General features: G+C 32.6%; 1 protein-coding gene across 4 annotated transcripts; it reads right to left on the reverse strand.

Moving 5' to 3' along the window:
- Nucleotides 1-31,328: 31,328 nt before the first annotated feature.
- On the reverse strand, nucleotides 31,329-104,540 carry LOC145246170 (uncharacterized). Of its 4 annotated transcripts, XM_080108040.1 has the most exons (12): nucleotides 104,219-104,540; nucleotides 102,842-102,862; nucleotides 95,769-95,876; nucleotides 91,982-92,011; nucleotides 85,598-85,618; nucleotides 79,894-80,001; nucleotides 79,182-79,202; nucleotides 72,432-72,452; nucleotides 56,131-56,247; nucleotides 52,185-52,205; nucleotides 49,140-49,203; nucleotides 31,329-33,534 (listed from the first exon to the last, which is right to left on the reverse strand). In XM_080108040.1, the coding sequence occupies exons 1-11, from the start codon at nucleotides 104,515-104,517 to the stop codon at nucleotides 49,164-49,166; spliced, it is 807 nt and encodes a 268-aa protein (XP_079964166.1). In that variant the 5' UTR covers nucleotides 104,518-104,540; the 3' UTR covers nucleotides 31,329-33,534; nucleotides 49,140-49,163. The 4 variants fall into 4 exon arrangements, with proteins under 4 accessions (XP_079964166.1, XP_079964168.1, XP_079964167.1 ...); XM_080108042.1 differs by lacking the exons at nucleotides 31,329-33,534; nucleotides 85,598-85,618 and adding an exon at nucleotides 33,788-33,960; XM_080108041.1 differs by lacking the exons at nucleotides 31,329-33,534; nucleotides 72,432-72,452 and adding an exon at nucleotides 33,788-33,960.
- Nucleotides 104,541-144,179: the final 39,639 nt, after the last annotated feature.

Below are 144,179 nucleotides of genomic sequence, written 5' to 3' on the forward strand. Positions count from 1 at the left end.
AGAGTTCCAGATGCGTGCAGTTTTAAGAAAGTTCTGTTCATGGAATTATTTGTTTACGTTTAGGCACACATAAAGAGTGGGGGAAATTATTGATATTGATTTCAGTTAGACGAGTGTTTTTCGTGAACCTCAGTCCAGGGACAGGCGATTGATTGGATTGGAGCTCAGACGTGCACTTGCCATGAAAATAACGATAAAGCAGAGACAGGCTCGTAACGACACTTCTGTGAGAAAGAGGTAGCAGCGAGGAGGAAAGGGCAACTTCCACTAGGCTACGAAGTCTATTCTAAACTCTGTCAATGCAGGATAAACTGCTTCTGGTAACTTCTGCCCAGATGTGCCAACAAAACTCCATCTTTGGACGTACTTGGCTTTTATATAGATAGAAAATTGCACCAGCAGTGAGATATTTACTGGAGCGATAGAGCGATCCTAATATTTTTCCAGCAGCCATGGCAACGGAATTGATGTACGTGTTCCATCTCGGATCAGGAGTAAATAGTCAAGCCAAGAATCTTGTCAAAACATGGGGCATCCCCAAGACGAGAGCCATTTATTCAATTGATTCCAGATGGCGATCAGAGCGTTGATGATGGAAAGATAAAAACTTCGTTCTAGATGATAAATGATCGAGACGAGAGGAGAGAGAATCAGAGAGAACTTGGTCGTTTACGGCTATTTGGATTTTACATTGTAGTATCGTCAGAATAAATGTCTGCGAATGATCTGAGGATGTTTTTTTAAATTTTTTTAATTATATTTTCACCTCAAACAAGGCGCATTGCTACTTTGGTGTAGGGGCTACTATCAGAGGCAGCAACTACTGGGGTTGGATTGGGATTTGGGCAGCAAGATATCGGTTCATGTTGCACTTGAACTTCTGCATGTCAGTACAGTTAGGGAAGCAGGTACCTGGAATGGAATTCCAAAGTCTAGCGGTTCTGGGGAAGAAACTACTGGAGTAGAAAGATATTTTACATCTAGGGATCTCTACAGTGTGGGGGTGGGATTTAGCTGCCCGTCGGGTTTGTCGAGGGTGTTCACGTCGTGGGGGCACAAGTGTCTGCAGTTCGTCAGAGCATTCACCATTAAAATACTTGTAGAACAGGCAGAGGGATGCAACCTTTCGTCGAGGGGACATAGGCTGAAGCTTAGATGCCAGTTCAGGGCCTATCAGATTGGCGACTCTTTTTTTAACGTTGTCTAGGAGCGAGAGTGTTGGACCCCAGATGGACCTCTGAAGGACTCCGGCATTGATACTGCTATCTTTTCATTTTCTTAAATCAACCCGTACTATTCTCGACCTATCACAGAGAAATGATTAAATAATTTTAAAGACATTTCCAGATATACCTTAGCAGGGGATTTTGTAAAGTAGGCCTTTATGCACTACCCTATCAAAGGCCTTTAGTATGTCAAAGGGAATTGCCCTAGAAAGGTAGCTACCGTCGAATAATTTTGGTACAATATATTCTTTTCTATTAAACCTGTTGTGCAAGTGTTTCTTTACGACCCTTTCCTAGGCTTGTAATATGGATCTACAGATGACGTGATGTGTTTCTTAATCTATTAAGGAGTAATTTTCCGACAACAATGCTGTTTCCAATCCCTTTTCCTATGTATTCGGCTAGAATAAAAAATAGGAGACATTACATCTAAAATGACCGCCGTATTTTCCCTTAGAAAGATAATTGATGCATTTATTTCAAAATTTATTTTATAAATTTTACGTAATCTGTTTTTTTGAAAAAAATATTCTTCAGACTGCCGTGCGGATTTCTGCAAAAATGGTGGCAAATGCTATATTGTTAAAAAAGGCAAATCCGTTAAGAAACGATGCAGGTGTCCCCCTAAATTCACTGGAAGACGTTGCAGATGTAAGTATTTTGATTTCTTATTTTCATGATGAAATATTTTGGACAAATGAAATATCAATATTTAAATTTATTTAAAAAACTAGCATTTCAGCCCGTCTTTACGTGGATCCTAAGTACTCTTCATAACTTCATGTGTATATATATATATATATATATATATATATATATATATATATATATATATATTAAAAAGTTTGACTCAGATCCAGGTAACCTACTTTAACCGCTTTTAATATATATATATATATATATATATATATATATATATATATATATATATATATATATATATATATAAAAGTTTGACTCAGATCCAGGAAACCTACATCAAAAATTTCAATTGTTTAACCAAAAATTGGCGGAAAACCGATTAAAAACTTGCTCTATGTTTAAATAAACTTTATGTAAAATTTCAAATGTTTAATCAATAATTGGCTGAGTAATTTTGTAGAAACTAGATACAATAAAAAGATTATGTCATTTGCATATGACATTCAGAAAAATCGATTTCATTAAATAGCGGTATCTTAATTAATGTTTCTAGCGAGAGCATTATTTTCAGTGTTTCATTTAAAATTGTTTTTAATACATTTTAAACAACAATTATATTGATAACATATTTATTTTTGGGGGAATTATTATTTCAACATCGAATTTAAAAAATTTTTTTAGAGTTATTTGCCCCTTAGAATCTTCCGATCATTTCATTTGTTTGTTGTTATTATTTTTTAAACAGCTATACAGAAATCGCAAATTTTACGATGTGACCCATCGTTGTTTAATACCTAAAAAAATAGGATCTACTGCCCCCCTCTGAATTCCACAGTTTACATTTTTCTTTCTTTTTTGTTCACGTTAATCTCATCGATTACAAACTTTAATTTCTAATAAAAAAGGTAAATTTTTACGACGTGACTCAGCGTCTTTTAACCCCTAAAAAAATTAGGACCTACTTTTTTTGGGCCCTAATACGTTTAAACAATCTTTATAAATAATATGAAAGAAGTAATTTCGAAAAAAAGAAAATTAACATTTTAAAGTGGGGGGTCACTTTTCTATATAAATTTAACGTAAAAATGAACACCCATTTTTGGCCACAAAGCATTCAACGAGATACATCATCTCTAGCATTTTTTTTTTCCAAATTTAGCGATCGAGATGGATGGGGCAAAACATGACAAATACAGTTTTTTTGTTTGGTGGGCGTTGGAATTACATTTGAAACATAAAATAATTATAAATTTAATTAATTTTTATGACACCATTCTGTACTTTCACCTTACACTTTTATAAACAAAATGAACCCCAATGACAAATTCATTTTTGTTATTTTGGAGGGAGATTACATTAGAAGCATAAAATGATGAAAATTTAATTTAATTGTTTGGAAATTAATTGTTGATAGATCTTCATTTTTTAGGAGTTCTATCTACTTTGTTATTTTTATTTATTTATTTATTTTTGCGATCACGCGGGCATTCGCTGTTATCTTTAGTGAAACAAAAGTTCTAATGATTTATTTTTAATTATTTATTTTTAGGGTGGGTATTTATAGTACTCAATATCCGGGAAATAGTTTCTTCTATCTGTATCCATTCTGCCGAAATATCTGGTGGAGAGGGTATCAGGTGCTTCTTCTTTTAAGGAACGATTAAATTTACATGTTTTTATCCGTTCTTTTATTTATGGAATTGTTGGGAGGGTATCCATGTTACCCATGATGAAAATGATTAGTGTAGCAGGTGTGTTCCAAACAGAACTGTATGTAAACCCAGGCAACGCTAGGTACTCATGCTAGTATATATATATATATATATATATATATATATATATATATATATATATATATATATATATACGAGGGATGTGCGATAAGTAATGCCCCACACCCACTTCCCATAGCAGTAGAGCAACGAAATTGGCACAGTTATTAGTCTTTCGCTACATAGGAACCACCCAGAGTTATACATTTCTCCCATCGTTCGATGCAGCTCTGGAGACTGTTTTTGTAGAAAACCCCAGCTTGGTCCTACAACGACGACGTGACTTCAGAAATCAAGTCTGCATCATCTGGGAAACGTTTTCCTTTCAAAAACAACCATGGCTGGGAAGAAAAAAACAGTCTATCCTGCCTTGACAGAGTACAAAATAGACTTCGTGGCTTAGTGGGGGATGCCCTTTTCTCTACCCTGCAACCTCTCTCCCACAGAAGAGACGTTGCGAGCCTATCCTTGTTTTATCGTTATTTCCATGGCAGGTGCTCGTCTGAACTCCAATCTCTGGCCCCTGCTCGCCAATCTTTCACGAAAAACACCCGTCTAGCTGAATCCACTGTGAAAAATTTCCCCCACTCTTTATCTGTGCCTAAATCAAAACGTGGATTCCATGAACAAAACTTCTATCTTAGAACTGCACGCCAGTGGAACTCTGTTTCGTCTGCCTGCTTCCCAACTGACTACAACTTGGATGTCTTCAAATCCAACGTTAACAAATTCCTAATGAACCGCCCCCTTAAGTAAACACTTCATCATATCTCCACACTAACGTACTGTACTTGCAATAACCCTTATCCCTGAGTGGCTTCCGGGCCTTTATAAGTGGTGGCCACCGTATAAAAAAAGTCCGAGGTTAAAGGTCAGGAGAATAGGGAGGATGGGGGAGGATTTCATAACCACACGCCCGTGTTCTGATCTGGCGGCATGCGAGTTGTGGGCCGGAGAGTTGTTCTGTAGAAGGGTACCTTTGCTGATCTTCGCCCGCCTCTTGATTTTGATAGCTTCCCTTAATTTCCTTAATAATGAAACATAATAGGTCCCTGAAATTGTGGTAATTGCGGGGAAATCTGTCATCACTACTTCGTCCTGATCCCAGAAGATAGTGAGCATTACCTTGCCAGCGGAGGGCTTCACCCTTGTCTTCTTTGGAGGTGGTGAGTCCAAGTGCTTCCACTGCATTGACTGGGCTTTAGTCTCTGGATCATAGTGATGGACCCAGGTTTCATCCTGTGTAATCAGTCTTTTGAAAAAGCTTTGACTCACCTTGTTGGAACACCTCCAAATTCATCCTCGAGCACTCGACGCGTTCTCGCTTCTGAAATCGTGTGAGCAACCTGGGAATCTATCTGGCATACACCTTATGCATACGCAAATGGTCATGAATGATAGTTTCCACAGACCCTGTACTAATCTTGACATCTTGGGTTATTTGGCGAATAGTAATGCGCCGATCTTCCAAAATGGCAGCTTCAACTTGACGGACAGATGCTTCATCAATAGCAGAAGCGGGGGGGCGACCAGGTCTGTGAGCTGTTTCCACAAACTTCCGGCCATGTTTGAATTCACAATGTCAGCGTTTTACTAGGTCATAAAATGGGGCATTATCACCATAAGTTTCTTTCATTTTATCAGAAGTCTCCTGTGGTGTGCGTCCTTTCAAGTACAAAAACCGTATAACTGCTCGACATTCAACACGCTCCATTTCACACCTGACTCAGTTCAAACACCTATAAAACAGAAACCACACTTAGGTCAGAGCCGTAATTTGCCACATAACCCCTAGAGATATAAATCATTACACTCCCAAAATTTCAGCTAGATCAAACAATGAGAGTGGGCCAGGGACATTACTTATTGCACGTCCCTCATATATATATATATATATATATATATATATATATATATATATATATAACTACTTCATTTGCTCACATAAATTTAATATACGAAAGTATAGATTTCTGAGTAAACTTTAAGTATTTACTTCAAAAGTGCTCAATACGTAGGAAGAGCTAGTTCGTAATTTATAAAATATATATGGCGATTAAGCAACACTGAATATTCTGCGTTTCATCCACTATAGGATTCGTCAGGCTTATGCGCGAATTTTGTGGTTGCTTCTTGTTTTTATATATGTTGAGGATTTCTAGTTAGCCAATCAGCTTTCTAGTATCCACCGCACACCCTCCTATCAGCCAATGGGCATGCATTTTATCGAACAAAGGATCTGTTTTAGAACTAGGTTAGTGGTGTAAGGTAGATATTTTCCTTCCTTTTTTATATATATATAAATATACCTATGTGTACACACATACATGCACATATATATATATACATATATGTGTGATCGTTTATGTATATTCATGTTTATTTAATTTATTTATTTGTTTGTTTTCTATTGTTATTGTTAGTTTTAAAGCTATTTTGTATCGCTATCCTAGAGTAAGTTTTATTTTGTGAACACAGTTGTTTGCTATTTCTCGTCTACAGTTTAATAGATTTTGAGGTTCTTTAAAGTACAGGATAGCAAATTTTTCATGGAGACATAATTTACATGGGTCGTCTAAATGTCTGCACGTGGTAGCTTGTCTCATTATTTTCCATTCGACTACCGGCGAATGTCCGCTTTCTTTGAGTTCCCAGTATTTATTCGCTAGTGTTGTTTTTATACGGTGTTTTTTATTTTTGAATGTACTTTTGTGGTCATAGTATCGGGGTTTGAAATCTAAGGAAGTCATGCCTATGTAATATTTCTTGTTATAACCACAAAATTCGCGCATAAGCCTGACGAATCGTATAGTGGATGAAACGCAGAATATTCAGTGTAGCTTAATCGCCATATATATTGTATAAATTACTATATATATATATATATATATATATATATATATATATATATATATATATATATATATATATATATATATATATACATACCGATGCCCTATCTTAATATTGAGCATTACCATCTGGTTAGAATTTTCCCATAATTATATTTATGTGTATACAGGCATTTCTAAATTTCTTTATGCGGTTCAGTTATGTTCTTATATATATATATATATATATATATATATATATATATATTAGCGCCCAAAGAATACAAAGTCCGCACTTGTTATTAAAAAAAAACACAAGCAAACTGAATGTAACTGATATGTTTACAGGTAAAATGATAGAAGAATAAAAGACGAATTAAATAGAGGAATACAAGACGAGTATAGGTTGTGGGTTACATTCAATTTAGCTTAAATTGGCGGTTTTAGCGGTTTTCTATATATACATACATTTATATATATATATATATACATCTATATATCTATCTATATCTATATACATCTATATATACATATATATATACGTATATATACATATATATACATATATATATTTATACATGATGATTGCAACGTCTTGTCAGACGAGTGCCACTCCCTCAGACATTTAAAATCCATGAGCCCAAATGCCCGAGGGAGTATCTATACAAAGATAATGTTATAGAGTCTTAACTTTGTACGACAGCTAAGTCTCTCGGTTCAAAATGTTGAGATCCAGCAACAAGCAAGAGCAAGATAGCCAGCAACAAATTAAACTGAAGACCAGCTTAATGCGGGTACTGGTCTCCCGCTTTCTGGTTTTTTAAATCAGAGATTTGCTTCTCCTAGAAAGATTGCCTTCACCACGGCTTACGGGAGCCCTCTCCACCCCAATACACACATACACACACACACACACACAAATATACACGGTGCTAGTTGGCCTTTGACCCAGAAAAAGAGTTCATTCGCCCTTTGGAAGGTCTTGTTTTTAATCATTCAGGGAGACTAGCCGCCCTCCTCACCAAACAAGTCTGGTGGGGGAACCAGTTTAGTCGCCGGTGACCCGACCATGAGGCAGGTAGTACTGGGTTACATGGTACCAGTAGCATATGACATGACCTGACATTTATACATACATACATACATACATACATACATATATATATATATATATATATATATCTATATATATATGTTGGTCTGTAAAAATAATTTAATTGTTCAATTTTTTTTATGGAAACTGAATTAAAATAAGGCCAGCTACAAAATAATGAACAATGCAATTTAGAAATATTTTGAAAAATAGGTTATTACGAATTCTTTGTCTGCAGAAATGGTTTGGAAACATTTGCCAAAATGTATGTTTAAGCCAAGTGAGTTCCCCACGTGAGTGGGTCACGTTTTGAAGCCATACATGACGTCATAACAAAAATGAATTCTCAATATAGGAGCTAGAGTCGAAGATCAGGAGCAGTCGGGAAGTCAGGCAGTTGAAGTCTGGGAGTCAAGTCCGGATCGAACGGTCAGCAGATTCGGTCGGACAGAGCTGAGATAATCAGAGGGGCGTCCCTTGAGAAGCGAAGGGATAGGCCATTTAACATGTAGAAACGACTTTGCATTACTTGACATCATCATCATTTATGCATGTATGTATGTATGCATGTATGTGTATATGTGTGCATGTATGTATTTGTGCATGTATGTATGTATGCATGTATGTATGTATGCATGTATGTGTGCATGTATGTATGTATGTATGTACTAGCAGGCTGCCTGGCGTTGCTTGATATGACAGAATGAAAAAGAAAAGAAACAGAAAAGAGCATGAATAAAAAAGGACAGTCAGTGCATATACATGTATCGTTTTACTAATATATTGTATTGTAGTTATACATCGATATGCATAATATTCTAATCGCATCACGTGTTCCTTCTTTCGGATGTCATCATGATTATTTGCAAGCTACTATGTTTAATATTTTTCGCTGATGTAATGTGTACTAACAGGAGAGCTTTTGTTTATCAAAAATGGGACTACTTTTATGTCAAGAAAAATTAGTGCCTTATAGAAAACAGAGGTGTATCGCCCTATATATATATATATATATATATATATATATATATATATATATATATATATATATAATATTCTGCATTTCATCCGCGCTAAGATTTATCAGGCTTATGCGAGAATTTTGTGCTTGTCTCGCGTTTTTATATACGCACCTCACCACACCGAAAATAGATACGGAGAGTGTTCATTTCGAAATATCGCAAAAAACATCCCCATACCTAGCAAGCATAACTATATTATTAAATTAATTAAAAAAAAACAGATGAACAATGCGATGGCGAGACAATTTCTTCCTTAAAAAAAGAAAACGTAAACAAAAAAGAATCCTATGGTTTTAAAACTCTAAAAAAGTGCGAAATCAGTAGACCTTTTAATAAACTTTGAAAATTACCTTTAAACGTAATTAAAAACTTAGAATTCCACAATCAACCTAACAATTTCCAACGTTAGAAACATAAACAACTCTAATAAAATATTTGTAACAGCAGATAAAACTAGAAACTTTTATAAATTAGGTAAACAAGAATATAACAACCTTATCACAGAAAACATTACAAAAAACTACAAAAACTGGATACAAACGTATGCGACTTCATAGATATAATAAATACTGATCTGATAATGAAGATCATCACGTTTTTGTAAAACTGTGTCGTGTCGTCATTCCAAAAATAGAAGGTAATGTGAAATCATTTTTAATGAACTTTGTATAAACCCCATCTTAATAATATGTCCTTCTCCATCATAAGTAACGATTGCCCCCTCCTGTGCTAAAAGAACTGATCAGCTTCCCTCCTCGCTAATATATGTTAAAAAAAGAAACACTCCCGAACTGTAAAATTTTTTAAATGTCTTCTATCTGCCTCTCCCTCATCATCAGCTATTTGTATATATGTACCCGTCATCTTAAAAAAGGCTCCCTCTCTATGCAACATATCATGTTGGGTGACCAAAAAAAAAAAACAGCAAAACCTAAATGGAGGCCATCTAGAACATATGCTGTAGAACGGAGAAAAAAAGGCCAAAGACTCTAGTGGTTTGATGTGATGTTTGGAATATAATCAACTAGTTATGATCAAAGTTTCATTTCATACGAACAAAACACTAAGAAACGGGGCCCTAATTAGAGTTGGGGCCCGTTTTATTTGGGTCACCCTATATATATATATATATATATATACATATATATATATATATATATATATATATGGGTTTATTTAAGTTGTCTCCCTTGTAACTTCATCGTAATTATATTATCATATATTAAAACAATGCTTTCTTTAATTAAAACTCCTGTAAAAAATGCTATAATCAAATGTTATATTTCTAATGCTATTAACAAAAATAATAACTGATGATCTTCGGCTTGTATTAATTTAAAGAAAGCATACTGTTAAGTTTATCTCTCTAAACTACACTTTTTAAAATGACAGAAAAATTAATCTCTTTACTAGCGTAATAAAACACATTTTTAACCCAGCAAATGTATTTTACGAGGACTATTTTATTTATATTAGCGTTATAACTCGTATTATTTGTATTCTTCTTGTTATGGTGGGCAACATCGAGTGATATAAGAACTTATTATTATTATTATTATTATTATTATTATTATCTTGATTATTTTCGAAATCTAGATAGTGAATCTAGATAGTGAATGCGAATTTTTTTAATTACATTTTCACCCCAAACAAGGAACATTGCCACTTTGGTGTAGGAGGCTACTATCAGGGGTAAAATCTACTGGGGTAATATGTGGGGATTTGGGCAGCAAGATGTCTGTTCACGTTACACTTGAACTTCTTCACGTCCGTACAGCTGGGGAAGCAGGGACCTGAAATGGAATTCCAACGTCTAGCGGTTCTGGGGAAGAAACCACTGGAGTAAAAATATCTTTTACATCTAGGGATCTCTACTGTGTGGGGGTGAGATTTAGCTGCCTGTCGGGTTTGTCAAGGGTGTTTGTCGTGGGGGCACAAGTGCTTGCAGTTCGTCAGAGCATTCGCCATGTAAATACTGTTAGAACAGGCAGAGGGATGCAACATTTCGTCGATGGAACAGAGGCTGAAGCTTAGATGCCAGTTCAGGGCCTATCAGATTGGCGACTCTCTTTTGAACTTTGTCTAGGAGCGAGAGACTAGTATATGACAAATATGACATCAATACTCCATACATGGGCGAATGGTGGCCTTAAAGAGGTACAGGATACTTTCGGGTGTTAGTAATTTTCTAGCACGGTAGAGAGAGCCTACCTTCTTTGCAACGGCCCTGGCAATACTTTCAATGTAATTGTTCCAACTCATGTTTCCTGTGAACGTTCGGCCAAGCAGTTTGAAAGATGTACTCTCAGATAAAAAGCCGTTGGCCATTGCTATTAGTGGTAGAGAAGGTTTCTTGTAATTATTGAAGGAAACACGTTTAGTCTTGGCGGCATTGAACGTGACCATCCATTTTTGTCCCCATTCCACTACAGATCGGAGTTCTTCTAGTGTTTCTGCCATTTCTTTAGATATGTTTATTTTTTTTTCCTGCCGTGCCATGAAATAAAGGAAGAATTTAGTGACTATAAAAATGTTGCGACAGAAAAAAGAATATTAAGTGTGGAATTTTAACATAATTCGGTCAGGTTAATTATTTTAGTTGATAAATAAAAACAAACGATTACGTGAGAGACACCAGTCGATGGCTATGTAGTGACATTTGTATTAATGACTTAATTTAGAAATGATGATATTTTTTATATACACGTAGAGTTAGGAGTCAGAATTAGTATAATATAATATTCAAATTTATTAATCTATTCCAGTTGCTCATATAGCCTTCGTTGTGAGCAAGTTAGTACATTTCCTCATGTCGTAGTTAAGCGAGTTTTAGAGATATGATTTCGTAGTAAGTATTTTATTTGTAAAGAACAAGTAAAAACCGAGAAACTCAAATATACAACTATGGAAGTAGAACGTAACTTTCGCTATCCATGCACAAAATCTTATTAATTGTTTAAAAGCTGGAAATCTACGTATCTTGTTTCATTCTTTTTGTCTGTTTGTAGTACGTAAAAAGAACTAAATTTGGATCTGCCTGCAAAGAAGTTCATATCAGATGTCGGCAATGATTTTGATTTCGTCTTGACAATAGTCTTTCTTCGCGGATGCAGGATAACAAAAAAGCCAAACCTGTCATAATTTCGGAATGAGAATAAAAATAAGAAGAAAGTCAATGTTGTCACAAGAAGTAAAAGGAAATATAATTGAAATTTTACTTGAACTTAATAAAGACTATTTCACATTGAATGTTTGTTCCTGGTCATTATTTATAACACATACACACACATACACACAGACACACAGACAGACACCCACGTATTTGCATTTGGTTGTTCGGATTCCGTCGAGGATACGCATGTGACATTAGTGGCATGTGCCCCCCCCGACGCAATTGTATATTTAAAGTCTCCCCCACTCTTTTCTTGAGTTTTAAACGTTATACATTTCCCGGTCAATTAACTACCATATTATCGTTTAACATTCAATTAATTTTAATTTTGAGTCACAGTGACCCTTTTAATTTGTAACTGGGGATTGTATCCCTTGAGATTTTCACTGTTCAATGCACTGTATTGGTCTTGTATTTTTCGTGCTATGGGGAAGGAATTTTATGCATATACCTTTGTAACCCTTGTGTGTGTGTGTTTTTTTTGTATAATATTTGAACGACTGTTATTTTTTATTTGTTTGGAGTTAGTCCATATTTGTAAAAAAACAAACGCTACGCGATGTTGATAACTCGTTCTTCCAGATTCCTTGTAAGGAAACGAACGTTTTATTTAGGAAAGATAATCGTTGTTTTAGATTTATTGCGGTTGCAGAGGGAATTACCAAAGCCTTACGTTATGACAATGCAGGCCGATGTTGACGAATGGTAGGTGATATGACTGAGTTTTTGGGTAATCGTTTCCTGCGTGAGGGCGTGACCAGGTCGCTTGTAGAAGCAGATGTTGTTAATGCTGTAGTGTTTTCGTCCCAGGTTCGATTAATTCTCTTGAGGTTGGAAGATGGTGTTGAGTGTGATTCGCTTGTGCAACCCTGTGATATTTGAATCTTGCTTGGCGAGTTACCAACTCCTAAGCCCAAATGTCCAGACTCTGAAGATTGTTTGCTAAGTGGTAGCAAGCTTGGCTTGGGGAATACTGCAACAGTCTGATGATGCCACTTCAGAGGATCTGCATAGTTAGGCGCTGAAATTAGATTTTTCTGGTTGGCAGTTTGCCGGTGTATTTTAAAGAAAGTTCCCAGTTATCATGAATAATACCAATTGTGCCCAGAGCTTTCTAAGGTGAACTTTGTGAAATTCTTGGAAGGATTTCCATGGAATGTTAAGAGTGGTTTACTCTCTAACAATGTGAGTTCGAAAACTCACTTATGTAGTTATTTACGGCAACTTTGTTAGAATACTGAGAGACTATGTCATGACGGTGAAACATTACTGAGGTCATGTAGTTCTGATAATAGTCGGCGGGTTAGGGTTAGGGTTAGGGTTAGGGTTAGGGTAGGACAGGAGTAAATCCTGTGTGAAAGTGCAAGTTTTGTGCACTCCTTTAAATGAAAAGTTTAGCACTGGGGAAGGAACCCTCCATCAAGGCTATAGGACAGAAAGCGCTATATCCACCTGTCAACTTGTAGAAACCAAGATATGAATGGTTTTCGAAGAGTTACGTGAACTCAAGTTTGACGGGAGCGTCCAGATTCACGTTGAGTGTAAATTGATAAATAATCCAATGATGGATCTTGTCGAATTTGCTGACTACATGGTGTGTAGTTCAACTTCTCCGAGCTCCTAGGAGAGTGTAAGTTATGATGTGCAGATATCACTTGCAGAACCTTCGTTGTATGAAGTTGCACCTTTAAGTAGAACGATTCCTGCTTTGGAATCACATGTAAATGCATTTTAAAGATCTGCCTCGACGTAGCTTCCTGCAGTATTGCAAGAGCTATCGAAGTCAAGATTGATTTGTCCTGGGATGTTTCTGAGGCGCTCAGTATTATATTATACTTGGTTAGAAGGGAGTTTTCTGATGCCGAGATGTTATTTTCAATGCTGGAGACAAGACGATTGGACCTATCCTTAATAGGGGTTTTCCATATTTTTTTTTTACACAGTGATCACCACTTATCAAGGCCCGGAAGCTACTCAGGGATAAGGGTTATTGCAAGTACATTACGTTACTGAGGAGATTTGCTGAAGTGTTTACTTAAGGGGGTGGTTCATTAGGAATTTGTTAACATTGGACTTGAAGACATCCAAGTTGTGGTCCGAAGGGAAGCAGGCAGACGGCACAGAGTTCCACAGGCGTGCAGTTCTAAGAAAGAAGCTTTGTTCATGGAATCCGCGTTTTGATTTAGGCACAGATATAGAGTGGGGGAAATTTTTCACAGTGGATTCAGCTAGACGGGTGTTTTTCGTGAAAGATTGGCGAGGGGGGACCAGAGATTGGGGTTCAGATGAGCATCTGCCATGGAAATAACGATAAAACAAGGATAGGCTCGCAACGTCTCTTCTGTGGGAGAGAGGTTGGAGAAAAGGGCATCCTCCACTAAGCCACGAAGTCTATTTTGTACTCTGTCAAGGCAGGATAGGCTGTTTTTAGCAGCTCCTGCCCATATATATATATATATATATATATATATATATATATATATATATATATATATATATATATTACATCTCCAGATACCTTGGTGCTTCTGACACCTACACAAAACTTGATTTGTTTGGCTTCATGTATATAGTTATACAAACGTTTGAAACTGTGATTGCCTTGTATAATTTGTGTAGGATTTGGTTTAACTTTTATTTAGGTTATCCAAGTTGGAGAACTTATTTAAACATAGGTTTGATTAGATTCGTCCCTCTTGTTGCACCGGTGTTGATATCACTGGATTCTTGTGGTTACGGGGAATCTGAGGAATTTTGGGGTTCTTCAGAGATTTTTTAAGAATGAGGAGGTTGGCTGGTAGATTATGTGAACTTCTCAAGTCTTTATCCCCGTTTTATATGTAAATAGTCAATATTCTACGTTCAAACTTCTGTTGTGACCTTGTTTCTTGTAATTATTGAAGGAAACTAGTATAGTCTTGGCGGCATTGAACGTGACCATCCATTTTTGTCCCCATTCCACTACTGATTGGAGGTCATCCTCTAGTGTTTCTGCCATTTCTTTACATATGCGTTCATTTGTTTTCCTGTCGCGCCTGTTATAGAGTGTGGTGTCATCAGCATATATACCAATCTCAGAGGCAATCTTGTCGGGGAGGTCATTTATGAATATCAGGAACAGTAGAGGTCCAAGGATAGACCCCTGGGGCACTTCCACATTTATATCACATTGTTTAGATGTACGACCGTCGAGGACAACCTGGATTTTTCTCTCATCTAAGAAGGATTTAATTATGTTAAGTATTCTACCAGTGATACAATATGATCTAATCTTCATGAGGAGACCCTCATGACATACCCTGTCAAAAGCCTAAGATATATCTAGAGCTACCGCTCTGCCCTCCCCCGCTTTGTCCAGTGAATGGTATATACGTTCAGAGATTAAAGTTAGCATGTCTGCTGTGGAACGGGCTTGTCTAAATCCATATTTTTGGTCAGTCAGAAGTTTAGCATCTGTAAGGTGATGGACTAGAGCATGATTAATTAAGGTCTCAAATATTTTTGCAAAAAGTGGGAGGAGGCTAATGGGGCGATAATTTGATGGGTCAGTCCTTTCGCCAGAATTCTTGAATAATGGTACAACAGAAGCAGTTTTCCAACAGCCCTGAAAGCAAGATTCATTAAGGCATTTGTTGTAGAGTTTGGAGAGAACTGGAGCTACTTCGGCTGGGCACTTTTTTAATAGCACAGCTGGGATGAGATCGGGTCCACATGCTTTTGAAGTGTCAAAATTTTTTATGATAGCATGCAGGGGTGATTTTCAGATCCTCTAGCGTTGCGTCTGTCCGCATAGGAAATTCAGGTAGGGGGTGATTGGAAGAGTCTAGTGTGGAGTTTGAGGCAAACCGACTGGCAAGCATGTTAGCCTTTTCGGTTGCTGAGCAAACAACCTCGTGATTGTTGGTTAGTGGGGAATTGTTGATTGCCCATTATTTACTACACTGTTGTAGATTTTCCAGAGGTCACGAGTTCCTAGTTTTTGTGCTTCGATTCGTTTTTTAGTGGTTTCCGTAAATTCTCTCTTAGCTATCGGTATTTCTTTCTTAACGGTACTTCTAGCTTCTATGTACTTCTGTCTGTTTGAACTGGACTTATGTGGGTTAAATCTGCGGTATGCATGCTGCTTTTGAGCAATGGCAGTTGCGCAAGTCGAAGTAAACCCCTGGGGAGAGTTGGGCTATAGAATTTCCGCATGGAAACATGCGCTTCGATTGCAGTTTTGAACCATTCAGTAGTCTCGTTTGCATATTGTTCAGCAGGAAGAGAAAAATATTTCCCCATGGGGCATCTCTGATAAGATCTCTTATTTTTGGCGATTTCAACCATCATCACTGGATGATCAGCGTTCCCAAGTGGGCTGTCGGCATTCGTTATACAATCATCAGGAACTTTGGTCAAAAACAGATCTAAAAGAGATGCATGTTGTTCTTCCTGTATATATATATATATATATATATATATATATATATATATATGTATATATATTATGTATATATGTATGTATATATACATATATATATATATATATATATATATATATATATATATATAAGTTTCGAGGTTCAATTTTAAATTCTGAAGAAAACAACATATAGAGACATATATTTAAGAATTTATTGCTTGAAGGGGTTATTTTAATTTTCTTAATCCATGGATTTTTCACAATGGTTCATATCATCAGAGGAAATGAAATGCAGTTCGCAAAATGTTCAGCTGCGAATGGACGCTATTTTGCTTTTCAGTACAATGATTGAAAATAGTTTTTTGAGTGGTTGTGGATAATTATATGGAGAAAATTGTACGAAAAGAGAAGTTGATACAACCTGGGTAGTCCGTTATCGGAAGGAGTCAAATGTCATTCGGGGTTATAAACCCGGATGGGCAGAAAATATGCCAATGGGAGAAAGTGATATTTCGAAAAGTCTACCAGGCAGCCTTAGTCGTTGTTGCGGTGATTGTGTGTTATTTGCTGCGGTCCAAATGCTTTCTCGGTGTTGACAAATTATATCCGAAATTGGGTGGATATACCATTCCATCGTAATTATCCCCATCAGTAATAGAATTTGAGCATTGAATTAAGTGTGCAATGGAGCTCGGAATCAATAGTGTAGATATCAAGATACCAAAGATGGCAAAATAATCCTGGTGATGATATTCGGAAGAGTACGCTGGAACGGCTTACTTGAGGTATGAGTTTATTGGAAAGATAGTTCGTTATCTTGTTTATATTGGATAAAGGAAGTTTTTTTTTAGATGAGGGAAAGAGGGAGTGGGGTGAAGTAGAGAGGATAAAAAGAGAGGGGGAGGGTCAAAGTTGGGCGAGCATACAGGTTCCTAATGGAATATTTTCGGCGGGGGAAGGGGGAATTGCGTTTTAGTATTCTTTAAAAGATACATACACATGTACACACACACACACATATATATATGTATGTATATATGTATACGTATATATATTAGTGTTGGGACGATTAATCGGAAGTAGAATTGAGACTTTTGGGGTTTTCGAAATCGGTGCAACAAACGGTTTATTATTTGATTAACTTACTAATATTCTCACCTATTATTATATTATCAAAATAAACCTGTAACGTATAATTCATCAATTCACCCTCCTAGTTTCCCTTCTCTCTTTCCTTATTTCAACTACAACGTCGGACAATTAAAAAAGTAATAAATAATAAATAAAAAAACAAAAAGTATTTTTCAATCTCTCCCCGCCCGGCTAATTTATATATATATATATATATATATATATATATATATATATATATATATATATATATATATATATATATATATATATATATTTACGCATTTGTGTAAGTATATATACTCAGGCATGTGCTCTTCCCCATTGATGTGTGTGCCTATGTTGTACACGTGTATGCGTGTGTATATATTTGTGTGTGTGTATTATTTACTTATCATAAACATTACCTTAATAATTTTATTAATTCATTATTTGATTAACTTACTGATAATCTTACCTATTTTTATATTATCAAAATAAACCTGTAACGTATAATTCAATTATTTATCCTCCTATTTTCCTTCTCTCTTTCTTTCTTTCATATACAACGTCCGACAATTCCAACATTAATTAATAACAAATAAAAAACAATCAATATTTTTCAATCTCTCCCCGCCCGGATACATCTTTCACTATTACTTTAAACCCCATTTGCAACCTGTTTTTCCTCCTCCCACCAAACCACGCCGACTAACACTAACTCTGCAACCTGTTTCCATTAAATTAACTGCTAACTGCTGCTTAAACTCATGCCGTTATAAGTAAGAATAGCATCTATTAATTTTAAACCGTTATAAACTAGAAGAGCGTATATAAACATTAACACATAATTAATATTTAATAATACTCCCCCTCTTATTATATACACTCATACTACTTTAAATTCCAACGTCCTTTCCCTTCTCCTCCTCTCTTCTTATCTAACTCCCCTTCATCTGCTATGATTTTTCCATTCTTATTTGGTATTATAACTCAGTCCATCTATGAATTCTGACGAAGCTAGTCGGATATTTCCTCTTCTTTTGAGGATTTCCCCCTCGCTGAAACAATATGTAAACGCATTCTGGACTCGCAATAATAAATGTCCCATATACTGCTCTGACTACACATTGAGCACTCTAGTCCGGTTTTTTACCACTTATATATATATATATATATATATATATATATATATATATATATATATATATATATATATATATATTCAGATAGGAGAAAAAACCCATTATGTCCAGCAATTGTTTAAAAACGTTTCTTTGAATTTTTTTTTGAATATCTGCGAATTAAATGTCATGCTATAAAAAGTCAAAACAGTTGAATGGCTTATCCAATAATTTAATAATAAATAACATTTCAGGAACCTGACACATTACAAAAAGTAAACGAAACAAATTTTAAAGTTTCTAACATTTTTTACCTAATCAAAGATTAAAGTACACGTCATCACAATACCATAATGATATCAACGGATCAATTGCTTAACCACACCTCCTTTTTATCTGCCATGATGAAGGATTTTCTATTGGCGTTCTTGCTTTTCCCAGTATTGGTTTCAGCATCCCATGCACTTTGTAAGTAATGAAAAAAATTGTCTGTTTTTTTACATTAAATATTTTTTCATTGTATTTTATTAATTTTTTCTTGCCATAAAATTTACGATTAATTGCTGCATTACGTTTATAATTTTCTACAAACATGTAGCTTGCCTATACCTGGCTAGAAAACTCATCATATTTGTCAGTATCTTATATCTCAATTAACTCACCATTCGCAGTGTATAGAGAACGGTTGCTATATCTTGGCTAGTTCATGAATCGGGGTGCAAAAAACATGTCAAACCGTCGCAATCTCTTTCCAACAGAATAGACAATGCGAGCCTATCTCTGATATATAATTATTTTCATGTTGGGTGCTCGTCTGAGCTCTAATCTATGCTCCGCTTTGCTAAACTTTCACGAAAACACTCGTTTAGCAGAAACTACGACCAATAATTCCTGCTACGCTTTTTTATGTGCCTAAACCTACATCTTAATTCCATGAACAAAGTTTGTTCCATTTCCCTGCTTTCTAGCTGATTACAATGTGGTCGTTTTTAAATCTAACGATTGCTACGGTATTTGCGCATTGACTGCCGTACACCCATAAACCCTTATCCTTGAGTGGCTTTTAGACGTTGATAAGTGGTGACCTCTTTGTAAACAAACTAAATCAGATTTCTGGTGTATCTGTGTTTATCTTACTGCTCATGATTACCTTATTGCGCAACGTTTTGTCATTGGTTGATGAGTATTTATTTTAGTTGCATTTAATTCTATAATTGTAAATCCTGTTAGAAACTATATTCAAACTGGTATCGTGCAAACATTCGTCAAATATACTTATTCTAAGTACTTAATACCTGTTTTATACAATGGCATGTATTAAGTTTTCTCTAAAGATATTTAGTTATTTTTTATGTTCTTACGGTGACTTGATTTACGAATAAAGAGAACGAGTGCTTGGCTTTCTTTTCTGGGATTGACCTTTTCTCCTGATCTAAAATGGAACACGTAGATCAAGTCTGTTGGCAAGGTTGCTGGAAAAATGGTGGGATCCTTCTACGGTTCGAGTAGATATTTTACTGCTGATGCAATTCTTTATCTATATTAAAAGCTAAGTACGCCCAAGGATGGAATATTGTTGCCATATCTGGGCAGGAGCTGCTAAAAATAGCCTATCCTGCCTTGACAGAGTACAAAATAGACTTCGTGGCTTAGTGGGGATGCCTTTTCTCTTCCTTGCAACCTCTCTCCCACAGAAGAGACGTTGCGAGCCTGTCTTTGTTCTATCGTTATTTTCATGGCAAGTGCTCGTCTGAGCTCCAATCTCTGGCACACCCTCCCAAATATTTCACGAAAAACACCCATCTAGCTAAAAATAATTTTCCCCACTCTTTATATGTGTCTAAATCAAAAGGTAGATTCCATGAACAAAGCTTCTTTCTTAGAAGGGCACGTCTGTGGAACTCTCCTCCGTTTGTCTGTTTCCCACCTGAGTACAACTTGGATGTCTTCAAGTCCAACATAAACAAATTCCTGAAAACCCGCCCCCTTAAGTAAAACACTTTATCAAATCTCCGTTCATTACGACTACTACGATATTATCCCATTGATTACTGTACACGGAATACCCCTTATCCCCAAGTGTCTTCCGAGCCTTGATAAGTGGTGGCTACCATGTAAAAAAAAATTATATTAATTGGTGATACCAACGATTAATTATTATTTCACAACTTATATTGTACATCTTAAAACACGTTTTCTTTAAATTAATTTCACCTAAAATTCAATATGTACTATATAGTTATGGTATCCGATTAAGATGTTAAGCTTATCGTATGGTTATATTAAATAGATTTAACCTTTTTTATTCTTCCTTTAATGAGGATTAATCAATTCATGGAGTCATCCACTATCTATAAATTACTAGCGAGGGATACCCGGCGTTGCCCGGGTGTTTGTAGGTGTGTGTGAAAAAAACACGAAATGTGAAAAAAAAGCAGGTGCCCGTGAAAAAAAAAAACGAAGGCTTGACGACGCGAAGTTGGAAAATAGTAAAGTGTGACAAAAAAACAGGAGCGCGTTTTTGATTGACGTGACGGCGATAGCTATTCAGCAGTTAGCATTTTGTGAGGTCAATAGATCGGTTTGTTTGTTTTAAAAAAAAACGCTCCTTCGTCTCGAAATGAAACTTCCGTCTGATATGACGAAGTCGACATTGACCAAACGTTACTTAGCTCTCTAGAGAACACTGGCTCTGGGCCTGTGATTAGAGTCGAGTTTCGCTTTTTTTAATACCGAAAACCGAATGTAACGCGTGCCGATGTGGGAAATATGGAATAATTAACGTTTGAAAGTCAATAAAATTAAATAGACAGGCGAGCTCCGTGGTTAACTGTGAGATAATACAATTTATAGATGGCTGATATAAAAAGTTTTAAAAAGTTGTGAAGCGAGCGAGCGCTTCTCTGAAAGAAGCTTTTCGTGGACATCGAGGAAAAGCGTACATACATACATACATTTTCGCTTTTATATATATAGATGGTTATCAGGGTTCTTTATGATAATTACTAATGTTATTAGTTCTATTATGTTTCTTGAATATTATGTATTTGTTCTTTATACAGTTTTACTGTCTTATATCTTTAGATTACTTTGTATTTAACATAATGTATTTACGTTTAGAATTTAAATATGGAGTTTTCATAATTTTTTAAATATTTTGCTTAGTTGTTATGAATTTGGTTTATAATCCGATCCTGGTTAGCTGCTACTCTATCAATATTTAATTTAAATTATCATATTTAATCTGGTTTAAGCTGGGACAACAAGTATCTGTTCTTATGCCAGCATCCTTAAATTACGTCCTGACGCTTATTTAGTAAATCATCCATATAAATATAGTTTTCATAACTAAAAAAACTTTATTTATGATATATATATTTTTTAAATCAATTACGATAGTTATATACACACCGAATACGTTTCAAATAATGGATTCGATGTCATCGCTTTGTCGTTGTGCATGAGGCAGCTGCGCATGTAATTTTGAGACAAGTGCTGCGTATTTACTAACCACAACTCTTCATAATCGGCACTGCTTGAGTCCAGTAGCAAGGAGAAATCCATTAAGACTGGAAATAATTCCGAGATAACGGAGAGCACATACATCACTTGTGTTATGTAATGGATGGCTGGAACCATCATACATAACTGAAAAGAAAAAAAAACTTCTTTAATTAAAGATTTAAAAGAGTGGGCACCAGTTGAAAAGAGAAAGGGCTTACGTCATAAACAGAGAAATCGGACGACGATCTTTTTTGTTTACAAAACAAAGAAACGTGACATTCCTCGTAAGCTCTGGAAGTACAGATATTGGCATGAGTGGTAAATTCACGTGTCGGTCAGCTGAAGATAAAATCGGATGATCATCTGAGGTCAGGAACCGGCAAAGAAATTGTCAAAACGTGACTAAAGAACGCATGTTCTATTATCGATCAGCTGATTGACAGAACGCGTGGATAGGAAAAACAAAGCGACAAAATGCCAATAAAAACGGTGAATCTAACGAGAAGAAGCAGAGAGCTAGCAGAGAGAGGAGAAACAAGGGACATCACGTGTTGCTGAAGACCGGATCGTTGAAACGTCATTTCCCTCCTCAGAACACTGTGAGAACACTGTTACCATCGCGGTGAACTTCAAAATCACCAAAAGAAAAAAAAAAGACGAACTGTTTTAAATTGTAAATATATTGTAAAATATAATTTTATACAAAAACAAACGCAATTGTGACATACGTTTTTTAATGCTTATTTTTAAGTTACAGCTGATCGTTCTAAGTTGTCAACCGCTTTGTTTTCAGGTTCAACGTTGTTATGACATTTTTGACAATTGACGAGAGGCAAGATAAGGAAAAAGTGCCAGTCTAAGCTTAGATAACTCACTAGTCTTAACTCGTTGTCATAACAACCGCTTAGTAAACAAGTAAACCCACGGACGACCGACGTAATTAAAACTGCTATGTACCACAGCCAGAGAGTCCTACGCACTACTACGATTTCCCAACCTGGGAGCCACTCCACAATGCAACATAGTATTAATTGGTGCCTTGATGACCAGTTCACTCCGCAAGAGCGATAAGTAAGAACTTTTTTTTAACAAAAACAAAACTAAACAAAAAGAACTCTTACACAAAAAGAACTTGGTTACCACATACACAACAACAAAGAAGAAAAAAAAACACAACCTGAATTAATCGACGAAGAGAAACGCGAACGCAGAAGCAAGAAAGAGAAGAAGAAAGAACACTGGACCTGAGGAAAAGCAAAGGTTAGTTGATTTTTTCAATATTTTTCTAAACCTCGGCTCTTAAAAAGTTTTGTTAAAAAAAAAGTTATATATATTTCTTTTCTTTCTTCTTTCTTTCTTGTATAATTTTGAAAATAATTGTAAAAGATGGAACAGCAGTTTTTCACAAATTTCGCTCAGATCCTAGGGGCTGAACTACACAATGTAGGGAAGGCCATTTCGAACTCTCTGAGGGGGGAGGCGTTGTTAGCAAAAATAAAAACATTAGACACTCGACGATCGCAGGAATACAGAAGATGGCTAAATGATATAGATAAATACACTAGAATAGTTAGCCAAACAGAGGAAGAAAAATGCCAATTAGCGTTAATTACGACGGCTGGCCCAATAGGATAGTTTGTTTCAAGACTACTAGCCAATAATGAGAGTTTGGCATGGGTAGACTTGAAACGAGCTCTAGATAATTATTTTGGAGTCCAGGCAGATCCTACCAAGTTTGTTAGTGAGTTAGCAAATATTAAGCAGGGTAGAAGCGAAACTCTGCAGGACTACATGCAGAGGTTATTGCACTTGGCTGAAGGTTCGTATGGTAGCCTAGATACGAACAATGAACTAATAAAAAGCCAAGTGATAGGTTTCTTCATCGAGGGGCTATATGACAGGGAAGTCAAAATCGCTGTCATGAGGGAAGAACCATCGGACCTCAAGGTAGCCTATGAAAAGGCCCTAATCGAGGAACGGTGGCAAACCCGCATAAGAGGCAATGACCGAGAAGAAGAACCTATGGAAATAAATTATAGTAGGCGCCAGAGGAATATGGAAACGATAAGAAAAAAAGATTCCCAGAGCTAGATATGGGGCAGGGGAATTATAGAGGATTTAATAGGGGACCCGGCTTCAAGGCAAGAGAAACAGAGGGCCCTTGGCCGGGGATTAAGTGTTACAATTGCGGCAGAAAAGGCCATATAGCCAGGAACTGCACCTTCCCTAAGTGGGAAACGAGCAGACCCCACTCGCAAGACGCCGAGCGAGAGGAAGAGGGGTGAACAGTCAAAGATCATAGGACATATGGGCGCCGCTAATTGCATCCCTATTAAGATAGAGAAAAATAAGTTTAGGGCTTTAGTAGATACTGGCGCCGAAATTTCTGTAATAAAAAGTACGGTATTAGAAAGTCTCAGAGAGAAGCCTGAGATAAAGAAAATAGAGATGAATTTAAGGACTGCAAACGGGTCACCTCTCATAGTGCAAGGAGTGGCGCGTTTACAAATTAAAGTAGGAAGCCAGTACATTCGACATGATTTTGTAGTGATAAAAAACCTTAATAGGAACGTCATATTGGGCCGAGACTGGCTCAAGCAAAATAGTGTTAGAATGTACTTTGATTTAGGAGCAATCCGATTAGGCAGCGAGTACATAGCGCTGCAAGAGGAGGCTCATATTTCGAGTATAGTTAGATTAAGGCACGATGTCACCGTGAAACCGCAGCATTTACATGCGTGCACAGCTCGTGCCGAAATGAGAAACGGTCAGAGTTTGGATTACGAAGTAGTGCAGATAGATAAGGGCTTCCTAAGTGATCTAAGTGGTGTATCCATAGCGAACACGGTAGTTAAAATTAAAGGTAGGAAAAGCTTTCCCTTGCTAATTATGAATAACACGAACCAGACAGTAAAATTAAAGAAAGGTTACAAGATAGGTAGATGTAGAAGAACAGAAGTAGTAATGGCAATATCAAAGCCAAATAAACAAACGAAGTCGGGAAACAAAAGTAACCTCAACGGCATAAATAAAGTCCTGCGACGAAATACTGATTTATTCGTCACAGAGGATAGATATTTAGGCCGGACTGACACAGTAAAGATGAGGATCGATACAGGAAAAAACGATCCCATAAAGAAAAACTCGTATAGAACACCTCTCAAACAACGAGAACAAGTTAATGTAGCACTAGAGGAAATGCTACAGGCAGGGGTTATAGAAAGGTCAAACAGTCCGTGGAGTTTCCCGATAGTTTTGGTAAAAAAGAAAGACGGAACGAAGAGGTTCTGTGTAGATTTTAAGGCCCTGAATAAGATAACAAAGAAGTATGCCCGACCGCTACCAGTAATTGATGATATACTGGCCTCGCTAGGGTCAGCAAAATACTTCTCAAAATTGGATTTGAAATCAGGGTATTGGCAGGTAAAGTTGAACGAAAAGGATAAAGAGAAAACTGCGTTCACCTGTCATAGAGGACTGTTCCAATTTAATGTAATGCAATTCGGACTTGCTAACGCTCCGGGAGTGTTTCAGGAGCTAATGTCCGTAGTGTTACAGGGACAGGAAGAATTCGCCGTGCCTTATTTGGATGATATTTTGATATTCTCCAAAACAAAGGAGGACCATGTTAGGCATATAGAAAAAGTGCTAGGTAGTTTACGTAGGCATAATTTAAGGTTAAAGGCGGCGAAGTGTGAGTTTTTCGGCAAGGAAGTGCAATATCTGGGATTCCGAGTAAGTGAGAAAGGTATCCAGCCGGAGGGGGACAAGGTTAAAGCAATTCAGGCAATTGCGACCTCAACCACTGTGAAGCAGGTTAGATCCTTTATAGGCATGACATCCTATTACAGGCGATTTATCAAGGATTTTTCTGTAATCGCCGAACCGTTAATTCGGTTAACTAGGAAGCATGCACGTTTCTGTTGGGACGATGCATGTCAGTCTGCTTTTAATCGATTGAAATCGAAGCTTGCAGAGATGGTGATGCTGGCATACGCGGACACTAACAAAGGATACAGGTTATACACGGATGCCTCCGATTATGCGATCGGAGCACCCTTGTCTCAAATGGTCTACGACCCGGAGGAGGGTCGGGAGATAGAGAACCCCATTTATCTCATAAGTTGTCTGATACCCAGACTAGATGGTCAACAATAGAGAAAGAAGCATATGCGATTCACTATGCCTTAAGCAAGTTGAATCACTACTTGCACAGTGCTACGTTCACCATCTACACGGATCACAGACCATTGGAGTACTTGCTGAAATCTCCGATACAGAATAAAAAAATACAGACGTGGGCATTAAGTATGGCTGGCTATGATTACACCATACAGTACCTAAAAGGAAAAGATAACGTCTGTGCGGATCTCTTATCCCGTGCGGTAAATGCGATTCGGGATGAAGACGATCCTCCAGTAGAAATAGGTGATAGGAATTACACGGTGAGTGCGATAAACTCGAATCGTTTTGAACCAAGAGAGTTTGTATCGCATAAGGATGACGAAGACTCACCAGTAGTAAGCGAGCGTCCTACACTATCAGGTTTGGATATGTGTAAAGAACAAGACGCCGCTAGTCAGATCGTCGAATTAAAGAAACGGTTGAGGAGCGGTAAAACGTCCAAGATGGAAGAAAAAAAGTACATCATAATGGACGATATCGTATATTATTTATCGCAACCCGACGACGATCCTGTAATTAGATTATATATTCCGTTACATTTAAGGATGAAGGTATTGAATCAATACCATGATGAGAATGGTCATATGGGCGTGGAGAAAACGTTCCACTCCATTAAACAGAAGTATTTCTTGTCTGGTTTGTTCAAGAAGGTAAACGAACACATAGGGAAGTGCGTCCCATGCCAGACCAGAAATTTGAGGAAGCAACAACCTCAAATGCAGGAGACCGACATGCCTTCTTTTCCTTTTGCTAAGATTGCATTGGATATTTCCGGACCCTATCCGAGGACTTTGTCAGGCAATCAATACATAGTCACGTTCATCGACATGTATAGTGGTTGGCCTGAGGCTTTCGCTGTGCCTAATAAAAAGGCAGAGGCAGTGGTGCATCTCTTAATTGAGGAAATATTTCCCAGATTTGGTACACCATTGCAGTTACTTACGGATAACGGACCGGAGAACGTCAATGGGATCATGAAAAGGGCTTTAGAAGAGCTTAATGTTGATCACGTGACCACCTCATTTTACCACCCGCAAAGTAACGGGAAAATAGAAAGATTCCATAGGACGATGCATGATGTACTAGCAAAGAAAATAGGGGTAAATGACCGTTCATGGGACATGTACTTGAACCAGATGCTGGCTGCTGTAAGGTTTCATGTCAGCGAAACAACAAAGTACTCCCCCTATTATTTGCTCTATAATAGAGACGTTGTCTTGCCATTAGACAACATATTAAGGCCTCGTAGAATTTACTACGGAGAAGAGGATCATGAGATCGCGCAGCAGGACATGCATCGGACCTTTACATTAGTCAGGAACAATGTAAAGAGAGCTAGGAAGAAAATGATAGATAGGGCCAACGAGAAAACGAAAGCAGTCGATTTTCAAGTTGGCGACTTAGTTTATTATAAAAATAATAGAAAAAAGGGAAAGCTAGACGTAAGATGGTCTCCATATTACGTAATAATAGAGAAGACGGGGCCAGTCTCGTATAGAATTAGAAACCAACTGACGGGGGCAGTAACAAAAGCCCATGGGGAACATCTTCGGAAAGCAGAACTGGAGGAATGGGATATCCCCAACAAGCAAGAAGGCTGTAGAAAAACTACCCTGTCAGCACCGGTAGAGTATAGTAGTTCAGATCAAGAATCCTCTAGTGGGGAGGAAGAAAATTATCCCCAACAGAGCAATCGCCATCAACGAGAATCCCCAAGTCAGGAAAACAGGGTCCCGTTGATGGAACGGAAAATAATCACACGTAGCATGACGGCTGAAAGGGCTAAAGAAGTTGCTGAAATATCGATGGAAGATATATATAACTTAGTGCCCAGGTCGTGCGGAGTTGATTATGATAGTAGGGATCAGCCAACCGTAGCTAGGGCTAGCACGGGGGTTGGGAACTCAGGTTATAATCGAACTGCGGGTCGGGAGCGCGAAACAGGATGTTTGGATTGGTTAAGAAAATTACTCTGTTGATTTTAGAAAATCCTTATCATAGGGAGTTCGGAGTTGCCACCAATATTTAGGATCCTGGCGTTCTGGTCGAAATTTTTGTACTATATGCTGCCTACATTTTAAACAAGTCATTAATATGTAAGACTCGTATTTAGTTAATTAGTCATATTAATTAAAGAGCCGAGGTAGTGGAGAATATTGGACAAATCGACCACTTCGGTAAAATTGGTAAATTTGCAGCGTATATTTTGCTATTAAGTGCGGCCGATGCACTTATACCGAAGAAGATCTTATGCTTTTCGTGTTGCTGTTTATTTTTATTTTTTGTTCTAAGTAAAAAGGAAAAAAAAACAGAAAAAAGGATGAAAAAAAAATTGTGACATTAAAAACATTATTGGAAATATCGATGGACCGATAGACGATTGAAAAAAAATGGTTAATGGAGGGGTGTTATGTAATGGATGGCTGGAACCATCATAAATAACTGAAACGAAAAAAAACTTCTTTAATAAATGATTTAAAAGAGTGGGCATCGAATAATCGATTGTCCACCAGTTGAAAAGAGAAAGGGCTTACGTCATAAACAGAGAAATCGGACGACGATTTTTTGTTTACAAAACAAAGAAACGTGACATTCCTCGTAAGCTCTGGAAGTACAGATATTAGCATGAGTGGTAAATTCACGTGTCGGCCAGCTAACGATAAAATCGGATGATCATCTGAGGTCAGGAACCGGCAAAGAAATTGTCAAAACGTGACTAAAGAACGCATGTTCTATTATCGATCAGCTGATTGACAGAACGCGTGGATAGGAAAAACAAAGCGACAAAATGCCAATAAAAACGGTGAATCTAACGAGAAGAAGCAGAGAGCTAGCAGAGAGAGGAGAAACAAGAGACAGCACGTGTTGCTGAAGACCGGATCGTTGAAACGTCATTTCCCTCCTCAGAACACTGTGAGAACACTGTTACCATCGCGGTGAACTTCAAAATTACCAAAAGAAAAAAAAAGACGAACTGTTTTAAATTGTAAATATATTGTAAAATATAATTTTATACAAAAACAAACGCAATTGTGACTTACGTCTTTTAATGCATATTTTTAAGTTACAGCTGATCGTTCTAAGTTGTCAACCGCTTTGTTTTCAGGTTCAACGTTGTTATGACATTTTTGACAATTGACGAGAGGCAAGATATGCAAAAAGTGCCAGTCTAAGGTGAGATAACTCACTAGTCTTAACTCGTTGTCATGACAACCGCTTAGTAAACAAGTGAACCCACGGACGACCGACGTAATTAAAACTGCTATGTACCACAGCCAGGGAGTCCTACGCACTACTACGATTTCCCAACCTTGGGGCCACTCCACAATATAACACTTGGTCGAGATAGAAACCAAAATTTTTAATGTTCCTTTATACATGTTTTCATATTTTTGTCTTTAAAGTTTTCTTGAAAACGTGTTTTTCTTGTAAACCAAATATAAAATGTAATTTTCATATTAGTGGAACCTGTGAAAATTCCGCAACAGCATTTTGCATATGTAATATATTGCTGATGGACATTTCGTTTACGAATACTGAATAAGGACCCTGTGATATACTGGCGGGGCCTGTGGTAATTTCACATGGGACTCATTCATCAATATTCTATATAAATAAAACAGTAAACTTATATGTGTGTGTAAATATCTAACAGGTAAACGATTAAACTACTAGTCACAAAGCACTGAAATTCTCAGGAAATAATATGCATGCACCAAGGATGGTTTATGGCGAATAATATCTTTGCTTACATGCATGTATATCGCATCCAGATATCGGCAAATTTGCATATATATATATATACATATATATGTATGTATATATATATATATATATATATATATATATATATATATATATATTAAATTGTAATTCAATGAATTTCAAAAAACTCTCATTGAAATGAAATGACTTGGTTGAGTTTCATATCAAAGAATTTTTATTATTCTAAGCAAGACAAAGAATGTTTTAGAAAGTTTATCTCCTTAACCTATAGGGTTTCGATGTCTACCATCTCATCAGAGGAGTGAAAATATTAGCAAATAGTTATAAGCATAGTTGCTAGCAAATAGGGTGCATACCTTTATAACTATTTGCTAATATTTGTTATAAATGTATGCACCCTATTTGCTAGCAAATAGGGTGCATACCTTTATAACTATTTGCTAATATTTTCACTCCTCTGATGGGATGGTAGACATCGAAACCCTATAGGTTAAGGAGATAAACTTTCTAAAACATTCTTTGTCTTGCTTAGAATAATAAAAATTCTTTGATATGAAACTCAACCAAGTCATTTCATTTCAATGAGAGTTTTTTGAAATTCATTGAATTACAATTTAATTTATTTGCTCTATCTTGAATATCGAGCAATTCTTGTTTAGATGGGATAACTTATAGCATATTACTGCCAGTAATATTTTGTAAACCTACAATTTCACGTTTACATAACCACTGATTGTTAAATAAAAACTATTCCGAAGTGTATATATATATATATATATATATATATATATATATATATATATATATATATATATATATATATATATATATATACCAGTGAATTAATTCAGAAATAATATATAAAACTAACAGATGTGAGAAAACGATATTGTTTTTGCACCAACCTAATATATGTTGATTTGGTATCCCAATATGCAACAGAAATATCATGGTTTTTTGTATACCCTTCCGTCTTTACTGATATGATGATACAGGTTGGCATGATTAAGATGTCGCTTTAGAAAACACAACTTGATTCCTTTTCCGTTTGATAACATTTTTTTCTCTTTTTTTTTGCCTCTGACCATCTAATAGTTCACCAGTTATGTACAAATCCCTAAAGCGACACGAGCGTTCTATTATACCTTAAAGTTACAGAATCCCAAACGAACGAGATCGGATATGCGTCGCTGTACAACTCATGCTCTCTAGCGACCGAACTTATGACAACAGGACAATTGTCAGCGCTTACAAAATTAATTAACCTGAATTGATGTTTCAATAAAATTTTAGTGCTAATGCACTTACTGATCCGCGCAGTTTTGTTTAATCGTATATCAAAGTTTAGTTAAAGTTTTATGATAGTCTTTTTTATTCAATTGTAAGGTTAAAGTACAGAATAAGGATACCCCCCCATGTAAAGAATGACTTTTTAAATAATAACGTTATTATTTCAGCACGGATCAATAAGTGCACGAGTACCCAAATTTTAAAATAAAACTATAGTTCAAAAAAAAAAAAAATTTTTAACTTTTATTTAGGGCGACACCTTTATCATCCTATACTGTATAACGAAGTTCTATTTCAGAGTTGTGATCCGAAAGCATTACTAAATGAAAACACTGACACGGTAAAAAAGGAAAACAGAATATACAAATAGCATAAGTCGTTACACATAGCGCCAAGATGTGCCCAGGCAACCAAGAGATTGGTTACTTATACAGCTCGAAATTGTTCATTTCTTGTTCATGGGTGAGTCCCCACAGCAGAACATTTTATTCCTCATGTTTATTTGATATATTTCATTGTTCCTATTAACCGTGTGGAGATATGTGTACCTTGATAGGTGGCTTGGTTAAATATATATTCTTATTAACTTCATCTAATATTTAATATGTATCAGGTTGAGAGATAAGTACTTGTAGTTTTTAAGTTTAAAATTCAGATGAATACTAGCATAGGTGCCAGGCGTTGTGTGGTGAGCAAAAAAAAGTGCTATTAGGAAGGCAGGCACGAACCTGTACCACCAAGGAGGAAAATAACGTGACGTATTTGCTCTTACGACCACCGGTAAGCCGGAAGTGACGTAGATTTAAATTAAGGCTAGACAATCGAAAAGAGAGGATGACTTTCGAAAATATCGGCGAAAAAAGCAACCCCTTCCTGTTGAAAAGTACCCAGTTGATGGTGAAGAAATTAATGTTTTTAGCAAATTTTTCGGTATTTGTCGTCTGAAGGGTCGAGATTCAAAACGATACTGATCTTGTGAAAATCCGTCGCCTCTGTTGAAAGTTTTAAGCATACATGGAAACATACATACATACATTTATATATTGGAAGCTCATATTTTTTTTACCCAAACCAATTAAAAAGTTTGCCCTATCTCTGAATACCGTTTATATAAAATTTCAAATGTTTAGACAAGAAATTGTCTAAGTAATTTGGTAGAGGCTGCAGAGGTCATTTTTTTATTTGACCCTTAAAATTTATTGTTTTAGGCTCAAATCAAGGTAAGTTAGGTCCATATCCAAGGAACATATATCTAAAATTTCAATTGTTTATACCCAAAATTGACGTAGGAGTTTGGTAGAGTTCTCAAAGGTCAAACCGTTGAATTTTGACCCCTTGGCAGCCAAATCTCTGGCCGAAAACTGATTGCAACGGTTTGCCCAAATCTCAGTACCCTGCATATCAAATTTCGAGTCTGTAAACTGAAAATTGAAAGAGTTATTGCGTAGGGAAGTGTACACAGACAGACACACACACACACACACTTTCACTTTTATAGATATATAGGTATCTTGGCTAAAACAATAAAAAACATTGATCGAAATAAGCCGGGTCAGAATCCACACACTTTTGCCAACGCAAAACAAATATATTTATCATAATAACGTCAAAATCTTTCGTTCTGGTGGCGATGAAGTCACTGAAGGCTTTTTTAATATCGCTTAGGTTTTTTAAGCTTTTCTCATGCAGAAGAGTATCGAGTCGGGGTGTGAAGGCTCTGGAGAGTATGGAGGATGAGGCAGAGTTTCTTAGCCTAACCCGGTCAACTTCTGCAAAGCCAGTTAAGCAACGTGCGGTCAGGCATTATCGCAGAGAAGAATGGTGCCTTTTCTGTTGACTAATTCTGGGTGTTGTCGAAGTTTCTCGTGTATTTTATCCATTTTTTACAGTACTTCTCCACCGACACGGTTTCGCTTGCATTCAAAAGACTGTAATGGATAGGCCGGTCGCAGACCATTAAATATTAAGTATGACTTTCTTTTAGTGCAACTCTGACTTCAGAGAAGTGTCAGGAAGTTTCCTCGGTTTCTCACTACTGAGCTGAGTGTCGTCAGTTGCCGTAAAGAACCCGCTATTATCGTAAGCCCGCAGCGGGTCGTTCTTAATGCGTAAAAGAAGAGAATATGACCCTTGAAAATGTCGATTATTTTGGTTGTCGCTCAATTCATTTTCGTCTTTCCAATCTCTAAAGTGGGTGGAAATCGTCGTATACCTTATGTCTAATTTAAAAGAAAATTCCTGAACAGTTGTGCGTGGATTGTCTTCAACTAGGACTTTTAATTAATTGCTGTCAACATCAGATGGCCGACCACTACGCTTATCATCGTCAATATTCTCGACGCCGCCACGAAATTTCTTTAACCACCATTGTACTGTGTTCAGTAGTGGTTCCTGATCTCGCTAGCTGTTTCAGCAGCTGTTCGTCCTAGTTTGATCTGAAATAAGAAAATTGTGCGAATTTGCTTTTTTCCATCTTGTGTTTAACATTCTGAAAAGAAAACACAATTGATTTAAAACGATTAAAATTTAAACCGTTAGATAGAAAAGAAACGCTTCTTAAAACTGATATATAAAGTAAAGATATAATAAGGAACACTTTTTTTTAAAATACACTATTTGAGATCAAAATTATAATTTCCCCATGAACTTTCTTGCCAAGATAATAAATCAGGAATAACGATCTGCGAGAAAATTAAATATGCAATAATCTTTATTTAAATAATATTCATAATTTATTCCGTTCATACATTTTATATCTCTAAAAAGACATTATAATTAAAACGAAATCAATAAAATGTTGTAGAACTTCGATTTTCCGGCTTTTTTAAATTGAGTTTTACGTTATTTTTTTTTTCACAACCCTACAAAGACAGTAAAAAATATGAACAAATTTTTATTTATGTGAAATAAAGTTTTGAAAAAATATGACAAAAACATAAACCGTCATTACACAGGGTTAGGGTTAGGGTTAGGGCTAGGGTTAGGGTTAGGGCTAGGGTTAGGGTTAGGTCTAGGGTTAGGGTTAGGTTAGGGTTAGGGCTAGGATTAGGGTTAGGGTTAGGGTTAGGGCTAGGGTTAGGGTTAGCAGAAAGTATAACTTTAATGATAATATCATAAAAAAGATTTTAAAGTAGATTTTGATGAGAACTTTTAAAAAGGTTTTTAATCAAAATTAGCTTTTCAATAAAACAACAATGAATTGCAATAAGGATTTACCGATGAAGGGAGACAACTCTTAACTTGACTATGTTTTCTCAATCTCGTATTTTAACTATTTTTTGACGGTTAGCTGAAATATTCAAGAGTAGTTAATTCTACTTTCTTTTTTAATATTAAGACTTTTTTTTCTAAAGAGTGCTTATGACATCTTGACCTTTTCATTATTTAGTTTACTCAGTCATACAATACGATTAAGTATGCTTTAATTTATTATTTATTAGTTATTATTACAAAACCAATTATCTATTGCTTATTAGATTGTACTTCTATATAGTACTTATTTCAAATGATGAAAAACATCTATTTGGGACCATCAGCTAGAACTGAATCTATACATGTAACAGCCAACCAGCGTTCCCTATCGTTTGAGCTATCAACAGATAGATAAAAACATTTATAATTAAACAACTTCCAGCTATTAAATTGTGTGTAAAAACTAGTAAAAAATATGCCGGCAAATTGAAACTATCAACTTGTCCACATATGTATGTACACATTTTTAATCCAGGAAAACAAATTACTCGTTATAAACCTTTATTTGTATAGTTGTTACGAGCTTCACATTTGATCTATACCTTAAAAATAGTGTTCACGATCCCTAGGTCTGAAATCATTACCCTGTAAATTTGATCATGATCGGTTCAGATTTAAAGAGGAGGGGGAGCGAGAAAAGAGTACAAAGTCGTAGCAGTGTTTATGAAGTCAACCCCGGTTTCTTTGGACTGGTGGATAGTCACTGATTCCTGCTGCCACACCCAGGGTCGGCCAGAAGCTATCTGATTGCATCAGCGAATCAACCCACTTTTTACCACATCCAGTTTTCTTTGGTGTTGACTTTCAAAGATGTGAGTATGTATTATGTGGTCCTCATTTAATAGTACACTAAAATCGATAATCGTGACCGCAAAATGTGTTTTCTTCACCCTAGGCATGTCCCTGTTATCCATGGCAATCCAGCGATGCATTTCGATGGTGGCACGGTTGTAATCACTTATATCGGTAGAGAGCATAGATTGTACAGCGGTGTATCTCCGATCTCGCTCGTAAACATTGTGTAACTTTCAGACATGAGAGAAGGCGCCTATCGCTCTTGGGATTTGTACAAAAAAGACATCTAGTGGATGGTCTGCAACAAAACAGGAAAACCAGTTTTCATCGAAGGGAAATTGAATCATGCCGTCTTTTTCTAAGGCTACAATTTTATCGTGCCACCCTGTAGAAATATATATATATATATATATATATATATATATATATATATATATATATATATATATATATATATATATATATATATGATGAGAAATATGGAAATAGTATTCCAGAGGAAGTCTCGAAATAAAGACGAACCGTTGATGAACACATAATACGGTTTGTTCCTGTTTATTTCTCTCTCTCTCTCTCTCTCTCTCTCTCTGTCTATATATATATACACTTGTGCCCGATATTATTCATACCCCTCGGATCTTTGAGATTTCTATAAGAATATTGCTCAAACCAGAAGGTAGACAATATTAAAGGGATTTCAAACAATAAATCAAGCATAAGCATTTAATTTAAACTCAACAAATAAATAAATTATGCAAGTTTGAAACATTATACAAAGAAAAACAATAATGGCACTAGTTCAAAATTATTCATACCTCTCTTACTAATAGTCAATAGCATGCCCTTTATTCTTAATAACTGCCTGTAACCGTTTTGGATATTTATCAACAAGGTTTTTACAAGCATCAACACTGATTTTTGACCATTCTTCAATGCAGTAGTTCTCCAAATCCCTAAAATTTCTAGGTTTCCGCTTTTTAACCTCAGTTTTCAATATGTGCCAGAGGTTTTCGATAGGGTTCAGGTCGGGACTCTGGCTAGGCCATTTCAAAACATTAATTTGATTATCCTCAAACCATTTCTTGACTATTTTGGCAGTATGTTTTGGATCATTATCCTGTTGAAGGACCCAGTTTGGTCCTAAATGGAGCTTCTCCGCATCCTGTCTAATGTTTTTCTTGAGTATCTCCAAATATTGCTCCTTCTTCATGGTTCCATCTATCTTGACCAAACTACCTGGACCACTAGCCGAAAAGGAGCCCCAAAACATTAGGCTACCACCACCATGTTTCACCGTGGGTATGGTGTTCTTTGGGTTGTAAGCTTCTCCTTTCTTCCTTCAAACGTAAGAAGCATCCATATGGCCAAACAATTCAATTTTTGTTTCGTCAGTCCACAAAATACTTGAGAAAACGGACTCTGGAGAATTCACATGGGTCCTAGCAAACTTTAGACGTGCTGCAAGGTGTTTTCCGGTGTGCAATGGAGTCATTCTTGGTCTTCTTCCTTTCAGACCATTTTCATGCAGAGTCCTTTGCAATGTTTGCCTTGATATTTTTATGCCAGAAGACTCCAGATTTTCTAAAATGTCCTTATTAGTGGTGGTTGGATTTGCATTAACACTTCTTACAATATTCCTGGTGGCTCTAGCAGACAGTTTCCTTTTTCTTCCTCTACCAATCAAGTTGTTTGTTGTGTGGTGGCTCTGGAATTTTTGGATGATGCTCTGTACTGTTGCTGTAGGGACCTCAAATTTCTTGAAAATTGACTTGTAACTTAAACCATCCTTATGTGAATTCACAATTCTATTTATTTTAGTCCTAAGATCATTACTAAGCTCTTTTTTCTTCCCCATTCTAATAATTTTTATTCTTTTATTGGTTCTCAGTTGATATCATTTTAATTTCTGAAAAATGCAAAAAACGAAATGAAATTAATCAAAGGTTGTATAAAAGCATTCAAAATAAGAATCAAACAGAAAACAAACAGTCAGAAACTCGATTAATACTGAAAAAATAAGGGGGTATGATTATTTTTGAACATTGCAGATTTTATAAATAGCTGTATATTTCTTTTATTACAAGTATCCCGAGATTTTAAAATGACGAAAATGATCAGAAGAGGTTTATTAAGAATATGTATCAATATGGACGTAAACAATAAATTCTTACAAAAGTTACACCTAATAAACTCAATTTTCAAGGGGGGTATGAATAATATCGGGCACAACTGTATATATATATATATATATATATATATATATATATATATATAACTACTAGATTTACTCACCGTTCATGCAATAATATGGACTGCAAACTAGTAATAATATTAAATAGTAATAATAATATTAGTAATATTAGTGATAACTACTAAATTAATAGAAATAATCGTAATAAAATAATTATCATAATATTTCGAATATCAAGTATCAATTACATTATTTCGAATTTACTTGAAAGAAGTGCATATAACCATGATTCAATGTATATATATATATACATACGTACGTATTTATACGCATATTTATGTATATGTACATGTATATATATATATGTATATATATATATGTATGCATATATATCTATGCATATATATGTATATATATATATGTATCTATGTATGTATATAAATAAATATATATATATAACTACTTCATTTACTCACACAAATTTAATATACGAAAGTATAGATTTATGCGTAAACTTTAAGTATTTACTTCAAAAGTGCTCAATACGTAGGTAGAGCTAGTTAGTAATTTATAAAATATATATGACGATTAAGCTACACATAATATTCCGCGTTTTATCCACTCTAGGACTCTTCCGGCTTATCTGAAGAGCCCTGAAGAGGCCTAGAGTGGATGAAACGCGGAATATTCAGTGTAACTTAATCGCTATATATATATATATATATATATATATATATATATATATATATATATATATATATAGTCTAGAATAAAAAAAAAAAATGTAAAAATAAAAATGAAGAAGGCAGCTCAAATTCCCGGAAAAAAACTAACTTTAACCTATCGCAGACTTAGCACCTACATAATCCGACTTCTAAAACGTTTATAATTACAAAAGAGAATTCATTTTTATAAGGTGACGGGGGAAAACAAACTTAACTAAAATTGTTAAATAGATATAGACTCAGCACTTGCATAAGACGATGTCTCTAAAGTTTTAAATTATAAAAGAGAATTTAACTATATAAGGATGAAAAGAGAAAACCTTAACTAAAATTTAGTAAATAGAAAACATGGTCGATTCATCTATTTTTTGTTTTTTTTATGTTACTCGCTCTATATATCCGTTTATGTTGTTGAAAAAATATAAACTAAGCAAATCCAAAAGATGCAACCTTTGTATACCCGAAGCATACCATATACTAATATCAGAAGAAAAATTATTAAACATACGCCAAGATGTAAATCACTGATGTCTGCACATAAATCGATACTTAATTTCACGCATTAGACCAAATTAAACAAACAACAACATGAACAGAGCAAGTAACAAAAAAGGAAAACATACATCAATCGACAATGTAAGAATAATGTTAAGATTAATAAAACTACGAAATGGAATGTAAGAATATAATTAAAAAACTGGAAAAATATAATTAAAAATAAATCAAATAGAAAAGAAAGAAACAATTAAATAAATAAAGGAAACAAGAAAACGTATAATATAGGTAAAGAAAAAGATGTAATGAAAGTAACTCTAGTAATAAAAATATATTTCATGAGAGTGACCTCTCCTTGAAACATATATTAAAATAGAAAATTATAAATAAGATTTTAAAAAAGAAAAAACTAATTACGCACACACACACACACACACACACACACACACACACACACACACACACACACATATATATATATATATATATATATATATATCTTTTTATATCCATTATAAAATCTGTTTCAGTTTGGGTAAGTCTATCTTCTGGAATTCTGTTATATTTTGTTTTCTAATTAGAATAATTACTTATCGTTTATGTTACTTTACATCGCTGTTCTAATGTACGATTGATTAGTTTTTATTGGTGGAACGCCAAAATTTCTAATTCAAAATTTATTGAATTAACAAGGGAGATAACTACATATTTTGAAGTTTAAATAGAAATGAAAGAAAAAACAAAACATTTTATTGATCAAAGGGAGATAACTAATTATTTTAGGGATTAATTGTTTATTTATTATAACGCTTTATATATCAAAAATATTAATGCAAAAATTTTGAGAGAGTTGAGCTAATGCTTTTCGGGCACTCTCTAATAAAATAAATATTTTAACACAAGCTACTGAATAAACGAACAAACGACTTCGTAAAACTTGCAAGGAAAAGGTTTATTGAAGCAAGGGCATGATGCCATTTAGATATAGCTAGGGTAGAACTCGTCTGCCTTTGCCCGGTAGTTAATCCCAAGTGGGAATTGTAGATACCGGTGTAGGCAGAGAGAGAGAGAGAGAGAGAGAGAGAGAGAGAGAGAGAGAGAGAGAGAGAGAGAGAGAGAGTGTGTGTGTGTGTGTGAGGAAACAGGTCCACTCTCTTTGACGTCTCGCTGGAAAAAGGGCTAGAGTTTTTCTCGCTCGGGACGGAAGCAGTTATAGTTCCTTAAGGAGTAAAGAAGAACCCTGCGTTATGCCTCTGATTGGTCAGTATGTGCCATATCGCACAGTCAGGGGAGACACTGACGCACAAGAAAAAGTTCTATTTGTTTCTGCTACAAATCTTAGTGATACTATAATAAAAAGATAATGATAGTTATAATAATGAAAATAAATAAATAATAATAAGAGTTAATAATAAGAATTATAATAATGACAGTCATAGAAATAATACTAATAAAAACATAATAACAACGCACCCTTTTAATGGCATCATTTTAGAACGTAAAACAACGCACTCTTTTACACACGAATCGCATCATTATTTTTATTATTAATATATAATATTGTACTATAAAGTAGTCAAAGTCGTTTTCTATAAATCTATGTTGCGTGTCATTAGTTACCGCCAAAGATAACAACACAGCCAGAAATCGACTCCAAGCAGACATCACACTAGAACGACCCCAAGAAGTGGTGAGCTAAACTGGACATCACCCACGCGGAAGAGGTCCACACCAAAATGTGTATCTTATCATTTTTGAATACCAGTGGAGCTGCTACCGTTCGCAAGAAAATCACGTAACTTGCCCCAGCTAACGATCGCGTTATCATTGATGCCTAAAGTTTGAATATCATTTTGTTCACACCGGTTGAGTTAGAAACGTCTCCATGACAATAAAATAAACCCCTACTCCCAAACGGATATCACACACACACACACACACACACACACACACACACACACACACACACACACACGCGCGCGCGCGCGCACGCACACACACACACACGCGCACGCACACACACACACACACACATATATATATATAAGAGCACATAGTTAAAAAAACATGTTAAAACACTTTGAACAAGAGTTAAAACATATTTAATTTGAAAAGGAAACACTAAATAAGTTGATAGTCCTTAAACCATCTTAATCTTAACACGTTCCTTCTAATCAGAGGGTAGAATTTAGCAAAATACGGGATTGGATTTTGCTTGCAAAAGTTTTTGATGAAACTACAAGTAAGTCAAAGATCTTACTTGATAACAAAAAGTGTAGCAGAGGGAAAAGGGTGAAGAAAAAAGTGATTTCATGTGAATGGATAGTCTGGTGAAAGGTAAAGTATCCAATGACGGTAAAATCCAAAAAGGCAGAATCCAAGAAAGTTAGTTAAATTTCCATTCGAACAAGTAAAATCCAAGGGAATCGCGTAATTGGAAGATGGTCCAAAATAATCCAAGAGGCCGAAATCCGTGGAATAATTTACAAATAGGTACAAGAGAAAAGGGGAGAGAATTCCAATAATATAATTAAAAGGAAAATAAGATATGCGTTAGACTCAGCTGCCAAGGCAAGGCGTAATTAAGAGAAATGGGTGAAGAAGAAGAGAAAAATTGAACGATGATAGAATTAAATAGAAAATAGAAAAAACAATGTCAAAATGACCCAGACAAGATGCCGTTAAAAGGCGCTAAAAATATAGGGTAAAAAAGAGGTCAACTAGTCAGCAGGAGTTATTAAAAGACACCACAAGAAAAAAAAAGGAATTTTTAAAAATATATAACAATATATATTTTTGTTTTATTTTATTTGATTTCACACATATATATATATATATATATATATATATATATATATATATATATATATATATATATATATATATAAAGTTAAAATATACATATATGGGAATTAAGCTACACAGAATATTTCAGGTTTTGTTCACGCTCGGATTCGTCAGGTTTATGCGAAGAGTTGTGGTTGTCTCACGTTTTTATATACGCACAGTCTATCGGGTTTTTAGTTAGCCAATCAGCTTTCTAGTTTCCACCTCAGCCTTCCTAATAATCAAATTGGCAGACACTTACAGGCAAAGCCCCAGTTGACCTTGGGTTCACCCCTTCCTTTGTGTGTGCCTTTTTAGCGGGAAGCGTAGATATCTGGTGACTTGACCTATTGAATACCTAGAAGTAGTCAAATGTGTGTGTGTTTATAATAATAATAATAATAATAATAATAATAATAATAATAATAATAATAATAATTATTATTATTATTATTATTATGTTAGTTTATATATATTCATATATGATAATTTATGTATGTGTTAATTTAGTTTATTTATTTATATTGTTTTTGTTAATTTGAAAAAATATTTTGTATCACTATCCTAGAATAATGTTTATCCTGTGAACACAGTTGTTCGCTATTTCTCTCCTACAGTTTAAGAGATGTTGGGGTTCTTTAAATTATAGGATTGCAAATTTTTCATGAAGGCATGATCTACATTGACCATCTAGGTCTTTACAGATGTTTGCTTGTCTTACTATTTTCCATTTGACTACTGGCGAACGTCCACTTTCTTTGAGTTCTCAGTATTTGTTTGCTAGACTTGTTTTCATTCGGTGATTTTTTATATTTTTGAACGTACTTTTGTGGTCGTTTGGAAATCTAAGGGGGTCATTCCTACGTAATATATCTTGTAATTCGAGTTTTCTTTCGCAAATATTCTCAATCGATTTGTCTAGTCTACTCATGTTATACAAATGAATTGCTTACCTGTGAGTTTTATCAGTTTCTAAATTCAAAATGATAATAATATCAGGATTAATCCATTTGACTACTTATCATCCCCTACTATGATTAATATTTTATATATTTACATTCTTATTTATTTAAAACTAAAAATATATAAAGGTTAAAATATTTATAAATATATACATTTTTTAGTTTTTAAATTGTTGTTTATGTAATACATTTTATACATTACTAATATAGTTTTGCATTTCCTTTATAAATATACTATGGTAGATTTTAAACGATTCAAAAGCATCAGGATAAGGAACAGATGCTTTATTTAACTGTTTACATATTTTAGTTTTACCCGACCTCTTCTTATCATCCAGATTAGTAAGCAAGCAACTGGGCATCTAAAAAAAAGTATTAATTTTAAGGTAACTCAAGCTATTCTAAAAACTTTAATATAACGGGTCCATAAAACAGAAAAAAGGGGAAAGTGATATACATACATATATATTTTATAACTTACTAACTAGCTCTTCCTATGTATTGAGCACTTTTGAAGTAAATACTTAAAGTTTACGCATAAATCTATACTTTCGTATATTAATTTTATGTGAGTAAATTAAGTAGTTATATATATATGCATATACATATATATACATATACATATATATACATACATATATATATGCATATATACATATATATATATATATATATATATATATATATATATATATATATATATAGTGATACCTTCGTTGTCGAACGTTTCGGTGATCGAATACCTCGGTATTCTAGCCAAAAATTGAGGATTTTCTTGTATCCTTAGTCGAACGAAATTTTACATTTCGAACTACCGGCTTTGCTTCCTCAATGGAACGTTGTATTTCATACTGGTCCTGATACATTTGAAGCTTAGTGTGACGAACGAACCGAAATTCGACGACGTCACCACGCGAGTCTAAACTTTTTTTACAGGAGTAATATTGAAAACAGCTTCATCGCAACACTTGCTGCAGTCTAGACGGTGTCTGAGTTAGTTTAAGCCCATCACCATGGCGCCAGAATCACAATATTCGGTTGGTCTATCCCTTTTTTGCGTAGGACGATAAAGGTCCTGTAGGTGTATATAAAAAAAGAAAAAACACAGCCAGTAGGAAGGAAGTCGGCGTATCTCGGGACGACAGTATATAATTGCGCGGAAAAAACTTTGCTTCTAAAGACTTTACATTAAGCTAAAGCGAATATTTGAAGAAACAAATAGAAATGGACATTCTTTTTCCATTAAATATATAAAATCCTTAATGATTACATACAAAAACTTTAAACTCTGCAGCTAATTAATTCTATTTCAGTTTATTTAAAAGGGAAATATCGTTTGGTTTTAATAAAAACAGGACAGGAGATTCCGTCTAATAATCTATTTTTCAAAATAATAATCTTAATACTCGTGTACTTAACAAGCGGAAATGCACAGATTTTATGGCTTGGATTATCAAAGAGGAGATAATCCATATTAATAACATACTCCCTCACCAAATTTCTCACCGATAGAGAAGAAAGTCCCTTAAATGTCTAGATCCCTCCGAGTGGCCGGAGTGGCGGCCTCGGCAGTCATGATTCGTGGTCGAAGTCTTCAAACAGGGAATTTCTTCAGTGGTAGCCGTGTCTGCCGGCTCTCCCGAAATGTTTTTTTTTCTCAGAGGAGCAGGTCGTTCCACGTCAGAGTAATCTCTGGATGAACATATTTTTTTTTCGGTGCTAGTCCTTCATCTGTCAGGGATTCAGGTAACGGAAATAATGCCATTAGACGACATGTCAGAAGCAATTTCAATGTCATGAGCTTCCGGAGAAGCTTCAATGTCTGGGGAAGTTGGTCTGTCCTTAGGGGATGTCCACGGCCCTGGTACGTCTCCGGCAGGTGCTAGGTTCGAGGGACAGATGAGACACTATACCATCTGCATGTACTACTGCGTACTGGTGGTTCAACTCTATGAGCTCTACCTCTATCAACCAAGTAATCGTTCTTAGTGTAACGTGAATGTTTTCTCGGAAACACAGGTCTGGGGCGACAGAGCCGATGGAAGCGAAGCTCCTGCCGAACTCCGTCGCTGAAGAAGTAAAAACCTTTCGTGTGAGATGGCATTCATAGCGATACACAATAGGGATCGAATGGCGTTTTATGCGACAGGAAAGAGATGTTCTTAATTGTCAATCTAACATCTGTTATTTGATACAGCCAATTGAACTGGTTTTCAAATAATACCGTTATATTCTTTCTTGTTTGTCGCTAACTTTACGGTTGTAGGGAGTTGTCCGGCTTATAGCTACTCTTCGTGCCTGTAGAAATTGTCGAAGTTGCTTGGTATGAAAGAAGTCCCTTGGTCCGAATGTATATAAGCAGGGACTCCAAAGACGACGAATGGTGAGCAGAGGCATTGTATAATAGCAGTAGCCAATATGTCTAAGCAAGGGAAGGTAAAATCAAACCGGGGATATATATCGGCACCTTGTTTTTATTTGTAGCGGTCCTTTAAAATCAAAATTGAGTTATTTAAAAAGTTCAGTTGCTTTTATTTAAACGCCATTTTTTGGTTTATTATGAAAACAGAGGCTTTAATTCAGCACACGTTCAGCAGGAATTTGTAATTATTCTTACCATGTTCACTAAGAAAGGAAGGTTCCTACACCTCACATCATACATCATTTGAGTAATGCCTGGGTGACAGAGATTGTTATTAAGGGATCGGAGTTCGTCCCCGCTTGACGTCGTACAGCATACTCTTGACAGTGTATCAATTGTTAAGTTCTTCTTGCCAGGTCGGTCGCTGATGTCAAAAGAGAAACAAGGTAGCTCAAATCTCCACCTCGCTATTTCTCATTCTTTATTTTGCTTGTGGTTTTAAGTTGAACATAAAAGCAGCTGATTTTTAGACAGTAATATGTTTAAAGTGGCGTCTGATTAGGTAGTGCTGCCATTTTCTTGATGCCTCGACTATAGTATAGGCTTCTTTTTACATTGCGAGGTGTCGTGGTTCTTCCTAAGAGAGGCTGTGTGAAAAAAAAGGCTACAGAACGATCAGCTTGTCTCAAAGAAGAAGTAATAGCACAGTCTGACGCATCCGTTTTAACAACCAAAGAAATATTTTGGTCTTTTGTTGTAATTGTTGATTTCGCAATATCTTTAACAGTCACAGGAAACGTTTCAACTTGTGTTAATGAATGTATTTTCTGAGAAAGATGCAATCCATTGGGGGTAGTGAGCAAAAATGTCAAAAGCACGTCGACGGGAAAGTTGATTGAGTGACTGGCATCTGGAGCAAAGGTTCAATCGATCTGCGACCGGTGCCATAAAACCATTGCTTATTTTTTATTTATTTTTTATTACATTATCACCCCATACAAGGCACATTGCCACTTTGGTGTAGGGGGCTACTAACAGGGGGAACAACTACTGGGGCACTATGTAGGGATTTTGGCAGCAAGATGTCGGTTATCGTTGCACTTGAACTTCTGCACGTCAGTACAATTGGGGAAGCAGAGACCTGGAATGGAATTCCAGAGTCTAGGGGTTCTGGGGGAAAAAACTAATGGAGTAGAAAGATCTTTTACATCTAGGGATCTCTACAGTGTAGGGTTGGGATTTTGCAGCCTGTCGGGTCTGTCGAGGATGTTCACGTCGTGGGGGCACAAGTGCTTGCAGTTCGTAAGCATTCGCCATTAAAATACTTGTAGAACAGGCAGAGGGATGCAACGTTTCGTCGATGGGATAGAGGATGAAGCTTAGATGCCAGTTCAGGGCCTACCAGACTGGCGACTCTCTTTTGAACCTTGTCTAGGAGCGAGAGACTAGTAGCCGATGCACTAGCCCAAATATGACAGTAATACTCCATACATGGGCGAATGGTTGCCTTATAGAGGTACAGGATACTTTCGGATGTTAGTAGTTTTCTAGCACGGTAGAGAGAGCCCACCTTCCTTGCAGCGGCCCTGGCAATGCCCTCGATGTAATTGTTATGGTATACCTAAATACATGTATTTGTACAGTATAAACGAGCATTTAACGGAAGGTTGTATTTGTCGATGGCGGACATGAAACGTCTGAGATTTTCGTCGTGTTCCTTTTTTTATGGCCACACATTGTGACGTTGTCAACGTACGCAAATGATATGGTAGACTATGGTAGACTAGAGAATGCTGCAAAATTGATATCGTCTACCATTCGCCTGGAAAACTGTGTATTGCTTGTCTTTAGGTCTAAGAGCGATCTTATGGCACGCGCCTTTCAATCCAGAGTAATTAACATACTATATTATGCTATTTCGCCAATCATTTCATCCATCCGTGATAGTGGGAAGGCGTCCAAATGAGTACACCACTTTTTTTGGTTTAGCAGTAATCTATAATAATTCTTGTTTATGGTTTCAAGAGTGATTATAACTACCTGAGCCATATAGGATGATTTCCTAGGCGTGATTATACCCTTCTCGTGTAGTCTTTTTATATCAGAATCAATGATAGTTCATATTATTATAAGAAAAACGTCTTCGTTTAACTGCTATGGGTTTGCATTTTTCAGTTGGCTTTTCGACTAGCGACGTGTACTCCATTTTTACTGTCGCCAATTTACACATTTTTAATGCAGGCATTGAACCGACAAATGCGAGTATTGCCGCAAAAAACCGTGTCCCCATATTATTTGGTAATAAAGTGTTTTCATTACGGATAATTACGTGGTTTTATAGTGGACGTCATTAAATAATAAGCCCACCAGACAATAACGACTTACTTGTGCAGACAATGATGCGTATGCCATTGTTACCCTACTGGGGAGGGAAAATACAATTTATTGGTTTTTACTAAGTTTTCTTTGATAACATTTTCTGAGCTCCTGCCATCGAGAAGAGCATTTGTGGATTTCTCGTTAATTTTCACTTTTACAATAACTTTTGAAAAGGGAAGGCGGATAAAGTTGAAGATGTATTTTGACGAGTGGCTTTCTATAGGGTTTTAAGAAAGGTTTATGCTTGTCGGCAATTCGCATTTACCTGTCTAGAAATTATCTCATTTTTGTGCTTTGTGTAAGCAGCGTTCAGTACATCGATTGCTTTATCATAGGTAACGCAATTTGAGATAATTACGGTGACTGTCTGAGACAGGTTGTTCGTTAGGAGCGCACGCTTATTGATGGGACATCCCGGTGTTTCTGAATGAACAACATCGATGAAATTTGTAAATGTCTTCCGCGAATGTTTCCAGCACTTGTCGACTGAATCGCTTTCTTGATCCCTGGTAAATCGCTCCGGTCGCATACAATTTTCCATTCTTAATTAAAAAAATAACGATCTGCTTCATTTTTCAAACATTTATGCGAACACAGGTCGCTTAATTTACCTGCAAATCTTTAATCTCCACTACACCGGACTTCCTTCAACACGGTTTGCCATCTTTTTATCTGAACTCTGAATGAACTTTTCACATGAACCGTTTTATATATTGATATCGTATGTTTTTTACATTTTGTGGCCACACATCATAAAACAGAGTCATATTCTGCTAGCAATTATTTTTTTCTGATGAGAAAAATAGCATTCTTTGAGACTCGGAGGATTACGGAGCACAACACTTTGGAGTATTCTGCCGAATAATAAAAATGTTTTGTACATTTCTACTTTACAACCCCGTTACTATATATATATATATATATATATATATATATATATATATATATATATATATATATATACCAGGTCCTATCAGAAATTGAGTTGTCTTATACAAAATGTAAACATTTCTGTTATGTTGTACGTTGAGATGCAATGTATTCTGACAGTCAAATATCTGTATAAGCTGATGCAGTACCACGTTCAACCATAACAAGGCGTGACAGTTCATTGTAATGCTTACCTACGTATTCTGCAAGCTGCATAATGTCGTTTACACCATTGAAAATCTGTGACAAATACCTCTATGTTTTCCAATGCAAGTTCTTTTTTATTTTAGCGCAGTGATCAGATTCTATTAGATCGGCAATTTTGGCGGATTTCATCCAACAACATTGCATTTGTCTGTTGGTAGTATTCTAATAATTTAGTTTCAAATTCTTGATCATAGCAGAATCAAACCATATTTATTATTATTTCCGAGACCTGTTGTAATTAAGTCCTACGAAGTCTTCTGTGATTATAAAAGCAGAGGTTTGCTTTATGTCTACGTAGGCGAAAGTGCTTTGGCACGCATGAGTAATTAAATTTTATAGGTGTCTGCATTATTTGAATTCATCTTAAATTTAAAAAAATATATATAAATAGGTTTAATGAAAGAAAAATCAAACATTATTCATGTTTGATATAAAATGAAATTTAAATGTTAGGGAGATCTCAATTATTCCAGTTATTATAGACTCAACCGAACTCATAAAAACAATTTTAAAAACTACATGACATATATACCGGGTGAAATAATTGCAGGAGAGATACAACTAAGTATAATTAAAGATACGCTAAGTATATCAAACGAAGATCTCTGTTGTAATATATTATATAGCGAATTAATATTTAGCATTCGGTAGGTAATACCTACTTTTAGCTAGGAAATATATCAAAATTAAAAAAATATATTAGAGTTGAAACATTGAAAAGTAATAAAATTGCTTTCTTCGCTTAAGATTACGGTGGAATCTACAACGGGGAATACGCCTGTGTATCACGTTAATGTTAATGTTATATGTTGTTTTTTAAATGTATTTCACGAATAAAATATACTTTATTATCATTTATATAATTGAAGATTTTTGTAAAAAACACATGATATAAAAATACGAGTACATAATTTACCTGTTGGTGTAGTTGGGATTGCTGCTATGCTCGTAATAATTTTTGGTTCAATTGGTATTTTTGGCTGATTAAAAAATAAACATGAAACAGAGTCTTTGTTTAACTTACTATGTAAATATAAAAAAAACACACAATTGATGCAAAAGTAATACAAAATCAATTCATGCAAAAAAGTAAGGCAAAATAATTCACGCAAAAATAATGCAACATTCTTCATACAAAAGTAAGGCAAAATTAATTCATATTAAAGTAATGCAATATAAATTCACGCAAAAGCAAAGTAAAATTAATTCATACAAAGTAAGGCTAGTATGATATTTCGAAACGGGTTTTATATTCATTTTCTTATTTAATCATATCTTGTTTTAATTTAAGAAGTCAGACATTCAAAGAAATCAATCTACTGTATGAGCCAAGCTACATATATAATTGTGAAACAAGTGCTCAAAATTAACAACCTCATTGCTCCTGAATCCTTACTGCTTTATTCCAATTAATTTCTAGTTTATATTATTATATGCATGGGTTTGCATTTTTCAGTCAGGTTTTCGAAAAGTGATGCGTACTGCATTTTTCAATCGCCAATTCACACATTTTCAATGCAGGCGTTAGATCGAAAAATTTGAGTGTTGCTGCAAAAAATCGTGTCCCAGTATTATTTAGTAATAAACGTTTTTCATTACGGTTAATTACGTGGTTTTATAGTAGACGTTATTAAATAGCAAGTCCACCAGACAATAACCACTTACTTGTGCAGACAATGACGCGTATGCCATTGTTACCGTCCTGGTGGAGGGAAAATATAATTTGTTGGTTTCTCCCAAGTTTTCTTTGATAACATTTTCTGAGCTCCTGGCATCGAGCAGAGCATTTGGAGATATCTCGTTAATTTTCACTTTTTCAATAACTTTTGAAACTGAGTCAGGGAAGGCGGATAAAGTTGAAGATGTATTTTGACGATTGGCTTTGTATAGGGTTTTAAGAAAGTTGCATAACTTTGAAAAATGACAAAATTTTCCACATCGCTGGCAACGAGTATATCTGGCAGAGCATGAAATATGTAGGTTAAGATAAGCCGATAAAATAGCAGGCTCCCTTTTTAAAGCGACAGTGATCGATTGTTTTTTAAACTTATTAGGACTATCGTCGTGAGTAACAGGTGGGTTTAGTGCTATTGCACTTTATATATATAAATATAGCACTTTAGGAGGTTACAGGATTGCTCGTGAACTAAGTGTAAGGGTCTTATTCTCAAATAGACTTTGTCTTATCCGAACGTTACATAAGCCATTAATGAAGGCGTCTAAAATGTGTTGCTCTTGGGCGTCTAATTCCGTGTTTGGAAAGAAGTTACAATATTTGCCCAGTTTCCGAATGCTCTTAAGGAAATGGTCAAACATTTCGCCTGATTCTTGTCGGCGAGTCGAAATAAGGTGTCTAGAAAATATCTCATTTTTTGGCTTTGTGTATGTAGCGTTCAGTACATCGATTGCTTTATTATAAGTAACGCAATCTGAGATAATTACGTTGACTGTCTGAGACAGATTGTTCGTTAGGGGCACATGCTTATTGATGGGGCATCTCGGTGTTTCTGAATGAACAACGATGAAATTTGTAAATGTCTTCCGCGAATGTTTCCAGCACTTGTCGACTGAATCGCTACCTCTGGATCTGTGGTAAATCGCTCAGGTCGCATAAATTGTTCCATTCTTAATTAAAAAAAATAACGATCTGCTTTTCATTTTTCAAATAATGATGCGAACACAGGTCGCTTAATTTACTTGCAAATCTTTAGTCTCAATAACACCGGACTTCTTTCAACACGGTTTGTCACATTTTCATCTGAACTCTGAATAAATTTTCCACATGAACTGTTTTACATATTTATGTAGTATGTTTTTTACGTTTTGTGATTGCAAATCATAACACTAAGTTTAAACCTATGCAGCTACCAGCAAATACATAAACATATTTCGCCAACAATTTTTCCTCTGCTGAAAAGAAATAGCAATCTTTGAATCTCCGATGATTACGGAGCATCATAGTTTGGAGTATGCTGCCGATTAATGAAAACTTTTTGTATAATCCTACTTTAAAACTCTGTTAAGTCCTACAATCATGTAGTTTTTACATACTATGTAATCATTTCTGTTATATTATCAGCTGAGATGCAATGCATTCTATCAGTATATCAGTATTTTAATAAGCTTATACAGTAACACGTTCAGCCATGACAAGGCCATATATACGTAACAGTTTGTTGTAGTAATTAACTACTCTCTATATTCTGCAGGTTGTATAAGGTCGTCTCCATCATTGAACATCTGTGACAAATACCGTTTCGTTTTCAAAGTCAAGTTCTTATTTATTTTAGCGGGTGATATGATTCTATTAGATCTGCTAATTTTGGCGAAACTCATTCAATAACACTGTGGCATTACATTTATCTGCTGGTAGTATTCTAATAATTTAGTTCCAAATTCTTGATCATATCAGAATTCCAAACTATATTTATTATTATTTCCGAGGAATGTTGTCAAGTATCCGAACGAAGTCTTCTTTATTTATAACAGCCGGGGTTTGATTTATGTCTACGTAGTCGCAAATGCTTTGGTACGCATGAGTAATTTTTATAGGTCTCTGCATTATTGGAAATCATCTTGAATAAAAGAAATATAAATAGATTTAATCATGATATAAAATGAAACTGTAAGGTTTGGAAGATATCAATCATTCCAGTAATTATAGACTCAACCGAGCTCATAAATATTTAGCATTCGGTAGGCAATCCATACTTTTATCTAGAAATTTATCAAAATTAAAAATATATTAAAGTTGAAACATTTAAAAGTAATAAAATTTGTTTGTTCGAATAAGTTTAAAATGAAATCTACAACAGGGAATACGCCTGTTTATCACGTTCAAGTTAAGGTTTTATGTTGTTTTTTAAACGTATTTCAGGAATAAAATATACGTTATTATAATTCATATCATTGAAGTTTTTTTGTCAAATATATATTGTATAAAAATGAGTACATTATTTACCTGCTGGTGTAGTAGATTTGACTGCAAAGTCCGTCATAATTTTAAGTTCAATTGGTATTTTTGGACGAATAAAAAAATAGAAATGAAAATATGTCTATGTAAAACTGACTATGTAAATATTAAAAAAAAATACCACAGTTCATGCAATAGTAATGCAAAATAAATTCATGCAAAAGTAATACAAAATTAATTCATACAAAAGTAAGGCAAAATCAATTCATGCAAAGGTAAGGCTAAAAATAATTCATGCAAAATAATACATAATTCATACAAAAGTAAGGCAAAATTAATTCATACAAAATTAAGGCAAAATCAATTCATACAAAAATAAGGCAAGTATCATAGTTAGAAATGGGGTTTATATTCAGTTTTCTTATTTAATCGTATATTGCCTTAATTTAAGAGGTCAGATATACAAAACAATCAATCTAACCTTTGAGCTTAGCTATGTATATAAAGGTGAAAAAAGTGCAGTACAATCAACAACCACATTGCTCCTGAATCCGTATTTCTTAATTCCAATTAATTTCTATTAATATACATATATCTATAAATATTAGCCATGCTTTGATCGAGCTCTATGTACTGTTTATTACTTGCTTTATATGAGAATACATATTATGTAAAATTTTAAATGTTTAGACCAAAAATATCTTAGAAATGTGCGCAAGAACACAAAGAGAAAAAGGATAAAAAAATATGCATCACGGGATCGGGTAGGAAAAGTTGAAAGAAACAGATGTAAATACGACGGCGAGTAATAACTTTATACGGCCGACATAAGGTCGGAAAAGAAATGTGTACACCGGTCGAGATGGACGATTGCAAAAGACTTCTAAATGGTGTCGAAACAATTATAACGGTAATAATAAAAAAAACAAACTTTGTTATGAAAGAAAAAATGTCGATCTGATCTTTTCTTTATTTATTTTCTTGTATTTAACGGCAAACTTACAAATTCATCGAACTACTCTTCTCAGCTTGAGTGTTTTCTTACTTTGTTTTGGACTACGTAACATTTTAGTTTGCTCAGCTGCATCTTGTATGACTTGTAAGGCTCCGGGGGCGTTGTGGATAGAGAAGTTAGTAAAATAGCAGTTAATAGTTACACTCTCTTCGGCGGTGAAAGTTCAATTCACAGGGCGGGAAACGTTCAAAGTACGTTTGTGAATTACGGAGGATTCGGATGAAATTAATAAGCAATATTTTGAAATTTATAGTAACTTTCTACAGAATTTTACATTAATTTTAATATGCAACTTTGCAAGTAGAAATAATGTCTAATGAAGCTCAATCCCGACGAATTAAAATACGGATTTTTCACCTGACCATGTTAACAAAAGTAGGACAAAAATAGGTGTAATATATATATATATATATATATATATATATATATATATATATATATATATATATATATATATATATATTCTTCTGCTTAGATAAAGGCAAAATAGATTTACTGATTGATATAATATTTAAGTGATTGATTTTCTGCCACGAAACACAGATATTGTTTGGATTTTTAACCTGGCCATGTTAACGAAAGTAGGATAAAAATTCGTGTAATATATATATATATATATATATATATATATATATATATATATATATATATAGATATATATATATATATATATATATATTAAATTGTAATTCAATGAATTTCAAAAAACTCTCATTGAAATGAATTTCATATCAAAGAATTTTATTATTCTAAGCAAGACACAGAATGCTTTAGAAAATTAATCTCCTTAACCTATAGGGTTTCGATGTCTACCATCTCATCAGAGGAGAGAAAATATTAGCAAATATTTATAAAGGTATGCACCCTATTTGCTAAAGTCAGTGAGACATGGAAAGTCAAAGTCAAAATAATAAATTCATCAGAAGTCCTGTAGCAGGAGGATCTGCAGAAAAAAGGATACGAAAGTTTTTTTTAGATCCAGCTTGCTTGGTAAAATCCATGTTATGCGTTCTTTACATCCGTTTGGTAATAAGCTCCAAGTGAGATATTGGGTAATCCGCACGGTCAAATTATCATTTTAGATCGCGGCAAACATCGCAAACACTATAATAGGCACTAACAAAAATCAATACAATGCTAAATAGTAATAGAAATGAAGCAGATACAATAGATTTAGGGAGTAAATGCAATTGTAGCGGTCAGAATGAATGCCCATCGGAGGTAATTGCTTGATTTCTGAAGTTGTATACAAATGTGACGTTAAGATGGATAACAGTAAAATAGTATATTAGGGTGGTACAGATTGTACGTTCAAGGGCAGATACAGAAACCACCTAGCATCATTTAAAACCAGATCGGGGAATACACCTAATGATGATTGAAACAATAATGTAAATGAGATATGGAATAATTATTAAAACAAAAAGAATATAACTGCATTAGGGAATTGGATCAGAGAACTACGTAGAAATAATATTGAATTCGAAACCAAATGGTCAATAGTGGACAAGGTAGAAGATACCAACCTAGTAAATCCAAAAGATGCAACCTATGCTTATTTGAAGCTTATCAAATAGTGAATTCTAAATTTATTGTTATCTGTGTTAATTAATGGACGTTCTTGTGTGTGGCGAGGTTGCTTATCTAGCAGAGTACTCGTCTCGCAGGCAAGAGGCTCGGGTTTCGAATCATGAGTTCACATATGTTTAACTGGTGAGCAAAAATGAGGGCAAAACTCGACTCTTTAACTTCTGGCTTTTTAGCTGCCATGGCTCTTGCAAGCTGTGACATTGTTTGGCTGTCGAAAAATTATGTATATATATATATATATATATATATATATATATATATATATATATATATGAGTATTAATTCATATATGTGCGTAGATATATATGTGTGTATGTTTATGCATGCATATATATGTGTGAACTTTCATGTAGGACAAAAATTGGATTAAAAAGTAACCTACGTGTACACGGACGCACAATACCTAACTGAATAGAGTACACCTTCTGTCAAGAAGTAGCAATTGCTATATATATATATATATATATATATATATATGTGTGTGTGTGTGTGTATGTGTGTGTATATGTACATATATGTGTACGTAAATATGTACGCATATTCGCGTATATAGATGTGCGTAGCCCAATTCTCCCTCGATCCCTTACGATGTAAGCATTTGTATTTATATATGTGCGAGTGTTTTATGGAATGTTTTGCGCATAGGTTTATAGACCTACATGCGTGTATGAGTATGCATGAATATATATTTACGTATGCATAATGGAAATAGTATTTCGACGTTATAGAGAAATAAAAAGAACAAACCAAGTTATGTGTTCACCAACGTTTCATCTTTATTTATATAGGTTAATCATTTTTTAAAAAGTACTCAGTTTGCATATACAAATTGTAATTGATTATAAAAATATTTCTAATGAATAGTTTTTTTCATCGTCAAAAGATCTTTTTTATATAAATTTTGTAAAATTAGAAAAAGTCCAAGCTCAATAAATGTTTTTATTAGGTTACAGAGCATATAATATAATAATTCGCTAAGCCCTTAATATCAGCTTTCAGAATGGTTCATTTATTACCTTCCAAAACGTATCCATTACAATATTTTTCCTTATTACGACTAACAAATCTACAAAATTATATTATTGCTGCATATTAAGTCACGTATTCTTCAGATAGTTACCTAAAATAAAACCTTATACAAACACCATTTTGGGAAACTTACATAGTTTCTGTAATCGACAAACTTTGCTGTTTTTTTTGCAGTTACAAAGAATAGTAAGTTGTTTAATATTGTGTTTTTTATAAATGTTCTTAAGGTAATCATCTGATGAGTGCGTGTTAAAATGTTAATATAATATTATATTCTAGTTTTTATCAAAATCCATTACTTAATTAAAATTCTACAACTTGTTTGATTCTTACACTATAAGTATTCATATTCATACTTACAATATTGACACAAGTTGCCGTAATATGCATATAAACATACACATCGTACTATATAGACGTCTTGTACTCGATACAGGATACACGCCCCGCCGTTTTTGCAATGACCAGGAGAACAACCTACAAGAATGAATATAACTGTTACATGATAAGGGCTGTCCCTTGTTCATGTAAGTATAAAAATAGAGAGATTAGTTAAAATGGAAATAAGAGAAAGCAGAAATCGAACCCTGGACATAAGTTTTAAAGAACAATAGGTTTAAATGGAATGTCCAGTAAATTGTTAATTCGGATGAAATAAATAATAAATAAACTATTCAATTGTTAAAAGAATGTGGATAATAAAATATGGTTAAATAAATTAGATATGTAGGTTAAATTCCTTTGTGGAAACAACACAAGAAAAATAGGTTATTGGGAAATCAATGTCGAAAACGTGCAAAGTCGCGCATGTTGAAACACGTGAATTTTGCTCACGTGGCCGGGATGCATGGATTTCTCAATATAGTAGGTGGGAGTTAGTTGGTCGTGGAGACAGTCAGAGACAGTCAGAGAGACAGTCAGAGAGACAGTCAGGAGAGACAGTCAGGGGAGACAGAGACAGGCGGACGTCTGAAGCGAGACGACACTTCAGAAACTAAGATGTGAAACTTTGAGTTCTTAATGAGGAAATCCCGACCGGTCGTATTAAATAAATTCACCATGTGTTTTGGATAAAGCTCATCTTTGTGTTGTGATTTCTATAAAAAAGGTAAATTGTATCGTTATTATATGTCTGTGTTATAAAATGTCATTACAACAACATCTCTCTCTCTAAGATACAACATCATATGTAATAAGACAAGAACTCTCACTAAGACTCATATCATTACTAATAAGAACTCACGTAACATACGCGCACAAGTGGTATCGTCTAATAATAATAATAATAATAATAATAATAATAATAATAATAATAATAATAATATAACATAACCAATTGAAATGTCTTTTTGCAGATGTCATCTAGAAATAAAATGGTACATCTTCACTTAAAAAATATTTAAAAAAAAGCAAGAAAAAAAAAGGAAGAAATCAAGAAATCGTTGAAAACGGGACTCGTTTGAGCCAAAAAGAAAAACAGGACAACGGAAACCCGTTTACACATGTATTGCATATAAAAAACGGAAATGTTACAAATAAAAAGTGGGGGTAATTCATCGAGCTAGCAAGGGTCCCTCAGAAATTTGATCCCTCCTGGGATCGCCATGAGCAAAGTTTATATGGACGATTGATTAGTCTATTTGGAGGGCGATTCCCCCACAACATTAATATAAAATTATTTCATATGAGAAAAATCTCTAAATTTTAGAAATATTATTTCCATAAAAAGTATTATATTTAAGAAATGTACTTATAAAAATATTATTACTAAAAAACAATGATATCTAAGAAAAGTTTTAAATTTTAAAAATATTATCATAAAATAATTTTTTATTATTATAAAAATATTTTATTATAAAATGTTCTAAATTAAAAATTATTATTACCATAAACGTATTATATATTGCAAACAGTTCTAAATTAAAAAAAAATATTACCAAGAAAAGACATTTTATTTACGAAAAATTTCTATAGTTTACAAAATAATAGTACCATAAAAATATTACGTATAATTAAAAAGATCGAAATTTTAAAGAAAGTAAATTAAACATATTGCTATAAAAAACATTGTACATAAGCAGGACCCGATAACCGGCGTTGCCCAATGGTAGCAAGGACTCTGCTTAAAAATTAAAGTATGGCTGTAGAAATTATTGTTGTTGCCCAAACCCCAACCTTCTCACGTAAAGGACGACTTTCAAAAAAGACATCCCTACCCCCTATGTTTAAAACGGCTTTCTGAATAGACACCATATTTTGTAAGTGATGGTGCGGTTGTCACAGAATTTGCCCGAAATGTTATCATTGTAAGGATTTCCACGCACAAATACTAGAAACGAAAAACAAAATTTAGTAGTTGTAGGGTGCTTGTCTCGTGCGTATTAATCTGGAAGGAAGGGTATATATCAGGGTATCGTTTAGGGTCGGTGTTTTGGTTTGCAATACTGGAGTTTACGTGGTAGAATACTCTCGAACCCTCTATCACTTAAAAGAAACTAAATTCCTGTAGACATCTGTACGTTACTAGGTAAACAATTAAACGACATTTCAGGAAGTCTCGGTTTTAAATAAGCAGAAAAAGAAATAATAGAAACAGAAAGTTTTCTTTTAATACAAAATAATTATGTTTTTAAAGAATACTAACAAAATTTTGTTAATTTTAAAATCAATATATATATATATATATATATATATATATATATATATATATATAACTTTATAATCTTAAACAATGGAAACCTTTTTAAATTTTAAAAGTTAGACAACAGAAACAGATAGAGAATAATTTAATAATTTTTAAAGAAATATTTTTGCTGACATTTTTTCAATATATATATACCTAAAAAGAAATAATATTGGTAAATTAGGCAAAAACAATTCATTTTGTGACCTATTTTCGTGTAAAAATAAAAACAAAATAATATTAGCTATATGTGTTTAAAGTACGCACAAATATTTTTTAATGAAAATACGAGTGTGAGAAATTAGGAAAACACAATGCTTTTTATTTGTGACATATTTTCGTTAAAAAATAACAAAACATATAATAATAGTTATTACTCGTGCTAGCCATAAGAAAAATTATTAATAACTCACTTTAAGTATAAATATCAGTATGTACCGTGAGAGCTTATATAAATAGACGCGGTTGGCTGGCATGAACGTGTAACGTTAAGACAAAAAGGAGTATAAAAACGGAAACGCTTTACTCGACTGGCCTGCAACCTTCGAAATAACGCCTTAAAATATTTTCCATTTAGCTCTAGACATATACTTTAACAATATAATCACTAAAGGGGACTCGTTCGGTCGAGACCGGTAACTTGCTTACATCACTACATTTATATTTACCCTCTATCGCTCCCACAACAGCGGAGTTACTATATTTAAGAGTTTATCTGAGAAAATTGGCCACACCCTGTCTGCTCATCCTTCGGCTAACATTCACATCTGCGGTGATTTCAATGTCTATAATGTGAAATGACTGACCCACTCAAATAATACAGATGATTAGGAGAGTTTCTGTCATTCTGTCATAATTTTGCCATTGTCTATGACCTCACTCAGATTGTTCACGAACCACCTGTGTGTCCGATACTACCGGTCAGTATGCAAGCTTCTAGTCCTTTTTCTCACAACTTCTTCTGAGCTATGTTCCGTTCTATCTCCCCTGGGGTCCTTCGACCACTCCAGTGTATCAGTTAAGATAAAAATGAAATGTAATCATTCTTCAGACGTACCCCTCCACCGTACTATATATCGATACTGTATGGTTGACTGGGATAGATTCCGTACATGCATATCTGATCTACCTCTGCATTCCATGTTTAAAAAGGATGTGTCCTCTATAAAGTCAGAATTGACCGAATGGTTAATTGCATGCATAGATGGATTCATACTATCCAAAAATTCCAACAAAAACCTAACAGCCCGCCATGGTTCTCCCCAGAATATGCTGCTGCCATCGCGCACAGAAATCACTTTTCCATAGCTACCAACATAATAGATGTACTGAGACTAAAGCCGCTTTCAGGACTGCCAGCAACCACTGTAAAAGAGTAATAAAAATGCAAGAGAGCTATATGCTCAGTCCGTCAGCAGCGGCTTGGTTCCCACCAGTTTTCGCAAATAGCAAACAGGATCCTGAACAGAAGCGTGCGTTCTATCCCAACCATCATCAATGGATCTGAGGTGATTTTGTCAGCATCCGATAAGGCCAAACTATTTGCCAGGAACTTGCAGATAATTTTACCCTATGCGACGAAGGCCGTCAACTCCTTGTATTTCCTCTTACAACAGACAACACCCTATGCAACATACAAATATCTGTGCGTGATGTCGCCAAGCTAATCAAGAACCTTGATTCCAGTAAAGTAACTGCCCCTGATGGCATTCCAATTATAGTGTTGAAAGCTTCAGCCAGAACTTGCCCCCATAATTACAAAACTGTTTAAGCGTTGCCTTAAAGAGAAGTATTTTCCAACACCCTGGAAAACCTCACAAGTATGCCCTGTATTTAAGAATTCAAGTGATAAGTCATCTCCCTCTTAGTACAGACCAATAAGTTTCCTGTGTGTCATGAGTAAGCTGAAAGAATCCATATTAAATAGAGAAGTAGTCAACCACCTCAGATCTACAGCAGATGTGCTAACGGTTATATCTCATAGGATTAGTGAATCTCTCGACAAAGGCTTCATAGTATTAGTGAATCTCTCGACAAAGGCTTCCTTTCCAGACATATCAAAGGTCTTCGATAAGGTATGGCATAACGGTCTACTACACAAGATTTCCAGCTACGGTATAACTGGAAATATTTTCTTAACCATTAAGTCATTTCTCTCTGATAGGCTTATAAGTGTAGGTTGATTGGCAGAAATCAGAGCCCCACAATATTAATGCTGGAGTCCCTCAGGGGTCCATACTGGGCTCATCTCTCTTCCTGGTCTACATCAATTATCTCCCTAAACACATACTTAAATCTATGCTGGTGACACTACCATCTATGGCAACATCAAAGGCCGTAAATGAGAAAGTTCTATTTGATTCTCTCTCCTCTAGTATTGAGCGCGTGGTACAGAGCAGGAAGAGGTGGCTGGGTACTTTTAATGAATCTAAAACCAATCTCGTATCTTTACACCATTAATGCTCTGATCCCTATCTGGTATCAATTGAAATAGATTACTCTCGTCCAGAAGAAGCTCCCTGTTTTGATAAGCGTCTGGGCTTGACCTTTATTCCTGATCTGAAATGGAACACGTACATCAAGTATGTTGCCAAGATCGCTGGGAAAAAGAGATTAATCTATATTTTTAAAAGATTATTATCATCAGAAAGTATTACATATATGTAATTTATCTAAATTAAACTACATATTATTACGATAAAAAGTTAAATATAAAAATATCTACATTGAAAAATTTTATTACTGCAAAGAGTATTAAAATACAATGTTATACATTAAAAAATATTATTATTATAAAAATGTAATGCGAAAAAGTTAAATAAATTACCATATATAATTACCAAAATGTATTCTAATCAAAAGTTCTTAAATTCAAGAATATTATTACCACATCACGTGTTATATATAAACAAAGCGTAATTAAAAAAATACAAAACCATAGAAATTATAGTAATTTTCTGTATTTTTGAGATGAGTTGTTTTCATTGATTGAGATTGTCGGACTGACTTCCTCATCTTGGTTGTTATTGCCACAACGTTTCGGCCGTTTTGCCCTCCGGCTTTCGTCAGGTGAACGGTTTGTTAGGAGTCTCGAACCCAACCCTTTATTATTATTACGGGGGCACCGTGTTCGGACTCCAGCTAGGTTTTGGGACATAGTTGCTGATTCTCTGTTTTTCAATGTTATTTTTTTCACTGCCTTCGTTCAGGATTGAACTCAGCACCTTTGGGTAACTGTAAACTTTGATACAACGTCTAGGACCACTCGGCCATATGTCCTAGTGACATATGGCCGAGTGGTCCTAGACGTTGTATCAAAGTTTACAGTTACCCAAAGCTATGTCCCAAAGCCTAGCTGGAGTCCGAACACGGTACCCCCGTAATAATAATAAAGGGTTGGGTTCGAGACTCCTAACAAACCGTTCACCTGACGAAGGCCGGAGGGCAAAACGGCCGAAACGTTGTGACAATAACAACCAAGATGAGGAAGTCAGTCCGACAATCTCAATCAACATAGAAATTATGTATTAGAGAAATGATTACAAATTTATAAACCGTGTTATACTGAAGAAAAAATTCGAAATATAGAAAATATTATTACCTCATAAATTATTATATAAAAAAACACATTCTAAATTTTGAAAATATAATTTACTACAATTAGTATTTTTTATAAAATGTTCTTAATTAAACATAGATAAATATCATAAAATTATGATATATAATAAAATTTAAAATGCAAGAATTTTTTATTCCATCAACACGTTTATATATAAAATAATGATAAAGAAAAAAATTATTAAGATAAAAAGTATTATATACCAGGAAAAGATCCAAATATTATTACAATAAAAATCTTACATATAAGGAATAAATTTAGTTATAAAATATTATTTAAATATACCGTATTATGTTAAAGAAACTTTTCTACATTTTCTTTAACGGTATTACCACAAAAATTAATGTATATAAGCAGACAAATTACAATATTAAAATATAGTTACCATAAAAACATTATATATTAGAATATATAACAAATTCTGAAAATTTTATTTCAATAAAAAATATTATATTTACTTAAAGTTCTACATTTAAAATAATAGTAATAGCGCCAAAACGTATTAGTTCTAAATATGAAAATATTTTATCAAAAATATATTAAGAAATAATCCACAATGGAAAAATATATTATTATAAACAGCATTGATATTTTTTTAAGTTCAAATGTAAAAAAGTTATTTCTATAAAAAATATAACCTATGGGAAAAATATATAAGATATAACAAACAGTATAAATAAAATAATATTATTACAACAAACATTATAATGTAAAAAATATATGTATTGTATTTAAGATAAAGTTCTGAATTATCAAATATAATTACCATAAAAATTATTACATATGAGAACAAGTTTTAATTTAGAAATAGTATCATTATCTTAACTACACACACACGCACACACATACATACACACACACATATATATATATGTATATCTATATAGAACAGTTCCAATCATAAAAAAGTATTATATATTGCTCCAATTATCTCATAAAAAGCCATGACCATAAAAGTAATATATACGTAAAAACAGTTCTAAATAAAAAGAATTATTGATTTAAGAAAATGTTTATTTTTACAATACAAGATATTATATAGAAGAATCAGTTCTAAAATATTATAAATATAAAAAACTGATATGTTTAGAAAAAAGTAAAAAAAATTCTAAACACATAAATAGCATAAAATGTATTATATAGAAGTAAAACTCATAATTGAATATTGTAGCTCTAACAAGAATTTTATGAGAAAACACCTAAAGTTTTAATATATTGTTACAATTAATGCGAATATATATTTTAAAAGTCCTTAATTTTAAATAATTATTAGCTTAAAAACAGTATATTAAACAAAAATGTCAAATTAGAAAAACTATTATTACCATAAACGTATTACATTTTAAAAAGTCCTTTATTTAAAAAATATTATAAGCATAAAGTGTATTATGTATAAAATAGTAATAAATTTAAAAATATCATTACGATAACAATTATTGTATGGAATAAAAATTCTAAAGTAAAAAAACTAGTAATAACTTAAAAATTAATAAAATAAAATTAAGAAAAGTATTTTATATGAGAAAAAGTTATACATTTTAAACACATTATTGCAATAGAAGTAGTATATGTAGGAAACATTTCTATATTCAAAATAAATACGATAAAATAATATGCATAAAATAAAAATAGTATTACCATAAAATGTTCTATACACGAGAAAAAGTTTTAAATAAAAAAATCTAGTATTATCATACTGCCTATAGTTGTTTATATTCCCCCCTCGCTATTACAACTTTTACACCCCACGGTTTCTTACTGCACCACTTCCATACATCCAGACAATACCGGGCACCCCAGCTTGTTTCCATAAAAGTTTGTATATACTGGCAGGATTCGTTAACCAGCGTTGCCCGGTGGAAGCATAACCTTCGTGCTCTTAGAGAAAATTACAGTTGTTTTGTTTTTGTTGTCCAATCCCTAACTTCTCCATGTTTGGAATTACTTTCTGATTAAACCCCCTAAACCTCTGCATATATAGAACAGCCTTCAGAATAGAAATCTTATTTTGGTAGTGGGGTTGACTGTCCAGAATTTTGCTATAAATTTATACCTTGATAATCGTTGTCAGGATCCCATACGCAAAAATACTGTAACAAAGACATTGGTGGGTGGCAGTGCAGGTCGGATAGTGTTAGCTTTGTTCAGGACTACTTTATCCTCAAAATATCAAAGAGATTTTCTGAATAATCATAGTAAATAACTTATAAAACTCGTGATTTTAAAAAGAAACGGCGAAGGTGCCTCTAAAGTAAACATTTATCTTAAAAAAGTTGGTCTATAATTAACTAGCATCCCCTTTGTAAAGAAAAATACGGTTTTTGTTGTTGTTAGCCAACTGCCAACATACTCATGTTAAGAACGGTTTTCGGAACAGACACCCTAGCCTGACCAATAATATACTGACCCAATTTTAGGTAAAATCTTGAACCCTAATTTTAGTTATGAAGAAAAATGTTATGCATCCAATACTTTTGCGTGAAAAATAGTCATACAAATTATATTGCTTAATATTCAGAAAAGCTACTTATTTGCGGACAATTAAAATATGTTATTATTTTTTAAAACCAAATAGGTCACAAATAACATAGGTAAACGATAATGATATTTTTTATAAATAATTTCGCAACTGTAGTTTCTATGAAATAATTTTGTGCTTAGGCAGGTCGACTACCCCCACGGTAGTTTTTTTTGTAAAAAAGTAATAAAAATTATATTGCTAATAATCGAACAGCTTCTTATTTGTTGTCAGCATACTGATTCCCGTTTAAAATTATAAAAAGTTTGGTACTTATGTATTTTTGCTACTTCGAAAGCTATTCTTAACATGGGGTGGAATGCTTCCATGTAAAAATATAAAATACAAAAAAGTTTCATGAAACGTGATGGTAACTTGAAAAGAACGTATGTAAAATAACCCCTCTAAAAAAAGAATCACCGAAGTTCTATTTATAATGTATGAAATATATTATCTCTATATATAAAAGCGAAAACGTGTGTATGCTTGTATGTATGTGTGTTTGTATGTCTCGCAAAAACTTTCGACACGGGTCACAGATTTTTCAGGTGATTGGTATCATTTTAAAGTTCCAACCTTCACCCGACAAATATCGAAGAATTGGCCAAAAACATTATTATCTTCACCCTAAAATCATCAGTTTTCTACAGGGAGGGGTCAGCAAAAAAATAATTCTTAGATTAGGGTTAAGGTTTCGACGGAAGCAGATTTCATTTTTTTCCATCATATTTTCCCTTTTGGCAATGCTTTCAACCATTTGTTTGATTAAAGCTTCGATAATATGCGTAAACGCGTATTTTCTTAAGCGGTCTTATGATTTTGACCAGGACTGTATAAGAATATGTTCCAATTAAAAAATATTAATACCATAAAAGAGATAAAGAGAGATATAGAGATTGCTAATTAACATAGGTTACTGTAAATCTATTTTATCTAAGCAATAAATAATAAATACGATAATGCACGCGTACCATAGAAATCTATAGTGTTTACCGATTTTTAAACGGTCAGCTTGCTAAAGTTAACGATCGAAAGGTAAGCCCATCTCCAAAGGTATGTGCAATGTATCTGTTTTTATATCAGCTTCGGAGGTAGAGTAATCTATTAGTTTTAAGGGAAGATGAATAGAACTGACTGAATGCAGTATAAAATACATATTAGGATATAGAGAATTATTAATAAAGTTTAGGATTATAAGATTTGAGATAATGTATAGCATGCAACACGAACACAGGCAGTCGTCTTGTAATATATATAAGAAAATTAAAACATTATTTACGTAAAAAAGTATTATATATAAGAAAATTTTCGAAAATAAAAAATAATATTACTATAAAATGTATTATATATAATAAAAAGATCTGAATTATGACTTAATTTTATCATAAAATACATTATACATGAATACATTTCTAAATTAAAAACAATAATATTACCATAAAAAGTATTGCATATTAGAAAAACGTCTAAATTGATAAAATTAAATTCTGTTTAGTATATTATATATAAGAAAAAATCTAAATACAAAATAATATTATAACCATAAATAGTATTATATATTAAAAAAATTCTCAATTAAAAAATAGTATTACAATAAAAATAGTATTTGGTGTATTTATTATGAAAAACGTTTCTTAATAAATATAATTACCATAAATTTATTGTATTTAAGAAAATGTTCTTAATTAAAATATTTTACCATTAACATATTGTATACGTTAAAATTATAAATTAAAAAGATATTATTACCATAAAATATTATATATGAGAAAAAGTTCAAAATTAAAAAAAATATTACCATAAAAGATATTATTACCATAAAAAGTATTGTATATAAGAAAAAGTACAAAATTAAAAAAATATTATCGCTGTAAAAGATATTATATATAAGAAAATGTTCTAAAATAAAATGTTTTATTTACGATAAAAAGTATTATATATAATAAAAAAAGACTAAAATGAAAAATATTATTACCATTAAAATATTATATATACGAAACATTCCTATATTTAAAATACTATTAACTTAAAAATTATTATATTTAGGAAAAGGTTATCAATTGAAAACAATATTATCATAAAAAGAAATATGTAGGAAAAAAGTTATAAATTGAATTTATTTTAATTAAAAGTATTATAGATAAGAAAATGTACTAATTTATTAAACATATTCTTACCATAAAAAAGTGTTATGTACCGTGGTATTAGAATAATTCCGCCAAGTCCGGGGTAATTGGGTCAATTAGCTAAAAGAGCAGGTTTGGCAACTACACCAAGTACGGCCAAGGATGGAATACTGTTGCCATATCTGGGCAGGAGCTGCCAAAAACAGTCTATCATGCCTTGACAGAGTACAAAATAGACTTCGTGGTTTAGTGGGGGATGCCCTTTTCTCTACCCTGCAACCCCTCTCCCACAGAAGAGACGTTGCGAGCCTATCCTTGTTTTATCGTTATTTTCATGGCAGGTGCTCGTCTGAACTCCAATCCCTGGTCCCCCCTCGCCAAACTTTCACGAAAATCACCCGTCTAGCTGAATCCACTGTGAAAAATTTCCCCCACTCTATATCTGTGCCTAAATCAAAACGCGGATTTCATGAGCAAAGCTTCTTTCTTAGAACTGCACGCCTGTGGAACTCTGTTCCGTCTGCCTGCTTCCCTCCGGACTACAACTTGGATGTCTTCAAGTCTAATGTTAACAAATTCCTAATGAACCGCCCCCCTAATTAAACACTTCATAAAATCTCCTCACTAACGTGATGTACTTGCAATAACCCTTATCCCTGAGTGGCTTCCGGGCCTTGATAAGTGGTGATCACTGTGTAAAAAAAAAAAAAAAAATACACATATAAACCACACTCTTTTAGTTGGCGCAATTACCCCCAGATTTTAAGCGAATTTGAGTTGTTTCTTCTTCTCGTTTTCAAATATTAAGAATAGTTTTCTATAACCTTGCAAATTTTAAAATTATTTACATTTAATTCTCTTCAGATTTTTGTCAAGAAAGCTGTACAAGACTATACCTTGTCGTTTTGTCATAAAATTAAATGTTGCTTTTTAATAATTAAACTACATGATTTTCAGTATATAAATAAGCTTACTTCAAATTTTACAAGCTGTAGAAATTTTGTGGAAAGGGTCGAGCAATCCGCGATCTTATCTCTGCAGAGTCAACTTTGTTAAATACCAGTGGTAAGTGGAGATTAAAGACGGCTAGAAACATCCCCGAAATAAATCGCCTAAAATTCCCAAATGGCCAACCATCTGGTACGAGCCAGTGTCAACTTTCTTTAACTTCGGTGATTTTACAAGAACGTTCTATCAATATTATTATGCAGTATTTAAAAGTTTGCGATGTATAATAGATTTATTCGCTTCAGAATTTTGTCAAGATAACTGTACAATATTATACCTTGTCGTTTTGACACAAAATTAAATGTTGTTTTTTTTTTAATTAAACTACTTGATCTATGTACAGGATATTCGATGTATAAATAAGCTTCCTTCAAATTTGACAGGCTATAAAATTTTTATGACAAGAGTTATGCAATCCGCGACCATATCTCTGCTGAGTCAACTTTATTAAATACCAGTGGTAAGTGGAGAGTAAAGACGGCTAGAAACAATCCCGAAATAAGCGGAGAGCACATAAATCGCCTAAAATTCCCAAATGGTCATCCATCTAGTACGAACCAGATTTAATGTTCCTTAACTTCGGTGATTGGACAAGAAACGGTTTTTCAATGTGATTATGCAGCATTTAAAAGTTGCGGTGTATAATATATTCTTTCTATCACGACTATGTACATTATGGAACGATAAAATTGTCGCACGAGAAAGACGACATGATTCCATTTCCATTTTATCAAAATCGGTTTTCGTTTTTTGAAGCAGACCATTTACTAGTTGGCCAGTTGTGTACAAATCCCCAGAGCGATAGAAACATCCTATCATATCTGAAAATATTATTACCAAAACCATAAAAATGCATCGTTGGATTGCCACGAATACAGCAGTGATCTCGGGTGATGAATGTAAAGTTTCATGCTACGGTTGTATACTTTCGTGTGGTTTCATAAAAGAAAGAAAAATACTTACAACCTCGGCAACGTGGGCCAATGCAGTTCTTAGTACATTTGCATTTTATCTCTTGTCCATCCATATAACAAGTGCCGCCATTTTTACAATAATCCGGAGGACAAGCTACAAGAATCAGTTGATCATTTCAGTTTAACTTTTTCATAATTATTTGATAGAGATTTACATGTTACAGTCAGTTTTATTAAGACGATATACACTGTAATGAAATAAAAAAAAACAATAATTCGGTACTATTATTAAAGTCATATATATATATATATATATATATATATATATTGGCTTTTTTTTAAACCTTTAAAACTCTATAAAAAACTTATTGAATGTTTATATTTTTTATCATTCCCTAGAAAACTATTTAGTCAGTAAGTCATTTAATAATCTGCAATCACTAGATGAAATTTCTCTCACGAAATCACTATAGTCCTAATGTTAATTTAAAGGATCATCAGTTGTTTACCATGAAACACTATTTTCAGGATTTAAAAACAAAACAGTATGTTAAATCCTAGCTCCCCAACAGTGTTAATCAAATACTACTCTCCCTTATTTTAAGAAGAAAAATATTACTGATATAAGATCTAGTTCCCCTTCTTAATTAATTTGGCTAACATATTCATGCTATAAAAATGAATTCCTTACATGTGAGATTCATCTGTTTCCAAATTCAAAATGGATAGTCTTTTTTAATTTACCAGTCTAGTATTTATAAAATTAGAATAACTCCATTTGACTACTTATCACCCCTTCTGTATTTAGTATTTGATATATTTACATTCTTATTTATTTAAAATTAAAAATATATAAAGATTAAAAATATTTATAAATATATACATTTTTTTATTTTTTTATTTTTTATATAATACATTTTATACATTATTAATATAGTTTTGGATTTTCTTTATTAATATATTCTGGTTAATTTTATACGATTCAAAAGCATCAGGACAGCGAAAAATGCTTTATTTAACTGTTTAAATAATTTAGTTTTATGCCCACCTTGTTTTATCATCCAGATTTCTATGTAAGAAACTGGGTATATAAAATTTATTAATTTTAAAGTAACGCGAGCTATTCCTACACACTCTGATATAACGGTTCAATAGAATATAAAGATAAAGCAGGTACTATCTATATGCGGCATAAGCGCTATTTGAAAGGAGAAAGAGTTTCTTTTATCAAATATTTTATAAAGAAATATCCCATCCTTAATTTAAAAAATAAAAGAACAAATGAAAACACGAAAATGTACCCCCCTCCCGAAAAAAAGCAGAAGTACGTGACAAACACCCCACCAGATATTTCAGCAGAAGGGATACGACGAGAAGCTATTTTCTGGATATTGAACACCTTTTTATAACTATATTTCAGTTTAAACTAATTTATTTTATGCTCCCTCACTCTAGAAAGAGTTATTATTACGGTTTCTTGCAACGAAAACAATTTGTAAATAATTCGGTTTCAGAAAAATCCCAAATTAGAATTTGTTTAAACCGAAATACACGTTCTTATGTTATAAAAATGATGAGTCTTGACTTATTGTGTTATTAAAAACAAAAATTAGTTACGATATTAGAAAAATATGAAAAAAAAAAACTGATAAAAAAACGTAATTTAAAAAAAAGAAAGCTATTTTAATATTTAGACAAATGATTGATAACTTATAATTAAAATTAAAAATTATAAATCGGTTTTATAAGGAGGAACAAAAACAAAATCAATAAATTGTACGATCGTTTCGGAAACGATGTTTTATTGAGATAGACACTAAATCACGGACAATAATTTTAACATAGTTTTTGGAAACAAAGTCTCCTCATCAGCAAAAATATTGGGTGGGTTTTTTAAAAACACGAAAAATTTTTTAAAAATGTTAAGAAATATTTTTTTTTAAGTAAAGCAGATGTATCTAATAATGGTTTAAAATTCGTAAGTATCATGGTTAAAGCATTCATTTGGATGGTAAATATAGCTTACGAATGCTTGTAAATGTTCTATTCTGCAGGTTGTATAAGGTCGTTTACATAATTGAAAATCTGTGACAAATACCTGTATGTTTTCAAAGTCAAGATGTTATTTATTTTAGCGCACTGATCAGATTCTATTAGATCTGCTAATTTTGACGGAATTCACCCAATAACACTGTGACATTGCATTTGTCTGCTGGTAGTATTATAATAATTTAGTTTCAAATTCTTGATTATATCAGAAAATACAAACTATATTTATTATTACCTCAGAAGCCCTTAAGCCCTACGAAATCTTCTGTGACTATAAAAGCAGAGGTTTGATTCATGTCAACGCAGTTTAAAGTGGTTTTGTACGCATGAGTAATTAATTTTTATAGGTGCTTGCATTATTTGAAAACATCTTAAATGAAAAAATACATAAATATAATGATGAAAGAAAAAGCAAACACTATTTATATATGACATAAAACTAAATGTTAGGAAGATCTCAATTATTCCAGTAATTATAGACTCGACCGAACTCATAAAAACAATTTAAAAAACTACATAGAATACATACCGGGTAAAACAATTGCAAGAAAGATACAACTAAGTATATTTAAAGATGCGCTAAATATTTCAAACAGATGCCTTAGTTGTAATATATTATATAGCGAATTAATGTTTAGCAGTCGGTAGGTAATCCCTACTTTTATCTAGAAAATATATGAAAATTAAAAAAATATATTAGAGTTAAAACATTCAAAAGTAATAAAATTGCTTTGTTCGACTAAGTTTACAGTGAAATCTACAACGGGGAATACGCCCGTTTATCACGTTTATGTTAAGATTATATGTTGTTTTTAAACGTATTTCACGAATAAAATATACGTTATTATGATTTATATAATTAGAGTTTTTTGTCAAAAACACATCATATAAAAATATGAGTACATTATATACCTGTTGGTGGTGTAGGGGTTGCTGCATTGTCTGTCATAATTTTTGGTTCAATTGGTATTTTTAGACGATGAAAAATATAGGAATGAAACAGAGTCTTTGTTAAACTGACTATGTAAATATTTAAAAAATACACACTTAATGCAAAAGTAATACAAAATAAATTCCTGCAAAAGTAAGGCAAAATAGTTCATGCAAAATTACTACACTATTATTCATAAAAAAGTAAGGCAGAATTAATTCATACAAAAGTAAGGCAGAATTAATTCATACGAAAGTAAGGCAAATATCATAGTTCGAAACGGGTTTTATATTCGATTTTCTTATTTAATCTTATCTTGCCTAAATTTAAGATGTCAGATATTGAAAGAAATCAATCTAACCCGTAGTCGCAAATGCTTTGGTACGCATGAGTAATTTTTATAGGTCTCTGCATTATTTGAAATCATCTTGAATAAAAGAAATATAAATAGATTTAATCATGATATAAAATGAAACTGTAAGGTTTGGAAGATATCAATCATTCCAGTAATTATAGACTCAACCGAGCTCATAAATATTTAGCATTCGGTAGGTAATCCATAATTTTATCTAGAAAATATATCAAAATTAAAAATATATTAAAGTTGAAACATTTAAAAGTAATAAAATTTGTTTGTTCGAATAAGTTTAAAATGGAATTAAAAGGGAATACGCCTGTTTATCACGTTCAAGTTAAGGTTTTATGTTGTTTTTAAAACGTATTACATGAATAAAATATACGTTATTATAATTCATATAATTGAAGTTTTTTTGTTAAAAACATATTGTATAAAAATATGAGTACATTATTTACCTGCTGGTGTAGTCCATTTGACTGCAAAGTCCGTCATAATTTTAAGTTCAATTGGTATTTTTGGACGAATAAAAATTAATTCATACAAAAGTAAGGCAAAATCAATTCATACAAAAGTAATACAAAATTAATTCAAACACAAGTAAGGCAAAATCAATTCATACAAAAGTAAGGCAAGTATCATCGTCGGAAACGAGTTTTATATTTGTTTTCCTTATTTAATCGTATATTGCCTTAATTTAAGAAGCCAGATATACAAAACAATCAATCTAACCTGGTAGCTTAGCTACGTATATAATTGTGAAAAAAGGGCAGCACAATCAACAACCACATTGCTCCTGAAACCGTTTTTCTTAATTCCAATTAATTTCTATTAATATATATATATATATATATATATATATATATATATATATATATATATATATATATATACATATATATATATATATTGTATAATATATACAGGAATTTACATTTATATCGGTAGTCGGTACCGACGGTTTCAAGCCCGGTAGTTGAGGACTGCTCTTAATGTCCGCCTCAGGCTCTCTTTAGCCGACTCTCATCTGTCTTTAACCGGAACCGGAACTCTATATATGCACATCATAATTTTTATTTATTTATTTATTTTATCCTTTATTTTTTATTTATTTTTTTTTGTATGCTACTTTAATAAGGTAATACATTTGAAGCAATAAATTAAAAAGTATGGGATGATGCCTTCTATATTATTATTTTTCTTTAAGCATCCCTCCCCCATCAATCAGGTTAAGTCTCGTTTAAAAGCGTTTTAAAAGTTCATTTTGAAGTTATGTCTAATCTCGTTTAAAAATAGGGTAATAAAATTTAGATTGAAATAGACCTAGGAAGTGCCCAGGGGATGGTATATACTAATATTTAAGTATCGCTTTGCGTTTAAAAACGTTTAATATTTAATTTAAAATAATTTCTAGTTTCGTTTTAATTACGGTAATAATATTTAGTTAAAATAGACTTAAAATGTGTAAAAATATGGCATATGTTTATATTTAAGTATCGTTTCACGTTTAAAATTATTTAAAGCGTTATTTTAAAATTATATGTAATTTCGTTTTAAAAACGGTAATAAATCTTAGATTGAAATAGGTCTAAACGGTGTCAAAATTGACGTTTTTATATTTAAGTATATTAAGTATAACATGATCTCGCTCTATTTAAAAACACGTTTTAAAACATTTAAAATTTTAAAACTTAAAAATTCTCTCTAGATCTCGTTTAAAATGGGTGATAAGATCTACAATAATATAAAATAAAATATTTTGACATGTGTCTATAACTAAACCTTTTTTATCTTCACGTTTTATCTTTTTTTTCTATCCCAATTTATAAGAAGCGATCCTCTTCTATGTATACAGTCCTTCAAGCATTCGTTTCTTACATTTAAGCATCCATCTTCTTGGATTGCTTTTAAAATATAATATTTTTCGGCATTGCAGAGCGAGCATTGTTTTAGCTCTGGGGAGTATGAAGGTTTTTGCTCGATTTTTTTTTCCATTTCACCGTAAAAGGTGCACCTTCTTCATTTAAACAGAGATATTACATGCACATGAGCTCTTTTAGAGCAAAAGAGAGAAGTAATACGACTTTAGCAAACAAGATCTGGCAGTTAAAATAAAACTTGATTTGACTTGGATTCGGATAAGAACCAGACGCAAATATGTCACAGTTTACATCGCAAATAAAACTGTGCATCTTCAATTAGATTCCAGATCAGAACAGTCCATCATTACCCTTAAAACGTGGAAAAGACTAAGAAAACCATGCCTGCCGAAGACAAACTAATCAGCTCGAGCTGTGACATTTGAAGGAGAGCTCAAACTCCCGGTAAACTTAAATGGTGTTACTAAAAAAGTGAAAGTGTATGTACATAGGACATCCGAAAACCTGTTCGGTACTGATTGTATGGAGCGATTCTAATTGTAGGACCAACCAATGAATGAATTCTGTCATAGGGTAGAAGACTCGCCTACGAATGCACAACAACTGAAGGACGAGTTAAAAGTGGAATTTCCATAAGTATTATCACCAGGACTATGAAAATGTACAAAAGCTACAGCAAAATTCGAACTAAAAGAAAACGCTCCGCCCGCTTGCAGCAAGAGAAATCGAAAAAGAAAGCTTCAACGGAATCTGTAAAGATGGAAGCTAAAAAACCCGCGCCGAGAGAATTCCCCAAGCCAAAGCAACAATTTCTACACGTGTTTAGGATTACACCCAACCCGAACACACTAACAGCAATCTTACCCTAAGAAAAGATGTTTGTGCGAAAAGTGAGATCCGTTTTTGACAAGTTCTTATCCAAAGAATAAAATCCACTAGTGATCACTTATGTACCCACTAAACGTTTTATTCCAGGTGAAAGAGTGTTTTTCAAAAGTTATAAAAACAACACTTCATTCTGGGAGGTAGATACAATTACTAAGAGAGTCGGTGAAATAGTATATATCATCCAATGACCAACATATACACACAAACGTCACAAGAACAAACTAAGAATATACCCATCAGTTGAAACCAGCAACAGTCCATCATTGAAAGATGAGCCGATAGATACCGTCTTCGAAACTTTTGATCTTAAACCTCCATAACCAACACCTGAACTATGGCGGTCGTTCTGTAAGAGAAAGTGTACTGGGCCATTGCTGGTAAACCCTAAAAGCAAGAGGAACTGGCAGCCTTTACGATCAAAAAGCTTGGGAGAGTGTTGTTTAAGACGTCCCTCCATGGGATTAATGGACTATCTCATGATGTTACTTCCTCTGGTGAAGCCACTTCCGGTAAAAAGTAACGGTGCCGGCAGTAAGACATTCGCACTCGGCAAATGGCGGTCGGGTTCACACGCCCCACCGTTGAGGAATGGTATTGCTCAGCCTGTTTTTTCCTGTAATCTATGTGAATACATGTTCGTTTCCTAAAAAATGCTGTGTTGCTTTCGTTTATTACCATTTAACCCCAAAACAAAAAAATACTCGTGTACGTTGAAATGCATAGCTTTTATAGCTTGGATTATCACAGAGTAGATAGTCCATATTAACAACATTCTTCTTCACCAAATTTCCTATCGATAGAGAAGAACGTCCCTTAAATGTCACGGTTCCCTACAGCTCGCAGTGACCGCTTCGGCAGTCCATAAATCGTGGTCGGAGTCTTCATAAAGGGAGGTTCTTCAGTGGTAGCCGTGTCTGTCGGCTCTCTCCGAAATGTTTCCTTCTCAGAGGAGTAAACCGTTCCGCGTCCAAGTAATCTCTGGATGAACATGTTTTTTTTTTCCGTGCTAGTCCTTCATGTGTCAGGGATTCAGGTGTTGGATCATCCGAAGTGTCTGATGGAAACAATATCATAAGACGATAGGTCAGAAGCAATTTCAATGCCAGGATGTTCCGGAATAGTTTTAATGTCCTAAGAGGCTGTCCACGGTCCTAGTCTGTCTCCAGCAGGTGCTAGGTCCGAGAGACACATGAGACACTCTACCATCTGCATTTAGTAATAGATCGTACTGGAGGGTTGTCTCTATAGGCTCTCCATCGTCAACCAAGTGGTCCTTCTTAGTTTAACGTGAATGTCGTCTAGGAAAAATGTCTTCAAGTCCAACGTTAACAAATTCCTAATGAACCGCCCCTAAAGTAAACACTTCATCAAATCTCCACACTAACGTAATGTACTTGCAATACCCCATATCCCTGAGTGGCTTCCGGGCCTTGATAAGTGGTGATCACTGTGTAAAAAAAACAAAAAAAAGAAAAAAACACAATATCAGGTCGATAGAACCGATGGAAACTCCGTCGCTTAGAAAGTAAAAACCTTTCGTGTGGGATGGCATTCGTGGCAGTACACAATAGGGATCGAATGGCGTTTAATGCAATATGAAATAAATTTTCTTAATTATCAATCGAACATCTGTTATTCGATACAACCAATTGAACGGTCTTTCAAATAATACCGTTATATCCTTCGTATTGGTCGTTAATCGTACAGTTGTAGGGAGTTGTCCGGCTTATAACTACTCTTCGTTCCTTTAGAAATTGTCGAAGCTGCTATGGCATGAAAGAAGACCATTGGTTCGAATGTATATAAGCAGGGATTCCAAAGACGACGGTTAGTGAGAAGAGGCATTGTATAATAGCAGTAGCCAATATGTTTGAGCAAGGGAAGAAAATTAAACCGTGAATATATAACTGTTCCTTGTGTTTATTGGTTGCGGTCATTTAAACTCAAGATTCTGTTATTCAAAAAGTTCTGTTGCTTTTATTTAAACACCATTTCTTGGTTTATTATAAAAATAAAGGCTTTTTTTTCAGCACACATTCACCAAAAAAATTTGTAATTCTTTTTACCACTTTCACTGAAAAGGAAGGTTTCTACAACTCACAGCATAAATAATTCCAATAATGCCTGGGTGACAAGGGTTGTTATTTAGCATTCGTTGTTCGTTCCCGCTTGACGCTGTACAGCATACTCTTGACAATGTATACATTATTAAGTTCTTTCCAGGTCGGTAGCTGACTTCAAAGGAGAAACAAGATAGTTCAATTCTCCACCTCGCTATTTTCTCATTCTTTATTTTGCTTGTGGTCTTAAGTTGAACATAAAAGCAACTGATTTTTGGACAGTAATATGTTTCAAGTGGCGGTGGCGTCCGATCAGGTAGTGCTATAATGTTCTTAATGCCTCGACTATAGCCAAGGCTTCCTTTTAAATTGCGGTGTATAGTCGTTCTGCCTATGAGAGGGTCCGTGAAAGAAGGTTACACAACGACCCGCTTGTATAATATGTATAATTCTACTTTACAACTTTGTTATATATATATATATATATATATATATATATATATATATATATATATATATATATATATACCAGGTCCTATCAGCAAGTGTGTAGTTTTTACACAAAATGTAAATATTTCTGTTATATTGTCAGTTAAGATGCAATGCAATCTGTCAGACAAATATCTGAATAAGCTTATACAGTACCATGTTCAGCCATAACAAGGCCATATATACGTGAGAATTAGTTGTAATGCTTACACATTTCTCTGTATACTGCAGGTTTCATAAGGTCGTTTACATCATTGAAAATATGTTACAAATATCTTTATCTTTTCAAAGTCAAGTTCTTATTTAAGCGCAGTGATAATATTTCATTAAGGTCTGCCAATTTTGGCGAAATTCTCCATTTTATTCAATAACACAGTTGAATTGCATTTGTCTGCTGGTAGTATTCTAATAATTTAGTTTCAAGTTCTTGATCATATCAGAAAATACAAACTATATTTATTACTAGCGGGGGTACCCGGCGTTGCCCGAGTTTTTATTTCCGGGCGGGGGGGAGTTTTAAAAAATGTTATGGTAGGTAAGTAGGAAGGATCAAACCCGGAGTCATGAGTAAAAGTAGGAAAATAAAGTGTGAAAAAAAAAAAAAAAAAAAAAAACATCTGCAACGTTAACAGTTCGGCCACCAAGAAAAGTCCATTCCAGTTGTTTAGGAAAAAACAAAACAAACGACTAGGTAGGTCGGCGCGAACGTGAAAATATAATGTGAATTGTCCAGCACGCTAACCACTACGCCACATAGCACTGCAGCTTAGTCTAGTGATTTTAAATAACTTCACATGAAAGAACTACGAAGCCAAACCGGTGTTCTCTTCTCAACTGTTCCTTGTAAACGATCCCCAAACGGTGTTAAGTAGTGGCAGGGGGAGGAGGAATTTATTAGAGAGAAAATATTTTACCACTTCCTTAAATCTTAACCGATTTTGGCCGTGACTTCTCAGCAGAAAAAGTATAGAAATCTAAGACTATCGAGGAATTTGAGAAATAATAAGCCTATAACACACCTCAGATATTGTTCTGCCGTTTGTGCATATTATATTTGCATGAAATATCTTGATTTTTAATCCTATTAATGTCAAAATCAACGGGAAAAAATGAGTTCATTTTATTTATATATATATATATAGAGAGAGAAGAGAAGAGAAGAGAAGAGAAGATATTACTTCCGAGGCCTGTTGTCATTAAGCCTTACGAAGTCTTCTGTAATTATAAAAGCAGAGGTTTGGTCTATGTCCACGTAGTTGAAATTGCTTTGATACGCATGAGTAATTAATGTTTATAGGTGTCTGCATTATTTGAAATCATTTTTAAAAAATATATATAAATTTGTTTAATGATGAAAGAAAAAGCAAACGCTATTTATATTTAATATAAAATGAAACTGAAATGTTAGGACAATCTGAATTATTCCAGTAATTATAGACTAAGCCGAACCCATAAATATAATTTTACAAAACTACATGACATATATACCGGGTGAAATAATTGCAAGAGGAATACAACTAAGTATAGTTAAAGATACGCTAAGTATATCAAACGGAGATCTCAGTTGTAATCTTTTCTTAAATTACATTTTCACCCCAAACAAAGCACATTTCCACTTTCTTGTAGGGGGCTACTATCAGGGACATAAGCATCAGGGGTACTGTGTAGGGAGTTGGGCAGCAAGACGTCGGTTAACGTTACAGTGTAACTTCTGCAGGTCAGTTCAGTTGGGGAAACGGAGCCGGAAGCGAATTCAAAAGTCTAGCTGCTCTGCGGAAGAAACTACTGGAGTAGAATGCTCTCTTACATCTATGGATCACTACTGTAAAGGGGTGGGATTTAGCTGCTTTTCGGGTTTGTCGAGGTTATCATATATGAGTAAATTATTTACCTGTTGGTGTGGTAGAGGTAACTGCAATGTCCGTCATAATTTTAGGTTCAATTGGTATTTGATGAAAAAAAAGGAATGAAATAGAGTCTATGTTTAACTGACTATGTAAATATTAAAAAAATCACACAAAAGTAATACAAAATCAATTCACACAAATGTAATACAAAATCAATTTATACAAAAGTAATACAAAATCAATTCATAAAAAAAGTAATACAAAATCAATTCATACAAAAGTAAGCCAAGTATCATAGTTCGAAAAATGAGAAAAATTATGAATTAGACAAAAAATTACGTCAAACTGTATATGTAATAATGTCAATAAAAGCAATTAATTATTAATTTTCAAAACGCGCCCATTACAATACTGTTCCTTATTAAGACTAACAATTCTGACAAAATTATATTATTGCTATATATTAAGTCACGTATTCATCAGATCTTTACCTAAAAAAAACTTATACAAACACCATTTTGGGAAACTTTCATGGTTACTGAAATTGACACACTCTTCTGTTTTTCCGCAGTTACAAATATTATTAAGTTGTTTAAAATTGTGTATTTATAAGTGTTCTTAAGGTAATCATCTGATGAGTGCATGTTAAAATGTTAGTATAATATTATATTCTAGTTTTTATCAAAATCCATTACTTAATTAAAATTCTACAACTTGTTTGATTCTTACACTATAAGTATTCATATTCATACTTACAATATTGACACAAGTTGCCGTAATATGCATATAAACATACACAGCGTACTATATAGACGTCTTGTACTTGATACAGGATGCATTTCCCGCCGTTTTTGCAAGGGCAACCTACAGAAATGAATATAACCAATTGAAATGTCCTTTTGAAGATGTCGTCTAGAAATAAAATGACACATCTTCACTTAAAAATATTTTTAAAAAAGCGCCAATCTATTTCTTAAAACATCACCACGTGAGCTGCGGAGAAAAATCCATATTTCAAAAAATGTATTATTAGTTGCAAATATTAAATATATTATTATTGTAAAACGTATTGTAGTCAAGACAATGTAAGAATTTAAAAAATATTATTAACATTAATAGTGTTATTTACAAAAAAAAACGTACTAAGTTAAAAGAATATATTTACCAAAAGATTATAATATTCAATAAATATCATAATCATAAAATTATTTACTAGAAAAAAGTATTATATTAAAAAAGTTGTAAATTAAAAAGAAAGATTATATATTAGAAATATTCTGAATTTAAAAAAATATTATTAGCTTAAAAGTAATATATGTAAATATACACACACACATATGTATGTATGTGTATATATATATATATATATATATATATATATATATATATATATATATATATACTTGTTTATTGTTATATAAACATGCTCACATCCCGCTGCTACAAATAGCCACTTGTTTCAATCAAACAACAGATATCATCAGGCAGCGACTTGACTATTCAAATTGTTTCAATCAAACAACAGATATCATCAGGCAGCGACTTGACTATTCAAAAGTTCAATTGAACTGTTTTCATCGTTCGTTTGCCTTACGTTAGATGTTTTTGTGTTTTTTTATGTTTTGATTACCCCCCAGCTTAATTAAAACGTTGTTTTCTTTTCTTACTTTGCTTATAACAATGCTTACATCGTCATCGTCGTCGTCGTCGACGTCGTACCGCTCGACGACTTTCAGACATCTTTCACTAACTCATTCTGGCTGGCCTATTTTATTTTCAAGCTTCGCCTCAGGGCTTCGGATTCGATCCTACCCCCTCCCCGTTTTCTTTTTTATTTAACACCACACACACCTGCAAACACCCGGGCAACGCCGGGTACCCCCCGCTAGTTATATATAAAACATATTTAAGTTCTGAAAATATATTTTACCATAATAATTATTTTTATTAAAATGTTCTATATTAAAAAAATATAAATACCATAAAAAGTATGATATATAACGAAATGTGTAAAGACAAACAGTTTTATATTATACACAATTTGTTGACAATTTTATATATAATATTTGATGAAATGTACTAATTTTTATTAATTTTTAAAAATGTTATTACAATTTATCTATTTCATATCAGAAAACGTATTAATTTAAAAAAAATATTTTACCTAAAATTTGGTGTATAGAAAAAAGGTTCTAATTCAAAAAATGTTTTCATTCTAAAACGTTTTCTATCACAAAAATTATAACAAAAAATATTATTTATATTAAAAAAAATTAAATGAGAAAATGCAAAATAAAAATATTATTTTAATAAACAGTATGATATATAAGAGAATAATTTAAAATTTCAAATGTTGTTACTTCCAAAAAGTATTATATATATGTATTTGATCTAAATGAAGATAAATATTATTACCATAAAAAGATTATATATAAAAATCCATAATTAAAAAATATTATAACTGTAAAAATTATTTTATATACAATGATATACATAAAAAAATATTATAACTGTAAAAATTATTTTATATACAATGATATACATTTAAAAATATTATTACTGTAAAACTTTAAGATATATAACACAAAACGTGTTATATATCTTAAAGTGGCTTTAATAAAGAATAATATTGCCATAAAAAGTACGTATTAAAGAAATATTTCAACATTTCTAAAGTGTATTATGCTTTTAAATATAGAAAATATTATTACCTTATAAATTGTTATATATAAAACATATTCTATGTTTTGAAAATATATTTTACCATAATAAGTATTTCTATTAAAATGTTCTAAATTAAAAAATATAAATACCATAAAAGTATGATATATAACGAAATTTGTAAAGCCAAACACTTTTTGGTCTGTAAACTCAATTATATATAAAATAATCATAAAGAAAAATAATTTAATGACTTTGAAAAACATTATATACCAGGAAAAGATCAAAGTAAATAAAATATTAATAAAAGAAAATATTATGTTTAATAAAAGGTTAGAAATTAAAAGCATAATAGTTACTATCATGAGATTCACATACGAAAATAATTTCTAGATTAGAAAATGCTATTATTATAAAAGTATTATATATCAGGAAAGCACAAAATAAAACGAAAACAGTATTAATATAAAGTATTATATATTTGAAATGTTTTGCATTCCAAAAAGTTTATTACAATAAAAAATTACATATGAGAAATAAATTTTATTTTAAAAATATTATATAAATATAAAGTATAATGTTAAAGAAAATGTCCTAAATGGTAAAATATTATAACCACAAAAATTATTATATATAAGCGAACAATTTCCAACATAAAAATATAGTTACCATAAACAACATTATATATTAAATATATTCTTAATTAAATAAATATTACAAAAAAACATTAAATTTACGCAAAGGTTCTATATTTTACATAATAGTAATAGCGGAAACCGTATTAGTTTAAGGGAAAAGTTCTAAATATAAAAATATTTCATCAAAAATATATTATAATTAAGAAAAAAGTACACAATGGAAAAATAGATTACTATCAATAATATTGATTTTTTAAAGATCTGAGTTTTAAAACAAATATTTTCTATAAAAAGTAGAATTTTGACAAAAAATATAATGTATAACAAACCGTATGAATTTAAAAAATCTTATTACAACAAACATTATAATGTAAAAATATAATATATATTGTATTTAAGATAACGTTCTGAATTGTGAAATATTATTACACAACATATATATATATATATATATATATAACATTTCCCATTATAAAAATTATATTTTATATTATTATAAGGAAAACGTCTACTGTTCACTGCTATTGGTTTGCATTTTTCAGTTGGGTTTTCGAAAAGTAACGCGTAATGCATTTTTACCGTCGCCAATTCGCACATTTTCAATGCAGGCATTGAACCGACAGATGCGAGTCTTGCCGCAAAAAATCGTGTCCCAGTATTACTACGTATTATAGTTTTTTTTTTATTACGGATAATTAAGTGTTTTTTTAGTAGAAGTCATTAAATATCAAGTCCGCAAAACAATAACCATTACTTGCGAAGACAATGACGCGTATGCTATTGTTACCCTACTGAGGGAGGGAAACATATAATTTGTTGGTTTTTACCAAATTTACTTTGATAATATTTTCTGAGCTTCTGGCGTCGTACAGAGTATTTGAAGATCTTTCGGTAATTTTTACTTTTACAATAACTTTTGAAAAGCAGTCAGGAAGGCAGATAAAGTTGAGGATGTATGTTGACAAATGGCTTTGTATAGGGTTTTAAGAACGTTACATAGATTTACAAAAAAAAATTGAAAAATGACTAAGGTTTCCGCATTTCTGGCAACGATTATATCTGACAGAGTAAGAAACATGTAGGTTTTGATAAGCCGATAAAATAGCAGCCCATTTTTTTAAAACGGCAGTGATCGATTTTTCTTGAAACTTCGTCGGAGTATCGTCGTGAGGAACATGTGGTTTTAGTGTGACGTAAAGCAGATTAGGAGGTTATAACATTGCTCGTAAGCTGTTCTTAGTGTAAGGTCTTATTGTCAAGAAGACGTTGTCTTACCTGAACATTACAAAAACCATTAATGAAGGCATCTAATATGTTACTATTAGGCCTCCAGAAGAAATTACAATCTTTGCCCGGTTTCCGAAGGCTCTTAAGGAAATGGTTCAATGTTTCGCCTGATTAGGTGTCTCGCAATTAGGTGTCTAGAAAATATCTTATTTTTTTGCTTTGGGCATGTAGTGTTCAGTACATCGATTGCTTTATCATAGGTAACGAACTCTGAGATAATTACCTTGACTGTCTGAGACAGGTAGTTGGTAAGGAGCGCATACTTATTGATGGAGCATCCCAATGCCTCTAAATGAACAACCTTGGTACAATTTTCATTGTCTCCCGCGAATGTTTCCAGCACTTGTCGACTGAATCGCTTTCTGGATCTGTGGTAAATCGCTTCGGTCGCATAAATTGTTCAATTCTTAATGCTTTCCAGTTTTCAAACATTGATGCGGACACAGTCTGCTTTATTTACATGCATATCTTTAATCTCCACTACACCGGGCATCCTTACAAAACGGTTTGTAATCTTTTCATCTGAACTCTGAATGAACTTTTCACATGAACTGTTTTATATATTTATATCGTAAGTTTTATACGTTTTGTGACCACAGATCATAAAACATTAAGTTTCAATCCATGTAGCTACCAGAAAATATATAAAAATATTTTGCTAGCAATCTTTTCCTCTGATGAGAAAAATAGCTTCTTTGAAACTCCGGGGATTACGGAGCACCACACTTTGGAGTATTCTGCCGAATAATAAATTTTTTTTGTATAATTCTACTTTACAACCCCGTTACTATATATATATATATATATATATATATATATATATATATATATATATATATATATATATACTAAGTCCTATCAGCATGTGTGTAGTTGTTACATAAAATGTAAACATTTCTGTTATATTGGCAGTTAAGATGCAATACATTCTGTCAGTAAAATATCTGAATAAGCTGAGAAAGTAACACGTTCAGCCATAACAAGACCATATATACATGAAAGTTTGTAGTAATACTTAACTATCTCTCTGTATTCTGCAGGTTGTATAAGGTCGTTTACATCATTGAAAATCTGTGACAAGTAGATATTTGTTTTCAAAGTCAAGTTCTTATTTATTTTAGCGCAGGGATCAGATCCTATTAGATCTGTTAATTTTGGCGGAATTCATCAAAAAACACTGTGGCATTACATTTTTCTGCTGGTAGTATTCTAATAATTGTGTTTTAAATTCTTGATTATATTAGAAAATACAAACTATATTTATTATTATTTCAGAGGCCTGTGTCATTAATCCCAACGAAGTCTTCTGTGATTAACAGACCAGAAGTTTGATTTATATGCACACAATTAAAAGTGCTTTGATATGCATGAGTAATTATTTTTTATAGGTGTCTGCATTATTTGAAATCATCTTAAATAAAAAAAAAATAATATAAATTAGTTTCATGATGAAATAAAGCAAGCACTATTTACGTTTGATATAAAATGAAACGGAAATGATAGGAAGATCTCAATTATTCCAGTAATTATAGACCCAACCGAACTCAAAAACTAAGTATAGTAAAAGATATGATAAGTATATCAATGGGAACTCTCACTTGTAATGTGTTATATAGCGAAAGCATTTGGTAGGTAATCCATAATTTTATCTAGAAAGTATATCAAAATTAAAGAATATATAAGATTTGAAACATTGAAAAGTTATAAAATTGGTTGTTTGACTAAATTTACAGTGAAATCTACAACGAGGAATCTTAATCACGTGCATGTTATTTAAACGTATTTCACGAATAAAATATACGTTATTATAATTTATATAATTGAAGTTTTTTTGTCAAAAACACATGATATAAAAATATGAGTACATTATTTACCTGTTGGTGGTGTAGGTGTTGCTGCATTATCCGTAATAATTATTGGTTTAATTGGTATTTTTGGACGATGAAAAAAGAGGAATGAAACAGACTTTATGTTAAATTGACTATGTAAATAGTAAAACATCACAATAATAATAAAATAATTCATGCTAAAGCAATGCAAAATTAATTCATACAAAAGTAAGGCAAAATAAATTCAGGGAAAATAATACAAAATTAATTAATTCAAATGTAAGGCAAAATTAATTCATCCAAAACTAAGGCAAAATCAATTCATACAAAAGTAAGGAATTTATCATAGTTCGAAACGGGTTTTATATTCGGTTTACTTATTTAACCATGTCTTGCCTCAATTTAAGAAGTCAGATATTCAAAGAAATGTATCTAACCTGTGAGCTTAGTTTCGTATATAATCGTGAAAAAAAGTTGAGCACAACTACCAACCACATTGTTCCTGAATCAGTACTGCTTAATTCCAATTAAGTTCTAGTAATATATGTATATCTGTATATATTAGCACTTTAGCCCGGCTTTGATCGACCTTTCTATACTGTTCCTTACTTTCCCTATATGTGAAAACACTTTATGTAAAATTTTAAATGTTTCATAGAAGATGGAAGTGCTTTAACCTTTAAAAAAAGCGACGACGACGATTACCTAACGTTCACGTCACTGTGATGATTTTTGTCTATCTGACTTATCGTCAGATGATTTCAAGTGTTTAATTTTTGCACAGGGTCTGGTCTCGTCAAAGCGCAGTGATTCAGTGGCAGAATTCATCCAATAACACTGTAGCATTGCATTTTTCTGCTGGTAGTATTCTAATAGTTTTGTCACAAATTCTTGATCATATTAGAAAATACAAACTATATTTATTATTATTTATGAGGCCTGTTGTCCTTAAGCCCTACGAATCCTTATGTGATTATAAAAGCAGAGGTTTGATTTATCTCCATCTCTAATGGAAAGTGCCTTTGATACGCATGAGTAATTAATTTTATAGGGTTCTGCATTATTTGAAATCATCTTAAATAAAAAAAATATAAATTAGTTTAAAGAGAATATCAATAGGTTAATTGATGAAATAAAAAGCAAACGCTATTTATGTTGATATAAAATGAAACTGAAATGCTAGGAAGATCTCAATTATAATTTACATAATTGGATTTTTTTGTCAAAAACACATCTTATAAAAATATAAGTACATTATTTACCTGCTGGTGCTGTAGGGGTAACAGCAAAATATTTAGTTTAATTGGTATTTTTGGAAGATGAACAAAAATGAGACAAGTCTTTGTTAAACTGACTATGTAAATATTAAAAAACACAATTTATGCAAAAGTAATACAATCTCGATTCATGCAAAGATAAAGCAAAATAAATTCAGGCAAAATAATACAAACTTAATTCATCCAAAAGAAAGGCAAAATTAATTCATAAAAAAGTAAGGCAAAATCAATTCATACAAAAGTAAGGCAAGTGTCATAGTTCGAAACGGGTTTCATATTCGGTTTTTTATTTAATCGTATCTTGTCTAAATTTAAAAGTCAGATATTCAAAGATATCAATATAATCTGTGACTTAGCTACGTATATAATTGTGAAACAAGTGCTGCAAATCACCGTCCACATTGCTTCTGAATCCGTATTAATTCCAATTAATTTCTATGAATATATGGATATCTGTATATATTATTAGCACTTTAGGCCGGCTTTGATCGAGCTCTATATACTGTTCATGACTTTCCCTATATGTGAAATCCTTGAAGTAAAATTTCAAATGTTTCATAGAAGATGGATGTGCTTTAACCATCAAAAAAGCGACGTCGACGATTACCTAACGTTCACGTCCGCGGTAAATAAACACTGCGATAAGAAGTTGGCCGATCATTTTTAACCAGTAGTCTTCACAAGAAACGTCGAGGAATCAAACGCAACAGTCATTAGAAAGACGACTTTCAGACGTAAAAAAAACTCACTCCGAAAAAGAAAAGCTGAAAGTCAGAAAACCCAGGTTATACCTGATAAGTACCCCCCAGTCAAAAGACTCGGATCCCCTACAAGGTCGTGCTTTCTGTGCGGAGGAAAATATTGTTCGAGTCAATTTTTTTATAAAGATAAATACTGCAAACAAAGTGGCAGGAAGTGCCACAAATCGATCCAGTGCAGGAGGAACAAGGACAAGAACAACATCCGACAGATTAGATGTGACTTTGATTCGGATAAGAACCGGCGCAAATATGTCACAGTAAACATCACCGATAAAACTGTGCATCTACAATTGGTTTCCGGATCAGACCAGTCCATCATTAACCTTAAGACGTGGAAATCCCTAAGGAAACCAACCATGCTAAAGACGAACAAATCAACTCGAGCTGTCATAGGCGATAAAGTGGAATTTTAAGGAGAGCTCACACTCCTTAAATGGTGTTACTAAAAAAGTGAAAGTGTATGTACATAGGAGATCCGAAAACCTGTTCAGTACTGATTGGATGGAGCGATTCGAATTATGGGACCAACTTATGAATAAATTCTGTCATAGAGTAGAAGACTCGTCTACGAAGGCGCAACAACTGAAGGACGAGTTAAAGGTGGAATTTCCAGAAGTATTCTCACCAGGACTAGGAAAATGTACAAAAGCTATATCAAGATTCTAACTAAAAGAAAACACTCTATCCGTTTTCAAGAAGAAACGAAACGCCCCACTTACAGCAACAGAGAAATAAAAAAAACCTCAACGGAATCTTCCAAAGGAAGCTAAAAATTAAAAACTGCAAAGCCGAAAGCTAAAAAAAAAAAAAAAAAACAAGCGCAAAAAGAGTTCCCCAAGGAAATGCAACAATTCCCACAAATGTTTAAGGTTGCACTCAACCCAAGCACACCAACAGAAGTCTCACCTGCAGAAACGATGTTTGCGCGAAAAGTGAGATCCATTTTTGACAAGCTCTTATCCAAACAGTAAAATCCACTAATGATCAATTATGTACCCAGCTAACGTTTCATACCAGGTGAAAAAGTGTTTTTCAAAAGTTATAAAAAACAACACATTATTCTGGGAGGTGGGTACGTTAATTAAGACAATCGGTGACATGGTATATATCATCCAAGGACAAACATATACGCACAAACGTCACCAGAACAAACTAAGAAGATGTCAATCAGTTGAAACCAGCGACAGTCCACCATTGGAAAATGAGCCAATAGACACTGTGTTCGAAACCTTTGATCTTGAACCTCCTCAACTAACACATGAACTACGGCGGTGTGTTCCGTAAGAGAAAGTGTACCGAGCCATTGATGGTAAACCCTAAAAGGAAGAGGTACTGCCACCCATAGCAATGGCCAACGACTCTTTATCTGAGAGTCCATCTTTCAAACTCCTTGGCCTAACGTTCACAGGAAACATGAGTTGGAACAATTACATTGAAGGCATTGCCAGGGCCGCTGCAAGAAAGGTAGGCTCTCTCTACCGTGCTAGAAAACTACTAACACCCGAAAGTATCCTGTACCTCTATAAGGCCACCATTCGCCCATGTATGGAGTATTGCTGCCACATCTGGGCTGGTGCATCTGCTACTAGTCTCTCGCTCCTTGACAAGGTTCAAAGGAGAGTCGCAAACCTGATAGGCCCTGAACTGGCATCTAAGCTTCAGCCTCTGTCCCATCGACGAAATGTTGCATCCCTCTGCCTTTTCTACAAGTATTTTAGTGGTGAATGCTCTGACGAACTGCAATCACTTGTGCCCCCACGACGTGAGCACCCTCGACAAACCCGACAGGCTACTAGATCCCACCCCCACACTGTAGAGATCCCTAGATGTAAAAGATCTTTTTACTCCAATAGTTTCTTCCCCAGAACCGCAAGACTCTGGAATTCCATTCCAGGTCCCTGCTTCCCCAACAGTACTGACGTGCAGAAGTTCAAGTGTAACGTGAACCGACACCTTGCTGCCCAAATCCCTACATAGTACCCCAGTAGTTGTTTCCCCTGATAGTAGCCCCCTACACCAAAGTGGCAATTTGCCTTGTTTGGGGTGAAAATGTAATAAAAAAAAAAAAAAATGTTTTACTAACAAAAAGCTTGGGAGGTGGGTGTTGAAGACGCCCATCGATGGGATTAATAGACGTCACTTCCTCTGGTAAAGTCACTCCCGGTAACGAGTAACGGTGCCGGCAGTAAGAGATTAGCACTCGGCAAAGGCGGTCGGGTTCACACGCCCCACCGTTGAGGAATGGTATTGCTCAGCCTGTTTTTTCCTGTAATCTATGTGAATACATGTTCGTTTCCTAAAAATGCTGTGTTGCTTTCGTTTATAACCATTTAACCCCAAAACAAAACAATACTCGTGTACGCGGAAATACACAGCTTTTATAGCTTGGATTATCAAAGAGTAGATAGTCCATATTAACAACATTCTCCTTCACCAAATTTCTCATCGATAGAGAGAGATATGTCTAGGTTCCCTACAAGCTCGCAGTGGCCGCCTCAGCAGTCCATGATTCGTGGTAGGAATCTTTAAACATGTAGGTTCTTCAGTGGTAGCCGTGTCTATCGGCTCGCTCCGAAATGTTTCCTTCTCAGAAGCGAAGGCCGTTCCGCGACAGAGTAATCTCTGGATTAACATGTTTATTTTTTCGGTGCTAGTCCTTCATCTATCAGGGATGAAGGTGTTGGATAATCCAAAGTGTTTGACGGAAATAATGTCATTAGATGACATGTCAGAAGCAATTTCAATGCCATGATCTTCCGGAGAAGCTTAAATGTTTGGGAGAGTTAGTCTGTCCTTAGAGGCTGTCCCCGGCCCTGGTACGTCTCCGACAGGTGCTAGATCATAGAGACACATTATATCCTCTACCATTTGCATTTAGTATTGTGTACGTAGACCAAGTGAGCTTTCTTAGTGTAACGTGAATGTTGTCTCGGAAACACAGTACCGGGTCGATAGAGCCAATGGAAGAGAAGCTCCTTCCGAACTCCGTCGATGTAAAAGTAAAGAACTTTCGTGTGGGATGGCATTCGTGGCGGTACACTATAGCGATCGAATGGCGTTTAATGCAACAGGTAGGACATTTCCCCTATTGTCAATCTAACATCCGTTATTTGATGCAGACAATTGAACGGTCTTTGAAATAATACCGTAATATCCATCGTATTGGTCGTAAATCTTTCGGTTGTAGGGAGGTGTCTGATAGAAACATTGTCATAAGACGACATGTCGGAAGCAATTTCAATGGCATGATCTTCTTCAGAAACTTCAATGTCCTCAGAGGCTGTCAACGCTCCTGGTACGTCTCTAGAAGGTGCTAGATCCGAGAGACACATGAGACAATTTACCATCTGCATTTAATACTAGAGCGTACTGGAGGTTTGCTCTATGAGCTCTCTATGGTAGTACGTTCAGGCATAATAAGGCCATATATACGGCCATTATAGTTGTAATGCTAAACTATCTCTCTGTATTCTGCAGGTTTTATACGGTCAAAATCTGTGACAAGTATCTTTAGGTTTTCAAAGTCAAGATCTTATTTATTTTAGCAGCGCAGTGATAAGATTCTATAAGCCTATTTTGGCAGAATTCTTCACTTTATCCAATAACACAGTGGCATTAGCTTTGTCTGCTGGTAGTATTATAATAATTGTGTTTCAAATTCTTGATTATATCAGAAAATACAAACTATATCTATTATTATTTCCGAGACCTGTTGTCATTAAGCCCAACAAAGTCTTCTGTGATTATCAGACAAGAGGTTTGATTTATATCCACGCAGTGAAAAGTGCGTTTGTACGCATGAGTAATTAATTTTTATAGGTGTCTGCATTATTTGAAATCATCTTAAATAAAAAAATATAAATAGATTTATTGATGAAAGAAAAAGCAAACACTATTTAGGTTTGATATCAAATGAAACTGAAATGTTAGGAAGATCTCAATTATTCCAGTAATTATAGACTAAACCGAACTCATAAATATAATTTTACAAAACTACATGACATATATACCGGGTGAAATAATTGCAAGAGGAATACAATTAAGTATAGTTAAAGATATGCCAAGTATATCACAGGGAGCTCTCAGTTGTACTGTATCATATAGCGAATGAATGTTTAGCATTCGGTAGGTAATCTGTACTTTTAGCTGGAAAATATATCAAAATTAAAAAAATATATTTGAGTTGAAACATTAAAACGTAATAAAATTGTTTTTTTCGACTAAGTTTACAGTGAAATCTACAACAGGGAATACGCCTGTTTATCACGTTTATGTTAATATTATATGTTGTTTTCTAAACGTATTTTACGAATAAAATACTCGTTATTATAATTTATATAATTGTAGTTTTTCAAAAACACATGATATAAAAATATGAGTACATTATTTACCTGTTGGTGGTGTAGGGGTTGCTGCATTGTCTGTCATAATTTTTGGTTCAATTGGTATTTTTCGATGAAAGAAATAGTAATGAAACAGAGTATATGTTTATCTGACTATGTAAATACTTTTAAACTAACACACTTCATGCAAAAGTAATACAAAAGTAATTCATATAAAGGTAAGGATGTGCAAAAAATGTAAAAAATTATGAATTAGATACAAAATTACGTCAAACTGTAAATCATGTCACTAAAATTAAATGATTTGAAGACAAAGTTCAATACGATGTGCTATATTTGATTTTTCTTATTTAATCACATATTGCCTTAATAAAACAAGTCATAATATTCAAAAGGAATTACTTTTTTAGTGATTGTATTCCTTGCTACCATAATTATAATAACATATCGTATTCGTTTGTTAAAATTGAAGTTGCAAGGTAAAAAACAAATGCTGTTTTGATATTAGGCGTCAATAAATAAATAAATAAATAAATAAATAAATAAATAAATAACTGTATACGGCCGGCATGAGGTTTGATAAGAAAAGTGTACACCGGTAGAGATTGACAATTGCAAGAGACTTCTTTATGGTGTCGAAACAATTTTATTATGAAATAAAAATGTCGGTCCGGATTGTTCTTTATTTATTTCCTTGTATTTACGGCAAACTTACAAATTCATCGAACTACTGTTCCTAGCTTGAGTATTTTCTTCATTTGTGTAACCTTTTAGTTTACTCAGTTGCATCTTGTAAAACTCGGAAGGGTCCGGGGCTTTGTGGATAGAGAACTTAGTAAAATGGCAGTTAAAAGTTACTTCGGGGTTGAAAGTCCGATTCACATTGCGGGCGACGTTCAAAGTACGTTTTTGAAGAAGGGAGTATTTTACACGAAATTAATAAGGAATATCTGCATTGAATTGTCAATTTATAATTACCTTCTTCAGAATTTTAAATTAATTATAATATACAGGTGTGAAAGAAGAACATATGTCTGACGAAGCTCATTCCCGACATATTACAATTCGGATTTTCACCTTACTATGTTAACGAAAGTAGGACGAAAATACGGATAATATATATACATATTTCTGCTGAGTTTAAGGCAAAATAGATTCACTGATTGATACAATATTTAAATGATTGATATTGTGCTACGAAACAGACACCGTCAGGAATTGTAGTGCCAATTGAATTATAAGAATAAATTGTCAGATACTCCTCACCATAAAAATTGGAATATAGACTTTTGTTATTTATTCATTATATGCTATGTAATTACATGGAGCTTCTTAAATAAGGATTGGTATATATAAAAAGGAAATATAAGTAAATAAAGAATATTTTCACACACAAATACACAGAGAGACAGAGAGACAGACACACACACACACACACACATATATATATACATATAATATAACTATAATATATGAGAATATGTATAAAATTCACTCGATAATAATATCTACGAAATCCGCATAAATTTAGACGCCATAGTTAAGCGTCTTTTACGATTAGGCTACGTTGACATTCCATGCTAACTTAGATAAATACTTTTTCAATCTTAACAAATTTGCTATAATAATATCAATGCGTCTCCATTTACACTTAACACCCACAGAATGCTAACATCAATAGATTACATTTGAAAGAGTTCGCCATGGAATTTCCACACGTTTCGCTAGTTTTATATTAACATATATATATATATATATATATATATATATATATATATATATATATACTGGCACTTTAGCCCCGATTTTGCTCGGGGTCTATGTGTGAATACACTTTGTGTGACTTGCCCTATGCGTGAATACCCGTTATGTAAAATGTTAAATGTTTAGACAAAACATACGCTGAGTAATTTGGTAGAGACCGCAGAGGTAATTTGTTTTTAACTTTGGCTTCAATTGTTACCTCTTAAGATTTCATTTTTCGTCTCATTTAAAGATAAACAGTTTGACCCATGTCCAAATCACTTACATCTAAAATTCCAAGTGTTTAGTCACAAAATTGGCGAAAGAATTTGGTAGAATAGAAAAGGTCAACTATTTCAACATTGAGCTCCTGGCAGGGAAACCTTGACAACAAAACTAATTAAAATGGTTGCCACATGTCTGATTACTCGTTATGTAAAATTTCAAATGTTTAGACCCAAAATTAGCTGTCTGTCTGTCTGTATACATTTCCCTACACAATAATTCTTTCAATTTTAAGCCTACAGACTCGAAATTTCATATACCGGGTACTGAGATTTCGGAAAATCTTTTTAATTCATTTGTGGCTAGAAATGTAGTTTTTAACGGGTCAAACTTAAAAGATATGACCTTTGAGAACTCTACCAAACTCCTCCGCCAATTTTTTTGTCTAAACAATTCGAATTTTAGATATAGGTTCGTTTGACATGGATGTAACTTAATAACTGTATTTGAGATCAAAACAATAAATGTTAACGGGTCATTATAGGAGTCAAATTATTGCGGTCTCTACTAAATTACTCAGAAAATTTAGGGTCTAAACATTTAAAATTTTACATAAAGAATATTCAAAGATAGGGCAACCTATTTAATCGGTTTGGGTTGAAAGTCTGAGCTACCAATATATAAATGTATGTGTGTATGTATGTTTGCATGTCTGTCTTAAACTTTTGACAGATGCGACGGATTTTCACAAGATCAGTATCGTTTTTAAGCACGACCCTTCAGACGACAAATACCGAAAAATTGGCTAAAACATTCATTTCCACGCCCTCAACTAGACCCATTTCTGCAGGAGGGAGTAACTTTTTTTCACCGATATTTACGAAAGTTATCCCCTCTTTTCGATTGTCTAGCCTTAATCAAATCCTACGTCACTTTCGGTTTGACGGTGGTCGTAACAGCAAAGACATCACGTTTGTCCCGTTCTTTTTCTCATTAACGGTACGGGTTCGAGCCTGACTTCCTACTACTACATGTTACTTTGCTCAAGACACACATCCAAATATCCGGGCAACGCCGGGCACTCATGCGAGTAAAGAAAAAAAAGATCAAACCAACGTTTCCTCTTCATTTTTAATGGTGAATGCTCTGACGAACTGCAGACACTTGTGCCCCCACAACGCAGACACCCTCGACAAACCCGACAGGCAGCTAAATCCCACCCCCACACAGTAGAGATCCCTAGATGTAAAATATATTTCTACTCTAGTAGTTTCTTCCCCAGAACCGCTAGACTCTGGAATTCCATTCCAGGATCCTGCTTCCCTAACTGTACTGACATGCAGAAGTTCAAGTGCAACGTATATCGACATCTTGCTGCCCAAATCCCTACATAGTCACCCAGTAGTTGTTTCCCCTGATAGTAGCCCCCTACACCTGAGTGGCAATATGCCTTCTTTGGGGTGAAAATGTAATTAAAAAAAGAATATAGATTAATCATTTTTTAAAACGTACTCATTTTGCATATACAAAATATAGTCGATTACAAAAATATTTCAAATAAAAAATATAGTTATTTTCTTCATCAAAAGATCTTTTTTATATAAATTCTGTAAAATTCTAAAAGAAGTTCAAGCTCAATGAATGTTTTAATAGGTTTCAGAGCATATATAGTCTAGTATATTAATTTGCCAAGCTCAAAATACCAGATTTTTCAAATGGGTCACATATTACTCTTACAAAACGCGTCCATTACAAGACTAACAATGCTGACAAAATTATATTCTAGTTTTTATCAAAATCCATTAATTAATTTAAATTCTACAACTTGTTTGATACTTACACTATAAGTATTCATATTCATACTTACAATATTGACACAAGTTGCCGTAATATCCATAAAAACATAAACATCGTATTATATAGACCACTTCTATTCGATACAGGACACACTTCCCGCCGTTTTTGCAATAACAACCTACAAGAATGAATATAACCAATTGAAATGTCTTTTTGTAGATGTCATCTGGAAATAAAATGGCACATCTTCACTTAACAATATTTAAAAAAGTGCCATTCTATTTTTTATAACATTGTCACGTGGTTCGCTGAGAAAAAAATCTAAATTTCAAACAATATTTTACTATATCAAAGAATACCGTATTAATAGTTTAAAATATCAAATATATGATTATTGTAAAATGCATTGTACTAAATTTAAAGAATACATTTACCAAAAAATTATAATATTACAAAAATGTCATAATTTACAAAACTCGTTTGCTAGAAAAAAAGTATTATATTAAAAAAGTTTTAAATTAAAAAGAAATATTATATATTAGAAAGATCCTGAATTTATAAAAATATTTTTATCTAAAATACAATATATATAAATATATACACCCAAACAAACACACGCACAGATAAATATATATGCATAAATATATATATATATATATATATATATATATATATATATATGTAGTGTTCTACATCTGAAAGTATTATGTGTAAAAAAGTGGAAAATTTAAAATAAATATTACCAGAAACAGTATTAGAGTAATGAAAAGGTGCTAAATTTTAGAATTATATTACGATAAAAAGTATTATATATCAGAAAATGTTCTATATTTTAAAAATTATCGCTCAATAAGAAATATATATGAGATACCATGTATACTTTTAAAAACTATTACAATAATCTTAAGTACTATACCAAAGAAAATTATAAATTACAAAAAATATTACCGTAAACGTATATATGAGGAAATGTCCGAAATTAACAGAAAATATTGGAAAGAAAATAGTAGTATTTTTATGAAAAATCCTTACTATAAAAAGTATTATTTATAAATACAATGTCCGTTATTAAAATATTATTACTATTGATAGTATTATACACAATAAATATTTACTACATGAAAAATATAGAAAGTAACTGTTCAAAATGAAAGCAATATTATTAAAAGTATTACGGGTATTTAAAATGTCTAAATTAAAAATATTATTACTATAAATATTAAAATTCGATAACCGTATTATCTTTTATAATACGTTTTCATTTTAAGGATACTATTACCAGAAAAAAGATCGAATAAAAAACTACATTATTACAATCAAATCATTTTATATAAGAAACAGTTCTTAACTAAATTTCTACATGTATAGGAAAATTTAAGGAGCATTTCAAAATTTTAGATATATTATTATACATTAAAGAAATATGTATAAAAATGTTTAATATTTAAAAAATATTATTACTAGACAGGAACATGTCTAACTAAATAATAAATTGTAAAAATATTATTACAATAAAGAATTATATTCAATTACGTTTATGAACTTTGGAGATGAGCAGTCATTATTCGCACTATTATTCATCGGATCAGTTATGCTACGACTCATCAAATGCAGGTGTCTGCTCGTACATATTGTAATCTACATTTGTCAGGAAAATGACCAATGGATGAAACAATACAAAATTCTGCTTTTTTATAAGATTAAGTAATTTTAGAATCGGATTCCGGAATTTAGAACAGAACTGATAATTTTATTGGAATTAGGAAACATATTACAATCGTCCTATCACTAATACTAATCCTTAGTAGCCTCTTAAGATTTTTTTACTTTTAAATAAGTTTTAAAACCAAGTTGAATTTTATGAGCTATTAAATGAGTATGTCTAACAAAAGTATAAATTGTAAAAATATTATTACTATAAAAATTATATACAATTACGTTTATGAACTTTTGAGATGAGGACCGATTATTCGCACTATTATTCATCGGACTACTTTTCTCAAGATGTGAAGAGTTGTTCGATGAATAATAGTACATATATACAATTAGTTGACAATTTTAAATATATTACATGAAATTTACAAATATTTATTAATTTTTAAAAATGTTATATCCATTAATCTATTTCATATCCGAAAACGTATAAAATATAAAAACCATATTATGTGTAAAATGGTTAATATTTAAAAAGTATAATTAACGGAAAGGCGTATGTCTAATAAAATTATAATTTGTTAAAATATTATTACTATAAAAATTATACACAATTTGTTGACAATTTTATATATAATATTTGATGAAATTTACTAATTTTTATTAATTTTTAAAAATATTATTACCATTTATCTATTTCATATCAGAAAACATATTAATTTAAAAAAAAATATTTTACCTAAAATTTGGTGTATAGAAAAAAGGTTCTAATTCAAAAAATGTTTTCATTCTAAAACGTTTTCTATCACAAAAATTATAACAAAAAATATTATTTATATTAAAAAAATTTAAATGAGAAAATGCAAAATAAAAATCCTATTTTAATAAACAGTATGATATATAAGATAATAATTTCAAATTTCAAATATTGTTACTACCAAAAAGTATTATATATATGTATTTGATCTAAATGAAGATAAATATTATTACCATAAAAAGATTATATATAAAACATCATAATTAAAAAATATTATAACTGTAAAAATTATTTTATATACAATGATATACATTTAAAAATATTATTACTGTAAAACGTGTAATATATGAAAAAGCGAAGAAATTGAACATATACTATTACTACAAAAAGTATAATAATTTAGCAAATGTTCTTTAATGTTAGAATATTATTAACACAAAACGTCTTATATGTCCTAAAGTGGCTTTAATAAAGAATAATATTGCCATAAAAAGTACGTATTAAAGAAATGTTTCAACATTTCTAAAGTGTATTATACTTCTAAATATAGAAAATCTTATTACCTTATAAATTATTATATATAAAACATATTCTATGTTTTGAAAATATATTTTACCATAATAAGTATTTCTATTAAAATGTTCTAAATTAAAAAATATAAATACCATAAAAGTATGATATATAACGAAATTTGTAAAGCCAAACACTTTTTGGTCTATAAACACAATTATATATAAAATAATCATAAAGAAAAATAATTTAATGACTTTGAAAATCATTATATACCAAGAAAAGATCAAAGTAAATAAAATATTATTAAAAGAAAAAAAATTATATTTAATGAAATGATAGGAAAACATTTCTAGATTAAAAATGATATTATCATAAAAGTATTATATATCAGAAAATTACAAAATAAAACAAAATCAGTATTAATATAAAGTATTATATATTTGAAATGTTTTGCATTCCAAAAATATTATTTCAATAAAAAAATTACATATAAGAAATACATTTTATTTTTAAAATATTATATTAATATAAAATACAATGTTAAAGAAAATGTCCTAAATGGTAAAATATTATTACCACAAAGATTATTATATACAAGCAAACAATCTCCAATAATAAAATATAGTTACCATGAACACTATTATACATTATTTAAAAAAATGTATTACAAAGAAAAATATTGTATTTACGCAGAAGTCCTGTATTTTACATTATTTTCACTTTTTTACAACCCGGAGTTCCTTACTACACTACTTCAATAATAATTGATGGGACAGACGAAACCTCTGAACTTACGTTAATGGATCTATCTTTTCTGAGAACGATGCAATCCATTGGAAGTTGCGAGCAAACATGCCAAAAGAACGTCGAGGGAAAAGTTACTTGAGGGACTGGCATTTGGAGCAAAGGTTTCAATTGATCTGCGTCCGGTGCAATAAAACCTTTGCTTATGGTATACCGCAATAAATTTATTTGTACAGTCCAAACGAGCATTTGTCGTCTTTTAAAGGAAGGTTGTATTTGTCGATGTCGGACATGAAACGTCTGAGATTATCGTCGTGTTTCTTTTTATTCTGGTCACATACTATGACGTTTCGATGTACGCATATGTGCCTTTCAGTTTTTCATCCCTTATGATATGGCAGACTATCCTTTTGAAGTTGGCTACCCCATACCTAACGGCAATAGAATGCTGCGAAATTGATAAAGCCGACCGTTTGCCTGGAAAACTGTGTATTGCTTGTCTTTAGGTTTAAGGGCGATCCGATGGTCCGTGCTTTTCAGTCCAAAGTACTAAACATACGATATTATGCTATTTCGTCTATCATTTCATCTATCCTGGGTAGTGGGAAGACGTCCAAAAAAGTAAATATCTGTTTTGGTTTAGCAGTAATCTATAACCATTCTTTTTATGATTTGCTAGAGTGGTTATAACTATCTGAGACACCCAGGTTATTTGCTATGCCTGATTATTCTCTCCTCGATTATTTTTATTTTTTATCTCAGAATTAATGATGCTTTATATTATTATTAGAAAAACGTCTGCTTTTTACTGCTATGGGTTTGCCTTTTTGAGTTATGTTTTCGAAAAGTGACGTGTACTGCATTTTTACTATCGCTAATTCATACATTTCAATGCAGGCATTGAACCGACGAATGTGAGTGTTGCCCCCCAAAATCGTATCCCAGTATTATTTTGTAATAAAGGATTTTATTACGAATAATAAAGTGGCTTTATAGTAGACGTCATTAAATATTAACTCTACCAAACAATAACGACTTACTTGTGATGACAATGACGCGTATGCCATTGTTACCCTACTGGGGGAGGAAAAAATATAATTTGTTGGTTTTTACCAAGTTTTCTTTGATAAAATTTTCTGAGCTTCTGGCGTCGTACGGAGTATTTGGAGGTCTTTCGTTAATTTTCACGTTTACAATAGCTTTGAAAAGCAGTCAGGAATGCGGATAAAGCTGAAGATATATTTTGACGATGGCTTTGTATAGGATTTTAAGAAAGTTGCATAGCTTTGAAAAATGACCAAGTTTTCCACATTGCTGGCAACAGGTATCTCTGGCAGAGCATGAAACATATAGGTTATGATAAGCCGGTAAAATAGCAGCCCCTATTTTAAAGCGGCAGTGATCGATTTTTCTTGAAAGTTCGTCGTGAGGAACATGTGTGTTTAGTACAGCAAGACTGCCGTATATCACATTAAGAGGTTATAGGATTGCTCGTAAGCTGTTCTAAGTGTAAGGGTCTTATTCTACAGAAGACGTTGTCTTTCCTGAGCATTAGATAAGCCATTACTAAAGGCGTCTAAAATGTGTTGCTCTTGGGGATCTAATTCCGTCATTAGGCAGACGTTACAATCTTTGTCCGGTTTCCGAATGCTCTTAAGGAAATGGTCCAATGTTTCGCCTGATTCTTGTCGGCTAGTTGCAATAAGGTGTCTAGAAAATATATCATTTTTTGGCCTTGTTCATGTAGCGTTCAGTACAATGATTTCATAGGTAACGCAATCTGAGATAATTACGTTGACTGCCTGAGACGGATTGTTCGTTAGGAGCACACGCTATTGATGGGGCATCTCGGTGTTTCTGAATGAACAAACTCGATGAAATTTGTAAATGTCTCCCGCGAATGTTTCCAGCACTTGTCGACTGAATCGCTTCCTCTGGATCTGTGGTAAATCGCCCCGGTCGCATAAATTGTTCCATTCTTAACTAAAGAATGGCGGTCTGCAATTCATTTTTAAAACATTTTTGCGAACACAGGCTGCTTAATTAACCTTCAAATCTTTAATCTCCATGACACCGGAGTTCCTTCAATACGGTTTGTCATCTTTTCATCGGAACTCTGAATGAACTTTTCACACTAATTGTTTCACATATTTATATCGTATGTTTTTTTTTAAGTTTTGAATCTACGAATCATAAAACTTTAAGTTTCAATCCATGCAGCTACCAGCAAACAAAGAGATATATTTCGCTTACACTTTTTCATCTGATGTTAAAAATAGCATTCTTGAAACTCCGCGTATTACGGAGCACCACGCTTTGGAATATTCTGCCAAATAATAAAAAGGTTCTGCATAATTCTACGTCACCTCTCTGTTAAATATATATATATATATATATATATATATATATATATATATATATGTAACCAGTTTTATATTGTCAATTGAGATGTAATGCATTCTGTCAGTCAAATATCTGAATAAGCTGAGAAATTAACACGTTCATCCATAACAAGACCATATATACGTGAAAGTTTGTTGTAATGCTTAACTATCTCTCTATATTCTGCAGGTTGTATAAGGTCGTTTACATCATTGAAAATCTATGACAAATACCTTTATGGTTTCAAAGTCAAGTTCTTATTTATTTTAGCGCAGTGATCAGATTCTATTAGATCTGCTAATTTTGGCGGTATTCATCCAATAACACTGTGACATTGCATTTGTCTGCTGGTAGTATTCTAATAATTTAGTTTCAAATTCTTCATTATATCAAAAAATACAAACTATATTTATTATTATTTCAGATGCCTGTTGTCCTTAAGCCCTACGAAAGCTTCTGTGAGTATAAAAGCAGAGGTTGGATTTATGTCCACGAAGTTGAAAGTGCTTTTGTACGCATAAGTAATTACTTTTTATAAGTTCCTGCATTATTTGAAATAACCTTAAATAAAAAAAATATAAATAGGTTTAATGATGAAAGAAGAAGCAAAGGTTATTTATGTTTGATATAAAATGAAAAGGAAATGTTAGGAGGATCTGAATTATTCCAGTAATTATAGACTCAACCGAACTCATAAATATAATTTAAAAAACTACATAGAATATATACCGGGTAAAATAATTGCAAGAATAATTAAAGATATGCTATCTATATTAAACAGATCTCTTAGTTTTACTGTATTATATAGCGAATTAATGTTTATCATTCGGTAGGTAATCCCTACTTTTATCTAAAATATATATTAAAATTAAAAAATATATTAGAGTTGAAACATTTAAAAGTAATAAAATTGGTTTGTTCGATTAAGTTTACATTGAAATCTACAACGGGGAATACGCCTGTTAATCATGTTCCTGTTAAGGTTATATGTTGTTTTTTAAACGTATTTCACGAATAAAATATACTTATTATAATTTATGTAATTGACGTTTTTGTCAAAAACACATGATAAAAAATATGAGTAAATTATTTACCTGTTGCTGGTGTAGGTGTAACTGTAAAATCCGTAATAATTTTTGGTTTAATTGGTATTTTGGAAGATGAAAAAATAGGAATGAAACAGAGTCTTTGTAAAACTATGTAAATATTTAAAAAATACATGCACAACTAACACAAACTCAATTCATGCAAAAGTAAGCATAATAAATTCAAGCAAAATAATACAAAATTAATTCATCAAAACGTAAGGCAAAATCAATTCAGACAAAAGTAAGGCAAAATCAATTCAGACAAAAGTAAGGCAAAATAAATTCAGGCAAAATAATACAAAATTAATTCATCCAAACGTAAGGCAAAATTTGTTCATACAATAGTAAGGCAAAATCAATTCATACAAAACTAATGCAAAATAAATTCAGGTAAAATTATACAAAATAAATTCATACAAAAGTAAGGCAAAATTAATTCATACAAAAGTAAGGCAAGTATCATAGTTCGGAACGGGTTTCATATTTTGTTTTCTTATTTAATCATATATTTCCTAAATTTAAGAAGTCAGATATCCAAATATATCAATCTAACCTGTGAGCTTAGTTACGTATATAATTGTGAAACAAGTCCTGCAAATCAACGACCATATTGCTTCTGAATCTGTACTGATTAATTCCAATTAATTTCTATTAATATACATATATCTATAAATATTTGCTATGTTCTGTTCATGACTTGCCCTATATGTGAAAAGACTTTATGTAAAATTTTAAATCTTTCATAGAAGATGGAAGTGCTGTAACCTTAAAAAAAAACAACGACGACGATTACCTAACGTTCGCGTCCGTGGTTTATAAACAATGTGATCATTTCCGTTTATCTGACTTATCGGCAGATGATTCAAGTGTTTAACTTTTGCGCAGGGTCTGGTCTCATCAAAGCGCAGTGATCCAGTTCTATTAGATCTGCCAATTTTGGCGGAATTCATTCAATAACACTGTGGCATTGCATTTGTCTGCTGGTAGTATTATAATACTTTAGTTTTATATTCTTGATCATATCAGAATTACAATCTATATTTATTATTATTTCAGAAGCCTATTGTCCTTAAGCCTTACGAAGTCTTCTGAGATTGTAAAAGAAGAGGGTTGATTTATGTCTACGTAGTAGAAAGTGCTTTTGTACGCATGAGTAATTAATTTTTATAGGTGTCTGCATTATTTTAAATAATATTAAAAAATATTGTTACATAGCGTTCTCATTGAAGTTATCCTAGGGTTATCATAGAGGGGCGCCAAATTGACATTTGGTGTATAACATAAAAGGATTCCGTGTGCGTATGATTTTCTCTAATATAAATGGTTGTGTGCTTGATTATCATAAAGGGAATCGTGTGTGTGACATGTATTTTCAGAACCTACCTCTGCTTCTTCAATGTTGGACCATCTGGAAATTTCTCATCCTGGAAAGAGACTTGATACCTGTTTTTGGATGTAGATTCAATCACTCCAAGACAAGGAATTAGTTTTATAGTTTTTATTTCACTTTCTCCAGATGTCCTGCAGGAGGTGGAAGTGAAATCGGCCTGTGTGGGTTCTTCTTCTACACACGTCAGCGTTCGTCCCCCCCGTGGAGAGGAGAAGCCAACGGGAAGCCGTCCGTTGTCTTCTGTGTCCAAATCAAATCTCACAGATCTAGCCAACCTGACCACGTCACTCATACGTAATCTGGTCAGCTGACCCTCGGTTCTGGTAAACGTGTCTACACTCCACCTCTCTCTCTCTCTCAATCCATTTTGTAACAATATAAAAGTAGTTTAAAGAGAATATAAATAGATTTAATGTTGAAAGAAAAAGCAAACGCTATTTACGTATGATATAAAATGAAACTGAAATGTTAGGAATATCTCAATTATTCAAGTAATTATAAACTCAACCGAACTCATGAAAATACTTTTATAAAACTACATGACACATGAAATCTACATGAAATACGTCTGTTTATTACGTTTATGTTAAGGTTATATGTTGCTTTTTAAACGTATTTCACGAATAAAATATACGTCATTATAATTTATATAATTGAAGTTTTTTATCAAAAACACATCTTATAAAAATATGAGCACGTTATTTACCTGCTGGTGCTGTAGGGGTAACTGCAAAAGTTTTCGGTTTAATTGGTATTTTTTAAGAGGAAAAAAATGAAACAAATTGTTTGTTAAACTGAGTATGTAAATATAAAAAAAATAAACAATTTATGCAAAAGTAATACAAAATCGATTCATGCAAAGGTAAGGCAAAATCAATTCAGGCAAAATAATACAAAATTAATTCATCCAAACGTAAGGCAAAATTAATTCATAATAAAAGTAAGGTTAATTTATTTCATACAAAAGTAAGGCAAAATCAATTCATAAAAAAGTAAGGCAAGTATCATGGTTCGAAACGGGTTTCATATTCGGTTTTCTTATTTAATCATATCTTGTCTAAATTTAAAAGTCAGATATTCAAAGATATCAATATAATCTGTGACTTAGCTACGTATATAATTGTGAAACATGTCTTGCAAATCACCGACCACATTGCTTCTGAATCCGTATTAATTCCAATTAATTTCTATGAATATATGGATATCTGTATATATTATTAGCACTTTAGCTCACTCTACTGTTCATGACTTGCCCTATATGTGAAACAGTAAAATTTTAAATGTTTCATAGAAGATGGGCGTGCTTTAACCATAAAAACCTGACGACAAAGATTACCTAACGTTCGCGTCCGTGGTAAATAAACACTGCGATAATTTCCGTTTATCTGACTAATCGGCCGATAACTTCAAGTGTTTAATTTTTTCGCAGGGTGTAGTTTCATAAAAGAAAACGCTGAGATTAGACGACGTGTTCTCTCTAGACTTGAGAGCGAACAGGGCCTCACCCTTCAGAAGTTGGCCGATCATTTTTAACCGGTAGTCTGCGTCGAGGAGTCAGGCGCAACAGTCATTCGCAAAACGACCTTCAGACCGGAAACATACTCACCTCGAAAAAGCAAAGCTGAAAGTCAGAAAACTCAGGTTACACCTAATATATACTACCCAGTCAAAAGACTCAGATCCCCTACAAGCCTGTGCTTTTGATGCGGACGAAGACATTGGTCGAGTCAATGTTTTTAAAAAGATAAGTACTGCAACAAATGTGGCAGGAAGTGCCACAAAGCAATCAAGTGCAGGAGAAACAAGAATGGAAACAGCGTCTGACAGACTAGATGTGACTTGGATTCGGATAAGAACGGGCGCAAATATGTCACAAATCACATCGCAAATAAAACTGTGCATCTACAATTGGATTCCGGATCAGGCCAGTCCATCATTAACCTAAAGACAAGGACACCAACCATGCGGAAGACGAATAAATCAGCTCGAGCTGTAACAGGCGATAAAGTGGAATTTGAGGGAGAGCTCAAACTCCTGGTGACCTTAAATGGTGTTACTAAAAAAGTGAAAGTGTATGTACATAGGAGATCCGAAAACCTGTTCATTAGTGATTGGATGGAGCGATTCGAATTGCGAGACCAACTTATGAATAAATTCTGTCATAGGGTAGAAGACTCGCCTACGAAGGCGCAACAACTGAAGGACGAGTTAAAGGTGGAATTTCCAGAAGTATTCTCACCAGGATTAGGAAACTGTACAAAGGCTATAGCAAGATTCGAACTAAAAGAAAACACTCTATCCGTTTTCAAGAAGAAACGAAACGTCGAACCTGCAGTAACAGAGAAATCGAAAAAGAAAACTTCAACGGAATCATACAAAGGAAGCACAAAAACTAAAACTTCAAAGCCGGAAGCTAAAAACGCGAACCAAAAGAATTCCTCAAGCCAAAGCAACACTTTTTACACGTGTATGGGATTACACGCAACCCGAACACACTAACAGCAGTCTCGGAAAGTGAGATCCGTATTTGACAAGCTTTTTCCTAAACAGTCAAAGCCACTAGTAACCACTTAGGTACCCAGCTAACGTTTCATACCAGGTGAAAGAGTGTTTTGCAAAAGTTATAAAAACAACATATTATTCTGGGAAGTGGGTACAATAACTACGACAGTCGGTGAAATAGTATATATCATCGAATGACCAACATATGCCCACAAACGTCACCAGAACAAACTAAGATGTCGATCAGTTGAAACCAGCGACAGTCCACCATTGGAAGATGAGCCGATAGACACTGTGTTCGAAACTTTTGATCTTTAACCTCAATAACCAACACCTGAACGACGGCGGTCGTTCCGTAAGAGAAAGTGTACCGAACCATTGATGGTAAACCCTAAAAGGAAGAGGTACTGACAGCTATTATGAACAAAAACCTTAGTAGGGGGTGTTGAAGACGCCCCTACATAGGATTAATTGACTGATTACGTCACTTCCTCAAGTGACGTTAATTCCGGTAACGAGTAACGGTGCCGCCAGTAAGAGATTGGCATTCGGTCAAGAAAGTCGCGTGCACACGCCGAACCGTTGAGGAATTGTATTGTTCAATCTGTTTTTGCCTGTAATCTATGTGAATACATGTTCGTTTCCTGAAAATGCTGTGTTCCTTTCGTTTAGTATCATTTAACCCCATAACAATACTCGTGTACGCGGAAATGCACAGCTTTTATAGCTTGGATAATCAAAGAGGAGTCTATATTAACAATATTCTCCCTCACCAAATAGAGAGGAATGCCCCTTAAATGTCTAGGTTCCCTACAGGCTTGCAGTAGCCGCCTCGGCAGTCCATGATTTGTCATCGGAGTTTTCAAATAGAAGGGTTCTCTAGTGGTAGCCGGATCTGTCGGCTCTCTCCGAAATATTTCCATCTCCGTTCAGCGTCTTGATGGACATGTTTTTTCCGTGTTAATACTTCATCTGTCACGGATTCAGGTGTTGGATCATCCGAAGTGTCTGACGGAAATAATGTCATTAGACGACATGTCAGAAGCAATTTCATTGCTATAATCTTCCGGAGATGCTTCAATGTGTGGGAGGGTGTGTATGTCCTCAAAGGCTGTCTACGACCCTGGTACGTCTCCGGCATATGCTAGGTTAGAGAGACATATTATACCCTCTACCATCTGCATTTAGTATTGCATACTGGAGTTTCGCCTCTATGAGTTTACCTCTACTTCGTCAACCAAGTGATCGTTCTTAGTGTAACGTGAATGTCGTCTCAGAAACACAGTACTGGGTCAATAGAGCCGATGGAAGCGAAGTTCCTGCTGAACTTTGTCGCTGAAAAAGTAAAAACCTTTCGTGTGGGATGGCATTCGTGGCGGTACACAATAGGGATCAAATGGCGTTTGAAGCAATACGAAGGAGTTTTTCGCAATTGTCAATGTAACATCCATTATTTAGTGCAGCCAATCGTACGGTCTTTCAAATAATACCATTATATACCTCGTATTGGTCCTAAATCTTACGGTTGTAGGGAGTAGTCCGGTTTATATCTACTCGTCATTCCTGTAGAAATTGTCGAAGAGGGACGCCAAAGACGACGATTATTGAGCATAGGAATTGTGTAATTGCAGTAGCCAATATGTCTGGCAAGGAAAGATAAAATAAAACCGTGAACATATATTGGTTCCTTGTTTTTATTGGCAGCGGTCCTTTAAAATCAAGGTTGAGTTATTCAAAAAATTCTGTTGCTTTTATTAAACCGCCATTGTTTGGTTTATGATAAAAATAAAGGCTTTATTTCAGCACCCGTTCAACAAGAAATCTGTAATTCTTATTACAACCTTTAATAAGAAAGGAAGGCTTCTACACTTCACAGCATAAATCATTCGAGTAATGCCCCGGTGACAGAGATTGTTATTTAGCGTTCGGTGTTCGTCCCCGCTTGACGCCGTACAGTATTTTCTTTACAGTGTATCAGTTGTTAAGTACTTCTTGCCAGGTCGGTAGCTGACTTCAAAGGAGAAACAAGATAGTTCAATTTTCCACCTCGCTATTATCTCATTTTGTATTTTGCTTGCGGTCTTTAGTTGCTTTTATGTTCACCTTATTTTTGAACAGTAATATGTTTAATGTTCTTAATACCTCGACTATAGCAGGGTGATGCCCCGTGTTTTGACCAGCTTCTGGTTTTGACCTTTACTCCTGATCTGAAATGGAACACGTACATCAAGTCTGTTGCCAAGGTCGCTGGAAAGATGGTGGGATTCTTCTACCGCTCCAGAAGATATCTCACTACTGATACAATTCTTTATCTATATAAAAGCCAAGTACGTCCAAGGATGGAATACTGTTGCCATATGTGGGCAGGAGCTGCTAAAAACAGCCTATCCTGCCTTGACAGAGTACAAAATAGACTTCGTGGCTTAGTGGGGGATGCCCTTTTCTCTTCCTTGCAACCTCTCTCCCACAGAAGAGATGTTGCGAGCCTATCCTTGTTCTATCGTTATTTCCATGGCAGGCGCTCCTCTGAACTCCAATCTCTGGTCCCCCCTCGCCAATCTTTCACGAAAAACACCCGTCTAGCTGAATCCACTGTGAAAAATTTCCCCCCCTCTTTATCTGTACCTAAATCAAAACGTGGATTCCATGAACAAAGCTTCTTTCTTAGAACTGCACGCCTGTGGAACTCTGTTCCGTCTGCCTGCTTCCCACCGGACTACAACTTGGATGTGTTCAATCCAACGTTAACAAATTCCTAATGAACCGCCCCCTTAATTAAACACTTCATCAAATCTCCACACTGACGTAATGTACTTGCAATAACCCTTATCCCTGAGTGGCTTCCGGGCCTTGATAAGTGGTGATCACTGTGTAAAAAAAAATAGGCTTCCTTTTAAATTGCGGAGTGTCGTCGTTCTGCCTATATTATTATAATTCTAATTTACAACTCTGTTATTACACACGCACATATATATATATATATATACACACATATAGTCAAGTCATTTCATATGCTACTGGTACCATGTAACCCAGTACTACCTGCCTCATGGTCGAGTCACCGGGGACTAAACTGGTTCCTCCACCAGACTTCTTTGGTGAGGAGGGTGGCTAGTCTCCCTGAAGGATTAAAAACAAGACCTTTCAATGGGTGAATGGACCCTTTTTTCGGGGTCAACGGCCAACTAGCACCGTGTGTGTTTGTGTGTATGTATGTGTGTGCTGGGGTGGAGAGGGCTCCCGTAAGCCGTGGTGAAGGCAACCTTTCTAGGAGAAGCAAATCTCTGATTAAAAAAAAAACATAAAGCGGGAGACAGTACCCGCATTAAGCTTGTCTGCAATTTTACTTGTTGCTAGCTATCTTGCTATAACTTGTTGCTGGATCTGAACATTGTTAACCGAGAGAGAGAGAGAGAGAGTTAGCTGTCGTACAATGCTAAGAGTCTGTAACATCATAAGTGTATAGATACTCCCTCAGGCATTTGTCTATAAAAATGGTACTGCGGCGATGGAAGTCATTTTTGGCGTAATGGACTTTAAGTGTCTGATGGAGTGGCACTCGTCTGACAAGACGTTGCAATCATCATCATATATACATATATTATTGTAAGAGAGATACAACTAAGTATAGTTAAAGATACGCTAAGTATATCAAAAGATCTCTCCGTTGTAATGCATTATATAGCGAATTAATGTTTAGCATTCGGTAGGTGATCCCTACTTTTATCTAGAAAATATATCAAAATTAAAAATAAATCAGAGGTTACACATTTAAAAGAAATAAACTTGGTTTGTTCGACTAAGCTGACATTGAAATCTACAACGGGGAATACGCCTGTTTGCACCGTTTATGTTAAGGTTATATGTTGTTTTTTAAACGTATTTCACTCATAAAATATACGTTACTAATTGAAGTTTTTCGTCCAAAACACATTATATAAAAATATGAGTACATTATTTACCTGCTGGTGGTGTAGGGGTTGCTGCAATGTCCGTCATAATTTTAGGTTCAATTGGTATTTTTGGACGATGAAAAAATAGGAGTGAGATGTAAATATTGAAAAAAAATACAATTCATGCTAAAGTCATACAAAATCAATTCATACAAAAGTAAAGCAAATATCATAGTTCGAAAGTAAAGCAAATATGATAGTTCATAATATACTCTGTAATTACATTGAACTTCTTAAATAAGGATTGGTATATATAAAAAGGAACTATAAGTTAATAAAGAATATTTCCACAGATCTATATATATATATATATATATATATATATATATATATATATGTCGCGGCTTGGCCGCTAACAAACAACAACAACAACAACGACGGCATTACAAACGACCAGCAATTAATAGACTCTACCAAAATCAGCAGTAGCAAGTAAACAACAACAACAACAACGACGGCATTACAAACGACCAGCAATTAATAGACTCTACCAAAATCAGCAGTAGCAAGTAAACAACAACAACAACAACGACGGCATTACAAACGACCAGCAATTAATAGACTCTACCAAAATCAGCAGTAGCAAGTAAACAACAACAACAACAACGACAGCATTACAAACGAACAGCAATTAATAGACTCTACCGAAATCAGCAGTAGCAAGTAAACAACAACAACAACAACAACAACAGCGCGACAGACGACAACCAATTGAGGGCCTTTCGCCAAAATCATCAGCAGCAGCAATGTCGGCGGCTGTCACGTGATTTCAGGGCCCCGTTGTAGAAAAGAAATTTAAAAAAAAACATCTTTTCTACAACAATAACAAAAACAACAAACTTTAATTTCCTGGAAAAAAACTTTGAAATACAAACAACGAAATCCTTCAGCATCGACTGCTCGTAAAGAACACATCCGGGAATTAATATTAACTGTTGTTTATAAATAGAAACAATTTCCTGCCCGTCCCCGGTATCTAGCAGCCCTCTGAATATTTTCGGCGATATTTTCGCCGCTCGTTGGCTTGGTTTTTTCGGCAAAGCTCTGCACTTGCTCACGGTTCCCTAACCGTTCGACGCTCGCGCAATCACTGTGACTCCAGTCTCACCACTGTAGCAGTCCAGTCCACCACCACTACAGTGGCTCCGGTCTCCACGCCGTAGAAGTCCACTACCACTACAGTGGCTCCGGTCTCCACGCCGTAGAAGTCCACTACCACTACAGTGGCTCCGGTCTCCACGCCGTAGAAGTCCACATCATCACCACGACTCTGGCCTCCATGTCGTCTGTACCTTTCATACACTGACTTCTTCCTTCAGTGTCAGTCCGATCCGAGCGTCCGTCCGTACTTGATGAACACTGAACCCTCAGTGTTGCTAATTCGTTCGTCTGTACCTCTCATACACTGACTTCTTCCTTCAGTGTCAGTCCGATCCGAGCGTCCGTCCGTGCTTGATGAACACTGAACCCTCAGTGTTGCTAATTCGTTCGTCTGTACCTTTCATACACTGACTTCTTCCTTCAGTGTCAGTCCGATCCGAGCGTCCGTCCGTACTTGATGAACACTGAACCCTCAGTGTTGCTAATTCGTTCGTCTGTACCTCTCATACACTGACTTCTTCCTTCAGTGTCAGTCCGATCCGAACGTCCGTCCGTACTTGATGAACACTGAACCCTCAGTGTTGCTAATTCGTTCGTCTGTACCTCTCATACACTGACTTCTTCCTTCAGTGTCAGTCCGATCCGAGCGTCCGCCCGTGCTTGATGAACACTGAACCCTCAGTGTTTGCTAATTCGTTCGTCTGTACCTCTCATACACTGACTTCTTCCTTCAGTGTCAGTCCGATCCGAGCGCCCGTCCGTACCTAGCGGATGCTGAAAACTCAGTGTTGCCAATTGTCCGTCCGTTCCTCTCATAGCCTGAGGCTAACGTATCAGTAACATCTCAGTCGGACCCAAGTCAAACAATCACCCGCATCAGTTACCACGCCGATTCCTCCGACGTCATTCCAGCTTACGGCGAACCGACAAGCATCCCCCTTACCGAATACACCGGCGACGGATCCCGGACCAGCATCGCCCAGTGAACAAATTTGCATTTGCCACCCTTTCGTTTGTTTAAATAAAAGGCGAATCTTCGTCTTTAAACTAAACCACCAGAAGTTGTCATTTCTTCTTTGTCCTGTTGTTTCATTCCTTGTCCTTGTGTCTGATATATATTTAGTTGCACGGTCAGTTGGCTAACCACCTTCAGGCCTCCCCGCAACAAGTGGTGACCCCGACGTGATACTACAGACACAGGCTTGGAAAAATAGACAGGCAGAGAAGATGGCAGAAAGCACAGAGCCGGAGATTAACTTTTCTGCCCCGCTGGTCCAGTTACCGCCTTACAATCCAGTGAACCCCAGGAGTTGGTTCATCCAGCTCGAAGCAATTTTTGCAGCCCGGAGGGTCGTTCGCCAGGACTCGAAATACGCCTCAGTGGTGCAGGCACTACCTCCATCTATGGTAGAAGAAGTAGAGGACATCCTCCTCAACACTCCAGAGCAACTCCCATATACCTGCCTTAAGGAAGCAATCCTCAAGCGAACCGGCCGTTCAGACGAGGATCTCATCAGAGACCTATTTTCGAATGTGACTCTCGGGGACAGAACCCCATCCCAGCTCCTGCGACTGATGAAGAGCCGACTCGGCAACAACAGCATGGCAGAGCCCATTCTCCGCGGTCTTTGGTTGGATCGGCTTCCGCAAAACATTACCCAGGTCCTGGCACTAGTACCCGTAGAGACGCCCCTGGAAATAGTGGCAGACTCGGCCGACAAAGTATACTCACAGGCACACCAACGGATACATCATGTCGAGAGTGACCCCGGGCACCGCTCACGACGATTGGAAGACGAACTTACTCGACTGCGAGCAGAGCTGAGAGAGCTCAAACTCTCCCTACGCCAGAGACAACGTAGCCCAATACCCCACACCCGGAACCGAAGCCGTACCCGCTCCCCAAGCCGAGGACAAAGGAACCTCCCAGGCACATGTTGGTACCACCAATCCTTCGGTGACCGGGCCCAAAAATGCCAACCTCCTTGCAATTACAATAAGGCCCAGGGAAACGAATAAACCGACAGACAGCGACGACTACTCCTGTCGGGACACATCCACACAGTCGTCTTTTCTATGTGTGGGACCGTAATAACAGTCTCAAATTCTTAGTGGACACCGGCGCCGCTATCAGTGTTATACCACCCACCAACAGACCCACCCTGAAACCCACCTCCTTTCAACTTCGAGCAGCAAATGGATCAACCATACAAACCTTCGGCAACAAGGAACTAACCCTCAACCTCAACCTCAGGCGGGATTTCAAATGGTCATTTACATTGGCCGATGTGAAAACACCATTACTCGGTGCCGATTTCCTGGCCTATTACAACCTGTCCGTCCACATGAGGACAAGGACCCTGTCTGACGGCGTGACCTCGATAAAAATCATAGGAACCCCTTCAAGCCTCAACACGACGGGAATCAGCGTGGCAACACAACACGATCCACGGTACGCAACCATCCTGCACCGGTACAAGGACCTAACTCAGCCCATTAAATCTACCGATGCAGGGGAACACCAGACGCAACACCACATTAAGACGACCGGACAACCAGCATTTTCCCGACCCAGAAGACTACCTCCACACAAACTAGCTTACGCCAAGAAAGCATTTGAAGAGATGTTGGCGGACAACACCATCCGCCCATCGGACAGCCCATATGCTTCACCACTGCACCTGGTACCCAAACCGAACGGCGAGTTCCGTATATGCGTGGACTATCGGAAACTAAATTCATCTACGGTCCCCGACCGGTACCCCGTTCCTCACATCCATGACTTCGCCGCCGGCCTACAGGGAGCCAGAATTTTTTCGAAAATAGACCTGACTAAGGCCTACTATCAGGTCCCAGTGGCCTCAGAGGACATCCCAAAGACAGCAGTGACAACTCCCTTTGGACTCTTTGAGTTTACCAAAATGCCTTTCGGATTACGCAACGCAGCCCAAACATTTCAGAGACTCATAGACGAAGTCTTGCGTGGACTACCTTACGTCTATGCTTACATTGACGACATCCTGGTGGCTAGCAGAGATGCTGACCTACACGAGAAACATCTGGATGAAGTGTTCCGCCGCCTAGCACATTACGGCCTCCGGATCAACCCAGACAAATGCGAATTCGGAGCACAACACATTGACTTTTTAGGCCATCACACCGACGCTCGTGGAATCACCCCTCTGCCAGAGAAAGTAGAAGCTATCCAGAATTTTCCGGTACCCACATCAATCAAGCAGCTGCGACGTTTCCTGGGAATGATAAATTTTTACCGAAGATTCATCCCAGGATGCTCAAGTCTCCTCACCTCTCTGACGAATATCATACAGAGAAAAAACAAACCCATCTCTCTGGAAGGCGACCAGCTGAAGTCCTTCCACACAGCAAAAGCATCACTGGCTAACTTCACGAAATTAGCACACCTTGACCAGGACGTCCGAACGCGGATATTCCTCACGACAGACGCTTCAGACACTGGAGTCGGGGCCGTGGTAGAACAAGAAATCGATAATCAGCGAAGTCCAATCGCATTCTTCTCAGCTAAATTATCGTCGGCACAGTCGAGGTACAGCACCTTCTCAAAAGAACTCCTGGCAATATACCTTGCCATCAAGCACTTCCGGCACCTATTGGAAGGAAGACATTTCACGGTTCTTACAGATCACAAACCGTTAACAACCTCCCTGTCAAACAACTCTGACAAGTATTCGACACGCGAAATCAGGCATTTGGACTACATTTCGCAGTTCACGTCCGACATCCAATACGTGAAAGGAAGAGACAATGCTGTTGCCGACGCCCTGTCCCGCTCTGACGTCAACTCTATTGAAGACGGCCCACTCAGCCAAGAGATGATAGCGACAGCTCAGGAATCCGACACAACCCTCCCTGAGGCCTTAGAAAACACATCTCTGCAACTAAAGGAATTTCCGGCACCGTTCAGCAGTAAGACCTTGTACTGCGACACAAAGTTGAGCAATCCCAGGCCCTACGTACCACCGGCACTAAGGAAACAAATCTTCAACCACTTTCATGGATTATCACACCCCAGCAAACGGGCAACCGTTAAACTTATCGCTGACCGTTTCGTCTGGCCTAACATGAACTTCGATGTCCGGAACTGGGTAGCGACTTGCCTTGAGTGTCAGAAATGCAAAGTCCAACGACACACGAAATCTCCACCAGGCACATTCAACAACCCTGACGCACGATTTAGCCATATTCATGTCGACATCGTCGGACCCCTCCCGATGTGCCAGGACTTTCAATACCTCCTCACCATAGTCGACCGATTCTCCAGGTGGCCAGTAGCAGTACCCATCAGTGACACCTCTGCTAACACTGTAGCAAAGACAGTACTGCGAGAATGGATAGCCATCTTCGGCGTACCCGGTATCATTACCACAGACCGAGGTGCGCAGTTCCAATCCTCACTTTTCCAAGGATTTACGCAGATGCTCGGCGTTAAACATATAAAAACCACCGCCTATCACCCATGCGCCAACGGTCTCGTCGAACGATTTCATCGAACACTCAAAGTTTCTCTATCTACGAAACACCCCACTAACAACTGGGTGGATGAACTCCCCCTAATACTCCTATCTATCCGGAACTCTCTCAAAGAGGATTTGGAATGTTCACCAGCGGAAATAGTATTTGGCACACCACTCTCCTTGCCCGGTCAATTTTTCGATGATACGAAGCTTGACCTCACTGCTACAAACTCTTTCACCCAAGAACTACGCCATAAAATGGCCCAGTTAAAGTACTCACAGCCAAGGCAACCCACACCAAACACCCACGTTCCACAACAGCTCCGGGATTGCGAATTTATTTTCATCCGTAATGACGCGGTCAAGAAGCCCCTGACACCGACATACCAGGGTCCCTTTAGAGTCCAGAAACGCTCGGACAAGCACCTCACCATCGAGCGAGGAAATCGAACAGACACCGTCTCGATCGATAGAGTAAAACCTGCTCGACTAGAGAAATCCATACACGAGCCTGAACGCAGCTCAATCCATAGAGATCCCCCATCTGCACCAGAAAGCATCCGGGTACAACCTGCTCCACCAGAGCCAGCAGCGGATCATGAAGCACACACCATCCCACCAAGAAAAACCCGTGTAGGAAGGAAAGTCACCTTCCCAGAAAAATACAAATCGTACATTTACTTTAATTGATAACGATCAATTATCCAGGGAGGGGGCCTTGTCGCGGCTTGGCCGCTAACAAACAACAACAACAACAACGACGGCATTACAAACGACCAGCAATTAATAGACTCTACCAAAATCAGCAGTAGCAAGTAAACAACAACAACAACAACGACGGCATTACAAACGACCAGCAATTAATAGACTCTACCAAAATCAGCAGTAGCAAGTAAACAACAACAACAACAACGACGGCATTACAAACGACCAGCAATTAATAGACTCTACCAAAATCAGCAGTAGCAAGTAAACAACAACAACAACAACGACAGCATTACAAACGAACAGCAATTAATAGACTCTACCGAAATCAGCAGTAGCAAGTAAACAACAACAACAACAACAACAACAGCGCGACAGACGACAACCAATTGAGGGCCTTTCGCCAAAATCATCAGCAGCAGCAATGTCGGCGGCTGTCACGTGATTTCAGGGCCCCGTTGTAGAAAAGAAATTTAAAAAAAAACATCTTTTCTACAACAATAACAAAAACAACAAACTTTAATTTCCTGGAAAAAAACTTTGAAATACAAACAACGAAATCCTTCAGCATCGACTGCTCGTAAAGAACACATCCGGGAATTAATATTAACTGTTGTTTATAAATAGAAACAATTTCCTGCCCGTCCCCGGTATCTAGCAGCCCTCTGAATATTTTCGGCGATATTTTCGCCGCTCGTTGGCTTGGTTTTTTCGGCAAAGCTCTGCACTTGCTCACGGTTCCCTAACCGTTCGACGCTCGCGCAATCACTGTGACTCCAGTCTCACCACTGTAGCAGTCCAGTCCACCACCACTACAGTGGCTCCGGTCTCCACGCCGTAGAAGTCCACTACCACTACAGTGGCTCCGGTCTCCACGCCGTAGAAGTCCACTACCACTACAGTGGCTCCGGTCTCCACGCCGTAGAAGTCCACATCATCACCACGACTCTGGCCTCCATGTCGTCTGTACCTTTCATACACTGACTTCTTCCTTCAGTGTCAGTCCGATCCGAGCGTCCGTCCGTACTTGATGAACACTGAACCCTCAGTGTTGCTAATTCGTTCGTCTGTACCTCTCATACACTGACTTCTTCCTTCAGTGTCAGTCCGATCCGAGCGTCCGTCCGTGCTTGATGAACACTGAACCCTCAGTGTTGCTAATTCGTTCGTCTGTACCTTTCATACACTGACTTCTTCCTTCAGTGTCAGTCCGATCCGAGCGTCCGTCCGTACTTGATGAACACTGAACCCTCAGTGTTGCTAATTCGTTCGTCTGTACCTCTCATACACTGACTTCTTCCTTCAGTGTCAGTCCGATCCGAACGTCCGTCCGTACTTGATGAACACTGAACCCTCAGTGTTGCTAATTCGTTCGTCTGTACCTCTCATACACTGACTTCTTCCTTCAGTGTCAGTCCGATCCGAGCGTCCGCCCGTGCTTGATGAACACTGAACCCTCAGTGTTTGCTAATTCGTTCGTCTGTACCTCTCATACACTGACTTCTTCCTTCAGTGTCAGTCCGATCCGAGCGCCCGTCCGTACCTAGCGGATGCTGAAAACTCAGTGTTGCCAATTGTCCGTCCGTTCCTCTCATAGCCTGAGGCTAACGTATCAGTAACATCTCAGTCGGACCCAAGTCAAACAATCACCCGCATCAGTTACCACGCCGATTCCTCCGACGTCATTCCAGCTTACGGCGAACCGACAAGCATCCCCCTTACCGAATACACCGGCGACGGATCCCGGACCAGCATCGCCCAGTGAACAAATTTGCATTTGCCACCCTTTCGTTTGTTTAAATAAAAGGCGAATCTTCGTCTTTAAACTAAACCACCAGAAGTTGTCATTTCTTCTTTGTCCTGTTGTTTCATTCCTTGTCCTTGTGTCTGATATATATTTAGTTGCACGGTCAGTTGGCTAACCACCTTCAGGCCTCCCCGCAACATATATATATATATGTGTGTGTGTGTATCTATATATTCTATACCCCTATAAATTCGTTTTTATTTTGTGTGTATTGACATTGAAATTTATATTAACAACACTCTTTTCTATTTATTTAAAAAGAAAATACAATTTTCTCATATATGGGTTGTAGAATTGTATTCACTAGCAAAAGATCTAGCTAATTTGAATATTCTTTTAAACATTCATTTTAATTAATTCCCTATTAGTTGCTTCGGTTTTCTTATGGGATGATCATCTAGAGTTCACTATTACGTGTAATTATATTCATGCAAATATTCTACATAATTTATACTTGCATAATATTTGCGTGAAATCTTTACAGTAAACAAAAAAAATGTTTCCATATATATTTATGTATATGCATATATTTTTGTTAAATCTGTAAGCCCACCTATCTATGTATCTATAAAAGTGGACGCTTCTGTGGGTCTGTATGTGTGTGTGTACATTTCCCTACGCAATAACTCTGTGAATTTAAAGTCTAAAGACTCAAAAGTTGATATACATGGTGCTGAGATTTCGGAAAATATTTGTGATCGTTTTTCAGTCGGAAATTTGGCTAGTAAGATGTCAAAGTTCAACAATTTGCAATTTAAGAACTCTATCAATTTTGGGTCTAGAGACTTGAAATTGTATATATGTTCATTGGACATGGGTCTAACTTAAAAACTTGATTTGAGCCCAAAACATTAAATGTTTTAAAAAAATGACCGCTTTTTTTTGGCTCAACGTACACATCAAAAACCCGGGCAACGCCGGGGTGAAATGCTCGTATATATATATATATATATATATATATATATATATATATCAAGCTGATTCAGCCAAGTCATATGATATGTTTTTAATTTTTTAAAGCCACAACTTTATAATATATAAGAATTTATATAAAATTCACTCGAGAATAATATCTACGAAATTCGCATAAATCCAAATGCCATAGTTAAGCGTCTTTTACGATTAGGCTACGCTGACATTCCATGCTAACTTAGATAAATACTTTTTCAATCTAAACAAATTTGCTACAATAATATAAGGACGTCTCCATTTACACTGAACACCCACAGAATGCTTACATCAATATATTACATCTGAAAAAGTTCGCCATGGAATTTCCACACGTTTCGCTAGTTATATATATATATATATATATATATATATATATATATATATATATATATATATATATATATATATATATAAGTGAAACTGGCATTGGGCCAACCACTCCTCTGGACGAATTCGTAATTAAATGATACTCTAACTTAACATCTAAATCTGACCCCCAGGATCGCCATTGGCATGGAATATGTGCCTACATCAAAGATGGCTTTCTATGTGGTAGGGATATCTCCAGAGAAGACCCTAATTTACCTTATATGTGCTTCCGGGTTGCACTAGCTTACACCACTGCATTTATATTTGCCCTCTATCGCCCCCACAACATTGGGGTTACTATCTTTAAAAGCATATCTGAGAAAATTGACCACATCATTTCTGCTCATCCTTCGGCTAACATTCACATTTGCGGTGACTTCAATGTCCAAATTGTGGAATGGCTGACCCACTCAAATAAAACCGATGACGAGGGGAGGTTTTGTCATGATTTTGCCATTGTCTACGACCTCACTCAGATTGTTCACGAGCCCACCCGTGTGCCCGATACACCCGGTCAATATGCAAGCCTTCTAGACCTTTTCCTCATAACTTCCCCTGAGCTGTGTTCCTGTTGCGTTCTATCTCCTCTGGGATCCTCTGACCACTCTTTTGTAGCAGTTAAGATGAAAATAAAATGTAATAAGTCTTCAGACGTACCTCTCCACCGTACTGTAAATCGATACTCTATGGCTGACTGGGATAGCTTCCGAACATTCACATCTGACCTACCTCTGCATTCCATGTTTAAAAAGGATGTGTCCTCTATAGTATCAGACCTGACCGAATGGTTAATTGTAGGCATAGACCGATTCATACCATAAAAATTCCAACAAAAACCTAACAGCCAGCCATGGTTCTCCCCTGAATGTTATGCTGCCATCGCGCACAGAAATAACTTTTTCCATAGCTACCAACGTAATAGATGTACTGAGACTAAAGCTGCTTTCGGAAACGCCAGCAACCACTATAAAAAAGTAATACAAAATGCAAGAGAGGTATATGCTCAGTCTGTTAAATCCAAAGTAGCTGAGCAGCGGCTTGGTTCCCACCAGTTCTGGCAAATAGCAAACAGAATCTTGAACAGAAGCGTGCGTTCTATCCCAACTACCATCAATGGACCTGAGGTCATCTCGTCAGCATCAGACAAGGCCAGAATATTTGCCAAGAACTTTGCAGCTAATTCTACTATAAAGCAACTGGCCCTGACGGCATTCCAGTTATAGTGTTGAAAAAGCTTCAACCAGAACTTGCCCCCATAATTACAAAACTGTTTAAGCGTTGCCTTAAGGAGAAGTGATTTCCAACACCCTGGAAAACCTCATCAGTATGCCCTGTATTTAAGAATTCAGGTGATACGTCATTGGAATCCATATTAAATAGAGAAGTAATCAACCACCTCAACAGAAACAACCTTCTTAGTGACACACAATATGGTTTCCGCTCTGCAAGATCTACAGCAGATATGCTAACGGTTATATCACATAGGATTAGTGAATCTATTGACAAAGGTTTCCTTTCCGGGGCAATTTCTCTTAACATATCGCAGGCCTTCGATAAGGCATGGCATAAGGGCCTACTTCACAAGATTTCCAGCTACGGTATTACCGGAAATGTTTTCTAAATTATTAAATCATTTCTATCTGATAGGTTCATAAGAGTAGTGGTTGATGGGCAGAAATCAGAGGCCCACAGTATTAATGCTGGAGTCCCCAATCTCTTCTTGATCTAGATCAATGATCTCCCAAAACACATACTTAAATCATTCGTTGACATCTATGATGATGACACGACCATCTATGGCAACACATCAAAGTCCGTAAATGACAAAGTTCTCTCTAATTTTCTCTACTCTGATCTTGAGCGCGTGGTACAATTGGGGAAGAAGTGGATGGTCACTTTTAATGCATCCAAAACCAAGCTTCTATCTTTATATTATCAACGCTCTGATCCCCATCTGGCATCAATTGAAATGGATGGCTCTCGTCTTGGGGAGGCTCCATGTTTTGACAAGCTTCTGTGCTTGACCTTAACTCCTGATCTGAAATCGAACACGTACATCAAATCTGTTGCCAGAACGCTGGGAAAATGGTGGGATCCTTCTACCGCATCAGAAGATATCTCATGCAATTCTCTATCTGTATAAAAGCCAAATATGTCCAAGGATGGAGTACTGCTACTACATCTGAGCAGGAGCTGCTAAAAACAGCATATCCTGCCTTGACAGAGTACAAAATAGACTTCGTGGTTTAGTGGGGGATGTCTTTTTTCTTCCCTGCAGCTTCTCTCCCACAGAAGAGACGTTGCGAGCCTGTCTTTGTTTTATCGTTATTTCCATGGCAAGTGCTCGTCTGAGCACAAAACCTTGTGTCCCCCCTCGCCAATCTTTCACGAGAAACACCCGTCTGGCTGAAACTACTGTCAATAATTACCCCCACTCTTTATCTGTGCCTAAATCCAAACGTAGATTCCATGAGCAGAGCTTCTTTCTCAAAAGTGCACGACTGTGGAACTCCCTTCCGTTTGCCTGTTTCCCACCTGACTACAATTTGAAAGTCTCCAAGTCCAACACAAACGCATTCCTGACAGACAGACACCTTAGTAAGACACTCTATCAAATCTCCAATACTAATGATTACTACAATACTATCTCATTGATTACTGTACACGCAATAACCCTTATCCTTGAATGGCCTCCTTGCCTCGATAAGTGTTGACCCCCATGTAAATAAAAAAATATATACTGGCACTTTATCCCGGCTTTGCTCGGGCTCTATGTGCTGTTCCTGACTTGCACTTTGTGTGAATACCCTTTATGTAAAATTTTACATTTTTAGACAAAACATTGGCTGAGTACTTTGGTAGAGAACGCAGAGGTTATTTGTTTTTAACTTTGACTCCAATTTTAAGATTAAGACTTAAGATTTATTATTTTGTCTCAAATAAAAATAAAAATTTGACCCATGTCCAAATCACCTACATCTAAAATTTCACGTGTTTACACTCAAAATTGGCAGAGAAATTGTGTAGAATAGAAAAGGTCAACTCTTTCAACATTGACCTCCTGGCAGCAAAACTTTGGCTACAAAACTGATTAAAATGATTGCCACATGTCTGAATACCCGTTATGTACAATGTCAAATGTTTAGACAAAACAAAATAGCTGTCTGTATGTCTGTGTACATTTCCCTACACAATAACTCTGTCAGTTTTAAGTCTACAGACTCGAAATTTGATATACCGGGTACTGAGATTTGAGAAAGTCTTTGTAATTCATTTGCACCTCGAAGTTTGATTGCTAAGGGGTCAAAGGTCAACGATTTTCCATTTGAGAACTCTACCAACCCCCTCTGCCAATTTGGTGTCTAAACAATTGAAATTTTAGATATAGGTTCCTTGAACATGCATCTAACTTAATAACTTGATTTTACCTAAGAAAATAAATGTTAAGGGGTCATAATCGCGGTCTGTACAAAATTACTCAATTGCTGGTCTAAACATTTGAAATTTTATATAAAGTGTATTCAGGGATAGGGCAAACTTTTTATTCGATTTGGGTCGAAAATTTGAGCAATCAATATATACATTTATGCATGTATGTTTGCATGTCTGCCTAAAATTTCGACAGATGGGACGGATTTTCACAAGATATGTAACGTTTTCAAGCCCGATCCTTCAGACGGCAAATACCGAAAAATTGGCTAAAAAGATTAATTTATCCTCCCTCAACTGGGCACATTTCTGCAAGGAGGAGACGCTTTTTTCACCGATATTTTCGAAAGTAATCCTCCTTTTTTTGATTGTCTACCTTTAATTAAAGCCTACGCCACTTCCGGTTTAGCGGTGGTCGTAACAGCAAAAATGTCAGGTTTTTCCCGTTGTTTTTTCTCAATCGCGGTACGGGTTCAGGTCTGCCTTCATACTACAACATTTTTTTGCTCAACACACACCCACAAACACCCGGACAACGCCGAGCACCTATGCTAGTGGAGGAAAAAAAACAAACCAAGATATGTGTTCATCTACGTTTTATCTTTATTTATATAAATTAATCATTTTTTAAAACGTACTCAGTTTGCATATACAAATTGTAATTGATTATAAAAATATTTCTAATAAATAGTTTTTCCTGCATCAGAATATCTTTTTTATATAAATTTTTTAAAATTCAAAAGAAGTCCAAGCTCAATGAATGCTTTTTAATAGGTTCCAGAGCATATATAATCTAGTATAGTAATTCGCTAAGCTCCAAATATCAGCTTTTTAAAGTGGGTCACTTATTACTTTTCTAAACGTATCCATTACAATATTGTTCCTTATTACGACTAACAATTCTGACAAAATTATATTATTGCTGCATATTAAGTCGCGTATTCATCAGATGTTTACTAATAAAAACTTACAAAAACACCATTTGGGCAACTTACATGGTTACTGTAATTGACACACTCTGCCGTTTTTCCGCAGTTACAAAGAATAGTAAGTTGTTTAAAATTGTGTTTTTATAAATGTTCTTAAGGTAACCATCTGATGAGTGCATGTTTAAATGTTAATATAATATTATGTTCTAGTTTTTATCAAAATCCATTACTTAATTAAAATTATACAACTTGTTTGATTCTTACACTATAAGTATTCATATTCATACTTACAATATTGACACACGCTGCCGTAATATGCATATAAACATACACATCGTACTATATAAACCTCTTGTACTTGATACAGGACGCACTTCCCGCCGTTTTTGCAAAAATCCCGAGGACAACCTACAAGAATGAATATAACCAATTGAAATGTATTTTTGCAAATGTTATCTAGAAATAAAACGGCCCATCTTCACTTAAACAATATTAAAAAAAAGCGTCATTCTATTTTTATAACATCGTCACGTGAGCTGTGTGCTTTCATTTAATGACTGTAAAACTGTTCAGGTAACATCGTCACGCAATGTCAGCATGCAAGGATTTTTACATCCCAATAAAAAACTGAAATTAATCAAGAAATCGTTGAAAACAGGGCTCGTTTGAGCCGAAAAGAAAAATAGAACAACCTTGAACAGTTTAAACATGTATTGCATGAAAAAACTAATCTATTTGGAGTGTGATTCCCCCACAACATTATCATAAAAAGTAGCAAATATGAGAAAAAGCTGTAAATTTTAGAAATATTATTACCATAAACAGTATTATATTTGAGAAAAATTCTCATTTTAAAAATATTATTACCAAAAAAGAATTATATATAAGAAAAGTTCAGCCAAAAAGCATAACAAAACAAAAACGAAACAAGAACAGAACAAAGTATAACAGTTTAAATATATATTACATGTAAAAAGGCGGAACGGTTACAAATGAAAAGTGTACATAATTCACCGAGCATGTGAGGGTCCCTCAGGAATTAGCTCTTCCTTGGGATCTCCATGAGGAACGTTTGCATGGACGATGTATTAGTCCATTTTGAGGACGATTCTTACACAACATTATCATAAAAAGCTCTTAATTTTAGAAATATTGTCACCATAAAAAAGTATTATATATAAAAACAGTTCTTATTATAAAAATATTATTAACAAAAAAGAATGATATACAAAAACGTCTAAATTTAAAAATATTACGTCAAAATTATTTTATATGAGAAACAGTTCTTAACTAAAATAAAATTATTATCATTATAAAAAGTATTTTATTATAAAAAATGTTCTAAATTTAAAAAAAATATTATTACAATAAAACGTATTATATATAACAAACAATTCGGAATTTTAAAAAATATCATTACCAAGAAAGGGCATTTTATTTAAGAAAAAGTTCTATAGTTTAAAAAAAATAATAGTACCATAAAAATATTACGTATAAGTAAAACGTTCTAAATTAAAAAAAATCTTATTACCATAAAAAGTATTATATATACAAAAGTTCTAAATGAAACATATTATTGCTATAAAAAGTATTGTATTCTAGCAGGACATGATAACCGGCGTTTCCCTGTGGTAGCAAGCACTGCTTCCAAATTAGAGTATGTCTGTTGCTGTTATTGTTGTTGCCCAAACCCAACCTTCTCAGGTTTAGAACGGCTTTCAGAATGGACAACCTCACCTCCCTATGTTTAAAATGACTTTCTGAATAGACATTATATTTTGTAAGTGAGCGTGCGGTTGTCACAAAATGTGACCGACGTGTCATCATTGTCGGGATTTCCACGCGCAAATACAAGGAACGAACAACAAAATTTAGGAGTTGTAGGGTCGCTTGTCTCATGCGCATCAATCTGGCATGAAGGGTATTGATAAGGTATCGATTAGGGTCAGGTGTTTTTATTTTGCAAGAGTGGGGTTTAGCGGGTAAAATACTCTCGAACCCCCTATCACTTAAAAGGAATTAAATTCCTGTAGACATCTGTACGTTACTAGGTAAACAATTAAACGGTATTTCAGGAAGTCTCAGTTTTAAATAAGTAAAAAAAGAAATAATAGAAACATAAATTTTTCTTTTTATACAAAATAATTATGTTTTTAAACAATACAAACAGAATTTTATGATTTTAAAATCAATATATATATATATATATATATATATATATATTGCTTTAAAAAGTATGAATGGATATATATATATATATATATATATATATATATATATATATATATATAGAGAGAGAGAGAGAGAGAGAGAGAGATTGCTTTAAAAAGTATGAATGGATATATATATATATTGCTTTAAAAAGTATGAATTTGACTCCATTCATACTTTTTAAAGCAATATTAAAATTGTGTACCACGAAACATCTGTTTAAATATATATATATATATATATATATATATATATATATATATATATATATATATATATATAACACTTTATAATCTTAAACAATGTAAACCTTTTTAAATTTTAAATGTTAGACAACAAAAACAGATAGAGAATAATTTAATAATATATGTGTGTGTGTGTGTGTTTATGTGTGTGTATGTATATGAGATAGAGAGAGAAATCTTAAACAGTGTAAACCTTTTTAAATTTTAAAAGTTAGACAACGGAAACAGACCTAGAATAATTTAATAATTTTTAAAGAAATATTTTGTGCAGATATTTTTTCAATATATATACCGAAAAAGAAATAAAATTGGGAAATTAGGCATAAACAATTTATTTTGTGACCTATTTTCGTGTAAAAATAAAAACAAAAAAAATATTAGTTATATGTGTTTAAAGTACGCACAAATATTTTTTAATGAAAATACGATTGTGAGAAATTAGGCAAAAACAATTATTTTTGTTTGTGACGTATTTGCGTTAAAAATAATAAAAAAAAGATGTAATAATCGTTATTACCCGTACTAGCCATGAGATAAAGTATTTAATAACTCAATTTAAATCTAAATAGGATTGTGTACCCGTGCGAGCTTATATAGTAGACGCGGTAGGCAGGCTCGAAAGTGTATGCTCAGAGGAAAACGCCTAGTATAAAAACAGAAGCACTTTACTCTACTGGCCTACAACCCTCGAAATAACACATTTAAATATTTGCCGTTAGTTCACGAAATATCTTCGAACGATGCTATCACTAAAAGGGACTCGTTCGGTCGACACCGGTAACTTGCTTAATGTAAGCAGAATTTTATCTACTGTAGCATAAAACGATATTTTTTATTGTTCAATGTTTTAAAATTTAAATTATAAAACTAAATTTATTTTATCATTGTAAAATTTCATCCTGAATTATTTCTTTTCGAGAACGATATCTACTGAAAAAATACATTTTATTTTTTTTATAAATCAATGTGTTAAATTTTAAATTATAAAATAAAACACACAGGCAGTTTAAAGGTTATCAAAATGGCACACAATCCTTGCCTTACTGTAGTTATTGCGTAATTGTTTTTGTTAATTTTTTATTTAGCGTTTTAAAAAAATGAATCAGTTAGAGAAAACAAGTTTTATCTAAATGTTTAAAAAAGGAAGAAGAATTCAAACGTAATAGGCAGTGTAAAAGCTTCCATATCACATAAAAGCAAGGTCTCGACTTTATAAACCGCGTAAACGGTTGTTGAAAAATGTTTAATCACTGTATAAAGAAAGAATGTTAATCAATCGTAAATTTTTATAAAAAAAGATCGGTTTCTTTAGTTTTTAGAACAGGAAAATGAAATAATGGCTATCAGCATGTGACAATGTGTCGGAAAAAAGTATGTACAGTGTATGCAAGCACAAATTATGTAGAACGCTTGCGTAATTGTATAAGTAAAAATGTACAGTATATTTAATGTAAAAATAAAGGAGTCTTGGCTTATGGACATGTTTCGATGTTCGAATTTATTTTTAATTGTGATACTTTCATTAAAACGATTGCCTCCTGTATAGATGTAAGCCATGTTTGTTAAACTATGCAGTGTTCGTTTTGTAGGAGGATTTACATACTGGAATGAACAACTAGTCAGTACCCAAACACTGAGATTTGGTAGGAAATTGCAAGGGATAAATCATTATTTTTTGGAATGAAATATTATGTAATGTATATAAGTATCTGAGCCGGATATAAATGGTTGCGACCTCATATATGTCTAAAAGGCAGAATACTTCCGGTGATGACTTGTAGCAGTATGTTTTTTTTTAATGTCGAGGGAGAAATAGTAAGTATTTCCTATATAGATTATTATAACTGTGATGATGTTACTCCTAGGATGTATTGTAGGTTTTGAATATAACGAAAAGTTGTGTGTTAAATGACATTAAATGATACATAATATAGTGGTTTATGCAAGGAAATTAGTGCGTATGTATCAAAGAAAAAAAATCAAATTTAAAACAATATTATAACTATAAAAAATGTATTACTAGTTGAAAATATCAAATATATGATTATTGTAAAAATTATTGTATTTAAGAAATCTATTATAAAAAACGTACTAAATTTAAAGAATATATTTACCAGAAAATTATAATATTCAAGAAAATGTCATAATTAAAAAATGTTTACTAAAAAAGTATTATATTAAAACAGTTTTAAATTAAAAAGAAAGATTATTTATAAGAAAGATTCTGAATCATAAAATATTTAAACGTAAGAAGTGATATCCATATATACACAAATACACACACACGCACACACACAATATATATATATATGTATATATATCAAAGTTGTAAATTCACTATAGAACGTTGATTTAATTTGAATGAAATAAAATACACATCAAGTGAGCTTCAAAGACAAATCCCAACGTAATATTAGGAAAATAAACAAATATTTTACTTGTTTGAAATTTATAACATAAATATATTTGTGAGTTAAACTCCATCCTCAGTATGTTGTTCTCTTTCTTCTTCTTTCTCTCCGTGTTGTAAACTTGTTTAAGTTGTGATTTGGCTTTCAAGCGCACATGATGCATATTTTCATACACACACATACCCCCCACACACACCCACTAGGGGATGACTTCCGATCTGTAGTGGAATGGGGACATAAATGGATGGTCACATTCAATGCTGCTAGACTAAACTGGTTTCCTTCAATAATTACAAGAAACCTACTCTGCCACCGATAGCAATAGCCAGTGACTCCCTGTCTGAGAGTACATCTTTCAAACTGCTTGGCCAAATGTTCACAGGAAACATGAGTGGAACAATTATATTGAAAACATTGCCAGGGCCGCTGCGAAAAAGGTAGGCTCTCTCTACCTTGCTAGAAAACTACCTGAAAGTATCCTGTACCTCTATAAGACCACTATTTGCCCATGTATGGCGTATTGCTGTCACATTTGAGCTGGTGCATTTGCTGCTAGTCTCTCACTCCTAGACAAGGTTCAAAAGAGAGTGTCCAATCTGATAGGCCCTGAACTGGCATCTAAGCTTAAGCCTCTGTCTCATCGACGAAACGTTGCATCCCTCTGCCTGTTCTACAAATATTTTAATGGTGAATGCTCTGACGAACTGCAGACACTTGTGCCCCCACGACGTAGACACCCTCGACAAACTCGACAGGCAGCTAAATCCCATCCCCACACAGTAGAGATCCCTAGATGTAAAAGATCTTTCTACTCCAGTAGTTTCTTCCACAGAACCGCTAGACTCTGGAATTCCATTCCAGGTCCCTGCTTCTCTAACTGTACTGACTTGCAGAAGTTCAAGTGTAACGTGAACGACATCTTGCTGCTCAAATCCCAACATAGTGCCCCACTAGCTGCTGCCCCTGATTGTAGCCCCTACACCAAAGTTGCAATGTGCCTTGTTTGAGGTTAAAATGTAATATATATATATATATATATATATATATATATATATATATATATGTATGTGTGTGTGTAGTGTTCTATATATGAAAGCATTATGTATAAAAAAGGGAAGATCCAAAAGAAAAAAAGTCCTAAATTTTAGAATTATTTTACCATAAAAATTATTATATATCAGAAAACGTTCTATATTTTAAAGATTATCGTTTAATAAGAAGTATACAATGGAAAACATTTAGATTTTTTAAAAAAATATTAGTACAGTAAAAATATTATATTAAGAAAAATATATAAATTCAAAAAATATTTTTACCATTAAAGTATATATGAGAAAACGTCCGAAATTAAAAAAAAAATTCTAAAATAAATAGTATTATACTTTGAAAAATACTAAATATAAACAAGTATTACTTATAAGAAAATTGTCTTTAATTAAAAATATTGTAACTATAGAAATTAGTATATACAATAATCAGTTCAAAATTAAAATCAATTACTATTATATGAAGTATTATATATGAAAAATACATAAAGTAAAGTTTAACATAAAGAAATATTATTACAATAAAAAGTATTATGGATTTTAAAAGTCTCTAAATTAAAAAACATATTATCAGAATAAAAAGTATTACACATGAGTAAAGTACAGCATTTTAGAAATACTCCCTCAATATATAGTAGAAAAGAAAAGATCTTAATTTAAAAAATATAATTACTATATAATTATTTTTATAAGAAACAGTTCTTAACTAAAATGAAACATTATAATTATAAAGATATTATATTTAAAGAAATTTGTCTAAATAACTTTAGATAATGTTATTACTATAAAAGTAATATATATAAGAAAAATGTTTAATATTTAAAAAAAATATTATTACCAGAATGTGGTATATATTATTCATTTTTGAGATGAGTATTATATATATTAATTTATTTTTATTTCGGACTATTATTCTCATCTTTTTTAGTTGTTGTTAAAAACACAACTAATAAAGATGAGAATAATAGTCCGAAATAAAAATAAATTAATACAGAATGTGGTATGTCTTAAAAAAATTAAATTTTAAAAATATTATTGATATAAAAAATTATATACAATTAGTTGACAATTTTCAACATAATATTACATTAAAATTATAACATTTGAAAATTTATATTAATTTTTTTAAAATATTATTTCTATTAAATATATCACATATAAGAAAACGGATCAAATTTTAAAAAAATATTTTATCAAATAACTGCTATATACAAAAGAGATTATAATTTAAAAGATGTTATCATGCTAATACGTTTTCTATTTAAAAAATATAATAAAATAATATGAGTAACGTTACATTTTTATATGAGAAAATTCTAAATAAAAATATTTTTATAAACAGTATGATATATAAAGGAATAATCTAAATTTTAAAAATATTATTACCATTAAAAATATTGCATATATATACTTGTTCTAACTTAAAATAAATATTATTATCATAAAAAGATTATATATAAGAATTTCTAAATTTAAAATAAATATTATTACTATAAAAAGTGTAATGTATGAAAAGGTGACAATTGAGCATATACTAAAGTTAAGGATAGAAAGTTAAGCCCATCTTCAAAAGTATGCTGAAGGTATGTTGTTTTATAGCAGCTTCGGAGAAGAGCAATTGGTTAGTTTTCATGGGAGATGATTATAACTGACTAACGGCAATATAAAATACACATTAGGATATACAGCATTTTTGGACGAGTTTAGGATTATAAGATTTCGGATAATGTTTAGCATGCAAAACGAACACAGGTAGTCGTCTTGTAATATATATATATATATATATATATATATATATATATATATATATATATATATATATATATATATATATATATATAAGAAAATTAAAACATTATAACCGTAAAATGTATTATATATAAGAAAATTAAAGCATTATAACCGTAAAATGTATTATCTATAAGAAAAGTAAAACATTATAACCGTAAAATGTATTATATATAATAAAATTAAAACATTATAACCGTAAAATGTATTATATATAAGAAAATTAAAACAGTATAACCGTAAAATGTATCATATATAAGAAAATTAATACAGTATAACCGTAAAATGTAATATATATAAGAAAATTAAAACATTATGACCGTAAAATTTATTATATATAAGAAAATTAAAAGATTATAATCTTAAAATTTATTATATATAAGAAAATTAAAACATTATAACCGTAAAATGTATTATATATAAGAAAATTAAAACAGTATAACCGTAAAATGTATTATATATAAGAAAATTAAAACATTATAACCGTAAAGTGTATTATATATAAGAAAATTAAAACAGTATAACCGTAAAATGTATTATCTATAAGAAAATTAAAACAGTATAACCGTAAAATGTATTATATATAAGAAAATTAAAACAGTATAACCGTAAAATGTATTATATATAAGAAAATTAAAACAGTATAACCGTAAAATGTATTATATATAAGAAAATTAAAACATTATAACCGTAAAATGTATTATATATAAGAAAATTAAAACAGTATAACCGTAAAATGTATTATATATAAGAAAATTAAAACATTATAACCGTAAAATGTATTATATATAAGAAAATTAAAACAGTATAACCGTAAAATGTATTATATATAAGAAAATTAAAACAGTATAACCGTAAAATGTATTATATATAAGAAAATTAAAAAAGTATAACCGTAAAATGTATTATATATAAGAAAATTAAAACAGTATAACCGTAAAATGTATTATCTATAAGAAAATTAAAACAGTATAACCGTAAAATGTATTATATATAAGAAAATTAAAACAGTATAACCGTAAAATGTATTATATATAAGAAAATTAAAACAGTATAACCGTAAAATGTATTATATATAAGAAAATTAAAACAGTATAACCGTAAAATGTATTATATATAAGAAAATTAAAACATTATAACCGTAAAATGTATTATATATAAGAAAATTAAAACAGTATAACCGTAAAATGTATTATATATAAGAAAATTAAAACAGTATAACCGTAAAATGTATTATATATAAGAAAATTAAAACAGTATAACCGTAAAATGTATTATATATAAGAAAATTAAAACAGTATAACCGTAAAATGTATTATCTATAAGAAAATTAAAACAGTATAACCGTAAAATGTATTATATATAAGAAAATTAAAACATTATAACCGTAAAATGTATTATATATAAGAAAATTAAAACATTATAACCGTAAAATTTATTATATATAAGACAATTAAAACAGTATAACCGTAAAATGTATTATATATAAGAAAATTAAAACATTATAACCGTAAAATGTATTATATATGAGAAAATTAAAACATTATAACCGTAAAATTTATTATATATAAGAAAATGAAAATAGTATAATCGTAATATGTATTATATATAATAAAATTAAAACATTATAACCGTAAAATGTATTATATATAAGAAAATTAAAACATTATAACCGTAAAATGTATTATATATAAGAAAATTAAAACAGTATAACCGTAAAATGTATTATATATAAGAAAATTAAAACAGTATAACCGTAAAATGTAGTATATATAAGAAAATTAAAATAGTATAATCGTAAAATGTATTATATATAATAAAATTAAAACGGTATAACCGTAAAATGTATTATATATAAGAAAATTAAAACAGTATAACCGTAAAATGTATTATATATAAGAAAATTAAAACAGTATAACCGTAAAATGTATTATATATAAGAAAATTAAAACATTATAACCGTAAAATGTATTATATATAAGAAAATTAAAACAGTATAACCGTAAAATGTATTATATATAAGAAAATTAAAACAGTATAACCGTAAAATGTATTATATATAAGAAAATTAAAACATTATAACCGTAAAATGTATTATATATAAGAAAATTAAAACAGTATAACCGTAAAATGTATTATATATAAGAAAATTAAAACATTATAACCGTAAAATGTATTATATATAAGAAAATTAAAACATTATAACCGTAAAATGTATTATATATAAGAAAATTAAAATAGTATAATCGTAAAATGTATTATATATAATAAAATTAAAACATTATAACCGTAAAATGTATTATATATAAGAAAATTAAAACAGTATAACCGTAAAATGTATTATATATAAGAAAATTAATACAGTATAACCGTAAAATGTATTATATATAAGAAAATTAAAACAGTATAACCGTAAAATGTATTATATATAAGAAAATTAAAATAGTATAATCGTAAAATGTATTATATATAAGAAAATTAAAACATTATAACCGTAAAATGTATTATATATAAGAAAATTAAAACAGTATAACCGTAAAATGTATTATATATAAGAAAATTAAAACAGTATAACCGTAAAATGTATTATCTATAAGAAAATTAAAACAGTATAACCGTAAAATGTATTATATATAAGAAAATTAAAACAGTATAACCGTAAAATGTATTATATATAAGAAAATTAAAACAGTATAACCGTAAAATGTATTATATATAAGAAAATTAAAAAAGTATAACCGTAAAATGTATTATATATAAGAAAATTAAAACATTATAACCGTAAAATGTATTATATATAAGAAAATTAAAACAGTATAACCGTAAAATTTATTATATATAAGACAATTAAAACAGTATAACCGTAAAATGTATTATATATAAGAAAATTAAAACATTATAACCGTAAAGTGTATTATATATAAGAAAATTAAAACAGTATAACCGTAAAATGTATTATCTATAAGAAAATTAAAACAGTATAACCGTAAAATGTATTATATATAAGAAAATTAAAACATTATAACCGTAAAGTGTATTATATATAAGAAAATTAAAACAGTATAACCGTAAAATGTATTATATATAAGAAAATTACAACATTATAACCGTAAAATGTATTATATATAAGAAAATTAAAACAGTATAACCGTAAAATGTATTATATATAAGAAAATTTAAACATTATAACCGTAAAGTGTATTATATATAAGAAAATTAAAACAGTATAACCGTAAAATGTATTATATATAAGAAAATTAAAACAGTATAACCGTAAAATGTATTATATATAAGAAAATTAAAACAGTATAACCGTAAAATGTATTATCTATAAGAAAATTAAAACAGTATAACCGTAAAATGTATTATATAAGAAAATTAAAACAGTATAACCGTAAAATGTATTATATATAAGAAAATTAAAACATTATAACCGTAAAATTTATTATATATAAGACAATTAAAACAGTATAACCGTAAAATGTATTATATATAAGAAAATTAAAACATTATAACCGTAAAATGTATTATCTATAAGAAAATTAAAACAGTATAACCGTAAAATGTATTATATATAAGAAAATTAAAATAGTATAATCGTAAAATGTATTATATATAATAAAATTAAAACATTATAACCGTAAAATGTATTATATATAAGAAAATTAAAACATTATAACCGTAAAATGTATTATATATAAGAAAATTAAAACAGTATAACCGTAAAATGTATTATATATAAGAAAATTAAAACAGTATAACCGTAAAATGTATTATATATAAGAAAATTAAAATAGTATAATCGTAAAATGTATTATATATAATAAAATTAAAACAGTATAACCGTAAAATGTATTATATATAAGAAAATTAAAACAGTATAACCGTAAAATGTATTATATATAAGAAAATTAAAACAGTATAACCGTAAAATGTATTATATATAAGAAAATTAAAATAGTATAATCGTAAAATGTATTATATATAATAAAATTAAAACATTATAACCGTAAAATGTATTATATATAAGAAAATTAAAACATTATAACCGTAAAATGTATTATATATAATAAAATTAAAACATTATAACCGTAAAATGTATTATATATAAGAAAATTAAAACATTATAACCGTAAAATGTATTATATATAAGAAAATTAAAATAGTATAATCGTAAAATGTATTATATATAATAAAATTAAAACAGTATAACCGTAAAATGTATTATATATAAGAAAATTAAAACAGTATAACCGTAAAATGTATTATATATAAGAAAATTAAAACAGTATAACCGTAAAATGTATTATATATAAGAAAATTAAAACAGTATAACCGTAAAATGTATTATATATAAGAAAATTAAAACAGTATAACCGTAAAATGTATTATATATAAGAAAATTAAAACAGTATAACCGTAAAATGTATTATATATAAGAAAATTAAAACATTATAACCGTAAAATGTATTATATATAAGAAAATTAAAACAGTATAACCGTAAAATGTATTATATATAAGAAAATTAAAACATTATAACCGTAAAATGTATTATATATAAGAAAATTAAAACAGTATAACCGTAAAATGTATTATATATAAGAAAATTAAAACATTATAACCGTAAAATGTATTATATATAAGAAAATTAAAACATTATAACCGTAAAATGTATTATATATAAGAAAATTAAAATAGTATAATCGTTAAATGTATTATATATAATAAAATTAAAACATTATAACCGTAAAATGTATTATATATAAGAAAATTAAAACAGTATAACCGTAAAATGTATTATATATAAGAAAATTAAAACAGTATAACCGTAAAATGTATTATATATAAGAAAAGTAAAACATTATAACCGTAAAATGTATTATATATAAGAAAATTAAAATAGTATAATCGTAAAATGTATTATATATAAGAAAATTAAAACATTATAACCGTAAAATGTATTATATATAAGAAAATTAAAACATTATAACCGTAAAATGTATTATATATAAGAAAATTAAAATAGTATAACCGTAAAATGTATTATATATAAGAAAATTAAAACATTATAACCGTAAAATGTATTATATATAAGAAAATTAAAAGATTATAACCGTAAAATGTATTATATATAAGAAAATTAAAACATTATAACCGTAAAATGTATTATATATAAGAAAATTAAAACAGTATAACCGTAAAATGTATTATATATAAGAAAATTAAAATAGTATAATCGTAAAATGTATTATATATAATAAAATTAAAACAGTATAACCGTAAAATGTATTATATATAAGAAAATTAAAACAGTATAACCGTAAAATGTATTATATATAAGAAAATTAAAACAGTATAACCGTAAAATGTATTATATATAAGAAAATTAAAACATTATAACCGTAAAATGTATTATATATAAGAAAATTAAAACAGTATAACCGTAAAATGTATTATATATAAGAAAATTAAAACAGTATAACCGTAAAATGTATTATATATAAGAAAATTAAAACATTATAACCGTAAAATGTATTATATATAAGAAAATTAAAACAGTATAACCGTAAAATGTATTATATATAAGAAAATTAAAACATTATAACCGTAAAATGTATTATATATAAGAAAATTTAAACATTATAACCGTAAAATGTATTATATATAAGAAAATTAAAATAGTATAATCGTAAAATGTATTATATATAATAAAATTAAAACATTATAACCGTAAAATGTATTATATATAAGAAAATTAAAACAGTATAACCGTAAAATGTATTATATAAAAGAAAATTAATACAGTATAACCGTAAAATGTATTATATATAAGAAAAGTAAAACATTATAACCGTAAAATGTATTATATATAAGAAAATTAAAATAGTATAATCGTAAAATGTATTATATATAAGAAAATTAAAACATTATAACCGTAAAATGTATTATATATAAGAAAATTAAAACAGTATAACCGTAAAATGTATTATATATAAGAAAATTAAAACAGTATAACCGTAAAATGTATTATCTATAAGAAAATTAAAACAGTATAACCGTAAAATGTATTATATATAAGAAAATTAAAACAGTATAACCGTAAAATGTATTATATATAAGAAAATTAAAACAGTATAACCGTAAAATGTATTATATATAAGAAAATTAAAACAGTATAACCGTAAAATGTATTATATATAAGAAAATTAAAACATTATAACCGTAAAATGTATTATATATAAGAAAATTAAAACAGTATAACCGTAAAATGTATTATATATAAGAAAATTAAAACAGTGTAACCGTAAAATGTATTATATATAAGAAAATTAAAACATTATAACCGTAAAGTGTATTATATATAAGAAAATTAAAACAGTATAACCGTAAAATGTATTATCTATAAGAAAATTAAAACAGTATAACCGTAAAATGTATTATATATAAGAAAATTAAAACAGTATAACCGTAAAGTGTATTATATATAAGAAAATTAAAACAGTATAACCGTAAAATGTATTATATATAAGAAAATTACAACATTATAACCGTAAAATGTATTATATATAAGAAAATTAAAACAGTATAACCGTAAAATGTATTATATATAAGAAAATTAATACAGTATAACCGTAAAGTGTATTATATATAAGAAAATTAAAACAGTATAACCGTAAAATGTATTATATATAAGAAAATTAAAACAGTATAACCGTAAAATGTATTATATATAAGAAAATTAAAACAGTATAACCGTAAAATGTATTATCTATAAGAAAATTAAAACAGTATAACCGTAAAATGTATTATATAAGAAAATTAAAACAGTATAACCGTAAAATGTATTATATATAAGAAAATTAAAACATTATAACCGTAAAATTTATTATATATAAGACAATTAAAACAGTATAACCGTAAAATGTATTATATATAAGAAAATTAAAACATTATAACTGTAAAATGTATTATATATAAGAAAATTAAAACATTATAACCGTAAAATGTATTATATATAAGAAAATTAAAACATTATAACCGTAAAGTGTATTATATATAAGAAAATTAAAACATTATAACCGTAAAATGTATTATATATAAGAAAATTACAACATTATAACCGTAAAATGTATTATATATAAGAAAATTAAAACAGTATAACCGTAAAATGTATTATATATAAGAAAATTAAAACATTATAACCGTAAAGTGTATTATATATAAGAAAATTAAAACAGTATAACCGTAAAATGTATTATATATAAGAAAATTAAAACAGTATAACCGTAAAATGTATTATATATAAGAAAATTAAAACAGTATAACCGTAAAATGTATTATCTATAAGAAAATTAAAACAGTATAACCGTAAAATGTATTATATAAGAAAATTAAAACAGTATAACCGTAAAATGTATTATATATAAGAAAATTAAAACATTATAACCGTAAAATTTATTATATATAAGACAATTAAAACAGTATAACCATAAAATGTATTATATATAAGAAAATTAAAACATTATAACTGTAAAATGTATTATATATAAGAAAATTAAAACAGTATAACCGTAAAATGTATTATATATAAGAAAATTAAAATAGTATAATCGTAAAATGTATTATATATAATAAAATTAAAACATTATAACCGTAAAATGTATTATATATAAGAAAATTAAAACATTATAACCGTAAAATGTATTTTATATAAGAAAATTAAAACAGTATAACCGTAAAATGTATTATATATAAGAAAATTAAAACAGTATAACCGTAAAATGTATTATATATAAGAAAATTAAAATAGTATAATCGTAAAAAGTATTATATATAATAAAATTAAAACAGTATAACCGTAAAATGTATTATATATAAGAAAATTAAAACAGTATAACCGTAAAATGTATTATATATAAGAAAATTAAAACAGTATAACCGTAAAATGTATTATATATAAGAAAATTAAAACAGTATAACCGTAAAATGTATTATATATAAGAAAATTAAAATAGTATAATCGTAAAATGTATTATATATAATAAAATTAAAACATTATAACCGTAAAATGTATTATATATAAGAAAATTAAAACATTATAACCGTAAAATGTATTATATATAATAAAATTAAAACATTATAACCGTAAAATGTATTATATATAAGAAAATTAAAACAGTATAACCGTAAAATGTATTATATATAAGAAAATTAAAATAGTATAATCGTAAAATGTATTATATATAATAAAATTAAAACAGTATAACCGTAAAATGTATTATATATAAGAAAATTAAAACAGTATAACCGTAAAATGTATTATATATAAGAAAATTAAAACAGTATAACCGTAAAATGTATTATATATAAGAAAATTAAAACATTATAACCGTAAAATGTATTATATATAAGAAAATTAAAACAGTATAACCGTAAAATGTATTATATATAAGAAAATTAAAACAGTATAACCGTAAAATGTATTATATATAAGAAAATTAAAACATTATAACCGTAAAATGTATTATATATAAGAAAATTAAAACAGTATAACCGTAAAATGTATTATATATAAGAAAATTAAAACATTATAACCGTAAAATGTATTATATATAAGAAAATTAAAACAGTATAACCGTAAAATGTATTATATATAAGAAAATTAAAACAGTATAACCGTAAAATGTATTATATATAAGAAAATTAAAACATTATAACCGTAAAATGTATTATATATAAGAAAATTAAAATAGTATAATCGTAAAATGTATTATATATAATAAAATTAAAACATTATAACCGTAAAATGTATTATATATAAGAAAATTAAAACAGTATAACCGTAAAATGTATTATATATAAGAAAATTAAAACAGTATAACCGTAAAATGTATTATATATAAGAAAAGTAAAACATTATAACCGTAAAATGTATTATATATAAGAAAATTAAAATAGTATAATCGTAAAATGTATTATATATAAGAAAATTAAAACATTATAACCGTAAAATGTATTATATATAAGAAAATTAAAACATTATAACCGTAAAATGTATTATATATAAGAAAATTAAAATAGTATAACCGTAAAATGTATTATATATAAGAAAATTAAAACATTATAACCGTAAAATGTATTATATATAAGAAAATTAAAACATTATAATCGTAAAATGTATTATATATAAGAAAATTAAAACATTATAACCGTAAAATGTATTATATATAAGAAAATTAAAACAGTATAACCGTAAAATGTATTATATATAAGAAAATTAAAACAGTATAACCGTAAAATGTATTATATATAAGAAAATTAAAACAGTATAACCGTAAAATGTATTATATGTAAGAAAATTAAAACATTATAACCGTAAAATGTATTATATATAAGAAAATTAAAACATTATAACCGTAAAATGTATTATATATAAGAAAATTAAAACATTATAACCGTAAAATGTATTATATATAAGAAAATTAAAATAGTATAATCGTAAAATGTATTATATATAATAAAATTAAAACATTATAACCGTAAAATGTATTATATATAAGAGAATTAAAACAGTATAACCGTAAAATGTATTATATATAAGAAAATTAAAATAGTATAACCGTAAAATGTATTATATATAAGAAAATTAAAACATTATAACCGTAAAATGTATTATATATAAGAAAATTAAAACAGTATAACCGTAAAATGTATTATATATAAGAAAATTAAAACAGTATAATCGTAAAATGTATTATATATAAGAAAATTAAAACAGTATAACCGTAAAATGTATTATATATAAGAAAATTAAAACAGTATAACCGTAAAATGTATTACATATAAGAAAATTAAAACAGTATAACCGTAAAATGTATTATATATAAGAAAATTAAAACATTATGACCGTAAAATGTATCATATATAAGAAAATTAATACAGTATAACCGTAAAATGTATTATATATAAGAAAAGTAAAACATTATAACCGTAAAATGTATTATATATAAGAAAATTAAAATAGTATAATCGTAAAATGTATTATATATAAGAAAATTAAAACATTATAACCGTAAAATGTATTATATATAAGAAAATTAAAACAGTATAACCGTAAAATGTATTATATATAAGAAAATTAAAACAGTATAACCGTAAAATGTATTATATATAAGAAAATTAAAACAGTATAACCGTAAAATGTATTATATATAAGAAAATTAAAACAGTATAACCGTAAAATGTATTATATATAAGAAAATTAAAACAGTATAACCGTAAAATGTATTATATATAAGAAAATTAAAACAGTATAACCGTAAAATGTATTATATATAAGAAAATTAAAACATTATAACCGTAAAATGTATTATATATAAGAAAATTAAAACAGTATAACCGTAAAATGTATTATATATAAGAAAATTAAAACAGTGTAACCGTAAAATGTATTATATATAAGAAAATTAAAACATTATAACCGTAAAGTGTATTATATATAAGAAAATTAAAACAGTATAACCGTAAAATGTATTATCTATAAGAAAATTAAAACAGTATAACCGTAAAATGTATTATATATAAGAAAATTAAAACAGTATAACCGTAAAGTGTATTATATATAAGAAAATTAAAACAGTATAACCGTAAAATGTATTATATATAAGAAAATTACAACATTATAACCGTAAAATGTATTATATATAAGAAAATTAAAACAGTATAACCGTAAAATGTATTATATATAAGAAAATTAATACAGTATAACCGTAAAGTGTATTATATATAAGAAAATTAAAACAGTATAACCGTAAAATGTATTATATATAAGAAAATTAAAACAGTATAACCGTAAAATGTATTATATATAAGAAAATTAAAACAGTATAACCGTAAAATGTATTATCTATAAGAAAATTAAAACAGTATAACCGTAAAATGTATTATATAAGAAAATTAAAACAGTATAACCGTAAAATGTATTATATATAAGAAAATTAAAACATTATAACCGTAAAATGTATTATATATAAGACAATTAAAACAGTATAACCGTAAAATGTATTATATATAAGAAAATTAAAACATTATAACTGTAAAATGTATTATATATAAGAAAATTAAAACATTATAACCGTAAAATGTATTATATATAAGAAAATTAAAACATTATAACCGTAAAGTGTATTATATATAAGAAAATTAAAACATTATAACCGTAAAATGTATTATATATAAGAAAATTACAACATTATAACCGTAAAATGTATTATATATAAGAAAATTAAAACAGTATAACCGTAAAATGTATTATATATAAGAAAATTAAAACATTATAACCGTAAAGTGTATTATATATAATAAAATTAAAACAGTATAACCGTAAAATGTATTATATATAAGAAAATTAAAACAGTATAACCGTAAAATGTATTATATATAAGAAAATTAAAACAGTATAACCGTAAAATGTATTATCTATAAGAAAATTAAAACAGTATAACCGTAAAATGTATTATATAAGAAAATTAAAACAGTATAACCGTAAAATGTATTATATATAAGAAAATTAAAACATTATAACCGTAAAATTTATTATATATAAGACAATTAAAACAGTATAACCATAAAATGTATTATATATAAGAAAATTAAAACATTATAACTGTAAAATGTATTATATATAAGAAAATTAAAACAGTATAACCGTAAAATGTATTATATATAAGAAAATTAAAATAGTATAATCGTAAAATGTATTATATATAATAAAATTAAAACATTATAACCGTAAAATGTATTATATATAAGAAAATTAAAACATTATAACCGTAAAATGTATTTTATATAAGAAAATTAAAACAGTATAACCGTAAAATGTATTATATATAAGAAAATTAAAACAGTATAACCGTAAAATGTATTATATATAAGAAAATTAAAATAGTATAATCGTAAAATGTATTATATATAATAAAATTAAAACAGTATAACCGTAAAATGTATTATATAT

The sequence above is a fragment of the Euprymna scolopes genome, chromosome 23 (assembly GCF_053919585.1).
Source record: "Euprymna scolopes isolate OS-2025 chromosome 23, ASM5391958v1, whole genome shotgun sequence".
NCBI classification, from domain to species: Eukaryota; Metazoa; Mollusca; class Cephalopoda; order Sepiida; family Sepiolidae; genus Euprymna; species Euprymna scolopes.

What these genes read in the sequence shown, in the direction of transcription:
- LOC145246170 (XM_080108040.1), bottom strand. Translation starts at nt 104,517, where the DNA reads ATGAGTGACGTGGTCAGGTTGGCTAGATCTGTGAGATTTGATTTGGAC. An exon ending in CCAACATTGAAGAAGCAGAG is followed by an intron (nt 102,863 to 104,218) that starts GTAGGTTCTGAA and finishes CGGATTTTACAG; the next exon opens with TTACACCTACACCAGCAACA. An exon ending in AACACCTACACCACCAACAG is followed by an intron (nt 80,002 to 85,597) that starts GTAAATAATGTA and finishes TCATTTCTGTAG; the next exon opens with GTTGCCCTTGCAAAAACGGC.